The following is a 144,179-nucleotide window of genomic DNA, read 5'->3' as shown; positions in this document are numbered from 1 at the left end:
AACACAACAAATGATTATAATTCCTGTAATAAATAACAGCTCTGCCATCAAGTTTGCCAGGATCCAATCCAGCTGTTTAGCCAATCATTTAGAGAAGGTGTTGATTCTGAAAGATTAAGTATTTGGGTTTTCATATCAGCCATTAATTTAGTGTTGTTATCTGATCATTTGGAATATAGACACGCATTCAGTTTTTAGGGTAGTGCAGGTTTCCCCATGGGCTGCCATGAGTGTGTCTAATACAGCCTGCCTCATAAGAACAACTTTCTTGTTTAATAATGAGACACCCACACAGCTATCCTTAAGGATCTTCTTTGTGTAATTGGTTAGGGCCTCTGCATGCTAAATTGCATTCTCAATACCCTGTTGTGGCAGAAAGATGGAAGCTAAATAGTCACATCAATGGAAGACAGAATAAATCCAATGAAATGATAAATGAGGAACATCTGAGGGCTTTGAAAGGTTATGAATTATGTGACTTGGTGCCTAGCCGTTACCCAAAGAACACAGTCCTAACAATCCTGGGGGTAAGTCCTGGCCATGGAATTGGTGCTGCATAACCAAGACATTCCACTGGTGCTAGCCCATAACCGTCCAGTCACTGTGCCCATTCAGTGGCATGTCTGCCAGTACTTGCAATGGTGTGGATACACTCTCCCGTGGGTATCCCTCCATATCTCTAGTGCAATTGAACCAAGTTTCAGAATCTCCCCAGTTTTAAAAATTACACATTTTTCACTTAAGTCACAAAGATTTACTTCCTCTTTTCAAAGAGAAACTTTTTCTCTGTGATCAAAATTTTAAATGAGAGAAAAGATTGAAAAACTCTAAGGAATAATTCCAAGCAAAACCTTAACTTCAGAGAAAAGTGAAAATTACAAATCTGTGATAAACAGAATCTCTAGAATAACAAATAAAACTCCTACCTTGCAGTAGAGCTTTAATTTCAAACCCATCAAGTTAGGAACATGTGGTACCTGAATAAAGTCTGAATCTCAACCAAGCCAAGAGACTTGAACCTGAGAGGGGCAGTACCAGAGATCCCCTGTGACTCTGGTGAGGCCGGATGAATGAAAGTCATTAATGCCGGTACCAGGGCTGTAGCTGTCAGAAAAGTGACGTGGATCCCTGGAGGTCTGCTTTTAGTTCCTTGGTAGGCACCAAAATGTCCATTTTAAATAATGAGAGTCAGAAAATATGATTACGCAGAGTTTATTGAATCGCAAAGCTTGAAGATAGCCACCTAGGACTATCTTCTAGACTCCAAATAAATGGGGTAGTATTCTAAAGTGGAGAAGTTAAGGTTTCACGTACATAGGCAAACACAGACATGTTAGCAGCATGACAACATTTTCCACACAGGGCCAGTGCGTATCTTACAGAGATTAGATTGGTTACAGATTGCTCTGTTCCAAGGAAGATTACCTTATTACTAACTACTGTAGGAGGTCTTATCTCTACCACAGCCTGGTCTTCCTAATTATTTACAGAAAACAAACAAGAGCTTGAGCTGCCTGTGTTGTAACTCAGTCTGCATAGCCACCACACTCCTCTCATGGCTCAGAATAAGTTCCGATGGCTTTAAGTCTGAATTATTTAATTTCACCTCCAGGGTTTCTCATTGCCGTCCGGCTGTTTCACCTCTTAGCCCTACTCCTTAACTACATGTCACAGGCGACTCTGGGAGACAGAAATCAAACACAAAGTTGGAGACAAAGTACTCGAAGGAGTGTTTTACAGACAAAGAAATTAAGATTGGAGAATACTGGTCAAGAGAAATAATTCACTCAATCAACAAGTGTTAACTGATTGTCTACAATGTTCTCAAGACCAAGAGGCAGGAACCTGTGAAGGTTTAAAGAATCTTCAAATAATGAGAGAAAACCCAAAAGAAAGCAACAATAGATATGATCCCATAACAATATCAAATAAGTTCGCTAAATTAAAATTTTACCATTAATAGATACCCTTGCTCTATTAGAAAAACATGTAAATGGCCCTAATAGTGTAGAGGAGAAGAGGGGAAATTTCCCCCTTTCACCTTTTGTCAGGAGGTGAACTGACAAAATGCAGATTAAAGGAGAACAAGGCATACAAAATTATTTTTAATGCGCATGCGAGCCTGGGAGCCATACACAAAGTATGAGGCTCAAAGCAGGGGAGGGGGATCAGATGGTTGAAGTTTTTATACCCTCTTAAAGTTACAGAAAGAAGAGGGGCTTGAGGGTGGCAAGACAGGTTATAGGATGGACAGAAGAGAAGGCCTGGCTAGCAAAGGTGGCCTTGCTATGCAGATGAAACCTCACAGGTAGCAGCTCTCAGACAGAAAAGATGGTGAATGTTTCTTTCAGACCTTAGAAAAGGTCAGACTCTCAGCTAATCTTTCCTAGATTCGGAAAGAGGAGGGCCTCAAAGAAAGCCTGGCTGCACCAAAGCAGGTTCTCTACAGATGCAGATGCTCTCCCCCAGCAAAGACAGCTGTGTAAGGCTACTTCTGTTTGCAGGCCCCCTGAACAGCCTTCTCAAAATATGTCAAAGAAGGGTATTTTGGGGTGAAGTCCTTTGATTTTCTTTTAAAGTGAAAAGTTAAAACCTTTCTGGAAAGCAACCTGGCAATTTGTATCAGAAGCCTCTAAAATACTTACTCTTTTTGACTCATTAACTCCAATTCTAAGAATCTCTCCAAAGGAAATAATCTTAAAATACAAGTGAACATCAAGAAACATGCTCACTGCAATTTTTGTAACGTTAAAATGAGTGGAGGTGGCCTAAACTTTCAGTAATGTAAGGGTTACCTGGATTATGCTAACGTCATGACATAGTTACGCCTTTAGTAAAAATAATGTTACAGAGAATTTTTAGTGTCTTTAGGTTAAACGATTAAAAGAGAATGCAATTATGACATTATTTCGAAAATGAGTACATGTGTGCTCATAAAGAGATAAGGTAGCAACAGGGCAAGACAGGGCCATAAAAACAGGAGAGAGACTAGCCTGGGGGAAGGGAGAGAAACTGAAAGGAGAAGACATGAAATGTGAGCTCAGTTACTGGATATCAGTTAACTTTTGCTGCAGGACAAACAGTGCAAACCCTCAGCAGCAAAGAGAAGCAAGCGTCCATTGCTCCTGCAGTGTGGGGGTTCAGCCTCTGACCTGAACCCAGCTCTAGACTGGGCTTGCCCAGCTCAGTTCATCTGGGGCAGCCAGGCACCAGGATCGCTCCTCCTCCCGCAGGGCAGCGGGCTAGGCTGGGCATGTCCTTCTCGTAATGATGGCAGAATTCCAAAAGGCTCTTTGAGGCCCAGGCTCAGAACTGGCAAATTGTGACTTCGGCTTCATCCGAATGGTGCAAGAAAGTCAGGTGGTGGATCCCAGATCAAGGAGTGAGAAAAAAGCACCAGCCATTGTGGGAGGACACCACCAAACTACAGGGCGAGGACACATGCCCAAAGAGGGGCCATCGGTGCAATCTATCTCGGCAGGTTACGGACAACATTACTGTACTTGTTTGTACCTTGAATTGTTATCTTTACTAGTATTCTCCACTGAGTAGGTGTTATCTTTTAAAATTAGAAAAAAATGAAAGGTGGGAGTTTTTATGTTCTGGTATATTTTTGATTTTCATTTCTTTTTAATCAGAAAATAGTAAGTCAGATCTGATATCGAAGGAAAAAGAAAAGGGAAGAAAACCTTGAAACCTGTTTTTTGTCAGTAGGGAGACTCCCAACTCCATGCTTTTGCCCTTCCACTGAAAACAAGCAACTCCACTCCTAAGCATGTAGTAATCTGATGCATTTCCCTAGTATTACTCCCTTGCGCATCCCAGGGTGAGGACAGGGAAACTCTACACGAAGAACAGATGCTTGCGTGCCAAGAGCACCATCTGTTAATGGGTACTGCTGGACCATACTGAAAATCGCTGCCTCCCATGTGCTTCTTTGTTTCCCATCCATTCACCTCTTTGTGCTACATCCCAGATTGTTTCCTCATAATTTTCTAGCAACTCACCGCAGTTGGCTCTGTCTGTAATCCACCAGACACAATGTCATTTTATTAACATTTTTTTACTTCTACAATTTTTTTTTTCTCTCTCTCTAGTGTTCCTGTTCTTGTCTGATGGATTCTATTCCTCCTTTTATTTTTCTTCATATTGTTTAAGTATGAAGAAAAACAAAAGAAGGAATAGAATCCATATGACAGTCATGGTCAGACTTCACCATTATCTTTGGTTTCTTGGGTGTGTTTTTTGTTGTTGATTCTCACGTCATCAGCTTTCCTTGCAGGTTTTGTGTTTTTGTCTGTGTCATCTCCAGTGGGACTTTCCTCTGTGCAGACCTTCTGGTGCTGCAACTGTGGTTGTCTCTGCTTACCGTGTATGGGGTTGGTTTTTTCCAGTCCTGTTCTTAGGCTCTGGCCTTCCAAGGTGGGTGGCCTTGTGCTTCCAGTTTCTCACATCAATTCTTTTCCAACCACACCCTTGAGCAAGAAACCTACTCAGCTACAGGGCCATATCTTCAGGCTGGATAGAGGTTTCTAATCCAAGTTCAGAGAACAGACAGCCACTTCCTCGGTCCAGACTTTCCTTAGGCACCCCTGGACCAGTTCTCCCACCATAGTGGTGCTTACAGCTTAACACCTGACTAAGGTGGGAATTAACTCCTTGGCTTCTAAGGAGGAAAACCCACATGCCACGTGTCTTCACCTCCCTCCTACCCCTGACTTGTCTCATCATCTCTGGTGTCTGAAGAGTTTTCTTTTAAACATGGCTCTTCATTTATATTTTTATTTTAGCTGCTATTTCATGTGTGGAGCAAAAAGTGGGCTTTCTGTGACAGCTAAACTCACCATGCAATTGAGGTTGTGTTAGCTCATGGAATGCCCGCAGAGGGCTTAAATTTAATGTGTTCAAAAGCAAATTCATCAGCATCCAGGGACCTACAAATTCCAGGATCCTTCTGTCTTTCTGCTTTATGACCTTAGCACGTGACCTCCATCTTCATGTTCATTTGTGGTGACAAGATAGCTGTTGGAAATGCAAGAGGTGAAAAAGGAACTTAGCAGCTTCCCTTTTTAAAGACGTTTTTCAGAATCCACCTCCTCAACAGCATCTTTTACATCTCACTGGACAAAATTTAGCTGCATGATCACCTCTATCTACAGGAGAGTCTGAGATAAGTCATTTTTCAGCTGGGCACACTGGCATTTCCAAGAAAATGAGGGTTCTATTAATAGGAAAGTCTCCGACGTCGTGGGCTTTATGTGATCCCACAATGCAAGAAGAGCACAGAGGCCCTTCATCTCCTGCTGTCCCCTGGCCCCACACCACCCCCATGTCTCTAACATCATCTCCTCCCATTTTTCCAAACAAATCTCATGCTACTACTTCCCACAGCAACCCAAATAGTCATCAAGTAACCCTCATCACATATCATTTCTTGTTCTGTGTCTGCCTTCTTTGATATACCGCAAACTCCATGGAAGTTCACTAATGGAGTCCCAGAATGGATCCTTGTTTTGATACATACTAAGTGTGCAATAAGTCTTTTTTTTACTTATGGGTGGGTGGATGGATGGATGGATGCGTGGGTGGGTGGGTGGATGGGTGGGTGAGTAGATGGGTGGATGGATTGGTGGGTAGACGTGGATGAATGGATAGATGGATGAACGGATGGATGAGTAGATGGGTGCATTGGTGGGTAGGTAGATGGATAGGTGGGTGGGTGGATGGATGAATGTATGAATCATCCATCCACCCATGGATAGATGGATGGATGGATGGGTGGCAGGATGGATGGATAGATGGATGGATGAGTAGATGGTTGAATTGGTGAGTGGATGAGTGAATAGATGGATGGATACATGGATGATGTGGGTGGATGGGTAGATGTATGGGTAGGTTGATGGATGGGTGAGTAGATGGGTGAATGGGTGGGTGTATGGATGGGTGGGTGGGTGGATGGATGAATGAATGAATGAATGAATAGGTGGGTAAGTAGATGGGTGGATGAGTGGATGGATGAATGGATGGGTAAATGGGTTAGTGGATGGGTAGGAAGATGAATGGATATATGGATACATGGATGGGTGAGTGGATGGATGGATGGATGGATGGTTGGATGGATGGATAGATGAATACACAGAATGTATGGGTAGATGAATAGATAAATGAATGAGCGGATGAATCAATGGACGGATAAGTGAGTGAGTAGATGGGTGGATGGGTGAATTGATGAATAGCTGGGTAGGTAGATTAATGGATGGATGAATGAATGGGCAGCTGGGTTAATGTATGGGTAGGAAGATGAATGGATGGATAAATGAATAAATGGATGGATGGATAGGTGGATGGATGGATGAGTGGATGGATGAGTGGATGAACTAATAGATGGATAAATGGGTGTGTGAATTAATGGATGCATGGATGGATAGATAGGTGGATGGATGAGTGTATGTATGGATAAATGTATGGATAGATGCATGGGTGGATGGATAGATGAATGGGTGAATTAATAGATGGATGGGTAGGTTGGTGGGTGGGTGGATGGATGGATGGAGGGGTGGATGGATGGATGAACAGATGGCTAAATAAATCTTCCCTGTGCTTTCTCATATCTGTTAACAGTTTTCCTACGTGCTGTTCCTTTTGCCTAGATTGCTCTTCTCCCACTCTCCACACAGCTAACTACTGTCCATCCTTTAAGATCCAGCTGATATGTCCCCTAATCCAGAGATCGCTCCCCGACAACTCTACCTAGCCTAGGTGTCCCACGTTTTGCTTCCAAAGTGCCCAGTGCCTCTCTCCACAATAGCTTTTCCTACTTTGCTTTGCTGGACTATAGGTCTGGCTTATCTGGCCTCCAGGCTCTGAGTCCTCGGAGAATAACACTGGATTTTGACTCTGTATGTCCAACACTTGCCCTGCTGCCTGTCATGGAGCAGGAGCACAAGAAAATTTTAATGCAGTTTTCATAAAAGTAATGAAGACCATATGCCCTTGTTTGTAGAGAAAGATAAGGCAGGTGGAAGACACTTTGGATGCACTGAATGAGGAGTTTTTCCAGCTCAGCGTTCAAGCCCTGGAGCTCCAGAAAGAGGAGGACAGGCCAAACCCACTGCCTCCAGGTGAAGGTGGCATGCTTGTGGTAAGCCCAGCAGCCTAAGGTCTCAGGTACTGAATTGTCTATAGGGGCGTGTCCCATGGGGTTATGGTCCTTCCACAGGGAGGAGTTGGGATCAGAACAGTCAGCTCTGATCAGAATGTCCACCAGAAAAAGTCAGGTTCTGCATGTTTGGTTTGGTGAATGGAAGGTTATGCCAGGAAGCCTTGGAGCTGGGGCCGGAGACAGGGAAGCCCATGCCAACAGCTTAGGGTTGCAGCTCTCTAAGTAAATCCATAGCCTGGAAATATTGAGGAAAATCATGGAAAGCAAACAATAAAAATTACTGTGTAAATATAGCCTATTGGACAGTATGTGCCTCGAATCAGGAGCTTTCTGTGAGCTGCATCTTCCATCTAGGTTGCCTTCCATCTTTGCTCTAGGCTCTAGAGGTGCAGATATAGGGAAGGCTGGAGGGAAAAAAGACTAGAGACAGAAATGACTCAAGCCAGGTGCAATGGCTGACACCTGCAATTCCAGTACTTTGGGAGGCTGAAGTAGGAGGGCTGCTGGAACCCAGGAGTTCAAGATCAGCCTGGCCAACATGGCAAGACCCTGTTTCTACAAAAAATTTAAAATATAGCTGGGTGTGGTAGCACCCTTGCCATGATGTGAGAGACTGAGTGGGAGGATTTCTTGACCCCAGGAGGTCAAGGTTGCATTGAGCCATGTTTGCACCACTGCACTCCAGCCTGGGCAACAGAGTGAGACCCTGTCTCAAAAAAAAAAAAAAAAAAAGTAATCATGCAGTTGTGTCTGCACTCAGTGCAACACAACTTTATTTGCTAAAGCCTGCAGCTGGCCTATGGGCCTTAGGTTGCCAGTGTTACTGTTTTAACACTGCATAAAATTTATTCTAACTTGAGGTTTTTGGTATCCCCTCACATCATTTTGTCTTCACTGTGTGTTTGATACCCACTTTAGTCATTGTGTCGTGTTTCACCCTCCCTTCTAAACTGCAAGTCCCCCTGGACTTTTGCACCTAATCTCAGTGTCACTCTTACCACACCATAGTTCTTGAGTTGCTAAAAATGGGTAACACCCTGGGTGTTGGAAGGGTGCAGGTGGGCACCTCCCCTCACAAGCCTACCCCCAGTGGATATCTAGGCTGGCATACCCCAAGACACCACAGAATCCCCTCTGTCTAGTCAGGGAATACCCCCTGCCACAGAAACCCTGGGAATGGGGCCAAGAAGTAGCCTTGAGTGGGTTTTCTTCTCTTCTCATTTTTACACACAGTGAAGAGGGTCAGAATCCTTCCTGAATATGGAAAGTTCCAGGAGAACATCACGTATACCTGGGTCTTGATGTCTGGAGCATCAGTGTTCTTGGTCAAAGTGACCTCTCTCTCAAGACAAAAATGGCAAGGAAGGATAACTATGTTCATGAACAACTGAGAGAAAATGTATCTTGTGAGCAAACAAGGCAGGGTGGGGTCCAAGTAACGGCCATGAAATGCACAAACCCCTTCCCAGTGGGGCTATGGGAACTGTGTCTCTTATGGCCCTACAGCATTCCTGAGCCCCAGAAAAGGGACCTCTCATGAAGCCCAAATGCAAACTCCAGCTTACTGTTATGTTCTCTTCTCAACACACCAATTATTCTTGCCCTGGGCCTTATCTGGATGCCTTCCAAAGAGTTTGTGCTAGTGGAGGAGTCATTCCTCTCTGAATCTGCCTCCACCTGAGACTGGCAGCTGTGAGGCCAGCTCCACTGCAGAGGGACCAGGTGCAGGGACCTGTCCTTGGCTGTGTCGAGGGGTCAGAAGACAGTGATTGATGAGAATAGATCAACAGGAGAACTTCATTCTTTAAAAAATAAAATCCTATATAAATAGCCCAGGTATTAAGGAAGGAAAAAACAGTATTAGGCAAGGGACTATGAAATGCAGTGAGATTTAATCATTTAATAATTGTTCCAAATTGCTCAAGTGACAACTGTGTCATAATATACTTGGCTGTTGTGCATTAATGTGGTAACATAGACTCGGGACATTAGTGTCGTCATTAGCTAATCATGAGGTCAGTCCCTGGAGGTAGCTTCTTGGCCCTTTCCCAAGTGTGAGGTGGGTGTTGGTGCCCCAAGAGTGCCAGAGTGGCAAAGATCATGGCTAAGGCCAGAGTGAGTGGAGGACTGGTCACCTCTCCTGGTTCCACATCTGTCCTTTCCAGGTGGCTCCCAGCATCTTCCCTTGTGAGAGGCAGGAAGACAGACCTAACCCACTGGAGGCAGGTGGCCCAGGTGGGGAGAAGCTGGGAATCTGGGCCCTGAAGAGTGACAAGGCTCTAGAGCTGGAAATGAGGAGAGTCCACCTGGCCCAGAGGATTGAGGACCTGGAGTGGGAGCTGTCCCTGCTCCTCCAAGTGGCTTCTGGCAGCTCAAGTACAGGAGGGAGTTGGTTCAGCCAACACACCAGCACAGGGAGCACTGAGACACACAGGCTACTGCAGTGGTCACCTGTGGGAGGTGCCTTCTCCACTGAGAACACAGCCAGGTTCCCCTGGTAGGAACGAATGGGAACCTGAGCTCAGAATGTGTGCTGAGTTTATGATATGCTCCTGCAGGGAATACTCAGATTTCTTTCAGAGCCTGGACCTCAGCTTGTGCTGCATTCTGTCTTTGATCCTTTGGGGTGAGGGAAAATAAAGTCACATGGGTTGACAAAATTAACGTGGACTCCCATCGCTGAGTCTGACCCTCAGTCCTCTCACTCAAGTGTGGGCCCTTGGTGCCTGCAAAAGCTTCACTTGGGACACCTGGATTGAGGAGTGAGAAGTGCTTGGGGGGAGCCCCAAGAATGTAGGTGCAGCCACAGCACATCCACGCCCCATCTTCCATCACGCCTCTTGGCTGAGTGTCCAAGGGGAGTCTCCGAGTCTCCAGCGTGGCTTCTGAGGAGCCCAAGTAGTCAGATCCTTTCCTGACTCCAACCGACCTCCTGAACAGACAGAGGCAGGTGGTGCCTATGGGCCAGTCCCCGCAAACCCCACTAAGGGGCCAGCACCAGAGGAGACTCCCTGAGAACAGCCAGAGCCAGCCTTCCATCAAACTGGAGCTTCGACTCCCTCCCTGCTTCCCCCAGTGACACTCATGCTCCTGCCCCCTGGGCCTTGCTCCAGCAGGTCCCTCCTCAGAAGGTCCTTCCTCCCACTGCCACCCCAGGTGGAACTTGCTTCCCCTCTCAAGCCCACCGCAGATGCCACTCGCTCCACGAAGTTCTTCCTGGCCCCTTCCGTGATCTCCCCCTCCTTTGTCTCCATTGTGTGCCCGATTCCCACCTTAGTTATTGTGCCACAGTTTACCCTCCATCTAGACTGAGTGCCTCAGAGCAGGATGTGTGGCTCATTCCCCTTAGTGTCTCACACGTAAAGATGGACTGTCACATTCACACAGACACAGACACCCAGACATATACACAGACACACACTCACACTCACATAGACATGCTGATATACCAACATACACACACACACACACACACACACACCCCTGAGAACACTGCTTTGCAGGTACAGGGTATTAAGTGGCCTATAAAGATTTATTTACATTTTATTTTCCTTCCCTCACCCATCCCCATAAAGACTTTTTGCATGTAATTGATTGTAATGACACAGCCTCCAACCCAGAGATCACACAGTCGTTTGGGGAGGCCACACGGGCACACAGGCAAGAGCATGGAGAGCAGCATAGAACTGAGTGCCAAGCCCTGTAGACGAACTGGAACAAAGGGAGGAGCCTGGAGGCAAGTGAGATGGACTCCGGGCCAAAGCCCTTAGGGACAGCTTCACATGGGGCTCGCAATGACTGAGTCCCCAGGATGTGTCATGTGGGTGCTGGAAAGGGGCACCGAGAAGGGAGCATTTCAGGTTTGTTAGATGTCTGGAGCCAAAATGACATGCAAGGTACTGGCCAAAAAGGGTTAGGGTGCAGCCCTTTAGGAAAAGGAAACAATAGAAGGGAATAGGGTGGAGAGGGTGTTCTGAGCCTCCCCGATGCTCCAGTGGTCTGTCTGGGTGACCCTCAACACTGCAAGAGGCAGCTCTGAGTAGCTCTCCCCTGCTGAAGCAGCCATTGCTCTTGGGGGTGTGGGAAGTTACACAAAGGCCCACATCTAGGCCAAGCAAGTGGCCTTGAGCCAGGAGATCTCTTAGCTTCCAGCCAGCCTGTGGGTTCCAAGGCTGAAACAAGAAGTACATGACCAAGCAGAAGGCCCCAGCTCTTCTAAGAATCTCCAGGAGGGAGCAACCAGACGAGATTCAAATGGAAGACCACCTCATATTGCCTGGTGCCATGGACTTTTGGGGATCCATGTGCCTCAAAACAGACAACACTCTATGCTGTCTCCTGGAGCAGGCACTCAACTTTAACCAAAATCCAAGGGAAGAAATTGACCCACATGCAGAGCGCAATACTCAGTTGCATTTTCCTAGCGGGCCAGGGAATAATGGTGGATAGCGTCTCGGTTTGTTGAAATGCTACTCTCAAGGAACAGTGTAGTGAAGCCTGTCAATCTGGAGTTTTCACACACACACGCACAAGCAAAGACATAACCAGAAATAAACATAGACACAGACATAAATGTGGATTTTTTGAAATATGTAAATACCTATGTAATATATATAAATATAGGCATCAACACAGAAAATTAAAATTAAGGATTTATGCATACAAAATGGAAGTGCTGCCTGCTACGCTGTGGTGGTCATTCTCCATATAAGAGAGAAATATATACACACATATATATACACACACGTACATATATGTCTGTACATATGTATCTGTATATACCTAGTACATATATATACCTGTATGTATATATGTGTGTATATACACACATACATATATATACACACATACACACACAAAGAAAGATATTGTATATGGTTACATATAGAAACAAATTTACATAAATATAAATGCATATGTATAAAATAAATTATATCCAAAAAACACACACACAGAAATACATGCACACTGACACACACAGCGATATATGGACATTTATACTAGGGGCCTTTGGGCTCTCTTGCTACCTACTGTCAAAAAGGGGAGACTATAAGGCCACTGGAGTCTTTCCTTCCCAGTTTCTGTTTTTATTTATTTATTTATTTATTTATTTATTTATTTTTTAATTTATTTATTATTATTATACTTTAAGTTGTAGGGTACATGTGCATAACGTGCAGGTTTGTTACATATGTATACTTGTGCCATGTTGCAGTGCTGCACCCATCAACTCGTCATTTACATCAGGTATAACTCCCAATGCAATCCCTCCCCCCTCCCCCCTCCCCATGATAGGCCCCGATCAAAACCACAATGAGATACCATCTCACAGCAGTTAGAATGGCGATCATTAAAAAGTCAGGAAACAACAGGTGCTGGAGAGGATGTGGAGAAATAGGAACACTTTTACACTGTTGGTGGGATTGTAAACTAGTTCAACCATTATGGAAAACAGTATGGCGATTCCTCAAGGATCTAGAACTAGAAATACCCAAAGGATTATAAATCATGCTGCTATAAAGACACATGCACACGTGTGTTTATTCCTTCCCAGTTTCATGTAACCCTACCCTGACGGCAAACACCAGACCCAGCCCGTGTGTCCTCCAGATTGAAAGGTCCGGTAGTAAAGCTGTCCGCATCTCCTATCTTTCAATCTAGATAGGTGCATTTCTTTCCAACAGCTAAGATGGGTGCAGAAAATGCGAGCCAAGCTGATGGCCCCAGGCCAAATGCCAGGTCCAAGGTTTTGGGGCTCTGTGTAGCACCCCACCCTGTGCAGGTGCAGTTTGCATCCACCATTATGAACCCACCAAGTTGCACAAGCTAAGGACTAGTTTGGCCAGCTTCATCCATCCACCTGGGCTGGCAGTGTCTAACAGTCTGCCTCTGATCTGGTTTTCCGTGCCTGCCACCTACTTTGGAGTACAGAACAATTTTTCCAGTGTGACCTCTGTTTTCCTTGCTGAATGGACGTATGGAAGACGCCTTAGGCACCTGGCTCCAAGGTTAATTTCAACTCATGTGTTTTCAGGTCCGTCTGTAGGTTTCTTTAGACCCAACCAGAAATGGCCAGAGGTTGGGTAGGTGGAGAAGAGGCTTTCTGTAGAGAGGTTAAAAATAAAAAAGGTCTGAGCCCTTAGGATAGTTTGGGGACATTGGGGGACTTGCAGGTATGGATGCAATAAAATGATACCGGGCTGGAAAGACAGCCAAGCCAGGTTGGGACGGCACTGATAGCCACTTTAGGCACAAGGGAAGTAGCCCCAGATGCTGAAGCCTACACAGTCCTCTGGCCATTTCTGGTTGGGTCTAAAGAAACCTACAGACAGACCTGAAAACACATGAATTGAAAATAGCCTTGGAGCCAGGTGCCTAAGGCTTCTTCCGTACGTCCATTCAGCAAGGAAAACAGAGGTCTCACTGGACAAAATTGTTCTAAACTCCGAAGTAGGTGGCAGGCAAAGAAAACCAGATCAGAGGCAGACTGTTAGACACTGCCAGCCCAGATGGATGGATGAAGCTGGCCAAACTAGTGCCTAGCTTGTGCAACTTGATGGGTTCATGATGATGGCTGAGAACTGCACCTGCACAGGGCAGGATGCAACACAGAGCCCCCAAACCTTGGACCTGCCATTTGGCCTGGGGCCATCAGCTCAGCTTGCATTAGGGCAGCACTGTGGTCCTAAGGCCAGGATGAGAAGTGTGTGGCCATGCAGAAAGTTCATCTCTTTTATTCTTAGAATCTCGGGGGCGGGGGGTAGCAACCACAGAGGAATTAATTATAAGACCATCTGACATTACCTGGTCCCATAGGCTTTTGGCACCCCATTCATCCAAAAAGTAAAAAAGCCAGTCCCCTATCCATGCTCTCTCCTAGAGTAGGACATCAGCTTTTCCCAAATGACAAGGGAAGAAGTGGCCCTGACACTCAGAGTCACATGCACAGCTGCATCTTTGCATCCACTGGACGAATAACACACTCTGGGGCATCTCCATGTGCTGGAATCAATGCTCTCAAGGAACAATGAAGTCAGTCAGCCTGGAGTTTTTTACTCATACAGGACGCATACAAAGACATAACTGGAAATAATTATATATAGACACTTAAATGTACATATTTTAAAAATATATAAAGAAATGTGTAACATATAAATTTAAGCAACATATGAAATAAAAATTAAAAACAGATATTTATACATATAACTTGGTAGTGCTACCTGCCACTCTGATGGTCTCTCTCCATATAGGAGAGAAATAGATGCACATAAATCTATATATAAATAAATATAGATATTTTCTATGATTACATAGATGTATACATACTTACGTATGATGAGACAAAGTAGCAAATGTAAGAAGTCACGTTTGCTCATTTCTGCATGCCAACATATTTTCACAAAGCCCCTGACCATCTGAAGACCTGAGCTCTCTGGAAAGATGCTCTGCACTAAAGACAAAACAAGACATAGCACACGGCCCCCCACATCTCTTGCCTGAGTCACTATCTTCCTTAAAAGATGAATGACCCTAGTCCTTGCCTTTTCCTGCCTATAACATAACATCTGGCAGAGTTAGTGATTACATTTCTATGGTCTATAACCAGATGTACTCTTTACACCTGAACCTTGATGCGATTCCGCGTTAATGTAACTGCTGCGCGGGTATGATGTAATTTTGCACATAACGAACCCACATGACCCATATATAAGCTGTGAGCTAAAATAGTACCAGAGCAGTCTGACAGAACCTCCTGAAGAACTGCTCCTGGGCTGTAGGCCTTAGGCTATAGTCCTCAATAAGACTTCTGAATAAAAAGAACTTTAATTCTTTAGAAGCTTGATTTTTAAAATTTGGTTAAGAATCATGATGACCATGAAAGGACACAGAGTAGACTGCCCAAGGTCATCTAAAACATTGCAGGGAACCAGCGCCTCAGTACCAGCGAGCCCTTGCAGTCCCTCCAGCTCCTCCATGATTGTGGATGACTGAGTGTCTCTCCTGAACCTCAGAGCTGAGTTTATTCAGCTAGCTGCTTTCACTCTTTGACAAAAAGGTAAGTTCTTCCTTGAGACTTTTCATTTCTCAAGAAGAGGAATTCTCCTACTTAAAAGATACTAGGAAGGAATGGGTGTGTGAAGCTGTCTGAATGGCTAGGTTGTACTAGTACTTTCCCTTTCAATTGGACTTTATGAACAAGGCTCACAGGACAGAAACTATTAAAAATATATGAGAATTTGACCTGAGTCAATTCTGAAGACAAGGGACACTTGCCCCTTCCAGCCAGATTCTGATTTGGCATTCCTGGGTGACTGCAAATCTCGTGAAAGTGTCAGAGGTACAATCCTTGTAATGTGCAGTGGTCCCATAGGAAATTCCATTTCACTGGTAATTAATAGCTGGCTCATCTGGGGAAGCACACACGATGGTCAGTCACCCGGTGGTCTGAGCCTCCATGATTGCTTTTGATAACCAGAGGGAGAAACCGAGACATGTAAAACAAACAACTATTGGCAATGCTCAAAGCAGCAAACCTGACCCCACTGCACTTCTCGCTAGCATTATGCTTTGCTGAGTTCTCACAATGGGAAATAAATTATCCAAAACTGAAACAGCAGTGGTACCTGGCTACTAATCTCCAGTCAGGATCCAGTAGGCTTCATGTATAACACATACAGAGCCTACACTTACAAGTATCTCCCTGAATGGGAGGGGTTTACTACAGAAGATTTAACACTGAAATGGCCAAAACTTGGATTCTCAAATATTAAGGCATGACAGGTTTTCTAGGACTCTAGTTAGCTACATATTATGGCTCATTCTTGTGTGCGTGTTTAAACTAATGGGCAAATTACATCAAGAAAAAGTCAGAGCTCAAATGGGCAACCTACAGCTATAGAGTTAAAACGTAGAGTCTTCTAATTCCTCCCTCTCTCTCTCTCTCTCTCTCTCTCCTACCTTGAATTTGCTGACTTTTGTACTGGTGCTGAGATAAAATGCACCGCTTACATATGGTATTGCAAATCCAAAGCTTCTTGGAGATTTTGTTTTTCTTATATAATTCAGCCAATTCTAGCTAAAATGCAAAAATTGAAAATTTAACCTTAAACTCAATTGAAATTGAAGGCAAAAAAAGAAAAATGAAAAGGTTTTGTGGGGTTTTTTAAATCAAACTGCCATGGAAACTGCTTTTCCAAAACTTTGCTTCACAGCCTTCATTACATTACCCACTGGAGCAAATGAAATTTAGCCATCTGAACAGGTTCCAGTTTTGTCAGAAATACAATTTGGATCCAACCATCTATGATAAACCAGTGAGTTTGTATTACTATCTCATGACAAAAATTATAAAATGAAAGATATAAGATATTTAGTTATGTGTGTGTATGTGCTTAGATGTGTTCATGTGTACATACATGTATTTATGTTTTGTCTATATGGTATCAAATTGACTTATAAATAAACATGCGTACTTTAGGAAGTACAAATATTTTCCAAGTTCACATGACTTAAATCTTTAATAAGTAAGTTGGTTTTAAAATTATTAATAAAATATAGATAGAAATGTCTTCAGAAATGTTAGCATACATTTTTGCCTGAGTTTACAGATCAGAAAGTTTTATAGTTGTTTCTGCTAGATATTTTAAGGTGTCAGGGTTTGGTATGAAGGCCATAAAACTATAAATCAAGCCAAAACCAGAATGATCTTTGTGTGTTTTCTTATAATTAAGGCTGATTTAATATTGTTAGTTTCATGAAAACAGATATATCTTATGAGTTAGAGGCAAAATACCCATATATGTAACTTTCAGGTTCTTACTTAAATGAACATTTGATATTCATAGGCTACAAAAATTGTTAACAAGGAAATAACTTGAAATACCAGCTTTGTCTAATATCTCAGTTTGCAGAGTAATCTTGTTATACTGTTAAAAGTAAGTAAATTAGGCAAATGTAAATGAAAAATGCTTATAAACTTTTTATGTAATTTGAAATCTTAAACTTATAATAAATTAAATAGTAGAAACTCATTAAATGTCATTTTCAATTAAGAAAATATTATAAGGAAACATGTTTTTTAAAAATGATGAAATGGCTCTTTTCTATAAAATACTGATATGTGGCAGACAAGTCAAGATCTTACTTCCTAAGTTTACACCAAAATTTAAGGTTACTAAGAGTTAAAAGTTCTAACTAACATATAATTTTGTATATAAAGTATGCCAAAAAATAAGATGTATTTCTGATAAGAAAAAAATTCAAAAAGGGCATGAAATATGTTCTTATTGAGAAAAAGAAAATTTTGTCTAATGCAGAGGCTATTTAAAGGCTATTTATGTAGGATAGAAAGAAACAACTAATTGGAAGAGAGAGATGAAAAAGGTTATGGATATGGAAATGTACTTTTTTGTACAAAAACAAAAAGAGGCTAAAAAGAAAAGAGAATAATTTTGTATAAGAAAGAATCTTGTATAGTAAATTTTTTCCTATAGTGAAATGACTGGGTGTTTAAGAAAGAAGAAGTATAAGAAAAAGCAAAAAGTCCCAGGACGTCTTAAATAGTCTGTGTAAGTCATGATAAGATACTTGCAAGGAGAATTTATTTAAAGGAAGTTTGTATGTGATTAAGTTTGCTATAACAAAAATATTTATCTTTCTAAATATGGAGCTTTGATACTAAAAATACACTAATACAAAACTAAAAATTGGTCCCCTCTGTTAGAGTAAGATTTTCTGAAAGTATTTATTTGTTCTCAATAAAATTACTTAATAAAATTTTCTAAAGAAAATAAAGTTTCTTTTTGAAACTTCTCAAATTTATGTCTCAGAAGTTCAAATTATGCTCTATCTCACTAAATGTGATTTGCAGCTTACATATCGTTGTCTTCTGTTCTTTATTCTCTTAAAAGCTACATCTTTTTGCTTAGCTGGGATGATAACTCTCTTCTTCAATCTTTTTATTAACTGCCATAACTATGTGATTTTCTTCCACTCTAACTCTGATGTTGTGGCTGGACACTAAAATGTTTATCTTGAAGGTCTGAAATAGCAGTGTTTTCCTCTAGAATAATTTGATTCTGTACTCTTGGCTTTTCTTCAGTAGAGGTGAATTCTCATGCTTTTGCTGAGAGCCATGTGTTTCTCTGCTCAAGGTATGAGTTTTCTTGTTTACATTCCTTTATACTATAGTGTACACATATAACCCTGAACACACTGTTCTTACATCTGATTAAGCTCAAGTACCCTTTTTATCAGGCTTGACTTCCAGGCTACCTAAAGGGGCTCCCCATAAGGAGAATTAGTCATACTTGTGTTAGTCCATTTTGCATTGCTATAAAGAAATACCTGAGACTGGGTAAATTATAAAGACATTTATTTTGGCTCATGGTTCTGCAGACTGTACAAGAATAGTGCCAGTGTCTGATTCTGGTGATGGCCTCAGGAAGATTACAATTACAATTATGGTGGAAGGTGAATGAGGAGCAGGTGTGTCACATGGCAAGAGAGGGAGCAAGAAAGAAGAGGAGGTGCCAAGCTCCTTTAAACAACCAGCTCTTGCATGAACTACCAGAGCAAGAACTTACTCATTGCCATGGGGATGGCAATGAGCCATTCATAAAGCATCTGCCTCTATGGCCAAACCCCTCCCACTAGGCCATCTCCAACACTAGAGGTAATATTTCAACATGAGATTTGGAGGGGACACACATCCAAACTGAATCAACACTACAGGAGGTTTTGTGGGGATTTCTGTTTGTTTGTTTGTTTGTTTACCTTTATAATAGTTGGTCTAAAAAGCAAAGATTTTATGTTTTATCAAAACAATTTCTGCATTATCCTTATTAGGTTCATATTACTTAGGAAAACTTAAATTTAAAAGGGTTAAAGATTTTACATTCATAAAAATTTCTGTATTTCTTTTGAAGTATTTTGATTACCACTTTAATTATGTAAATAACTTTTATTTTCCAGTGACATATGATTCTATTTTGATCTAGTTTTTTGAAACTTTTGACATCTTTGTCATGATCCCCCAGGATGAAAATCCTAAATTAAGTCTTTTTGTATTAAATAATTAGGCTTATTTGGTAGATTATGTGGAAAGTATTATCAAATGATAATTGATACTAGATCTTCTTCCTGTTACAATTATGGGTATGTTATTGACATAAATGTTCCAAAAGTTATATAAATTTACAAAAAGCTAATTGGTTATCAGTCATTATTTTGACTACTATGTTAAATCTTAAGTTATATTTGCATGGTATGTTATTAATGTGAATATTCTAAAGATGATGTAAAACTTATGAAAGCCTGATGACTCTAATATGATACTGTCATAATGATTCTTGTTGTTATCTTAAAATGCTGCAAATAATAGAAATTACAAAATTTCCTTGTCTATTGCGAACTTTCATCAAATCTTAACCATAGCTACACTGAATTTTGGTCATCCACTGTTATTATTCTCAATTCTTCTCTACAAACATTTGCAATCAGCTCTAGTCAAAAATTGCTGCCATGCGTGGTGGCTCACACCTATAATCCCAGCACTTTGGGGGGCCAAGGTGGGAGGATGACTTGAGCCCAGGAGTTTGAGAGCAGCCTGGGCAATATACCAAGACCCTGACTCTACAAAAATAAAATAAAATAAAATCAGTCGGGTCTAGTGGCACAAAGTTGTAGTCCCAGCTACTTAGGAGGCTGAGGTGGGAGGATTTGCTTGAGCCTAGGAATTCAAGGCTGCAATGAGCCATAATCACGCCACTGCATACCAGCTTGGGTGACAGAACAAGATCCTGTCTCAAAAAGAAAAAAAGAAGAAAAGAAAACTGCTTTTTATGAAAAAGATTCTAATAAGTATGGGCACAAAAAGAGGAAAAAACTAATACAATTAGTGAAAGAATATACAAATGTTTGTTTTAGTGTTGAATATTTATTATGGTTTTTCTCCAATGTGTCACTCCTTTGATGATATTATGTGCTGCCATGTATAATTTGTAGTGTTCTTGTAATAGTCTTCTTGAAGTGTTGTGATAGGTGCAGAAAACTGCCATGTCAGAAAAAAAAAAAAAACCTGAATCATACTAATCAGAAAAATAGATGAGTGAGGCAGACAACTAACAAGGAATTTCTGGCTTAATTTCTACACTTCACCAATTGGACCTAATAAAAATTGACAAAATGTTCCACCCAACAACCACAGAAGATACATTCTTCTCATTTGCACATGGCAGTACCTTAAGATCAACCACATATTTGGCCATGAAGCAAGTCTCAATAACTTTTTTTTTAATGAAATAACAACAAGAATATTTTTGGACCACAGAGGAATAAAAATAGAAGGCAGTATCAAGAAGACACTTCAAAATCACACAATAACATGGAAACTAAACAACTTGTTTCTTAATAACTTTTGAGTTAACGACAAAATTAAAGCAGAAATCAAATAATCATTTAGAATAAATGAAAACAGAGACACAATTTACCAAAATCTCTGGAATGCAGAAAAAGCACTATTAAGAAGAAAGTTTATAATGCTTAAATGGTTTGCCTATCTCAAAAAGCTAGAAAGATATCAAATTATCAATCTCACATCACACCTAAAAGACCTGAAAAAAAAAAAAAAAACAAAACCAAGAACAAACTTATCCAAAGCTACCAGAATAAAATAAATGACAAAAATCACAGCAGAAATAAAATTGAGACCCAAAGGGCCATATAAAAGATTAATGAAATTGTAAGTTGTTTCTTTAAAAGAATACATGAGATTGACAGAATGTTAGGTAAACTAACAAAGAAAGAAGATTCAAATAAATACAATCAGAATTGATACCACAGAAATACAAAAGAACCTTAGAGACTATTATGAACACCTCTATGCACACAAACTAGAAATCTAGAGGAAATGAATAAATTCCTAGAAACACAAAACCTCCCAAGGATGAATTAGGAAGAAATTGAGATCCTGAACAGACCAATAGCAAGTTCAAAAAATATAAACCAGTAATAAAAAGCCTATTAACCAAGAAATGTCCTAGACCAATTAGTTCACAGTCAAATTCTGCCAGACATGCAAAGAAGAGCTGGTGCCAATCCCACCGAAACATTCCCCATAGAATTGAGGAGAAGGAACTCCTCCCTAACTCTTTCTATAAAACCAGCATCATTCTGATACCAAAATCGGACACAGGCACAACAAAAAAAGGAAACTACAGGCCAATTTTCCTGATGAACAGACACAAAAATCCTCAACAAAATACTAGCAAACTGAATCCAGCGACACATCAAAAAGTTAATTCACCATGATCAAATAGGCTTTATTCATGGGAGGCAAGGTTGGTTCAACACATGCAAATAAATAAATGTGATTCACCAAATGAACAAAATTTGCAAAAGACACAAACACAAGCAAAAATTTCATGATCATCAATAGATGCAGAAAAAGTTTTAAATGAAACCCAACATCTCTTCATGATAAAAACTGTCAATAAATTAGACATCAAAGGAATATACCTCAATATAATGAGTCATCTATGACAAACCCACAGCCAAGCTCATACTGAACTGGCAAAAGCTGGATGTGTTCCCCGTAAGAATCAGAACAAGACAGCGTTGCCCATTCTCACTATTCTGACTCAACATAGTACTGGTAGTCATAGCAGAGCAGTTATGCAAGGGAAAGAAAAAGAGGAAATCCAAATAGGAAAAGAATAAGTCAAACTATCTCTTTTCATAGACGATATTGCTGAATACCTAGAAAACCTTAAAGACTACCAAAAAATTCCAACAACTGATAAATAACTTCAGTAAAATTTCAGAATATATAATCAATGTACAAAAGTCAGTAAAAGTTGTATACAGCAATAACGTCCAAGCTGAGAGCCAAATCAAGAATGCTATCCCATTTATAATGGCCACACACACACAAAAAAACACCTAGAAATGTATCTAACCGAGGAGGTGAAAGAACTCCACAAGAATCACAAAAATTTCTGCTGAATGAAATCACAGATGACACAAATTGAAAAACATTCCATGTTCATGGATGGGAAGAATGAGTATCATTAAAATGGCCATACTGCCCAAAGCAATCTCTAGATTTAACACTATTCCTATTAAACTGCCAATGTTGTTTTTCACAGAATTAATTAGGAAAAAAACTACTCTAAAATCTATATGGAATGAAAAAAAGAGCAGGAATCAACAAAGAAATCCTAAGCCAAAAAAAAAAAAAAAAAAAAAAAAGAAAGAAAGAAAGAAAAGAAAAAGAAAAAAGCCAGAGACAGCACACTATCCAACTTTAAACTATATTAGAAGACTGCATAACCAAAACACTACAGTACTGGTACAAAAACAGATACATAGACCAGTGGGACAGAATAGAGAACCTAGAAATAAAATCACACACCTACAACCAAGTGAACATCCACGAAACTGACAAAAATAAGCAATAGGGAAAGGACTCTCTATTCAATAAATAGTGCTGAGATAACTGCCTATCCATAGGCAGAATGAAACTAGCTCCTGTTCACTGCTCTGTGTCTTCTATTCCTAGAAGCCCAGTCTCTATTGCCCTGTGACCAGCAGGTATTGGGAGATCCGTAGCTAAGACACCAGAACCTGCTGCAAGCCTCGAAATGGAACTGTTGACATTCAGGGATGTAGCCACAGAATTCTCTCCAGAGGGTGGCAATGCCTGGGCACTGCACAGCAGAATTTGTCTACAAATCCGATGTTAGAGAGCTACAGAAACCTGGTCTCTCTGGCTTTGTGTTCTCGTTTCACCCAAGATCATTGACCAGAGCAGAGCATAAAAGATTCATTCCAAAAAGTAGTACTAAAAAGATATGGAAAATATAGACATAAGAATTTACAATTAATGAAATGCTGTAAGAGTGTGGATGAGGGTAAGATGCAGAAAGGAGGTTATATGAACTTAGCCAATGATTTTCAACTACGTAGAACAAAATATTTTTTTCAAATGTCCCACGTTTATTTACATATGAAACATGTTTCGTACAGTTATGATGGATGGAGTGTACAACACCTGACAGCAGCAAGACCTTTTGAGGAACTGAACATTGACTATGGTATATCATGCAAGTATCTATATATACACAAAAGAATTCCTTTTCTTAAAAAAAAAGTACAAAACATGTTCAGGGATAAATACAAGATATAAAATGCAAAAGAAAACACAAAATGAAACCAAAAAACGTAACTATCGCAGAGAACTATAAACAGAAGGGACAGAAGAGTACCTCTACTGCATTTTAGTAAAGCAGAACTACCGACATTAAACATACTTCTTGAAATGGCAGAACTAATCCCTCGTGGCTCAGTGCTTAAGGTAACAGCCAGTTGCGATACACAGCCAGCTGCACTGATAAGTCGGTGGTTGACATCGTGCATGCCAACTCTAAGTACCAGAACGTTTGGCAGTAGCACGCAGAACAGGAAACGCCAACTCTTTTGACAACAAAGGATTAAGTCGACTTTTTTTTTTCTATCAAGAGCCAGAGAAATACTTGACATTCTTAGTTGTGTTTCTGTAATAGTTAATAAATTACATGACAAAAACCCGACTATATAGATCTATTGGTCTAACTACGTATTTGTAGCTTTTATAGTTGTCCAGTCCTTTTGTTACTTTCCCTCCTTGTGCTCTTAAAGCCAGCCTTGCAGATCTGCCCTGAAAACTAGTCCCATTTTTTTTTTCTTTAGAATAGCCTTCCCCATTCCTCAAAATGAAATTGAGGAAATCAGCATTCCTTATTAGAGTCCTGGCTTCAGTTTTTATCCATGGCTGGGAAAGGAGCAACCGGCAAGGCTGCTTTAAACACCCTTCGGCATGGCCAGAAGTCAAAGGCACACCTACACTGGAGTGCGGTTGTCTCAAACGTGCACTCACTCCCTCAGAGCAGGTGCATTGAGGAGGTGCTAAGACATTTAAAAGTTCCTAGTGTTTTTGAGACCCACAATTACTTATAATTTATGTAGTGAATTTGAAAAATTAAAAACACTAAAAAAGCCTTTATTTTAGCCTGAAATTAATTAACCCATTCAAATTCAAAACATACAAAATCATTTATTTGAATTCAGGAACTGCCCCTGTTACTAAGAACTCTGTTTTAAAGAAAGAGTACAAAAAGAAAAATTCTAACCCAAAACAACTGAAAACGTGTTCCACTAAATACTGATACAAACATGTAACAAAGAGTATAAAAAGTTATTCATTTAAATATGTACAAACTCTTTTAAACTCAAATACTGTTTTAATACTTCACGAGGATATATACCACAAGGTGAAGAAGGATGGCATGTTGAAACAGAATATATTGCAACAGCCTAGACAGTACTGTTAACTCTATTATACTGCAAACGTTTTGTAACAAAAATGTCTTTTTTATTCCAGTGTGGACAGGGATTTTCCTCATGGAGCATCTGTGGCTATTTCTCGGCTGAGCTCATCCTTTTGGATTTGATGAAGGCCATGCCGTGTGTCCGCAGCACAATAAAAATAGAAGCAAATACTAAGAAGGTTGCTCAAAACCATAAAATTACATGGAAATCGAACAACCTGCTCCTGAATGACTGCTAGGTAAATAGTGAAATTAAGGCAGAAATAAAGAAATTCTTCAAAATCAAGGAAAACAAAGATACGACATTCCAGAATCTCTGTGACACAGCTAAAGCAGCGTTAAGAAGAAAGTTTATAGCATTAAATGCTCACATCAAAAAGTTAGAAAGACCTCAAATTAACAACATAGCATCACACCTAGAAGAACTAGAAAAACAAGATCAAACCAACCCAAAACTAGAAGACAAGAAATCACCGAAATCAGAGCTGAACTGAAATAAAGTGATGCATGAAAAAAACATACAAAAGATCAATGAAACCAGAAGTTTGTTTTTTTTTTTTTAAGACTAAATAAGATAGATAAAACACTAACTAGACTAACAGAGAAAGAAAGAGAGAAAATCCCGATAAACTCAATCAAAATTGACAAAGGGGACATTATCAATGACCCTACAGAAATACGAAAAACTCTCAGAGACCATTATGAACACCTCTAGGCACACAAACTAGAAAACCTACAAAATGTGGAAAAATTCCTGAAAACAAAACAGCCCAAAATTGAACCAGGAAGAAACTGAAACCGTGAACAGACTAATAATGAGTTCTGAATTTGAATCAGTAATAAAATAATTTCCATATAATTTTATGATTTTGAGCAAGAAAAAGACCAGGATCAGATTAATTCACAGCCAAATTCTACCAGACGTATAAAGAAGAGCTGCTACCATCCCTGCCTGAAACTATTCCAAACAATTGAGGAGCAGAGACCCCTCACTAACTCATTCTATGAGGCAAGCATCATTCTGATACCAAAGCCTCAGAGATGTAACAAAGAAAAAACTACAGGCCAATATCCTTGATGAAAACAGATGCAGAAATCCTCAACAAAATACCAGCAAACTGAATCTACCATCACATCAAAAAGCTAATCCACCATAATCAAGCAGGGTTTATCCCTGGGATGCAAGGTTGGTTCAACGTATGCAAATCAATAAATGTGACTTATCACATAAACAGAACTAAAAACAAAAACCACATGATCATCTTAATAGATGCAGAAAAGACTTTTAATAAAATTCAACATCCCTTTATGTTAAAAACCCTTAATAAACTAGGTACTGAAAGAACATACCTCAAAATAATAAGAGCCATTTATGACAAACCCACAGCCAACATCACACTGAACAGGCAGAAGCTGGGAGCATTCCCCTTGAGAACTGGAACAAGACAAGGATGCCCACTCTCATCACCCCTATTCAACACAGTACTAGAAATCCTAGCCAGAACAATCAGGCAATAGAAAGAAATAAAGGCATCCAAATAGGAAGACTGGAAGTCAAACTATTTCTGTTTGCAGATAACATGAGTTTATACCTAGAAAACCCCACAGTCTCTGCCTAAAAGCTCCTAGATCTAATAAACAACTTCAGCAAAGTTTCAGGATACACAGTGAAGGTTCACAAATCAGCAGTATTTCTATACACCAACAATATCCAAGCTGAGTGCCAAATCAAGAATGCAATTTAATTCACAATAGACACACACGTACACACACAAAAATACCAATGAATAAAGGTAACCAGGGAGGTGAAAGATCTCTACAACAAGAAAACAAGAATTACAAAACACTGCTGAAAGAAATCAGAGCTGACCCAAACAAACAGAAAAACATTCCATGCTCAAGGATAGGAAGAATCAATATTGTTAAAATTGCCATACATTACCAAAAGCAACCTCCAGATTCAATGTTATTTCTATCAAACTACCAATGTCATTTTTCACAGAATTAGAAAAAAAAAAAAACTATTCTAAAATTTATAAGGAACTAAAAAAGAGTGCAAATCACCCAAGCAATCCTAGGCAAAAAGAACAAAACAGGAGGCATCACACTACCTCACTTCAAACTATACTACAAGGCTACAGTAACCAAAACAGCATGGTATTGGTACAAAAACAGACACACAGACCATTAGAACAGGATAAAGAACCCAGAAATAAAGCCACACATTTACAACCAACTGATCTTTGGCAAAGGTGACAAAAACAAGCAATAGGAAAAGCACTTCCTATTCAATAAATGATTCTGGGATAACTTGCTATCTAGATGCCAGAATGAAACTGGACCCTTACTTATCACCATATACAAAATTTAACTCAAGAGGGATTAAAGACTCAAATGTAAGACTTCGAACTATAAAAACTGCCAGCACTTTGGGAGGCCAAGGCAGGTGGATCACCTGAGCTCAGGAGTTCAAGACCAGCCTGGGCAACATGGTGAAACCCCGTGTTTACAAAAAAAAAAAAAAAAAAAAAAACCCCGAAGAATTGGCTGGACATGGTGGCACACATACACAGCTGTGGTCCCAGCTATTCAGAAGGCTGAGGTGGGAAGATTGTTTGAGCCTGGGAGGTGGAGATTGCAGTGAGTCAAAATCTCACCACCGCACTCCAGCCTAAGGGACAGAATGAGATCCCTCTCAAAAAAGAAAAAAATTCTGGAACTAAATAGTGTTAAGAATGTCCTAAATGTCGCTGAATGATACACTTTAAAGAGCTTAATCTTATGTAAATTTTTCCTCAATTTAGAAACTTTTTCAAATTCTTGAAAAAAGAACTATGTAACATATATAAATATATAAATATATACATAAACATAAATATATAATATAAACATTTATAGCATACATATGTAATCTCTCTGCCATTTTGGGCTACCTTACCAATAAGGCAGAAGCAAACACATAAAAATTAAATATACATATATATATGTAGGGAAAATAAAGAGACATCAGACTGTTACTGTGTCTATGTAGAAAGGGAAGACATAAGAAATTCCATTTTGACCGGTACCTTGAAAAATTGCTTTGCTGAGATGTTGTTAATTTGTAACTTTGCCTCAGCCCCTTTGCCCCAACCTTGTGCTCACAGAAATATGTGTTGTATGGAATCAAGGTTTAAGGGATCTAGGGCTGTGCAGGACGTGCCTTGTTAACAAAATATTTACAGGCAGTATGCTTGGTAATAGTCATCGCCATTCTCTAGTCTCAATAAACCAGGGGCACAATGCACTGCGAAAAGCCGCAGGGACCTCTGCCTTGGAAAGCCGGGTATTGTCCAAGGTTTCTCCCCATGTGATAGTCTGAAATGTGGCCTCATGGGATGAGAAAGACCTGACCGTCCCCCAGCCCAGCACCCGTAAAGGGTCTGTGCTGAGGTGGATTAGTAAAAGAGGAAGGCCTCTTGCAGTTGAGATAGAGAAAGGCCACTGTCTCCTGCCTGCTCCTGGGAACTGAATGTCTCAGTGTTAAAACCCAATTGTACATTTGTTCAATTTTGAGATAGGAGAAAAACTGCCCCATGGCAGGGGGCGAGACATGTTGGCAGCAATGCTGCTTTGTTATTCTTTACTCCACTGAGATGTTTGGGCAGAGAGAAACAAAAATCTGGCCTACGCGCACATCCAGGCATAGTACCTCCCCTTGAACTTAATTATGACACAGATTCTTTTGCTCACGTTTTTTTGCTGACCTTCTCCTTATTATCACCCTGGTCTCCGACCACATTCCTCTTGGTGAGATAATGAAAATAATAATCAATAAAAACTGAGGGAACTCAGAGACCGGTGCTGGTGCAGGTCCTTGGTGTGCTGAGTACCGGTCTCCTGGGCCCACTGTTGTTTCTCTATACTGTGTCTCTGTGTCTTATTTCTTTTCTCAGTCTCTCATCCCACCTGATGAGATATACCCACAGGTGTGGAGGGGCAGGCCACCTCTTCATATATATATATATACACACACACACACACACATAAATATGCATATTTATAAATTTAGAAATACAGAACATAGGTGACTATTCAAAGAAACATATATATGAGCATATAAATATATAGGTAACATACATAAATATGTTTAATATAAAAATTTACACATATACATGTAGCACTCTGCCACTCTGGCATACTTTGCTCACACAGGGTAGAAGCAAACATATATACTCACATACATGTGTATGCACACACATAGGTATGTTTTTATATATGTACATACAACTACTTATATTTATTAATATATATAGAAATACATAAAAAGAGTAAATATATACATAAGGGTATTATTAAATTGAATTATCTTTGTCTTAAAGCTGCCTCCATACTTATTTTAAGTTTGGCCTAATGAATTCTCTATACATAGCTAGTTGTAACCTAACTTAATGTGTAAAAATAACTGTAATGTAACCCAAGACTATAGTCTTATAACATGTAACTATGTCTCAGCCAATGAAAACAGCTGAGCCTTCAGCCAATCAGAGGCTGAAAGCTGACAAAACATGACTATATAAGGCAAATGCCAACAGCAGCCAATCAGGCTGTTTCTGTGCACTTCTTTTTCTCTAGCTGTAAATATACCCTGCACATATGGTGGCATGGAGCGTTCTGAGCCATTTTTGGTGCAAACTGATGCCTGATTCCTAAATTGTTTCTTTGCTCAAATAAACTCTGCTAAATTTAATGTATGTAAAGTTCTTTTTTTTTTTTTTAACAGATTAGTGTAGGAAATGCAATCTGAAGTAGAATTTCCATCAAACCCCAGAAGCATGGAGTGCCCAAGCTCAGCGACCCCCCAAGCCCGTTGTGCACGCAGATCTCTCACAGCAGCAGAGGTCTGGGCAAGTTCTCTCTCAAATTTTGAAGCTCCAAGAATTTGTGTTTTGAGCTATGTATTTGTTTAAGCAAAAAAATTTTTTTTTATCCAGACTGGGTTTGGAAATTGATTCTGAAATAATAAATAAAAGCTAAGTGAGATCTTTAAACTAAATTTGTTGTAATTTTGTCTTTTGAGAGTTCTGGCAAGCTAGGTGGGATCCACCTCCCAAGACCCCTTGAGGAACGCAGGAAAGACACTACTGGCCCCTTTGCCCTCCTTCCGAGGGTTGTACATTCCTTTTAGGCCAGACTCTATTCTTTTTGCATTGAACCTTGATCCTTTTGGGTTTCGAATCCAGGGTTTTGTGCTGTGAGAGGGCAAATAACCTTGGGGTGGGTGCCAGTGGCCAGTTTGTGCTGTGAGATGACATACGGCCTTTTGAGGTTTGGGTAGCTGATGAGTCATTGGCAAAAAACTGAACTGAGTCCAACGTCAAATTGGATTTGACGGCGAACCGTATTGGATCCAGGTAGGAGGTCACTCAGTCTGACGATCAGATGGAAACTGGACTGGGCTCAGTAGATAGTAAGTTTGGCCTCCCTAAACATAACCTAGAGTTACAGTGGCGACAGTGGGGAAACCCTTACAAAGGTAAGCAGGTGCATGTCTTCCCAGTTACAGCAACTGCAGGGATTGAGAGTACTTGTACTTGTGCATGCAATCTAAAGACCCCTGTGCCCTAAGATGCCTGCCTTTTTTGCAAATAGCCAGGCCACTGGAAAAAGAATTGTCCCCTTTTACAGCAGCCATCTCATGGGTCATCCCTTTGACCTGGACTGTTTCCCCACTAAGGGAAGCCCCCAATGGCATCAGTCTTGGGACAACTATCAACTCATCTAATTAGCCCTCCCTGTTTTTTCTTTCTCTCTCTTTGATCCTGCTCCTCCCATAGGAACCCCTCAGTTGACTGAAACCACTCTTTTCAAACCCTTGCTGCCGCTTCTTTCTTATTGTCATGAACTTGGCTATGTTCCCAAAGTCTTAGTGAAAACAAAGCTTTCTGACTTAATTTCCTTGTTGAGAAGAAAAGGGTGGCCAGTAGCCAGGCTCGTGATAGAATTAATTGAATACGCCACCAAGTTGATTAATTCCTACCATGTTAAAAGAGACGCGCTAACAATGCCAGTGACCATGTAACATGGATTTAAGCTACAAGTCGTAGAACCGTGATGAGAAGCCTCGGCTCTGTAAAACAGAGGGTGGAGGAAAGCATTTCCTCTCTCAAATGAGCTTTCCCGGGTATACTTCTTAAAGAATAGGAAGCTGAAGTGTTCAGGACTTTTATATCTATTCTACTTTGGCTTAGTTTAAATGATTGTTAGTTTATTAGCCTAGAAATGGCCAAGAAAACTTAAGGCTCAATAATTAGTTATAAATATGAAATATCCCCAATTTTTAAGATAAAAACAACTTGTAAATGTATTTGTCTGTAAAAATTGTGTGTATTTTTACAGAACGTCAATTTCTTTAAAACAAAGGGAGGGGAGTCTCTCATTTACATTAGTTTCTTTCATACCCTTGTGAACTTTGCAATTTCTATGTTTAGGAACTTATTTCTTATAGTTTTTCTGCGCTAAACTCTGTCCTGGTCAGTTCTAGAGTGTATGAAGAACCAAATGATGTAATTGCATGCGACCCGGCTGTAGTAGAACAAATGGGACTGTTAAGTAGGCAGGCTCTAATATTCCTGTCTGGTTTTGGTAAGTATTCGTTAGATAGGCTTTTTCTTTGAAAACCTGGGATTGAGAGGTTGATGAATGAAAATTAATCCTTTCACTTTGTTATATATAGCTTTGCAATAATTAGGTCAGAGTGGAGTTTCAAGGTCATGAGGGGGGCTGGTAACGTAGAAATAACGGGCTCTGATTGGGCAACCACTCATCTGAGTTCCTTCCATTTGACCTAATTAAGCTTGTGAAACTTACACTAAGCCCATGAGCTCATCTTTAAAAAGCTTTTATTAAAGGATTTTCAGCTGTTCCAAATGGGACTTATTAGTGGAATGTGTTTAAAACGATCATATCAGATGAATAAAAGGTATTTGATCCCTTGTTTCCTTAATAATAAAATGATGGCTTGGAAAAATAGGCTAGAGTCTAACCACAGTGCTATTATTAGGCTTTCTTGTTAAACATAGGTCTAAGCCTAAGTATGTCAATACAACAAATACTGTTTGTTTCTATTAATTTAAAAAAAAAAAAAAAGGCTTTCTGGCATAAGGACAGTTTTCATCTGGTTATTTTGAAAAATTTTTGTAAGATAAATTTACATCTATAGAGAAAATTTTTATTTGTAAAGAGGGTTATGTCTCTGTGCACTAGAAGAGAGGGAGGACTAAACCGCTGGGAAGTCTTACGATAAAGAAGCCGTTGGCTTAAATCAGCAAAGCAAGCCGTCCCTTTGTTTAAGGTGTTTTTCCTGGCCATCCTGTCTTAACTAGAACTTTACCTACACCCTCCTTTTTGGTTTAGGCAAATGATGGTATCTAAACCTGAAGTCTCAGCTCTGTGCCTTTGAGATATAAATGTTCTACCACGTCTTCTCTAGAACCTGATAACTATCTCTTTAAAATGCAAGTCTAGGGAGATGACTCATCAGAAAAAAGAAGAAAAAAGAGGTATTTGGAAATTGTGCAAATTAAAGCAGCCCCTGACGCCAAAGTCTATACTTTCCTAAGTGAGTCAGTTCTGGCAGCTCGAACTGGATCAAGAGAGCCCTGCTGGGCAGACCTGAAGAGCACCTGGATGCAGACACCTGAGGAGCCAGGTGCCTGAAACTTCCTCCACCTGCTCGAGGAATGCCAAAGCCCAGGTGCTGGCAGGACAACCCCTTCTGGCTGCCTAAGAGGTGGCAGAGGATGGAAACAAGGTCAGAGACAGAGTGTTGAACCCTGCCTCTCAGGTGGGTAGAAGATGCCTGTCACCAAACTAAGGCCCAGCTTGCCAGGTGAGGTGGGTGAACTGGTGACCCACCGAGAGAGTGGACGTCAGAACTACACGGTCCCGGACTTCACCTCGGCCAGCGAAGGAGAGAGAGGGTTAACGTTAACTGCACGAGGCCCACTCTAGCCTTAAACTCTGCAATGCAAACCCTTCCCTTGGAGGCAAAACAAACACGACAAGGAATTCTGAGGTCAGAGGACAAGAACCACGAGTTCCCTAGTGGGAGACTGATGAGGCAGTGTCCTTCCTGCCCTTGGTCTACTGGCTAAGAACCTTCCTCAGCCTGGCTTTTCCACATTGCACTTTCAGCTCTGTTTGCAATTTTCCTCCCTTAGTGCTGAGGGAATCCCAGTGTTTGATCCTGAAATCCATAGGTTCCTAATGGGTGGTTAAAAGAAACCTCAGCGAGAGAAGCAGAAAATGTTTCCTCTTCCTGAAAAACTGTAGAAAGGCAGGTACCATTCCTGGTGAGGATGTGGTCCTTGCAAATGTCTTTTTTATGTTTTATTTTATTTTGAGACGAAGTTTTGCTCTTGTCACCCAGGCTGGAGTGCAGTGGTGTAATCTCTGCTCACCGCAACCTCCACCTTCCGGGTTCAAGTGATTCTCCTGCCTCAGCCTCCCGAGTAGCTGGGATTACAGGCACCACAATTGGCTAATTTTTTATATTTTTAGTAGAGATGGGGTTTTGCCATGTTGGTCTCGAACTCCTGACCTCAGGTGATCCACCCGCTTCAGCCTCCCAAAGTGCTAGGATTACAGGAGTGAGCCACTGCGTCCAGCCTACAAATGTCTTTAAAGACAGCATGTTTCAGAGGCTGTAGCGGTGCCCTGTGAATGTGCCAAATCTCACAGTCCCAGGAGCTCTGAGGGGCAGGCCAGGCTCCTTGCCAGGCTGATGGTACTAAAACCCTGCTCTCCAAGACATAACCTGATGACCCTGCAAGATGTCTTAATCGACTGTGGACCGTGAGAGTCTGCATCTCATTTTAATTAAGACAGGAAAAGAAAGAACAAAAGAGCAACTCCCGGGTTATAGAGAAACTGGATTTTAGTATAATATTCAAGTGTAGCATTGCTGATAATAACAAACATTTCCCCTCCCAAATGGTAAACACTTGCACTGCCTATTATACAAAAATTCAACCACCCCTCTGTTCCCCCCATATCTCCTCCCCAGTGACCCCCCCTCTCATGCGGCCTCCTGAGCCTGGCCAGTGGTGAATGGCACTTTCAGGGGCATGAGACTCCACGTGAGTGGGACTCAGGTGAGCTCCCTTCTCCACGTGGGAGCTGGAGAAGCCGCCCTAGTACCAGCTGAAAGTGTCTGTGGTGTCCCTGCCGCTAAGGTAAAGGCCACCTCTGAACTGGTCTCGGGGTGTGAGCTGCTGCTGGTAGTGGGCTCTGCCCTGAGGGCCTGGTGGCTGGTCGGAAGGGCAGGCACACATGGGTGCCTCCCCAGGGACTCAGATCACCTGCCCACCACAGCCCCTGCACTGTGTGCTCCAGGCACGTGCTGAGTGACTGGTCAGTCGCCAGGGCCCTATTGATCCCAGTCTCCAGAGATGATTTAGTGTCACTCCACAGAGGGGGAAACTGAGGCCCAGAGAAGTAAGATGACTCTCCCCAGTCACAGGGCTGGTCAGCAGTAGGGTTGGAGGTTAGTCCCTTACTGTCTCACTCCCTGAGCCCATCCATAGCCCAAGGCAGCCAACCTCTGCCCGCCCTGGTTCAGGCCCTGACTGGCCCCTGTGGTGGGTGATGTCTGTATTCCTGGCCTTTGTGCTCCCAGCCAACTGGGAGGGAGCAGCCAGCTGGTGTGACAGGTTGTAGCTATGGACAGAAGGGTGGCTGTGAGGCTACCAGGAGTCTCACCAGGGCCCCCTCCTAGGGCCTGTCCAGAGTGAGGTCTGGGTGTCCCAGGCATTGCCAGACCACAGGGTCTGATGCTGACCAAGAGGACATGGCCACAGGCTTTCCGAGGCGGGCCCCCAGGGAGAATGCAAACCTACTGTCCCAATTCCTTCCCTGGCCTTACACAGTCTCACCAAGCTGCTTCATGGTCCCAAACCAGGACCCAAGTGCTGCTTAGGCTCGAGATTGTAATTATTTGCAGCCAACTGGAACAGCGGACCTTCTTGGTTACTTTGCATTCCTGGAGCTAGAGGGAAAAACGGGGTGGTGACAGGGCCTGGTCAGGGATGCCAGAGGGGCCCGGTGGGGGTGCTGGATGGGGTGATGGCCAGTCGTTGCTCATAGGGAACCCCCTCCTCCTCTCCAGTCCTGTCCAGACCCCACCTGTTCTCAGAGCTGGCTCAAACAGCCGCTCCTCCAGAAAGGTGTCCTTGGTTTCAACCTGGTACTCCCACCCGCCAGTCTTCCTGGAGCGTCTCCTCCTTCCCTCTGTATCCCCATAAATCTAAGATGAGGGGGATGGATCTGCCCACTGCTGCTCACCTTATGACTCTTGCGAGGTTGATCAGTCTCCCCTGGAAAGCCGACAACTGAAGTCCATCAGAAAGGGTCCTCTGGCCCAGAGCCAGCCCCTGCCCACCCCTGTCATACTGCACCCAGGATGCAAGACCCAGGTCAGGTCTGGGTGACAGGAGGGCGATAAAGGGGCTGAGGCTCAGGGGCCTTCTAGCCTAACCTCTCTGGAGACAGCTGGGGAAACTGAGATTCCAAGCAGGAAGGTATGGCTCCAAGAGACTATTCTCATTAACCTGGAACATTTTTGCAAGCTGTTAGGTATAGAAGTCTGTCACAGGTAAGAGAAATGCTTTTCGAGGGCATGAGAGACAGCAGGGTTGTGACAATATTGAAGCACCACTGTGCAGGTTCACCAATTGCCACCACCGGGAGCCCCCTGAGAGCCATTGCAGATGCATGGCCCTACCCTGCAACCCCTGGACCTCCCCATGGTCTGGCACCTAAAGGGTTATGCCTCATGGCGGGAAACAGGGCCTCAGGATGCCCTGCCCACTCCAAGGTCTGCCTCTGCTCTGATTGGTCACTGACATTCAGATTGTCACCCAAATATAAAGATGTTAGCAGAAAGACTCATTCAATGCAAGTGGGCTCAGACACAGAAGGGAATTGGGTTGCAAAAAGCCCCTTTTGTTTCTTTTATTTTATTTTGGAAAAAACTTTTATTGTGAAAATTCACATATATATATATTAAAAATTTCAATCATCGCGAAAGGATAGACAATGAACAAATGAATTCCCCTTCCACTCCAGATTCCCACCCCAGATCCAGACCTCTTGAGCCCACTTCCCCCATCTCATCACGGATCCAGACCTCCTGGCCCACTTAACCATCTCATCATGGATCCAGACCTCCTGAGCCCACTTCCCCCATCTCATCACGGATCCAGACCTCCTGAGCCCACTTCCCCCATCTCATCACGGATCCAGACCTCCTGAGCCCACTTAACCATCTCATCACAGATCCAGACCTCCTGAGCCCACTTAACCATCTCATCACAGATCCAGACCTCCTGAGCCCACTTCCCCCATCTCATCACAGATCCAGACCTCCTGAGCCCACTTAACCATCTCATCACGGATCCAGACCTCCTGAGCCCACTTAACCATCTCATCACAGATCCAGACCTCCTGAGCCCACTTCCCCCATCTCATCACGGATCCAGACCTCCTGAGCCCACTTCCCCCATCTCATCACGGATCCAGACCTCCTGAGCCCACTTCCCCCATCTCATCATGGATCCAGACCTCCTGAGCCCACTTAACCATCTCATCATGGATCCAGACCTCCTGAGCCCACTTCCCCCATCTCATCACGGATCCAGACCTCCTGAGCCCACTTAACCATCTCATCATGGATCCAGACCTCCTGAGCCCACTTAACCATCTCATCACAGATCCAGACCTCCTGAGCCCACTTAACCATCTCATCACAGATCCAGACCTCCTGAGCCCACTTCCTCCATCTCATCACGGATCCAGACCTCCTGAGCCCACTTAACCATCTCATCACAGATCCAGACCTCCTGAGCCCACTTCCCCCATGTCATCACGGATCCAGACCTCCTGAGCCCACTTCCCCCATCTCATCACGGATCCAGACCTCCTGAGCCCACTTCCCCCATCTCATCATGGATCCAGACCTCCTGAGCCCACTTAACCATCTCATCACAGATCCAGACCTCCTGAGCCCACTTAACCATCTCCTCACGGATCCAGACCTCCTGAGCCCACTTAACCATCTCATCACGGATCCAGACCTCCTGAGCCCACTTAACCATCTCATCACAGATCCAGACCTCCTGAGCCCACTTCCCCCATCTCATCACGGATCCAGACCTCCTGAGCCCACTTAACCATCTCATCACAGATCCAGACCTCCTGAGCCCACTTCCCCCATCTCATCACAGATCCAGACCTCCTGAGCCCACTTCCCCCATCTCATCATGGATCCAGACCTCCTGAGCCCACTTCCCCCATCTCATCACGGATCCAGACCTCCTGAGCCCACTTAACCATCTCATCACAGATCCAGACCTCCTGAGCCCACTTCCCCCATCTCATCACGGATCCAGACCTCCTGAGCCCACTTAACCATCTCATCATGGATCCAGACCTCCTGAGCCCACTTAACCATCTCATCACAGATCCAGACCTCCTGAGCCCACTTAACCATCTTATCACAGATCCAGACCTCCTGAGCCCACTTCTCCCATCCCATCATGGATCCAGACCTCCTGAGCCCACTTAACCATCTCATCATGGATCCAGACCTCCTGAGCCCACTTAACCATCTCATCACAGATCCAGACCTCCTGAGCCCACTTCCCCCATCTCATCACGGATCCAGACCTCCTGAGCCCACTTAACAATCTCATCATGGATCCAGACCTCCTGAGCCCACTTAACCATCTCATCACGGATCCAGACCTCCTGAGCCCACTTAACCATCTCATCACGGATCCAGACCTCCTGAGCCCACTTCCCCCATCTCATCATGGATCCAGACCTCCTGAGCCCACTTAACCATCTCATCACAGATCCAGACCTCCTGAGCCCACTTCCCCCATCTCATCACGGATCCAGACCTCCTGAGCCCACTTAACCATCTCATCACAGATCCAGACCTCCTGAGCCCACTTCCCCCATCTCATCACGGATCCAGACCTCCTGAGCCCACTTAACCATCTCCTCACGGATCCAGACCTCCTGAGCCCACTTAACCATCTCCTCACGGATCCAGACCTCCTGAGCCCACTTAACCATCTCCTCACGGATCCAGACCTCCTGAGCCCACTTAACCATCTCCTCACGGATCCAGACCTCCTGAGCCCACTTAACCATCTCCTCACGGATCCAGACCTCCTGAGCCCACTTAACCATCTCATCACGGATCCAGACCTCCTGAGCCCACTTAACCATCTCATCACGGATCCAGACCTCCTGAGCCCACTTAACCATCTCATCACGGATCCAGACCTCCTGAGCCCACTTAACCATCTCATCACGGATCCAGACCTCCTGAGCCCACTTAACCATCTCATCACAGATCCAGACCTCCTGAGCCCGCTTTCCCGATCTCATCACCAGTGATTTCTTGGGCTCTGCATTCGTTTTCTATTGCTGCTGCAACAAACAGCTACAGACTCAGTGGCTTCCATTTCTGTCTTACAGTTCTGGTTACCAGAAGTCCTAAGAGGATCTCACCCGGCTAAAGTCAAGGTGCTGGTAGGGCTGTGTCCCTTCTGGAGGTTCAAGGGAAGAATCAGGTCCCTGCCACCTCCAGCTTCTAGGGGCTCCAGCATCTAGATTTGTGGCCTCTTTTCTCCATCCTCAAAGCCAGCAACAGCAGGCGAAGTCCTCGCCCATCATACATCACTCTCCCTTCTGCCTCCTTCAACTCTTTGTTTTATATTTAGGGGGAATGAGTACAGGATTCCTTCATAGTCAAAAAGCTCCTTATAGAGAAGTTTGGAACTTTCAGTACAGCTTTGTCTTTTTTGCCATTTTAACTTTCCATTTAATTTAAGTGTATTCTCTCATTTGACCTTCATACTCTGTGGAGAAATTTCTATTTCAGCTTGCATTGATAGACTGCTTCCACACAGCCCCCACATTACCCAACCACCCAGCAGAGATCCTCATTCCCATGAAACATAAAGAAACTGAGGCCCAGGGAGGCTAAGAGTCCTGCCAGGATTATTCACCTTCCAAGGTAAGGAGCCAGTTCCAGACCCGGGTTTGTGCAGCCCTAAGCTCCCCCGTCTTTCTACAATGGTAGATTTAGACTACAGTAATCTGGCAAGTGTGGTCAGAAAATGGCCAAGTTGGATTTAGATGATGTTCTCTATAAATCCATTCTCCTCTCCCATGTAAGCAAGGCAAAGCACTCCAGGCCATGGGGAGTCCCTGAAGACTCGAACTGCAGTGGCCACATCAGGAGGTTGCAGGTTGACCAGAACTCACCGACACAGCAGGAGAACAGCTTGGAACCTGCACCCCAGCCAAGACCCAGTGCCTTGGACTGGGGGAGAAAACATGTAGCCATTCCTCTCTCTCTCTGCTGTCTAGAGGGGATTCTGGCTTTTCTTGCCAGAGCCACCCCTTTCCCTCCTCTTAAAGTTCATGGTGGTTTTTTAAGGAAAGGGAGAAGAGAAGTGCATGGTGTGATAGGGCAGGAAGAGAAGAAAACGGAGGAGAGGAGGGGACTTTCCCATGAGCAGGCAGAAGAAGAAAAGGCAGCTGTGGTGTGTGATGGACATTGATGCAGCGGTGTCCAGTGTGGGGTCAGCCCTAGAGGAGAGACAGAGAGAGAGACAGACAATGAGAGAGTCCTGACCTTTATGATTAACATGGGATCTGCCTGCAAATGCTGTTTAGGGCCATCACCTCTTCCTGTGCTGCTATTTTTGAGAGTGATGCTCCTGAGCCCCATGACCCAGTCAAGCTTGATGTCCCCTTGAGCCACATTCAGTGCTGGGAGTCCAGTGTGACCTGGCCGGATCTTGCTGCATTAAGAACAGGGCAGATCTTGACCCCAGTGTAGGGGCTGGATGTGAACAGGCAACAGCTGCATTTCTGAGTCAGAAAGACTTGGTTAATTGCTAATTGCTTAGGCAAGTAATTTAATTTTGAGTCAGATTCCTCAGCTATAAAATGCAGATGACAATACTTATTCCTCCGGGTTGTGGGGAAAATGGAGATTCTAAGCACGATGTCTATTTCTCAGAAAGCTATCAATTTGGTGGCTTATTTTCCTTTCTACCTTCACAAGTGGCTATCCCGGCCACCCAAACAGACCCTGGACTCTCAAGTGGATGGGGTCCCGTTTGCACAGGGCATAAACTAACAGTCTGCGTTAAGTCTATACTTACCACTTAGTGAGCATTATGTCCCCTCAGGGGCCTATGTGGGCACCCATCTCTTCTGCAGCACCTTTCCTCCCCACTGCTGGGTCTGCACACCACCCCCTTCTTGGGTAAAGCCTCTGATCAGTGATGACCTTGGTATGGTGGTGATGGTCAGTCTTGGCATCAAATGAGCTAAGTTATATCATCAGTTATTCAATAAAACACTCATCTAGGTGTCAACGTGAAAGCATTTTGTGACATTGTTATGTACATGTTGTTACAAATGTTCATGATGCGTTTACTACAGCATAGAATTTTCCTGGGGGCCAGCCTGAAGTCTGTCCCACAGGTCATAGCCATGTTACACACAGTCACAGGGGCCAATAGATTAAATTCTTTTCCTTGAGAACTAAAAGTAAAATCCTAAGCCCCCCATCCGACTTAACAGACCCCCTCTTGGCCAACGAACCTCAAATAAATCTTAAAATTGAGTTCTTGGCCATGACAGGACAGGAGGTCAGACATACTTCCCTGTACGTCCCTCCCTCTTATGGTTTAGACCCAACAACTGAAAAGCATTAATGTTAAAATAGAGACTGTGAGACTGACAGAACAGACTCTTTGTGGCAATAAGACCCCAAATGATAAACAGGACCTAGGGCCATGCCAGGCAAGGGTTAAGTCTTGCACCCTACCCTTAACGAATGAACTAGGTTCTAACTACCACATGGTTTTTATTTTTCTCTAGCAGCCAAGCAAGCACTGGCCGTGAGAGAAGCAGGATTAAAACAATTACAACTCACCCAGTTCACAGGCACTGAGTAACTGACCTCCTGCCCCACCAACCTTAACAACAGTTTTCAGTGGACAAGGGACTGATTTCAGTAACTTCCTCCTGATAAGAGACCATCCTCCATGGACTGGTTCTGGCCAGTTTTAGAGGCTGTGCCTTTACAGAGGCTGTGTACCTTCATGTCCCTGCTTCACTTTTTGATGTGTAGGGCCTAATTATAATACATTTAAATGTCAAGTCTCCACCCCAGAATGAACATGCATGTTTATTGAATACGCATGTGTTAGAACCTCTTTTATGAGTATTCTCATAAAATGATATAGCTTCTCCGATATCCTGTTGAATATGTATAGGTAGCCAACTCATTCGGCTCAAATTCCTGTCCTCTCCTTCCCTCCCTAGAAGTGCCTGCCTCTGGCCTTGGCTGTAGGCCACACTTCCCAGCCTGTCATAATGGCCACCTTGCAGGCTGCAAACCTTTATAAGAAATAAAACTCTCTTTTCTAAATTTATAAATTGTGTGATTTTTCAGTTGACAATCTCTTTCTACACACACACACACACACACACACACGCAATTTATACAGAAAGAAATCTGGAGAGTATATGTGGGAATGGATATTAAGTGTGTGGCACAATGGCAGAAGTAACATAAAGTTGGATTAGGCTAAATGTATTAATGTGGGCCCACTAAACAGAGATTCTGGATTCAGGGTTGCAGGTCAAAGCTTTCGAAAGGGCTCCAAGGGTTGGTTTGATCAGTTACTTGGTTGGTTGCCTGATTGGTTGGTTGGTGCTTGATTGGTTGCTTCATGGCTTGCTTGGTTGTTTGGTTGGTTTGTTGCTTGCTTGCTTTCTTGCTTGTTTGGTTGGTTTGTGTCTTGCTTGCTTGCTTGCTTGCTTGCTTGCTTGCTTGCTTGCTTGTTGGTTGATTTGTTGGCTGTTTGCTTGTTTGTTTGGTTGCTTGGTTGGTTGGTTGAAACAGAATCAGAGTTTACCTAAGGTACACAAAGTTGAGATGCCACAACTTCCTTGGTTTATGTGCACAGGAAGGTTGTGCACATAACTTTCCTGTGCACATGAGGAAGATTGGATTTATTATGTCAGACCTGCTCACTCACACTGGAGGGTTTAGAGAACATACTTCTCACAACGATCACGAGAAAGAATATTGTGAGAGGAGCCCAGTATCCTGGAAGAGCTTTGAGCTTGTGCTCTCAGTAGGCAAAATGTTACAGCAGGAATTGCTGCTACTGGACTGGGATCTTTAAATAAAACGAGGATAATTGAATCCTGGGGTGGCAGGGAACATGAGCTGTCCTTAATCATCAAAGATGAGGTAAGTGTGATCACCACAGTGGAAAGCAGTGTTAAAGCAGCAGTCAGAATGGTTTGACTCACAGAAACCCACAACGTTGTGCAGTCCACGGTATCCACAGGGGAGAGCTAATGGGCTGTACCAAAGTCTTACTTGTTCTTTAAAAAATGAAGAATTCTAGGTCAACTGAATAGAAGACTAACTCAAGTTAATGACACACGGATCTAAAACCCTCTGTCAATTCCCAGACTTGAGCCAGTTCACAGGCCCACAACCCCTTAAGTGAAGGGGAGGCTGGGTGATCTTGGGGAAGTATGCTGCTACATTGCCAAAATTTTACATTGTTAATCTTTCTCCCAGTCTTCCCCAAAGGTACCTACAGCCTTCTACCAGTATGACTGTGACTTGGGGAAAAAAAAAATTCTCAGATATTTGGGGAATTAGTGGACACTCGCTCTGATTTGGCAGGAATTCCCAGAGACCAAAAACATCACTGTGGTCCACCGGAGTAGGGACTTATGGAGGTCAGCTGGTGAATGGAGTGTTAGCTCATGTCTGTATCACAGTGGATCCAATGTGTTCCTGAACCCACCCTGTGGCTGGAATAGACACATACCCAGCAACTTTCAGCATCCCTACGTTTGTTGTCTCACCTATGGACTGAGGACAATTATGATAGGAAAACCCAATTATAAGGCACTAGGACTGGTTCGACCTAGTGAAATAGTAAACCAAAAGCAAGAGTGCATTGAGTGCTATGTAAATGCTCTCCAAAGTGGCCTTGGTGGAGAAGGGTTTCAATAATCAAGCAGACAGGATGACCTGTTCTGTGCTTCTTTCCCCAGCCACCCCTGTCATTGCTCAATGGGCTCATGGATACAGTGGCCATGGTGGTGGGGTCGGAGGTGATGCCTGGGCTCTGCAACATGGACTTCCACTCCCAAGGCAACCTGGCTGTGGCTCTGAACCACTTCCATCATAAAAGGGGCAGAGTCTCGTTTTCACTGAAACAGACACTATATATGAGAATTTCCCCTCCTACCCTCAATGTTCCTGTCACCATACAATTTACACCTGATAAATTGTGCTTCATAAAAATTACACGACTGTCTAGACTTACAGAGTGCCTTATCCATCCTTGTGGTCTCCCACACAAATTGGTTCTCATCATCACTATTACCCCTAGTGACACACTAGCAAAATTTTCATTTCCTGTCCCTCAATCTTATGCTCTGCTGGTCTAGAAGTCTTGGTCCCAAAAGGAGGAGTGCATCCCACAGAATACAAAGAAATGATTCTACTGAACTGGAAGTTAAGATAATCCCTGTCCACTCTGAGCTCCTCATGCCTCTGAATAAACAGGCAAAGAAGGGAGCTACCGTGCTGGCAGGGGTGGTTGATCCTGACTACCAAGGGGAAATTGCTTCTACTCCACAGTAGAAGTAAGAAATAATACTTTTGGAATACAGGAGATCTTCTAGGGTGTCTTCAGTGCTACCTACTACCATGCCCTGTGATTAATTTAACAGAAAACTACAACAACTCAATTCAAGCACAGCTGCCAATGGCCCAATTCCTTCAGGAAGGAAGGTTTGGGTCATCATCCCATATAAAGAACCAAGACCAACTGAGTTTCTTGCTGAAAGCTAAGGGAATACAGAATGGGTAGTACAAGAAGGTAGTTATAATTACCAACTAGGAACATGTGACCAGATACAAAAATGAGGACAGTAATTGTTGTGACTTTGACAAGGGAGACAAGGCAATTCACTGGGCAGTAAATAGTCTTTTCAAAAATGTCCTGGGACACTAAAGCAATGACACACCGCTGGGATGTAGAACAAGTCCCTACATGTGAGTGCCTCCCCCTCTCCATGCAGATGGCTGTGGGCCTGTGGCACCCACACCTGGCCTTACTTGCCATTCAGTTAGACTGGCAGATGCACCTCTGGGCATCCTGAATGGCCAGAGCACATAGTGCCCGTTTTAGACACGACCCTCAATTACTGGGAAACAGGAGAAGCTAGACATCACCAGAAATGTGCATCCTGGTGGTTCTTCCCTTTGGCCATGTTTACGTCCAAAATGGCAACCATAATCGCAGAGTGGCAACTGAGGCCCTGGCTAAACACATGGCTGCAGCCTTTGTGATACTCATCATCCTTTTAATCTTCTCAATGAAGAAACCATCGAGTCAGGTGTGTTCCTCTGCAAAATTGTGTGACCCAGGACATATGACCTAAAATCCCGTAACTGCTGCCCAGGGTGGAACTTGTGCATTAATTAAAACAAAATGTTGTGTATATAGCCCTCACTACTTTCATAACATAATACAGGCTATGCTGGCTTTAGATAACCAGAGTCCAGTCATAGTCTTTGTCTTACGGTCCTATCACCTCATGGTTTAATCAAGTCCCAGACACATGGAGGAACTTTGTATCTAGTGTAATTGCAACTGCATTTACAATCCTTTGTTGTGGCTTATATTGCTGCTGGGTTGTTTGGCAGCAATGCTCTTCCCCAAAACTGGCCCCAGGGAAACCACAGAAAAACAGTATGGTGAGAATTTGAGGGCCATTCAAAGGTATGCTGGGGTGCAGCGCAGGTTTGGCTTGTCCTGTCAGACAGCTACAACTCAAGCATCTTCTGAAAATGACTGTACGTTCCTCGGTGAATTTTTGTTCAGCGTTCCCAGCTGAACAAAAAGGCTAATCCAAATGTTTACATCATACCTATAAGGAACACTTCAGCGCTGGCACATTCCTTGGATCAGAGGTCATGCAACGAACCAAGCCCTTTTGTTTTGGGCTAGGTGGGGGTTTCTTGGCAGAGGTTGCTAAGTGGAGGTTGCTCTGGGAAGAATATCATATAACTTGCATGCGTTTGACAAACACGAGGGGATTTCTTGTCTCGCCTGCTGCTCCTGGGTTCCCTGTACATAAATTCCCTGAATAAAGCTTATATCGCAAAAAAAAAAAAAGAAAAGAAAAGAAAAAAAAGTCCTGGGACAGATTGATGTTCACATGTACAGACTGAAGTTAGTCCCCTCCCTCACACCATTTATAAAAGTTAACCTTAAATGGATCAAACACCTAAATATAAGAGCCAAAAGTTTAGTACACGTAGGAGAAAATATGAGACTGAGACTTTGTGACCTTGGGTTAGGCAATGATTTTATAGATATGATACCAAAACCACAAGTATAACAGAAAATATACATAAACTGTACTTTATAAAAATCACAAACATTCGTGTATCAAAGCAGACTTTCAAGAAGATGAAAAAATAATTACAATGTGAGATAAAATGTTTGCAAATCCTGTATCTAAGAAGAGAATTGTATAAGAATATGTTTGGGCCAAGCGTGGTGGCTCACGTCTGTAATCCCAGCACTTTGGGAGACTGAGGTGGGTGGATTAACAAGGTCAGGAGATCGAGACCATCCTGGCCAACATGGTGAAACCCCATCTCTACTAAAAATACAAAAATTAGCCGGGTGTGGTGGTGCACGCCTGTAGTCCCAGCTACTCAGGAGGCTGAGGCAGGAGAATCACTTGAACCCCGGAGGCGGAGGTTGCAATGAATCAAGATCGTGCCACTGCACTCCAGCCTTGCGACAGAGCAAGCCCCCGTCTCTCTCTCTCTCTCTCTCTCTATATATATATATATATACACACACACACATATATATATATATGTTTGAACATTTACAAGTCAATAGTAAAAAAGAAAATAACACAATTTTAAAATGGAGAGACAATCTGAATAGACATTTCTCCAAAGAAGATATACAAGCGGCCAATAAACACATGAAAACATGTTCAATCTTATAACTCATTTAAACAGTGCAAATCAAAACCAATGAGAAAGCACTCCACATCCATCAGGAAGGCAATAACTAGAGACACAGATAACAATAAGTGTTTGTGAGAATGTGTAGCAATTGGATCCCTCGACATTGCTGGCAGGAATATAAAATGCTGCTGTCCTTTGAAAAGCAGTCTGGCACTTCGTCAAAAAGTGAAACACGGGCTTGCCATATAATACAGCAACTGCACTCCTAGATCTGGAGCAATGAAATCATGTGAAAAGCCTGTATGTGAATGCTCAGAGCAGCATTATTTACAATAGTCAAAAGGTAGAAACAACCTAAATCCCACAAACTGCAGAAGAGATAAAATATGGTGAAGGTAAGTAACAGAAGTCAAACCTAAAAAGTAACAAGCTACTGATACACGCCATGAACATGAATAAACTTTGCAAACTTTGATAGAAGCCAGTCACATAAGACCCAGTGTTGTGTGACTTCATTTATATGAATGGTCTAGAACAGGCAAATCCATAGACTGAAAGTGATTACGGATTTCCTAGGTCGGGGCAGATCGGGGAAATGGGCAGTGCCTGCTGATGCGCACACGGTTTCTTCTGGGGGTGATGAATGTTCTAAAATGATGGTGACGGCTACACAACCCTGTGAATATACAAAAACCCCTTGCATGGTACACTTTAAATAGACGGGCTGGATAGCATGTAAAGTATATCTCAATAAAACTGTATAAAAATAAAGAGAAGCGCCCGGAAGTGCCGCCTTGGAGTCGGGGAGAAGGCGGCCACGGCCGGGCCTGGAGCCTGAAGAGGAGTCGGAGTTGGCGGCTGCAGAAGCTGTGCGCCATATACACCCGCAGAACTTCTCAAGCTCTCTGCTTGAGACCCTCAATGGGCAGAAGCTGGGTGGGCACTTCAGCGACGTGACTGTGTGCATTCGTGAAGCTTCGCTGCGTGCACATCGCTGCGGCTGGCAGTCGGCTCGCCCTCCTTCCAAGACAAGCTGCTACTCGGCCACTCTGAGATCCGTGTACCTTCGGTGGTGCCCGTGCAGACGATGCGCCAGCTAGTCGAGTTCCTGTACGGCAGTTCGCTCCTTGTGGCACAAGATGAAGCCCTGCAGGTGCACACGGCTTCGTCGGTGCTTCGCATACAGACAGTTATCACAAATGCACACAGATTATCGCAGGCGCTCGAGTCCCAAGCACCTCTGCACCCGCGCCCCTGCCCACCCCTGTGCCCCCGCCACGGGCACCTGCGCAGCTGCGTCGCCGCCGGCGCCACCTGCTGGCTGCGCACCCCCGGGGCACCCCTGTGCCGCGCACAGCTGTAAGCAGCGCCAGCCTGCGCGTTTGCAGCTGCCTGCGCCCCCCACACCTGCCAAATCCGAGGGGCTTGGTGCTGATCCCTCACTGTCCGCGGCCCCTGACGACCGAGGTGACAACGATGACGAAGAAACTGACGATGAGACCGATGGCGAGCACGGCGAAGGTGGCGGCCCAGGAGAGAGCCAGGCCCCTCATTCCTTCCCAGACTGTGCTGCCGGCTTCCTCACTGCTGCTGCTGACAGCGCGTGCGAGGAGTTCCCTGCACCCACTGGCCTCGCTGACTACAGTGGTGCGGGAGGGATTTTCTTCGGGGATCTGGGGCAGCAGAGGACGTATTTCCAGATGGCGCTGTCCCCGAAGGCTGTCCCACCGAGACCCCTGTCCAGCCCGACTGCATACTGGCTGGACCCCGCCCGCCTGGCGTGAAGACCTCAGGGCCGCCTGTCGCACCCTTCCCCTTTCACTTGGGAGCTCCCGGACCCCCCGCACCACTCCCTTCAGCACCATCCGGGCCAGCCCTGCCCCCTCACCCGCCTTCTACCCCACACTCCAACCCGAGGCAGCCCCCGGCACTCAGCTGTGGGAAGCCCCGGCTCCCTGTGCTGCTCCCACCACAGCCCCCTTAGGCACCTCTGCTCGCACTCCAGGTGCCGAGCCACCTGCTTATGAGTGCGGCCACTGTCCCAAGACGTTCAGCTCAGAGAAAAATTACACCAAGCACACGTTCATCCACTCGGGGGAGAAGCCGCACCAGTGCGCAGTGTGCTGGCGATCCTTCTTGCTGCGCGACTACCTGCTCAAGTACACGGTCACGCACACCGGCGTGCGCGCCTTCCAGTGCGCTGTCTGCGCCCAGCGCTTCACGCAGAAGAGTTCGTTCAATGTGCACATGCGCACTCACCGGCCAGAGCGCGCCCTGCCCCGCCTGTTGCAAGGTCTTCTCTCACCAGGAGCTGTTGGGGCGCCACCTGGCCGTGCACCCCGCGCCCTGGTGGGGCTGGGGCCTGGTCTCGCCCACGGTGGATCCGCGACCTCCCGCACAGTCGGCCACGCGCGCTGCAGGACCCGTGGTTCCCGCCCCTAGGCCACGCTCCCTCCTGAGAGCAAGTCTTCTTTTTCCCTTCACCCCTTTCTCCATACGCCCAAGTCCGCCTTACTCCTCTCCTCCACGTACTTGAACCTTCCAGGTGGTGCCGGGCTGGGGCTGGGCCTGGGACGGGTTAGGGACCAGACCACCTCTGAGAACTAGACCATTTCCAGCCTAAACCGGGCGCTCAGGCCCTTGGACCCGGCCAGACATTTGACTCCGGTTCGCGCCCCGCCCTCTGCTGAGGTTGGGGGTGGGGACTGGGGCGGCTCCCCGGCTCAGGTGTCAGGCCGGGCGAGGTCCCTGGCTCCCTACCCAAAATATCACTCCCTCATGGGGCGCCTAAGGAGGCTCAAGTGGACCCATCATATATGGGGGCTGGTCCTCGGGACCCTCACGCTAATAGAAGACTGTAGGCTATGGGGCCTAAACCATAAATGAATGAAGAAAGGGAAGCAAGGGAGGGAAGGAGGGAGGGAGGGAGGGAGGCAGGGAGGGAGGGAGGGAGAGACGCAGGGAGGGAGGGAGGGAGGGTCTAGTTCATGAAGGAAGGAAAGAAGGAAGGAAGGAAAGAAGGAAGGAAGGAAAGGAAGGAAGGAAAGGAAGGAAGGAAGGAAGGAAGGAAGGAAGGAAGGAAGGAAGGAAGGAAGGAAGGAAGGAAGGAGAAAGAGAGAAAGAAAGAGTCTAGTTCACAGTCCCCTTGTGTTAGGTGTAGTCCTATGACCAGCTTTTGCCAAAGGGAGACAATGGACTAATGTGAGCCACTTCCAGAGCTGGCCCACAAAAGCCTGCAATGCTTTTCTCACACTCTCCCCTTCTACCGGTAGATGCAGGTGGGAGGAGGTCCCAGAGATGACGAAGGCACCTGATGGAAAGATTCTGGGTTCCTGCATGGCCATGCAGAGGGGAGCAGCCTCTATCCTGAACGCCCAGCCAGCAAGCTCTGGTGGGCCCAAAATATGTGAAGTCAATGAAATCTGGGGGAGTCATCTGGTACTTCAGTACAATATAACTAATTCATCTGCTTAAAACCTTGGCCCGGGGCCGGACGCTTTGGCTCACGCCTGTAGTCCCAGCACTTTGAGAGGCCAAGGAAGGCAGATCACTTGAGGTCAAGAGTTCAAGACCAGCCTGGCCAACATGGTGAAACCCCATCTCTACTAAAAATACAAAAAATTAGCCAGGTGTGGTGATGGGTGCCCGTAATCCAAGCTACTCAGGAGGCTGAGGCAGGAGAATTGCTTAAGTCCAGGAGGCAGAGGTTTCAGTGAGCCTAGATGGTGCCACTGCATTCCAGCCTGGGCGGCAGAGCGAGACTCCATCTCAAAAGAAAAAAGAAAAAAAACTTGGCCAGAGGCAGTGGCCCATGCCTGTAATTCGAGTACTTCGGGAGACCACAGAGGATGGATCACCTGAGGTCAGAAGTTCGAGGCCAGCCTGGTCAACGTGGCAAAACCCCATCTCTACTAAAAATACAAAAATTAGCTGGGTGTGGTGGCAAGTGCCTCTAATCCCAGCTACTCAGGAGGCTGAGGCAGGAGAATCACTTGAACCTTGGAGATGGAGGTTGCAGTGGGCCGAGATTGCACCACTGCACTCCAGCCTGGGCAACAAGAGTGAAATTCCATCTCAAAAACAAAATAAGTAAAAATTTAACCACACTGCTAACTTAGCTAAGTATTTTTCTAGACATTTAAACCCATTTTAACCCAGCCATTTTGTCTCAGAAAACTTTGTTCCTGTGCTATATTTGATTCTGTGCTAAATAAAACATTTAAATCAGAATTATACCAATATTTAAATCTTTTTGTTAACAAAGTATTTTCCAGCGCATTTTTTTTAAAAGCAGCTGAAACACGCACTTGTTTATTTCCCCGGAAGGAGGCAGAATGGGGTCCTTGGGGAGTCTCTGTCCCAGTCTGGTGCCTTGGACAGGCAGATCTCACTTCCAGAAGAGTACATGCCAGGAAAGCAGCCAGCAGGGGTAGAGGCCCAGGGACAGCAGTGGGAAGAGCAGGGCGCCTTAGGTGTGGTGCTCCAGCACACGCTGGGCCAGTACTGCAAGGAAGAGCTGCCAGCCTTCGGCCAGTGACAGTGGTGCCTCCTGCACCTCCTGCCACAGGAATGGGTTGCTAAGGGGCGTGGCCGCCGGGCTCGTCAGCGCCAGCAGGGCAGTGTAGAGGTTCCGGGGCCCATGAGGCTCGGCGAGCGCAGCAGCAGGCACCATAGTGGCAGCCAGCAAGAAGTCCAGTGAGAAATTGGTGAGGATGATGCAGCCCAGCTGCAGTGCTAGGCAGATCAGGGCTACCAGCTTCCGCACCATCCAGCCCCTGTCTGGGACCTGAGGGCTTACCACCCTCTGCTGGGGGAGGCGGGACACTGGGGCCAGGGACCCCCCCCTGGGCTCCTCAAGGCCCGCTCCAGCCTCAGGCAGCTGCATCCACAGTTTCAGAGCCTTGAAACCAAGGACCAGGAGCAAGAAGTCGGTGGCAGGCAAGTAGAGGCCGATGGAGACGAAGCGAGAGAGGGTGGGGAGCAGGTAGAGGAAGAACGGCTGGTGCAGGTGCTGCAGGAGGTGGTTGAGCTTGCAGAACATGCCCTCCAAAGCCTTGCCCACTGCCAGCAGGTCATACTGGTACTGGTGGAAGCTACTGATGCCACACAGGGTTAGGGCCTCCACACGGTAGCACAAGAAGAGGCCATAGGAGTGGTGGGGGCGGCGGGAGGCCTGCCACAGAGCCATGAGCGGTAGTGTCTGCAGGCCCTGCAGCGGTCTGGCCAACGACATCCAGTCCTAGGGTTGCAGCTTACTTACCCTGAAGCGTGCACAACAGGCCCCCTTTCTGGCAGAAGGTCTGGAAGAGATTGAGCAGGTCAAGGTTGGGCAGCTGTCCAGGGCAGATTTTATTCAGACATTTTAAAACTTTGATCCATTTTATAAAATTACAGGATAGAAACCCAATTATAACTCATCCACTTTTTAAATATATATATACAGAGTCTTGCTCTGTCACCCAGGCTGAAGTGCAGTGGCATCATCTCAGCTCTCTGCAACCTCCACCTCCTGGGCTCAGGTCATTCTCCTGCCTCAGCCTCCTTTGTAGCTGTTATTACAGGCATGCCTCACCTATGCCTGGCTACTTTTTGTACTTTTAGTAGAGACAGGGTTTCACCATGTTGGCCAGGTGAGTCTTGAACTCCTGGTCTCAAGTAATCCACCTGCCTCGGCCTCCCAAAGTGCTGGAATTACAGATGTGAGTCACCATGCCCAGCCTCTAGCTCATCAACTCTTATTTTTAATTCACCAGAACTATTTTATCAGGATTATTTATTTTTTATTTAAATGACTTCATTTTGGGCCACATCAAAATTAACTGACTACAGATTCTGCTATTATAAGTTTTATTCAGGAATCAGTATTTCTTTAAGTCAACTTTTCCAGATCAAATTAAACACAACAAAATATTTTCCAAAATCTTTTTCTTCCAACAATTTTTAGTCATCATAAGTTGTACCACATACAGTTTTAACCATTATCCATTTTGCATGCATTATTTGTATTATTAGTCTTCACTATGAGAATTAAAGTATCTCTAGTCAAAACGGTGGGGTCAAAGCATTTTACTTTTTTAGTTTACAGAGATTTAAATTAGTCTTAGCTTCTAGGAACATGCTGCTTGCCTAGACGTCTCCATAAACCCCTGTGCTGGCCTTGCCCCATTGATGAAACAGAAGAGGATTTTCTCAGAGCTCCTTACAAATTATAGGCAGGTAGAAGCCAACACATTACTTCCTATCGTCCTGCTTAGGCACTGAAAACAGCCATCCTACTCACACATCCTGGCGAAGAGTCGTGACTTTTTCTCTCTCTTCAATGAATAAATACCAAGAAAAGAGAGTCTATTTTAGACAAATAAATTCCCAATTTATCGAAGGGTAACTCAGTCCCTCCCCTTCATCTTGCAGTTCAGTGTAGGGAGACAATGCTGGTCTTCACCTGGGATTTTCATATTTCCCTCTTTCTTAAGAACAGACGGCTCGGTTTTATCCTGGGCAGCAATTTGCCAAGCAAAAAGGCTACTGCTCCTAACTAACCTACCTTGTAGCTAAGGTGACCAGAACAAGTCCAAGCTAACTGGGCATGAGCAGAGGCACTGTGAGGGGCTCGGGGAAGCTGCTTGCCTGGAACTCACACAGCTGAGCGGGTCTTTTTTTTTTTTTTTTTTTTTTTTTGAGATGGAGTCTCACTCTGTTGCCCAGGCTGGAGTGCAGTGGCCGGATCTCAGCTCACTGCAAGCTCCGCCTCCCGAGTTTACGCCATTCTCCTGCTTCAGCCTCCCAAATAGCTGGGACTACAGGCGCCCGCCACCTCGCCTGGCTAGTTTTTTGTATTTTTTTTAGTAGAGATGAGGTTTCAGCGGGTTAGCCAAAATGGTCTCGATCTCCTGACCTCGTGATCCGCCCGTCTCGGCCTCCCAAAGTGCTGGGATTACAGGCTTGAGCCACCGCGCCTGGCCAGCTGAGTGGGTCTTGGTCCTTCCTTCTCTCCTCTGCCTACCTCTGAAGCACAGCCCTCTGGGGTCCAGAGACAGCATTGAGGACAGAAGTCAGCTACTGAGACTCTGGGACAGCAGGACAGGTGCTGGCTGATGGCCATGGGGACAACCCAGGTCAGCATGGACAGCCACCTCCAGAGTTCTTTAACAGGAGAAAGAAAGCATTCTCTCTGGTCTATGCCACAACTGTTCTGAACTTTCTGCGTGTGTACACAAATCTAACTCCAGTTGAGATACTCACTTTTCCCTGAATCTCTGTGAGCTGGGACCAGTCCTACCCTTCCCTGGGACACACGCTCCTACAAGAGGCAGGGGTGGAGGCGACCGGCATGATTATAAAGATCTGGGGCTCTCACCGGTCCCACATCCATGGCCACTTCTAGTAGTCACAGAGGTCCAGTTTCCCCTTGGGGAACTACTCCCTTCCTCCAAGTCCATGTGGTTAAGTAAGGTTGGCTTACTTCCTGGTTGCAGGAGACAGGAACCAGGGGACATGTGGGACACACGCTGGAGGAACCACTGGTACCATGCAATGTGCTGTGCAGTGTGGCTCTGGTGCACCTGCCACCTGGGGCCCATGGAGACCCTGTGTGCACGTGTGGCCATGGACATGAGGCCTAGGCATCCCCCTCAAAGTCCACACATGTCCACTCATTAGGAGGCCCAAGGGCACCCAGAGCACATCCCACACACCCACCAAGTATGGAGAAGTTGGACAGGGTCCACGGTGAGGCCTCCATATGCAGTTCCAGTCCAACCCCTCATTAGACACTTGGGAAACTCAGGCCCAGAGAGAGGAGGGGCTGGCCCAGGACACAGGACATGAGCAGAGTCCAGTTACCGCTTCCTAGGCCAGAGCTGAACCATATCCCATGGGGTTGTTTTGGGAATGGGAGCCCCTAAAATTCTGCAGATCTCTGCTCATTTTTCCCAGGAGAGGCTGTTTCCTCTCAGCATCCCCACAGGTGCATACCCACAGGCGCACACAAGCTGACATCACAGGGGATGACTAAGGGTGGGGTGGGAGGAGAAGCGGATCCTGGGGAGGTAACAAAGGGAAAGAAGAAAGAGGCTGAGGCAGCTCTGCTACAGACAGCAGCATCCAGTCACCAGCACCATGACCAGGGCCCATAGCATGGGAAAGGGAGAGATGCCAAGAGGCCAGGCTAGGGGATCCCTAAGGTCCCCCCGGGTCGGCCTGGTCTGGTGCCACCTCCAGGGCAGTCAGGGGAGAGCGGGGCCTGGAGTCCTGTGTCCACTGCTCTGGGCAGCTTCCACCAGGATGAGCTCCCTAGACTGAAGGGGCTACAAGACAGAAGGCCTCAGTTTCCTTCCCCACATACTGAGGTGCTGGGCGTGGGTCACCCCAAGACTCCCACAGGCTCAGAAAGCCTCCGTTGCCCCAGCTCTCCATAGATGACCCGCTGTGCTCCGAGGTTCTTAGAAAATGCTTTCTACCCCTGGAGGTCCTTCTGAGCAGAGGAAGGCAGAGCAGTTGGTGTCCTGAGACTTGGAGCGGCGCAGGACATGGCAGAGCATGAACCGTGCATCCCTGGACAAGAGCAAAGACGCCAGTGTGGGAGGCTCGGGTCCTCCTACTGTGGAAGTGGAGCTGGGGCCACTTCCCTGGATGTGGTGAGGAGGCCTTGGAAGTGTCTGGACCCCGGGACAGTGCTGGCAGTAGGGGTAAGAAGGGTTTCTGATATTTCTCTCAATCCTCTTGGATTTTTGCCGCCTGGGATGCAGGAGAGTGGATTTGCCTTGCAAGCTCTGTGTCCTGGTTTTCCTTCTTTGGATGCAGTGCTAGCTCTGGCCACCAGGTGGAGACATGTGCCCACTGTGTTCTACGGGAGCACATGAGCCAGGGAAGAGCTGGGGTCATTCAGGCCATTCCCCGCCTCCAACCTGACCTGCTTCTCCTATTGTCAGCATCCATCTCCACAGTCCGAGCTGGTCCGTGGTAGGATGTGGGAGCGAGGGGCTCCAGATCCTCCCATTTACTCGTTCAGTCATGATGCCCAGAGCACTTGCCTTGTTCCGGGGCCTGAGTTAAGCCTGGGTGCCCCCATGAAAAAGACAGACATGGTATGGTCCCTGCCCTCTGGGAAGGCACCATCTGGAGGGGGAGAGGGACCAAACCACAAAACATGTAAGTGGGGAAAGGAGCAAGTGCTGTGTCGAAGTAAAGCAACTGCTGCAGGGGAGGCTGGGGGCCACTTCTTGGTGAGGGGATCTGAAAAGGCCTCCCTGAGGTGACATTCATGCCATGAGCAGAACGATAAGAGGCAGCCGGCCCTGCAGACATTTCTAGCACAATGTGGGGAGGTGAAACTGTGCAGGGGCTCCAGGGCAGACGAGTTTGTCCAGAAAGAAGCTTAGAAAGGGAGACAGTGTGGCTGGAGGGAGCTGGGGGCAGAGCAGGGGAGGGAGGGAAGGGTGGAGCAGATCCTGGGCCAGGTCTGCTGTATGAGGGCCCCACTGCTGTGTGGAAACACTGCCCCACCCATAGCTGCCCATAACAACAGGCACTCACCATCTCTGGTTTCCACAGGAGGCCCAGGCCCAGCCCAGCTCAACAGGGTGCTTCTACCACACGGTCTCTCAGGGGGCTGGGCTAAGGTCTCCTCTGAGACTCAACTGGGGCAGGATCCACCTTCAAGCTCATTCATGGGGCTATTGGAAGGATTCCATGTGGACTGAAGGGCCAGGTTCCCCTCTGTTGTCCTCTCTGGGTCCTAAGCCACAGGAGCCTCCCCTGAGGATAGTTCCTAACAGAGCAGCTGCTCCCCAGAGCCAGGGCTTAGAGAGAGGAAGGGGGAAAGAGAGAGGAGGCGAAGAGAGGGAGAGAGGGGGGAAGAGAGAGCTGAGAAGATCTGGGAAAATGTCAGCCATGGTTACTAACAACTAAACCTTGGAGGAGATATCCCATCACTTTTGCCACATTCTGTGATTAGAACAGGGTCTAGTGCACACTCCAGGGGAGGGTGTTGCACAAGGATGTGTATCTCAGGGGTGTGGATCACAGGGAGCCATTAGGGAGGCTGCCTACTACATAGGCAAGAAAGGTACTTGGGTTTGAATCTGGATATAAAGAGAAGCCACTGGAAGGATCAACGGAGGAAGACAATATATGAAGTCATTTAACTTCAACACTTTCATGGTGCAGACAGAGAAATGAGGCCAGAAGGAGAAATGACATTTCCAAGGTCACGTGGCAGCAATCCAGGCCTTCCACAGGCGTTGTGGGGAGGCGGCGCTGCACATATGGAGATGTCATGGAGTAGGAAGCTGAGCAGTCAGCACCCCTGGGGAGCATTTGGGGTCCTCTTATCAGATAAATTTGGGATAAATCTGTTTGCTGACCTAAGTCCTACTTGCACAGCATATTGACTTTGTGAAAATTCATCGCCTTGTATGTTTCATCTGTGCATTCTATTTTTTTATTTAATGCCAGAAAATTAGAAAAAGACTTCTGAGAAATCTTGAAACCTCCAGACATGTGGTTTGACCCTCTATCTCTAAGGACCGGAGGGAAACTCTGCCAACAAACTCTGTCTCGATTGTAAGTGGAGTAAAAAAAAAACTTGTAAGTTTGATGAAAAACAGGTAGTCCCAGACCAGGATGGAGGGATCTAGATGCTAGGAGGAGTGGGTCTGCCCGGATGGGCCCAGAGCAGTTTCCTCCCCTAGTGCTGTGATTCGGGCCTGGAATTCAACATCCATTTTGAGTGTTCTCTTGGCCTGTAGGTGAGGCAGCAGCACACTTTAGATGACTAGAGGGTGGCTTCTCCTGCATTTGGTGAGCCTGGGGCTTTGGACGCCTCTTCCATCATTTGTGTGGGGTGCACACAACTGAATGCAACTGCATTCAGTTCGTCCAAAAGTCACCAATATGCAAGAAAGACGGGGACATCCATCTGGTAAAGGAACCCTAAGCCCAGCCCACTAAAAGAGTCTGACTCTTGGTTTCATTTGCTTTCTTTTCACTTTTCTAAATCAATGATTAGCTCAGAGAGATGACCCCCTCCCGCCCCCCAGGGTAGAAAGTCACAGGAGAGAGGAGAACATCAGTCTAGAGGAACAGGTTGGGCAGGGCAGGAGGTGGTGGTGGAGGGCAGACCGGGGCTTCTCTCCAGTCTCTCCTGGATGCCAGGCTAAAACCCTACACACTATGCTTTTGGGGCCATGGACTGGCTTGTTGTGAGTGCTCCAGGCAGCCCAGGAGAGTATCCCCCAGCCCCTGTTCATCAGCTGCCTTCCCTTCCCAGGTGAATCTGCACCAGGCCTGTCATCTCCTCTAAGGCCAGCCTTGTCTGAACTGCTTTTATGCACAACTCAATTCTAACACTTACTAAACAGAGTTAGTGCAGACCCCACAGGTTAAGGGCTCAGCCCCATAAGGCTGCCCTCACTTTGGACACAAGCCCCAGGCCTCTCGTACTTCTGACTGGCCAGCCATCAAGGGAGGGTTTACATAACCCCGTCTCCAGGCTCCATGGTTTGCTGGAATGATGCACAGAACTCAGGAAAGCACTCAGCTTCCTATCACTGGTTATTACAAGGGACACTACTCCAGAACAGCCAAGAGGAACAGATGCACAGGGCACTGTGGTGGGGGGGTGCACAGAGCTCCCACACACTCTGGGCACAGCACCCTCCCAGCACCTCCCTGTGGTCACCAACCTGGGAGCTCTCAGAACCCAGTTGCTTGGGGGCTTTATGGGGGTTCCATCATGTGGCATGATTTATTACATCACTGGCCACGGGTGACTCACTCAATCTCCAGCCCTCTTCTCTCCCTGGGGGTGCAGAGGTGGGACAGACCGTTTCAACCCTCTGATCGTGTGAGTGGCCTTTCTGGTGACCGGGGCCACACTGAAGCTTCCTAGGGGCCTACCAAGAGTCACCGCAGAACAAAAGGAGCTCCTGTCACCCCTACAGGTCTCAGAAAACTGCAAGGGGTTAGGAACTCTACGGTGCCAGAGACTGGGGACACAGACCAGACACATGCTTATAATATCACAAAATCACACTGTGAGAGCAAGACTGAGTCTCTAGGAGACTCTGAGGAGACACTGATCAATCCCAGGATAAACGCACACTCGGCCCTCACGGTCCATGGGGGACTGACTCCAGACCCCCAAGGACACCAAAATCCACAGAGGTTCAATCAAGTCTCTGATAGAAAATGGTGTAGCATTTGCTTATGACCTGAGCATATCTTCCTGTGTACTCTCAATCATCTCTGGATTCCTTATAATACCTAATATAGTGTCAATGCTATGTACTGCTACGTGGGGAGCGGGAGAAGACACTGCTCTTTCCCATCACCTCTGAGGTCCAGTGAGCCATCACGCCCCTGATCTCCTCACCCAGGGCCTGCACCTTCCCACAGACCTGTGCAGGGCCCAGGCCACCTGACATCAGAGCTGCTGTGGGCAAAGAGCTATGAAACCAGAGGAACATACCAGCGTCCTACCAGAGACACCTGGGCTCACGGGCAGGGTTGATACATGGAAGGAAATCCCACGTGGGAGGAACTTGAGGACAAGTAGAGCTGAAAGGTAGAGCAGAGGGGCCTGAGACAGGATCATGTGCCTTGAGATCTGTGAGATTGCAGGTCATGCCATGGTTTTAAGCAATCCCACTCTTTTACTCCCCAGGAAAGACAGCACAGCCCTGGACACCCCTAAGCCGTGTCTGAGGCCCATGTCCTCCTCCACAGTCACCAGAAGGGTCTTAGCACAAATACAGAACATCAGTCAGTTCTTACACCACCACATCCTCCAAACAGGATGGCCTCTGATTCTCACAATCAAAGACATTTAGTCTTCCCAAATATATTTGTTCCTTACAAAAGAGAAGGCATCATCTGTCTGTGCCCTGTGGGGGAAGGTCTGGGGCTTCCTAGGAGCCTGGGCTTAGGGAAAGGAATGGGTCAGCTGCGGCTCTTATTGAGAGCTGGCTGTGGCCTCTAGGAAGGGAAAGAATCAGAGAGAGAGGATAACAGTAGCTTGCTGCCCTGCCATCGTCCTGTTTCACTCACTTGCATTTGTGAAGTTATCTCATTTTAAAAATTGTTATTTATTTATTATTTATTTATTTATTTATTTATTTATTTTTTGAGATGGAGTCTCACTCGGTCACCCAGGCTGGAGTGCAGTGGTGCGATCTCAGCTCACTGCAACCTCCACCTCCCCAGTTCAATGGATTCTCCTGCCTCAACCTCCCGAGTAGCTGGAATTACAGGCGCCCGCCATCACACCTGGCTGATTTTTGTATTTTTAACAGAGACAAGGTTTCACGATGTTGGCCAGGCTGGTCTCCAACTCCTGACCTCAAGTGATCCACCCGCCTCGGCCTCCCAAATTGCTGGGATTACAGGTATAAGCCACCATGCCCAGCCTTTTATTTATTTATTTATTTATTCATTCATTCATTCATTCATTTTGAGACGCAGGTTTGTTATTGTTGCCTAGGCTGGAGTGCACTGGGTGTGATCTCGGCTTACTGCAACCTCCGCTTCCCTGGTTCAAGCGATTCTCCTGTCTCAGCCTCCAGTGTAGCTGGGATTACAGGCGCCACCACCATACCCGGCAAATTTTTGTATCTTTAGTAGAGATGGGGCTTCACCATGTTGGCTAGGCCAGTCTCAAACTCCAGACCTCAGGTGATCAACCTGCCTTAGCCTCCCAAGCTGCTGGAATTACAGGCATGAGCCACCGCACCTGGCCGAAAAATTGTTATTTTTAATAGACTGTCATTAGAAAGACAAAGCACAAACCCAATGAACAAATGTTCCGGGGCTCGTAAAAGTGAAAATGCTCAAAAAAGAACAAGCCCCATGCCCTGGGCCTCTCAGGCCTCCCCCATTGCCTGGAGATGCATTTGGCCCGAGGCATAGTGGAGGAGGCTGTGAGCCTTAGGGGCCGAATCTCCCCACGGAGCATCCAGGGAGAGTGAAAGACAAGAGGCCTCGCATATCCCAAAAGTGGAACTTGAAGGTTTGGGGTGGGCAGCCCTGAGTTCAGAAGGGTGGGGAGAAATCCATGCCCCTGAATATCTTGGTGGGGCTCAGGTTTCCCTGTGCCCGAGACCCCACGCCCTTCCTGACATAAGCTGGGGGAGAGGCACTCCCTGCTTCACGAGCTTGGGGAGGGTGTCAGCTCCCACCAGCTCCCCTTGCCTGTCTCCATATGTGTGTGTGTCAAGGTTCTCCAGAGAAACAGAACCAATAGGATATATACATAGACATATAGATAAGAGGAGATTTATTATGGGAACTGGCTCACACCATTATAGAAGCTGAGAAGTCTCACAATCTGCCATCTGCAAGCTGGAGACCCAGGAACGCCGGTGGCATAATTCAGGCTGAGTCTGAAGGTGTGAGGCCCAGGGAAGCCAACAGTGTCATTCAGCATGAGGCCAAAGGCCTGAGGACAAGGTGAGGGTGGGCTGGGGAGGGAGACTCCAGTCCTCAAGGAAAGAGAGTCTGCTCTTCTTCTGCTGTCTTGCTCCGAGCGGCCCTTGTGGATGGGATGAGGCCCGCCCATGCTGGTGAGGGAGATCTTCTTACTCCGTCCACTGGTTCAAATGTTAATCTCTTCCAGAAACACCTGAAAAGCACACCCAGAAATCATGCGTTACCAGCTATCTGGGCATCTCATAGCCCAGTCAAGCTGACAGTGAAATTAACCATCACACCACGTGGCACACTCTGGGGCAGCAGGGAGTACAGCAGTACAACTCCTCTGCACAGGGAGGTGGTGGGGATGGGCCAGGAGACCAGAACAGTCAGCATGGTTGTGTGGGCTTTGCTCATCTACCTCTGCCAAATGAAAATGTTCCCAGATCCCCATCTTTTCTTCCCATGTCAGCCTGGGAGGATGCACGAGGCTTGGAGCCAGGGGCGCCAGGGCCTGGGCATGTGGGTAGGCACCTCAGCTCCTGGCTGCTGGACACTGTAGCCCTGCAACCTTGCTGGGCTTTGTTCAGGGTACCCTCTCTGCTGTCACTCACCCCAACAGGAGGTGGCCAAAGAGAGGCGGGCAGAGAAAGAGCTTGGCCAAGCAGCCCTGGAAAGGAATTTCTGTGTGTCACTCATGTTCTTCTCTCCACTAGAAAGGCATTTCCACATTGGAGTGGAAGGAAACGGCTGTGCTATGGGAGAGAATGGATCCATACAAAAGAGCAGGGAGGAAGGGAGGAAATGTGCCGGGTGCCAGAATTTTGTGTCATTGAAGACACTTGCCAGCATTCTGCTTTTGGGGGATGCCCATTTTGACAGTTTTGCGAGTCAAAGAGCTGCCTGTGTTTTGGTGTTTACTGTGTGGCAGGCACTATGGAAGGGCATTAACACACACGGATGTGCTTCCTGCAGCAGAGCTGGAGACACCTCTCAAACACTACCCTCAAGAAAATTCAGCGTCAAGCAGCTTGAGTGTATTATCTAAGATCACATGTCCTGAAAGAATTGGGGTTCAATGCAGAATTCTGTATCATCAATTATAGGGGTGTATTTATATTTCACATTTTACATTTCTTTTTTTTTTTTTTTCATTTTTAATCACGCTTTCTGCCTTGAACCACTTTCCCTTGGGATTCTTGGCCTTCATTACTTGGATACTTTTGATTTTTTTTTTCTTTAGATGGGGTCTCACCCTGATGCCCAGGCTGGAGTACAGTGGCACAATCATGGCTCACTGCACCTTGACCTCCCGGGCTCAGGTGATCCTCCCACCTCAGCCTCCCAAGAAGCTAAGAATACAGGTGTGCATCACCATGTCCGGCTAATTTTTGTATTCTTTTGTAGAGATGGGGTTTCACCATGTCACCCAGGCTGGTCTTGAACTCCTGGGCTCAAGTGATTCACCCCCCTCAGCTTCCCAAAGTGCTAGGATTAGAGGCGTGGGCCACCAAACTCAGCTGATGCTTTTGATTTTTTATAGGTTTTAACATACATGGTTAAAGAATACTTCTTAATTGTTTTTGTTTTTGTTTTGTGATGGAGTCTTGCTCTGTCACCAGGCTAGAGTGCAGTGGTGCGATCTCAGCTCGCTGCAACCTCTGCCTCCCAGGTTCAAGCGATTCTCATGCTTCAGCCTCCCAGGTGGCTGGGACTACAGGTGCGTGCCACCATGCCCAGCTAATTTTTGTGTTTTTAGTAGATACATGTTTTCACCATGTTGGCCAGGCTGGTCTGGAACTCCTGACCTCAGGTGATCCACCTGCCTCGGCCTCCCAAAGTGCTGGGGTTACAGACGTGAGCCACTGAACCAGGCTTCTTAATGTTTTAATAATTACACAAGAGGTAAATATGTTTACTTTGTGTAAACTTCCCAGAAGAAAAAAATAAAGATTTCTCTTTTAAGAAGCAGTGTTTGAATAGTTTCTAGTAACTCATAAAAGAATGCTGAGTTACTTAAATAAGAACCAAAACAAAAACTAAGCATGTATTTATTTAGAAAATATTGAGTCATTAGAATGTTATAACACAACATAGGTGTGGAGAGGCAAAGATATTTGATATTAGATTTTAGGTTTCTTTATCCACAATAAGTAGCTTTGGTTTCTATGTTACTATCTCAAGCATGACCTGGTTTTTTCAGTAGTTTAATGGAATTGGATCATTCAGTCAATCAACATGTAAAATATACATAGCTTGACCAATGTTGTCATTTCATACAAATATATCTCTAACTTGTTTAACTTTTAATCCATTACATTGATCTAGTTAATATCTCTCATTACTAGGATAATGCAGTCAAAGTTCCTAACACTAGAGTCTTATTATTATCCTGCCCTAAGGTATGTTGTGATGTAATGACATCATTTTTGTGCTCAAGAACTAAATCCCTTTAGTTTTGTGCTCAAGAACTAAATCCCTTTAGATAAGGTCCAAGGGAGATGAACTATAAAATAAATCTCATTTTATAATATAAATTTTATTTCATAAAATAAATCTCATTTTATAATATAAAAAGTATAATAAAAAGCATATTTTTAAAAAACAGGCTAAGAATGATATTAGTAGACATTATATAATAAAAACATTTTGCTGAATCACTTAATAATTGCAGATTATCTTAATTATCTTGTAATAATTGAATACTCCATAGATCTAAGTATTTCAAATTGTCATTATGTTATTTGGCTCATAGTAGGAAATTACCATTAAGTTCAAAAATATCACAGAAAAAGTAAATTAAAATAAAAATATTTATTTGGATATATACATGCGTTAGATATTATGGTGTATTGCATACGTTTTCATGTATGTGGTGTTACACCAGAAGCATTATTCAACAGTTGGCCTTTTTAAAAAAATCTGAACTATGTTCAGAAAATCTTTCCACCACAGTGCACAGAGATTGATTTCATTTGTATAACAGATGGATGAGCCATATTATAATTAACTGTTTAATTACCCTGTTATCCAGTTGTGGATATTTAAGTCCAAACATTGCAGTAATAAATATGCAAGAGTGCCTTTAGACACATTAGAGAATGCGGCTCTAATTTAGGGACGTAGAAGTAAAATTGCTCAGCTGAATTGCTTATGCATTTTGAACGATAAGAGTTACTGCCAGATTTTTGTTACAAGGCTGCAGTAATTTACACTCCTGACACTGAATGAGTGCCCGTATGTTGACGCATCATCAACGCTGGAGAAGATGAGCTTCTAAATTTGTCTTACCCTCATCAGTTGTATTGGTCATTAATCTGTCAGGAAAACAGAAACTTCACAAGCTTACTATAACAAAGAGATCTGGCCGGGTGCAGTGGCTCATGCCTGTAATCCCAGTACTTTGGGAGGCCAAGGCGGGCGAATCACTTGAGGCCAGGAGTTCAAGACCAGCTTGGCCAACATAGCAAAACTTCCTCTCTGCTAAAAACACAAAAACATAGCTGGTGTGGTTGTATGCACCTGTAATCCCAGCTACTCAGGAGGCTGAGGCACAAGAATCACTTGAACACAGGAGGTGGAGGTTGCAGTGAGCCACTGTACCCCAGCCTGAGCGGCAGAACAAGACTCTGTCTCAAAAAAAACGAAAAAAAGAGACTTGAATATAGGGAATTTAACAAAAAGATGCCACAGATCTAAAACTGTGCCAACCCCAAGACTGGAGGAACCATGGTAAGAGTTTGGGGTTCTCAGAACCTAAATGATTGAAGAGATAGAGAGTGGGGCTGAAATTCTGAGAAGGAACCACCACCTGGCTGAGGGAGGGGTCTCTCAGAGGTGGGACGACCACCTGGCTGTGCTGGTGTCTATGAAGTGGAGGAGGGTTTCTCAGAGGTGCATGACCACTTGGCTGTGCTGGTGTCTCTGGAGTGGAGGAGGGTTTCTCAGGGGTGGAATGAGAGTCAGGCAATAATCCCAAACAAAAACATGAGATTTGTGTGGTTTTGGTTTTGGTTTTGCTTGTTTTGTTTGGAGACACGGTCTAGCTCTGTCACCGGCTGGAGTGCAGTGGTGATGGTAGCTCACTGCAGACACAACCTCCTGGGCTCAAGTGATCCTCCCACCTCAGCCTCCCTAGTAGCTGAGACTACAGGTGTGTACCACCATGCTCAGCTTGTTTTTGCTGTTTTAATTTTTATTTTACTTCCCAAGACTCTAAAAGACTTGCTGATCTATTCACACACCAACTAGTGCCCATATCCATACTCCCCGTCTTGTCACTTTATCCCCACCCAGTCCCTTGCTGCCCCTGCCATCCCCTCAGTGTGACTGAGTTGCTGGAGGTACCCTGCCCCATACTTGCTTTCTTGCCCCAGACCCTGCTGGGCCCCCTGTCTCTGCCCTGCCTGCCTCAGCTCCCCTCTGTCTCTCTGCCTTTTCACCCCCATGCTCCCAGCCTCGCATCCTTGGAGCCAAGTTCACCTCTCACAAAGCACGGCCTCCTGCGGTCCCCAGTGCTGCTGGTGCCAAGGCCATCTCGCCCCGCCATTGTGTCCTCACTTTCCCCAACACTGGGCTCAGGTTTCCCCTGGGGGCTGAGCTGTCTTCCCTCAGTCAGACCTTCCTCCCCACCCAGGCTCATCCAGTCCCTCTGTCCTCTCCCCACCTTTCACCTTGGATCAGGCCCACAAGGTCACCGAGGGACATTTTCCATCCAAAGTAACTTAACAACATCTCCTCCTGCACTGTCTGGTCACATGCTCTGAGGTCAACAGTTGTGCGTCCACTGATAACACATTTCATACTATCCAGCGCAACTCACAACCCTGCAAACATAGATTAAAGGAGAAATGCTGGAATAAGGGACGGATGGCTAAGCATTCTAATTTGAATGAGCACATTTAAAACTACAAAGGAAAACTATCATCAGGTTCACCTCACAGGACATCTGGGTTTTCTTTCAGGGAAATGAGCAACTGGACACACCAAGACCCTCCTTCTGGGTTAAGGGCCCAGCACGCTTCCCCTGGGCCGCCTACCGTATGCTGTTCTCATCTCCCTGCTGTTCCTCACTCTGACACACACACCTGCAGTGGTGGCCTGGTCGAGGGATGCACTTACCTCCTCGGCATGAAAGGAAGATGGGCAAACAGGAATCTCACAAATGGCGCCGTCAAAGTAAGAAGTGCGACAAAATGAACTGAGGGCAGGCGCTGTCATTTGGCAAACTCTGACCAAGACCTAAGACCAGGATTGCTTTTGAGACTGGAGTGAAACAGCAAAGACAGAAGACGAGTGACTCTGAGGCCTTGACTTGGCTTCCACACTAAAATGCGTTAGACCCAGGAATCAGCTTCTCTTTTCTTCCTCTTCATGTTTAGATGGTGAGAGAGGTAGCGTGTAAGACATACTTTAGGGCCCCACATGAGGGCCAGGGACAGGTCAGACCAAGACTCCGACAGCCCAGCTCCACGGCAACCCGCTGGCCCCTGTGGGGGTGGAGAGGTGTCCTGCTCATTCCCTCTCAGGGCGACTTCAGCTCTTGGAGGGGAGGGTTCTGGTTAAGCCTCAGGTGGGATAGTTATGGTGAGTGACAGTTGCTAGAAGAACACGGTGACAGTTTCTGTTATTTTCTTTTTTTTTTTTTTTTTTTTTGAGACGGAGTCTCGCTCTGTCGCCCAGGCTGGAGTGCAGTGGCCGGGTCTCAGCTCACTGCAAGCTCCGCCTCCCGGGTTCACGCCATTCTCCTGCCTCAGCCTCCGGAGTAGCTGGGACTACAGGCGCCCACCACCTCGCCCGGCTAGTTTTTTGTATTTTTAGTAGAGACGGGGTTTCACCATGTTAGCCAGGATGGTCTCGATCTCCTGACCTTGTGATCCGCCCGTCTCGGCCTCCCAAAGTGCTGGGATTACAGGCTTGAGCCACCGCGCCCGGCCTAGTTTCTGTTATTTTCAATTGATCCAGTCTCTTGTCCACCACACAGACTCCTTGATGGAAGGCTCTTCAGGAACAAGAAAGGGTTCAGGTTCTCAGGGTAAAACAGGCTTTGCAGTTCTCTAATTTGCTAATTGTCAACTTCTGAAGACGGTGTTTTCTCATGGTAGTAGGAACTAGTATGAGTAATTTACCAGAGTGAAACAGGCAAGATTCCCTTCACCTGCGGAAATACAGCCTGAGTTACAGCACCTCTTTTCTTGAATTCTTGGATTTCTTCCTCAGCTCCTTTCCTAAATCAGTTCATCTCTGACATAACCCGCAATGGGCATCGAAGGGAATTATTCCAGGAAGTGTCCTCCCCATCACTCTTTACTGTTTTTTTGTTTTCTTTTTGATGTTTTTGTTTTTGTTTTGACGCAGCACACAGCGAAACTGCTGCAGGAAGCAGAAGGATGTGTGTGACATATCACCTTCCATTTTGCATTAATAAACATCACCCCAAATTTGCCTATCCGCTGTTCAAATAAAGATCCAACAGAATAGAAACTCAACAGGAAAACTCACTGTCACTAAGGCCGACAAAAGACAAAGTGGAGAAATATTAATCATAAATACAGAAAATAAAGGATGGGTGAACAAATTGAGATCCGGCTTGCTGGGCGTCACGTGGAGAGCCTGTGCAGGAAGAGCCAGGACACCAGAGCTGAGGGGGCTTCCGCGATCCCTGCCGCTCTGTGCATCCTGGGCCCCAGCTCAGGGCCTGTCCCCCTCCAGTTGGTGGCGCCGTCCTCTCTGTGCCCTACCAAGCTCACCAGTAAACTGCAGTACAGGGCACATAGCATGGAAGCGGGGGACTCCGGGCAAGGCCTCTCCGGCTGGGGTGGGCCCAAGGGAGACCTCCCTGGACGGAGGTGGCAGGTGGGGAACCTGCAGGACGTCACTGTCACCGACACCTCATTGTGATGTGCCCGCCTGCTGCCCCTGCCCTCGCGTGCAGACCCCTGTGGTCTCCTGGACACCTGTGAGGTCCTGAAGCCTAGTGAGGCAGCTGCCCTAAGGCCTGAGCCTCTGCAGGGACCAAGAAGTATGCCATGTGCGTGACAAAACCTTTCCCTAAAGAAAGTGTCCCGTCCACCCCTTGAGGTTCTGGAAAACATTTCTTAAGACCCATTGAATGGCAGGATGAGATAAAAGGAACTGAATTTAAAACCGAGAATGAAATGCTGGAGCTTGGTCTCACTGCAGAGGGAAAACTGAGCCCCAGAGAATGAAGTTGTTTCCATCTGTGCGTCTTCACCTTGCTCATACGAAGAGCTGGGTCTGTGCCCGAGGACGGGCCTCCACGTGGTCCTGAGGAATCACAAAGTGTGGGTAAAACATCCTCCCTAGAATGCCCCCAAAGAGATAAATGTGTGACGGGAGAAGACCTTCCTAGGGGAAAGCAGCCATGCTCACGCTAGTAAGCCAGCTAAGCTTCTCCGCAAATTCTCCCCATGGCTGACAGCCAGAGGAAGCCCATGGCCCCCTGGCCCCAGGGACCTCCTGCCATTCCCCATTCCCCTATTCAACAGCCTCCGCACAAACCACTAGCAAGCCCTGATTTCCTTGCATCTCTACCTTTACCTTTCCAGAAGGGCATCTAAATAGAATAACGCAACCTCTTCTCTCCGCCACTCTCACTTGGCCATAGGCATTGAAGGCTCACTCCTGCCTTTGAGCGACTTGACAGCTCATTCCTTTTCATCAATGAGTAGTATTCCATTGTGTGAATGTGCTTCAGCTTGTTTTTTATTCACCTATTGAAGGACATCCTGATTTAAAGTATCTGGAAACTTAAAGTATCTGAATAGAGGGTGCTGTACATAACTGCATTTTTTTTGTTTGGACATAAGTTTTCAAAGCAGTTGTCGACCTAGGAGCACCTAGGTTGAGACTATGTTTAGCTTTGAGACAAAACTATCATTGGTACTGCCAGTGGCTGTACCATTATGCCTTCCACCCGCAGTGATGAGCTCCTGTTTTTCCTAATCCTCCACAGCAATTGCTATTGCCATTGCTTTTATATTTGAGTTGTTCTAAGGGAACCAATAGGAATTTTATATTTATATACATATATATTTACATATATATATATACACACATATCTCTATATATAGAGAGATATTTGTGCCCAGTGCAGTGGCCTATGCCTGTAATCCCAACACTTTGAGAGGCAGAGGTGGGTGGATTGCTCAGGAGTTCGAGACCAGCCTGGACAACATGGCGAAACACTGTCTCCAAAAAAAATTAGCCAGCATGGTGGTGCACACTTGTGGTCCTAGCTCCTCGGGGAGGTGAGGTGGGAAGATTGCTTAAGCCCAGGAAGTCAAGGCTACAATGAGAGCCGAGGTGGCACTGCAGGACAACAGCACGGGCAACCGAGCCAGACTCTTTCTCAAAAAAAGAAAAAAGAGAGAGAGAGAGATTTATTATGGGAATGGACTCCCATGATTATAGAGGCCAAGAAGTCCCACAGTCTACTGCCTGCAAGCTGGAGAACCAGGAACACCCGTGGTATAACACACAAGCCTGAAGACCAGATAGTCAAGTGGGGAGCCACTGGTGCAGTCTCAGAGCCCAAAGGCTTGAGAACCGGGAAGGACAGAAGACAAAAGTTGCAACTCAAAAAGAGAGAGACTGTATTGCTTTATTTGGGCCCCCAGTGGATCGGATGGCACTCACCCACACTGGTGAGCATGGCTCAGGCTACCCATTCAGTGCCCATCTCTTCCAGAAACACCCTCACAGCCACACAGCTACCTCACTGTTGTTGTAACTTGCAATCTCCTAATGACATATGCTATTGTGCTGCTTTTGGTAATACTTATTTGCCATCTTTATATATTCTTTGGTGAGGTGTCTGTTCAGATCATCACCCACTTTTATTAGATTGTTTGTTTCCTTCTGGTTGAGTTTTACTTTCTTGGTATACTTTGAATAATCGTCCTTTTTTAGATAGATGTTTTCCAAATATTTTATCCCAGTATGTGCCTTGCCTTTTCATTCTCCTAATGGGGTCTTTTATGGAGTAGACATTTTCGTTTTAATAAGGTCTACATTATCAAGTTTTCCTTTCATGGACTGGCTTTTGGTGTTGTGTATAAAACCTCATCACCAAATACAAGGTCAGGTAGATTTTCTTCTCTGTTCTATCCTAGAATTTTTACAGTTTTCTACTTTAAATTCTAAGTCTATGAATAATTTTGTATGTATTTTTGTGGGAGTTGTAAAGTTCATTTGTACATTCATTTGATCCCACAAGGTCATCTGGCTGTTTCATCACCATTTGTGGAAAAGACTCTTTTGCTCTTGTACAGAATCAGTTGGCTATATTTATGTTGGTCTACTTGTTCCGTTTGTCTGTGTGACCATTTCTTCCCCAATGTTACTCTCTCTTCATAAATTTATAAATCTTGGAATCTGGATGTGTAAATTCTTCAACTTTGTTCCTCCTCAGTCTTATATTGCCTATTTTAGGTTTAGAAACATTTTATTGGTGTCTTTGCCGGGATTTTGACTGGAATTACACTGGATCTATAGATCAAGTTTGGAGGAATTATTGATTTAGCTTTTATCTAATTATTTTTCCAACTGTGTTTCAAAGTTTTCTGAATGAACATTTGTACGTATTTTGTTAGGTTTATATATGGGCTTCAGTTTTGGGGGTAGTATTGTAAATGATTTTTCTTTCATTTCAAATCAAATTCCAATTGTTCTTTACCGACGTGTAGGAAATCAATTAACTTGTACCATTGCCCTTTTTTACTTTGATTCTTATATCCATCCGTTCTAATCAAGACACAGAATAGCAGGCTCCATTTCAGTATGAATTTCCAAAATTACCGCTTGGCATAATCTGTACACTGAATTTCAGTGACGCATTGGCGCAGCCGCGAAGCGATGCGTGCAACTCACTCCAAAATAGTGGGCTCAGGTGGTCCTGCACTGTGTGCTGACCACCGGCAGGGTGCGCCCGATCCCGCTATTTTCCACCCGCGCGCTGTGCATGCGTGCGCGGTGTGCAGCCGGTGCACGGCGTGCGCGGGAAGAACCGAGCTCCCTTCCCAGGAGTTCGGTCGCACGGAGCGCGGAGGGGAGCGACCCGGACCGAGGAGGGAGCTTTGCCGCGACTTTCCCGACAGTTCCTTTTTTTTTTCCCCTTTGAGACGGAGTCTCACTCTGTCTTCCCAGCTGGAGTGCAGTGGCGCGATCTCGGCTCACTGCAACCTTTGCCTCCCCAGTTCAAGCAATTATCGTGCCTTAGCCTCCCGAGTAGTTGGGATTACAGGCCCGCGCCACCACGCCTGGCTAATGTTTTTTTGCATTTTTTGGTGGAGATGGAGTTTCACCATGTTGGCCAGGCTGGTCTCGAACCTGACCTCAAGTGATCCTCCCTCCTCGGCCTCCCAAAGTGCTGGGATTACAGACATGAACCACCGCGCCCGGCCCTCGGACCGCTCTTAAAAACTGCCCACGGAAGCGGTCACTTTTCTGGGATTTTCCCACGTGGTTCTTTACTTTTTCAGAGAACATTTTTAAAACACTTACTTTTTAGCAGTTTCGCCTCCTCGAGGCTTTGCCGCTCCTGGTCATTGCCTATCGCGGTGTATTTGCGGATTCTGGCTTGTTTCTGGGAGAGTCCCCGATGCTGAGACGCTGGGGCCGGCGGGGTGGGCGCCCCGGTTGCCAAGGTTTTGCTGGTCTGTTTTCCCACAGGGCCAAAGCCCTGCACACGCGTGGAAAACAGCTGCGCGGAATCCACTACATTACGTTTAAATATATTATTTATAACAAAATCAGATCTCACTACAGTCTTCTTTTCCTGGCTATAATGGAAGTAACTGCATCAACAATACTTCTCATTCCTTTGTTAAGAAAGTCACCGTTTAATTGGCAGCAGATTTATAGGTGTGCATAGGTAATGCATGTTTTTCGTCATCGGAGTCGTGGATTAGAGGAAATGTTAGCTGTATCAAGTATTCATATTAAACCACAAGATGAATTCAGGAGAATCCCTTTTTTGTTTGTTTGTTTGTTTGTTTGTTTTTCTTGGTCTTGACCATTTGCAATACGGAATTAGCTGAAAGTCAGTTAACCTTTAGCTGTGAACCCATATGGTCGTGGGGTCATATGGCAGCTCTTTATGCAAATTGCAGTTTGTGTTTTCCTTATTTCAGGGTCCATTTTAGTAATTTACATTTTCCTATGAAATCACCCATTTCCTCTGGGTTTCCAGTTTGTTCAGTTAAAAGACTTGATTTATCCTCTATTTGTCGTTTTATACAGAATACTTTGTTATTATTATTATTATTATTAGAGTCAGGGGTCTCACTATGTTACCCAGGCTGGTCTCAAACTCCTGGGCTCAAGCAATCCGCCAGCCTCAGGCTTCAAAAGTGCTGAGATTACAGGTGTGAGCCACAATACCCAGCCCAGGATTCTTAATTTTATCTACTTTTTTATTCTTTTTTTTTCCATCAGTAAAACTATATTCTTAAAACATATTTCTTAGAGTATTTTGTTTTCAAGTGACATAATTGCTATGTTTGACAATTTCTTATGACTCAGTAATGTATTATGTGTGCATATATGTGTGTGTGTGTATGTGTGTGTGTGTGTGTGTATATATATATATGTGTGTGTGTGTATATATATATATATATATATATATATATATATAGTTACTGGAACATTACCAGTACTGTAGCAATTACAATGCAATACAATACCAGTAACTGGTAAGATATGTTTATTAATTTATTAAGTATGCATAGCTAATAGAACACAGCTTGTGATATGATACATTTGGTCATGATTGGCTACTTCCGTTATACAGATTGAAAGGTCGGAAGAGTATTTTACTTCTGGTGTTCTTAATTATATCTCAGGTTTAACGTGACTTCCTAAGAGCATTAAAAATTCCTTTTGAACTTTATTATACAAATAAGGCACAGATTCCTTTTTATCGTTAGCTACATGACTAGCTATATGGACATCATAACGTCAGCTAAAATTGGGAACATTCCAGTGTTTGGGCTTCCAATAATTCCTTCCAATAATAGCTCTATGAGGTAATTTTCTATTTTACAAAACATAACAACACCTAAAATCACTCTTACAGTATCCTGTAATTTTTGTTTCTCTGATTTCATCACTTTCTGCAAAGCATCTAGAAAATTATGAGATTGAATATTCTTTTAACACTTCTTAAAAAAATAATCACTTGTTTTAGAAAACATCACAGCGAAACATCAAATCATCATCATAAATTGTTAATATTCTTCCAATCCTTGAATATTGTTTTTCTAGTGGCAAGTATTTGTATCACCGCTAAAAGATGTTCATGAAACAGAACTAAGAGAAGTTTCTTTGGAATAAGAGAGCCACTCACAAGGAAAGAGCTCACCATTGAAGCATCATTTTATAAAGCTACTGTTTTGGAAATGTTGACTGTGAATTGAAATAGATTCTCTAAAGTCTGCATCTTTCCCTGGTGAAAGGTAATCAGCTGTTTACAGAGTGAACCCTTGGCCAGGCATAGTGGCTCATGCCTGTAATCCCAGCACTTTGGGAGGCCAGGGCAGGAGACTCACATGAGCCCACGAGTTGAAGACAAGCCTGGGCAACATACAGAGACCCATCTCTACGAAAATTTGATGGTGCACACCTATAGTCCTAGCTACTCCAGAGACTGATGGAGAGGATAGCTTGAGCCGGGGAGGTCAAGGCTACAGTGAGCTATGATCACACAACTGCACTCCAGCCTGGGTGACAGAATGAGACCTTGTCTCAAAAAAAAAAAAAAAAAAGAGAGAGAGAGAGAATGAGCTCAGGACATAGCAACACAACAATGAAAGTAATAATAATGTAACACATAACAAATAATTATATGCATTATCATAAAATATGTTAAAGTGACGTTATTTGGAATTATGTTAGTCTGTATCATTTACTTTTCATTATAATAAATGTTTTTAATGTTCCTATTAAAAAACGGTAGGGACCAGGTGCAGTGGCTCACTCCTGTAATCCCAGCACTTCAGGAGGCCAAGGTGGGAGGATTGGCTTGAACCCAGAAGTTCAAGACCAGCCTGGACAACACAATGAGACCCTGTCTCTACAAAAAATTTAAAAATTAGCCAGGTGTGGTGGCATGCACCTGTAGTCCCAGTTACTTGGGAGGCTGAGGTGGGAGGCTGAGGCTGTGACCACACCACTGTACTCCAGCCTGGGCAACAGAGTGAGACCCTGTCTCAAAAAAAAAATAAGTAAATAATAAAAATTAAAAACAGCCAAGCATGGTGGTACGCTTGAGCCCAGCAGTTTCAGGCTGCAGTGAGCTATGACGGTGCCACTGCACTCCAGTCTGGGCAACAGAGGGAAACCCTGTTTCAAAAAAAAAGTACAGCCAGTCAATTACTAGTGATTAATAGTACAACTAATTAAACAAATAGGTGTTTGAAAAAATAATGTTTTTTAACAGTTTTTGTTGTTGAATAGTTTCAGATTTACATAAAATTTGGGAAGATATCACAAAGACTTTTCACATTGTCCAGACCCATCCGTATATTTCCTCTCTTGCTAACATCTTACATTAGTATATACATTTATCACAATGAATGAACCAATATTAAGTCATTATTACAAACTAAAGTTCATACTTTATTCAGATTTTCTTAGTTTTCCTAATATAGTTTGGCTGTGTCCCCACCCAAATCTCATCTTGAATTGCAATCCCCACAATCCTCAGGTGTGTGGTGGGAGGGACTGAGTGGGCGGTAATGTAATCATGGGGGCGGTTTCCCCCATGCTGTTCTCCTGATAGCGAGTGAGTTCTTGGGAGAGCTGATGATTTTCTAAGCGTCTGGTATTTCCCCTGCTGGTACTCATTCTGTTTCCTGCCGTCCTGTGAAAAAGTGCCTTCTGCCGTGATTGTAACTTTCCTGAGGCCTCCCCAGCCATGGAGAACTGTGAGTCAATTAAAGCTCTTTGCTTCGTAAGTTAAACTTCTTTGCTTCATACAGTCTGGGGCAGTTCTTCATAGCAGCGTGAGAAAGGACTGATATATTTCCCTTGTCTGTTTGAGTTCCATCAAGGATACCACTTAGTAATGATGTCTCCTTTGGCTTCTCTTGGCTGTGGCAGTTCATCAGACTTTCTTTGTTTTTGATAACCTTGAATGATATTGAGGAGTGCCGGTCAGGTGTATTGGAGAATGTCCTCCAGTTTAAATGATGTTTTTCTCATTGTTAGATTGGGGCTATTGGTTCTGAGAAAGATGATCTGAGGTAAAGTGCCATTCTTCTTACATCATAGCAAGGGCACATGCTCCCAAGACCCTGTTCACATTAATGCTGATCACCTGGCTGAGGTTATGTTTATCAGCTTTCTTCACTGGGAAGCTACTTTTCCCCTGTCTATACTGCATGTGGCCTTTGGAAGGAAATCACTATGCAAAGCCTTCACTTAAGAAGTGGGCAATTTGTGCTGCCTCCTTGTTGATTGGTTATCTGCATTAATCATTAGGAGTTCTTCTGCATAAGAGATTTCTATTCATTCATTTATTCATTTAATCATTTATATATGCCATCATGGACACCTGGATAGTTATTTTGAGCTTTCAATTATAATTTAATACTACATTATTTATTTTGATGCTCAAATTGTTCCTGCTTTGGTCACTGGGAGGGCTTTCCAAAAGCTCCTTCTTTGTCTGACATTAGATTTTTGTGGGTTTGTTTAGTTTTGTTTTTTGAGCACTTTCTTATTTTCAATCTTACTATCCAATCTTGTATTTTTGCTGCCCCAGTCCCATTGTTATCAATTTCTCCAAGAAGCTCTGGTTTCTTTTATTGGAAGATCGTATTAAAAACTTATATCTAGAATTCTTCCTAGATCCGTAAGAGAAGTGAGGTCACAGGACAAGCCTCAGCCCCCCAGAGTAGAGAGACCAACAGTTAGACACAAAGAACCACAACTGGCTGGGCACGGGGGCTCACACCTGTAATCTCAGCACTTTGGGAGGCTGAGGCAGGTGGATCACAGGTCAGGAGTTCAAGACCAGCCTGACCAACATGGTGAAGCCCTGTCTCTACTAAAAATACAAAAAAATAGTGGGGGGTGGTGGTGTGCACCTGTAATCCCAGCTACTCAGGAGGCTGAGGCAGGAGAATCACTTGAACCCGGGAGGAGGAGGTTGTAGTGAGCCGAGATTGCGCCACTGCACTCCAGGCTGGGCAACAGGGCAAGACTCTGTCTCAAAAAAAAAAAAAAAGAACCACAGCTACAGCAGAACCAGAGTGCCAGGTGGGAGGGGAGCCTGCAAAGCTGGTGGCTCTGGGCTCAGTGAGGATGATTCTGATAGCTGCAGGGGAAGCCAGTCATGGGGGCACATTTGTAAGCCTTACCTCCTGGAGCTCCACCAGATTCTCACAGTGAATCCTGGAGAGAAATCTCAGAGGGCTTCAGGCAGGTGGAGGAGAACAGGCACCATTTTGAAATATGCCAGAGCATTCTCCTCTGAATAAGATTTGTCCTTGGGAGAAACTTTTATTCCAGCTTTATTGAGGTATAATTGAGAAATGAAAATTGTATATATTTAAGGTATGCAAGGTGATGATTTGATATACATATACATTGAGAAATGATTGCTACAATCAAGCTAATTAGCACATCCCCTGCATCACGTGTGCACGTGGGGTTAGAACATTTGCTATCTACTCTCTTAGCAAACTCAAGTATCCAACACAGCATTATTAACTAGAGTCACCATGTGTGCATTAGATCCCCAGAACTTGTTTGTTTTATACCTGGAAGTTTGTGTTCTTCGGCCAGCACCTCCCCATTTCCCCACCTCCCACACCCCCAGCACCTGGCAACCACCAATCTACTGTCTGCTTCTATGAGTTTGACTTTTTCAGATTCCACATATATACGAGATCACACAGTATTTGTCTTTCTGTCTGACTTATTTCACTTAGTATAATGTCCTCAAGGCTTACCCATGTTGTTGCTGCCAATGGCAAAATTTCCTGCTTTTAAATGCTGAATAACATTCTGCCTTATATTCTATATATACCTCACATTTGCTTTATCTGTTGACAGACACTTGGTCGTTTCCATATCTTGGTTCTTGTGAATAATGCTGCACTAAACATGTAATGCAGATATTCCTTCACGATACTGATTTCATTTCCTTTGGGTATCTTCCAAGAAGTGGGATTGCTGGATCATATGGTAGTTCTGTTTTTACTTGTTTGAGAAACATTACATTCCCAAGAGCAGTGTACAAGGGTTCACTTTTCTCCACCATCGTTATCTCCTGTCCTTTTGATAATAGCCATCCTAACAAGGGAAGCCTTGCTTCTCAGTGCTGTTGGCTCACAGTACAAGGAAATGTGTGTATTCGCACGTGGACACAGACTCATGGAACGTGTGTCTAAATTAAGGTAAGCATGAGTCACACTGATGTCTTCAGCACTAACCCATTAGCGTGTGGCTCATTCTAGCTTCTCTTCTCATCTGTAACTTCTCACTCCAGCAGTGAGAAACCAGGCTCACGCCCATCTGCCAGGTATTTAATTCATTGTGCAATTCCACACTAGAGGTAGAGTGGCATCAGAACTGTTAACTGTTACCCTTGTGGGAAGGAACTTTCTAAAAGAGACAGCACCATTTAAGTCCAGTCCCTTTGCCTTTAGCTTTCTGGATCTCCGTCATTTCCAAAGCCACTTCGATCCGCACCTTTCCCCCACCATCGGTGGTATGTTTGTTTCATACATTTGTGACACGGTTAGGTTCTTTGTCACATTCTGCATTCCATCCTGACATCCTCTAACCTCCTCAGTGACTATGTTAATTTGCATACCTTACCACATATTCTTTGGGTTGTAACCTTCTATGGGTTTTAATTAATGCATAACAGCAGGTGTCCACCGTTAAAGCATCATAAAAAATGTTCCTCTTCAAGCTCCCTGCTCCTAAAACCCCTGGCAACCACAGATCTGTTTACCCTCTTTGCAGTTTTGCCTTTTCCAGAATGTCATGTAAATGGGATCATACAGCACATAGCCTCATCAGACCGACCCATTTACTTAGCAATATAGATAGAGTTGAGTTCATCCATATCTTTGCATGGGTTGATAACTGTTTTTTTTTTTTTTCTATTGCTTCATTGCATGGATATAGCCTGGTTTGCTTATCCATTCACCTATTGAAGTGCATCCTGATTTATTCCAGTCTTTGACCATTGTGAAGAGAGCTGCTGTACGTATTTATGTGCTGCTTTTTGTGTGCACATAAGCTTTTTTAAAAGTTGGCTGAATAAGCAGGAGTGTGATTTGCTGGATCATAGAATGAGATTATATTTAACTTTGGGGGGAAAGCGTCAGACTGTCTTCCATAGTGTCTGTAGCATTACACATTCCCACCAGTAATGAATGAGAGTTTAATTTCTTCCACATCCTGTATGACTATTGGTATTGTCTTTTTTTTTCTTTTTTAATTTTAAGATTTTAGCCTTTCTAATCGGTGTTTAGGACTGTCTCATATTGCTTTAATTTTTCTTCCCCTAATGAAAAATGATGTTGTATGTTTCCTATTTATTTCCTATGCTTACCTTGCTTACCTGTATATCTTCTTTGGTGAGGTGTTTAGATCTTTACCCATTTTTAATTGGGTTGTTTGTTTTCCTGTTGTTAATTTTTACAAAGTACTTTAGATACAAGTCCCTTTTTAGTTTCGTCTTTTTCAAAGGTTTTCTCCCAGTCTGTGTCCTGTCTTTTCATTCTCTTAACAAGGTCTTCCACACTTCTGAAAATTTTAACTTTAATAAATTTCATTTTATCGGCCAGGCACGGTGGCTCACGCCTCTAATCTCAGCACTTTGGGAGGCCGAGGTGGGTGGATCACTTGAGGTAAGAGTTCGAGACCAGCCTGACCAACATGGTGAATCCTCGTCTCGGCTAAAAATACAAATATCAGCCAGGCATGGTTGTGGGCACCTGTAAGCTCAGCTACTTGGGAGACTGAGTAACAAGAATCACTTGAACCGGGAGGTGGAAGTTGCAGTGAGCCAAGATCACGCCACTGTACTCCTGCCTCGACGACAAGAGTAACACTCCGTCTCCAAAAAAAAAAAAAAAGTTCATTTTATCAGTTTTTGTCTTTTATGGATCATGCTTTTGGACTTGTGTATAAACACTCATACAAAACCCAAGACCACATAGATTTTCTCCTAACATTTCTTCTAAAAGATTTTTAGTTTTATATTTTACATTTAAGTCTGTGAATTATTCTTAGTAAATTTTTTTATGTGTAAAGTTTATGTCTATATTCGTTTTTCCCCATATGGTCACCAAATTTTTCCTTTACTATTTGTTAAGAAGACTATAAGTCAAAAGGCTCCTTTTTCTCTGTGACAAAGATCGGTTGGCTGCATTACATGGGTCTAATTTTGGTCTCCCTCTTCTATTCCAATTATCCACATGTTCAGAGTGACTAGAATAGTTTGATAATAGACAGATATTGGAACTGTCAGAGCATACTAGGAAAAATAAAGTTCCCAAAAAGAGGTTATGTTTGAATTCTGCTTTAGTTCCAACCCAAAGGCTGAGGAACACTCCATGGAATTTAATGATAGGGCGGTAACTGTGATCTTACCGAGATTTATGAACAGGAAGATCCTTGGTGATTGTTGTCGGTCAAAGGGTGGCTTTGACATAGCACCTATCTGTGTTAGGGCAAATACAGCCAGGGAAAAGGTGATATTTGGAATCATCTGGGATTGGACTCTTGATCAATAGATATGAAATGTCAGATGGACGTGAGAATTGTTGGTCTTTGGTACGTGTGTGTTGCAATGAGTAAGGATGAGTAATGTGAAGGAAAAATAGAATTTGGGATCCCAAACTCACTATGCCAAAGGGAAAGTTAAGCATGGGAGACTGAGTCAGGCAAAAACTGCCTTCCTTTTGTTCCCAAACAGACGGCTGTAATTCCACATGCTTGTGTTATGTGAAATGTGAATTCATTGAGCGCTAATCAGAGCCCCACAAGAATGAAAGCACTTGCCTCGCTGCCTACCCTCCCTCCTCTTTTTTCCTCCCCTCCTGCTTGCTCTTTTCCTTTTAAATATTGAAGCTCTCAAAACTCTCATTTCTTTTTCCTGGGTATATTCTCAACCTGGGCAAAATAAACCTCTAATCAATGAAGATCTGTCTCAGGCACTTACTGGTTTACAGTAAAAATGAGGAGACGTGGGAGCTGATGTTTGGGGTATGGAGTAGAACCTGGGCATGGGGTAGGTAGTGACCGTGCATACAGACTGAAAAGACAAGGCTGTGATAACAAGGAAAAGCCTCTCCTCGCTGGTCAGACAGGAGACATATCCCGGTAAAACCTGGCTCTGGTGTCCACCTCTCTCAAGACAAACACATGTAGAAATTTGAGATAGAGATGGGCAGAGCTTGGTTTAAATTCTAGTTCTGTCATTTTGTAGCATGAGACTTGGTCACATTCATAAAGCTTTTAGAACTTACTTCACATCACTTGTTATATGGACAGCTGATCCATAAATAGCACAATTATTGTGAGGATTTATTTTTTTTATTTTATTTTTTATTTTTTTTGAGATGGAGTCCTGTGCTGTCACCCAGGCTGGAGTGCAGTGGCACGATTTTGGCTCACTGCAACCTCCGCCTCCTGGGTTCAAGCCATTCTTCTGCCTCAGCCTTCCCAGTAGCTGGGATTACAGGCACGCACAACCACGCCCAGCTAGCTTTTGTATTTTTAATAGAGACAGAGTTTCACCATGTTGGCCAGGCTGGTCTCAAACTCCTGACCTCATGATCCACCCACCTCAGCCTCCAAAAGTGCTGGGATTACAGGTGTGAGCCACCACACCCGGAGGATTAAATAAGCAATTGCAAGTAACTGATTCAGAGAGTCTCAGTTAATGCTATGGGAATTTTTTTCTCTTTTGGGGACCTCACTCAAGGAGTTGTCTTCCCATCCTGTTCATGACTCATTATCACTATCTGTCCATGCAATACATCCAATTATTAACGTTGTTCTGGAAAGTAGTCTGCTGTTGGCAAATGCTTCAAAAACATAAATTATGAAATGCTGAGATGTTCCTGCAATGATAATTACTAAGGCAGAACTCCAGCTACCATTTCACTCAGATTTCCAAAGGAATCAAATGTCCCCCAATACTAAGCTCCTTCTTCCTGTATTCTATGAGCTCTACTGCCGTAGGGTGACTGTGAGACACAGCAGTAGCATTAGAAAGGGCTCAATCCCTCTTCCTTTTGGTAAAAGGGGTTTTGTTGCTAAACTGACATAGTGAGCCACTGAACCCCCCAGCAGGGGATGAGGCTTTGAACTGTTATGTCCACTGTTTAACAGATTCCAAAGGTGCTTGGCTGCGCATTCAGGCCCTGGGGCATGGAGCTAGGATTGAGTCTCTGGTGCTGCCTGAACCTACACGTTGCGGAATCAAGATGATTGAGGGCAAGTGCATTGGAGGGTGGGGGCAGGGGGAAGCGTAGGGGGTGGGGGACAGGGCAGGGTGGAGAGGAAGGGGGTAGGGCTGGACAGGACAGGGAGGGTCAGGGCCGGGCACAGCAGGGAGGTTGTCGCTCTGCAGGGCTGGGTGAGTGTTAGGGAAAGAATGCTAATGCACCTAACCAAGAAGTATTAAGTCACAAAGTTTTGTTCTTGGTTGTGCAAACAAGAATCACCATGTGGCAATGAGTCAGGTCCTCCTAGGATTTGCCCTCAGGGAGGGAATTACATGACATCCCTGAATACCAGGTCTAAGCAAAGCATAAAACACTATAATTGTCCTCTTATTTTTCTATAAAATGAGGATTTTCATATGTTCTTTATGAGCTGCTGTAGCCAAAGCCTTCTTCCTTGTGACCTGGGGAAAAGGGCTCCTCCTGTTTGTCTTAGATCACCCTGCAGGTGCATGTGGGTTGGACCTGGTGGCACTCACTCCCAGATGAAGGCTTGGAGGTCCATGACGAGATGAATAAGACTGGGCTCTCATCGTTTCTTTATCCTTCTTCAGCTTTGTCTGCTTAGTTTTCAGACTATCCTGAGGGAGAATGTGAAGGAAGACAGGTGGCGGCCGAGTTCCTGGCAAGGAACCCACGGGTTCGTGGGGACTTGCTCTTTCTCCTGAGTTGATTACCCTTTGCCAGCAGATGAGCACATTTCTCCTCTTGGCCTGGATCTTCTATTAGTAAGTGTGTCTGAGAAGTATTCATGAACGTTCTGTTTCTCCAGAGCCCTGGAATGCTCATGGCAGGTCAGGAACTGATCATGACATCATGTCCTTCCCAACATGTACACCAATTTTTTCATTCTCCATTGAGGATATCCTTTCAGGGAACATAAGTGAAGGGCTGTCCTTTTCTCATCCATCCAGTGCCATGTTGGGGAAATGACTCACTCAATCAACCATGTCAGAGGCTGCAGGGGTCTTAGGTGTGTGGTGACCACAGGTGACAGGGATGTGTGACAGCAGGTGCTGAAGGTCAGGCATGGAGGCAGGTGATTCATCAGGTGCTGAGTCCGTCAGGCCAGGCGGCTTCCACATACGCTACTTTGTCTCTATCCTCATCTGTTTTCTTTCACAGCACTTACAACTGCCTCAACATTGTTTGTTTACTTAAATCTAGTTTTTCAACCCCTAGAACATGTCTTTCTGACCACAGCTTTTTGTCTTTATTACAACTCCATCTCCAACATTAAGAACAGTGCTGGGAACTCAATGACTATTTTTTTGAATAAATAAATGGATTAAATTTTTACTAAGTGACAATACTGTTTTAAGCACTAAGCTAGGGTTTGAGACCACAGTAATAAAAATAACAGCCATTTTTCTTTTCCAAATAGAACCTAGATTGTTTCAATGGATCTTAATTTTATTGGATTAATTATGAGAATAAATTCCACAACCCACGGTGGAAATATTTAAATCTTCACTGCTTCTGAGACTGTCTGGAGCTTGGTGTCAGGGGTTCTCCTTCCTACTCCAGGGAAGGGCCCTCAATGTCCTTGGTGTTCAAGGTGCTCTTCCCCGGGTGCCCTTCTATGCTCACCTTGCCTTGTTGGGAGCCTGCCCCAGATCTGAAGATCATGCACAGTTCTCACACAGAATTCAAAATCCATGCAACTTTCCCCACAGAGCATCAGCTCTGCAAATCATTCGTGATTTCCCAGTTGAAGCGAGGAGCAGTGCTGTGGAGGGAAGGAAGGATTTCCCCAGAGCCCAAATCCAGGTAGGCTGCAGATGTAATGCCCAGACCCTCTGTTCCTCAAAGAAGACCACCAGAGTCCAGAGTCAAAGCCAAGCGGCAAGGATCTTTATGACAAGTTCAAACTTGGTCCCTCCATTACACAGCATACAAGAGGGCCCCGAACAATGCGAGTGTTTGCTTTTTATAGCCCGAAAGTTACAGGGGAACAAAGGAATTCTTTTGGTTCCCGCGCTTTCAGTAAAACTTTGAACGGCTGGCTGTCTCCTTATCGGAGACTTTCTAGGTGGTGTTTGTACTGGGCCCAGGAAGTTTGAGAGATATGTGGCGATATGTGGTGAGATGGGAGGATGGGATGTGTTTGTACTGGGCTCAGGAAGTTTGAGAGATATGTGGCGATATGTGGTGAGATGGGAGGATGGGATGTGTTTGTACTGGGCTCAGGAAGTTTGAGAGATATGTGGCGATATGTGGTGAGATGGGAGGATGGGGTGTGTTTGTACTGGGCTTGTTTGTTTTGAGCCCGGGGCTGAGGAATGTGCCCGGCTCCTCTCACAGACAGATATGCTCAGTGCAGGGAGTACCTGGTCGGTGAGGAACAGAACTTTGATAATGACAAATGCAGATGACCTTGAGTGAATGATATTTTTAGAAAACTGTGAGAAGCTGTTGGGCGCGGTGACTCATGCCTGTAATCCCAGCACTTTGGGAGGCCGAGGCAGGCAGATCATGAGTTCAAGAGATCAAGACCATCCTGGCCAACACGGTGAAACCCTGTCTCTACTAAAAATACAAAAATTAGTTAGGCATGGTGGTGCGCACCTGTAGTCCCGGCTACTCAGGAAACTGAGGCAGGAGAATTGCTTGAACCAGGGAGGCGGAGGTTGCAGTGAGCCAAGATCATGCCACTGCACTCCAGCCTGGTGACATAGTAAGACTCTGTCCAAAAAAAAAAAAAAAAACCTATGGGAAGCCGTTGGGAGAAAAATTCCACACATAATGTTATTATTTCTCATGTATAAACCAATTTTGTTCACATATATTCATGTCTTCATTAGAGTTAAAGCTTCACATTGTGGCCTTTGCCCTGGTCCCTTCCCTTTGATGATTTTCCTTTTCATGACATCTCCAATATCACCTCTTTATTTTTCTCTTCATTCTTGAAAATACTTCATAATTTTTAATTTCCCAAAATGTCTTGAGTTTGGTCAAATTTCTGGTTAGTAAACATGAGAGAATTTGCACTAAAGAAATAAAATGATTGTAACCAGGATTTTAGATCAGAGTGAAGTGGCCTCGTTGTCTTGGGGAGGTTCTTGGTCTCATGGCCACGGAGATTAAGGACCCGGACACAGACAAGGGTGAGGTCTAGAGCAGAACTGTAATAGGTGAAAGAAAGAGAAAGCTCTCTGCTACAGAGAGGGGTCCCAGGAAAATGGGTTGCCAATCTGTGGTGAGATGCAGGGGGTTTTTACAGGTGAGCCAGTGGGGAGATGGTGTCTGATCTACACAAGGCACGAGAAACCGGCCAGGACCAGTTGTGCCATTTACATAGGACATGAATCTCTGGCAGCCCCCACTCCAATCTTTTATTAGGCAGGTGGGTAGCTACTCCATGTTGCTTATTTCTTTCTTACTCTATACATGGTAACAAAAAAAGGGAAGGTGGAGCCCCGTGGTGGACATGCCTGGCCCCAGATAGCCCTTTTCTATGGGTGTAGCCATAGGCCTCCCCCTGTGAAAGCTTGCAGCTTCCTTGTCAATGCTTGCAGCTCAATCTTTCAGGCTTCTCTTTGTTAGAAAAGCAATGATTTCTTGGGCTGCTTTTTGTTAGAAGGGAAGTTCTGTCGAGTACTCTTTGGCCCTCACTATCTGCCTAAATAATTTCTTTCTCTCTCCGGTATCAAGAGCTCTCACTGTATTTACACACACACACACACACACACACACACACAAAGAATTATAGAGAAGAAAAATCATATGAATGTCAGATATGTGGGAAAGCCTTCAGCCAATTCTCTGTCTATGGACAACCTGGGAGAACCCACATTATAAATGTAATAAGTGCGTAAGAGCCTTCAGCAGTAGCTCTAAACTTCATAAACACCAGAGAACTTACATGGGGGAGGAACTTTATGCCTGTCATCAATGTGGAAATGCCTTCATACCTAACTGATCCTTTAAACAACAGGAGTGAACTGTACTGGGGATAAGCCCTTGGTCTGTAATCACCTTTAACAAGCATTCAGTAGAGGTCCAGCCTCAGTGTGCACAAGAAAACCCAGAAGAGAAATAGTCTCTAACAAGAAATAGGATAGACATTCTGAATCAGGAAGAGGAAGCTTCCTGGGTGTTTTAGGGAAATACTGGAGGATGTGGTATAGTAGAGAATACATCTAACACTGTCTTTAGTTCCTATCACAGAGCTTCAAAAACCCTTGGAATTTTCAGAGTGATAGAAGTGTCTTAGACATGCTAGTGAGGTAACTGTGGTGAGCCCCTAGATAGCTTCAGGATGGGGACTGGTCATCAGAAAGATCAACTATGCAATTATAGGGTTGATAGTTTGAGCCAGCTCAACCTGGGGGTGGGAGGAGCAGGAGATTGAGTTTGATTATGTGGTCAATGATTTAATCATCCTAGCCTACATAATGAAACCTCAGAAAGATCTCTAGACACTGAGGCTCAGGGGAGCTTCTAGGTTGGTGAACACTTTGCTGACCAGGAGGGTAACCAGCAGTGACTCCATGGGGAGAGGGCACACAGCTTTACATTCCCTCCAGACCTCGCCCTATACATCCCTTCATTTGTTGTTACCAAGTTGTATGTTTTATAATAAACCTGTAATCATAATTATTGCTTACTCTTGAGCTCTGTGAGTCATTTCAGTTAATTATTGAATCTGAGGAGAAATGAAAACCTCTGATTTTACAGCCAGTTGTGTAGAAGTACAAGTGGCTTGGGGCCCCCCAAGGTGTGCCTGGCATCTGAAATCTTAAGAGCAGCTTGGTGGGAATGAGCCTTTAAATATGTGAAGTCTGATGCTAACTCTTGATAGTTAGTGTCAGAATTGGATTTCCATATACCCCTGGTGTGGTTAAAATGGAATAGAGGAACATCAGATAATTTATACTGGAGAAGGAAGTGAAATAAACATAAGAAACCCTTTACTCACAGAGAAACTCTTGTAGGCACACAAGGATTCACATGCTACAGAACAATTTCAGTGTAACCAATGAGGGACAGGGCCCAGTGATCACTCATTCCTCAGTCAGTACTACAGTTCTCACAGTGGGGCAATACCAATCCTAAAGTCAAAGTAGAAAAACTATCTGCTGGAATTCATCAGAAAACTCAAACCAGGAAAAAACTCTAAGGAACCCTTTAGGAAGTCCTAGCTAGAGCAATCAGACAAGAGAAAGAAATAAAGGGCATCCAAATTGGAAAGGAAGAAGTCAAATTATTCTTATATTTGACATGATCTTAAATTTGGAAAAACCTAAAGACTCCACCAAAAAACTATTAGAACTGGTAAATTGAGTAAAGTTGCAGAATACAAAATCAACATACAAAAATCAGTAGCATTTCTATATGCCAACAGTAAACAATCTGAAAAAGAAATCAAGGAAAAATCCCATCTACAATAGCTACAAATAAAATAAAATATCTATAAATAAACTTAACCAAAGAAGCAAATGATCTCTACAATGAAAACTGCGAAACACTGATGAAAGAATTGAAGAGGACACAAAGAAATGGAAAGATATTCCATGTTTATGGATTGGAAGAATCAATATTGTTAAAATGTCCATACTACTCAAAGCAATCTACAGGTTCAATACAATCCCTATCAAAATACCAAAGACATTCTTCACAGAAATAGAAAAAACAAAAAATCCTAAAATTTACATGGAACCACAAAAGACCCAGAATAGCCAAATCTATCCTGAACAAAAGCAACAAAACTGGAAGAATCACATCACCTGACTTCAAATTATACTACAGAGCTATAGTAATCAAAACAGCATTGCACTGGCATAAAAACAGACACATAGACCAATAGAACAGAATATAGAACTCGAAAACAAATCCATACATCTGCAGTGAACTCAATTTTAACAAAGTGCCAAGAACAGACATTAGAGAAAGGATAAATCGTGCTGGGAAAACTGGATATGCAAATGCAGAAGAATGAAACTAGACCTCTGTCTCTTGCCATACACAAAAGTCAAATCAAAATGGATTAAAGACTTACATCTAAGTCCTCAAGCTATGAAACTACCCCAAGAAAACACTGGGAAACTCTCCAGGATATTGGCCTAGATTAAGATTTTTTGAGTAATACCCTACAAGCATGGGCAACCAAAGCAAAAATGGACAAATGGGTCTTGTTAAAAAGCCTATACACAGCAAAGGAAACAATCAATAAAGTAAAGAGTCAATCCACAGAATGGGAGAAAATATTTGCAAACTACTCATCTGACAATGGATTAATAACTAGAATATATAGAGAGCTCAAACAACTCTATGGGGAAAAAAACCAATAATGTGATTAAAAAATGGGTCAAAAGTCTGAGTAGACATTTCTTCAAAGAAGACGTATAAATGGCAAACAGGCATATAAAAAGGTGCTCAACATCATCGGTCATCAGAGAAATGCAAATCAAAACTACAATGAGATATCATCCCCCCTTAATTAAAATGGCTCTTTTCCAAAAGACAAGCAGTAACAAAGGCTGGCAATGACGTACGGAAAAGAGAACCCCTGTACACTGTTGGAGGGAATGTAAATTAGTTCAACCACTATGGAAAACAGTTTGGGGGGTTTCTCAAAAAATGAAAAATAGAACTGCCAAATGATCCAGCAATCCCATTGGTAGGTATATACCTAAAAGAAAGAAAATCAGTATATTGAAGAAATATCTGGACTCCGTGTTTACTGCAGCACTATTCACAATAGCCAAGATTTGGAAGCAACCCAAGTGTCCATCAACAGACAAATGCATCAAGAAACTGTGGTGCATACACCCCATGGAGTACTATTCAGCTGTAAAAACAGAATGGGATCCTGTCATTTGCAACAGCATGGATGGAACTGGAGGTCGTAGTGTTAAGTGAAATAAGCCAGGTACAGAAAAACAGATTTCCCATATTCTCACTTATTTGTGGGAGCTAAAAATCAAAACAATTGAATTCATGGAGACAGAGAGCAAAAGGATGGTGACCAGAGGTTGGGAAGGGAAGTAGGGGGTGAAGGGAAATAGGGGTGATTAATGGGTACAAAAATTTAGTTAGGTAGAAAGAATAATATCTAGTATTTGATAGCACAACAGGGTGACTACAGTCAACAATGATGTATTGCACATTTTAAAATAACTAAAAAAGTATAATTGGGTTGTTTGTAATGCAAAGAAAGTATAAATGCTTGAGGGGATGGATTCCCCGTTTATCCTGATGTGATTATTATGCATTGCATGCCTGAATCAAAACATCTCACATACTCCATGAATATGTACCTACTACATACCCACAAAAATAAAAATGAAAAATTTCTGAAAAGAATCCTTTAGCCCACCATTCATTTAAGAACTCAGAATTTTGCCATGTAACTCCATTTTTAAAAGTAAGATAAAAATAGGATTGTGATATGATTTGGGTTGTTGAATGCAAAATTTTGTGACAAGTAATAAGTGATGAGGGTAAAGGTTAAATACTTTTCAACAGATTAATACTTTTCAATACACATGCAGCCAACGTTGCTGAAAAATACCATATGTTGGTCAGTTTCTAGCTTTTTATGCAGCTCTAAACATAATTAGTAGAAATTTGGATCCATCAGAAAATAACTGAATATGAACTGAGAAACATAGGACACAAAATTATGCATCTTAACCATTATATTAGTATTACATGTTCATACACATGGCAAATATTTATATGAACGTGGATAAATAACACATAATTTATCTGAAGTCTGATGTTAATATAATTGTTCCTTTAAAATGTCAAACCTGTCCATATTTTCCCACCTACACTCCCATGATTATTCCTCACCTTGACAGGCAGGAGGAGAGGGCAGAGAGAGGAGGTTAGGAGGGAGGAAATAGGCAAGAGACTCCGAGGGAGCATGCAGTATGCGGGTGAGTGTCCCCAGCTATGGTTGGGGCAGGGATGGACTAGTGGCAGGGAATGAAGGGCAGTAGGAGCAGAAAGAAGGAAGAGGGTTGGACAGGCAAGGCACTGATGAGGCAAATGAGGCGTGTCAGGTTTAGTATCTAGAGCATCACAGCCAAAAAGGAGAGGAAATGCAATGAAGATGTGGGTGTGCTGTCCTGGGAAACTCGCACCTCCTCATGAGGGTGCTACCAGTTCTTGTGAAAATCGGATCAGCTGAAGCACACAGATCACTCTCGCTGGTGAACAGCGGGTACTCAATTCCTGTTGTTGCACTCTCTCATCTCTCCCAGTTCTTTCTGATAAACCTTGAGCTGCTCCTCTTTGTACATTAGAATCTCTGATTTTCCAAGTTGGAAGGGGACCGGGAGGCTATTTTGGTAGACACGATTCTAACACACCTCCTGAGTTTCTGTCTCCTGTAAAATCTCCTGTAAAATCTCCTCCCATTGAGGGGGGCCTGGACTTCTGAAAAGAATCCTTTAGCCCGCAATTCATTTAAGAACTCAGAATTGGGTTCTTAAATTTCCCTAATTAGATAACCTTACATGGCAATGCTGGGGGGGCGGGGATTGCAGATGTATTTAAGGTGCATAGTATTCTGACTGTGATATAATCAAGAGATATTTGTTGTCTAATTAGAAGAGTCCTTTGGAAGAGAATCTGCGGGTCAGAAGTGAAGGAAGTCTGAGGGACATTCAACATAAATCGATTGGTAATTTGAGGTTTCCGGTAATTTGTTTCACATAAATAGAACTAACAGAGGTATCTAGACCCCTCTCCCTTGCTCCCTGAGTCCGAGTCCTAGTCCTAGTTCTAACCAGTTACTAAATCCTTGTCAACAAAGGATCATCCAGCCTGTTCCTAAACAGCCCTAGTGTAGGGACCTGACTGATGCCTAAGGTAGATTACTTTGGTTTTATAAATAGGGTGTTATAAATAGGTTTTACAATTATAGTAGTGGTGCCGGACGCAGTGGCTCACGCCTACAATCCCAGCACTTTGGGAGGCTGAGGTCAGGAGTATGAGGCAAGCCTGGCTAACATGGTGAAACCCCATCTCTACTAAAAGTGCCAAAATTAGCTGGGCATGGTGGTGCACGCCTGTAATCCCAGCTACTCAGTAAGCTGAGTCAGGAGGATCGCTTGAATCTGGGAGGCAGAGGTTGCAGTGAGACGAGATCACACCAGTGTACTACAGCCTGGGTGACAGAACAAGACTCTGAATCGAAATAATAATAATAATAATTATTATTATTATTGTAGTGATTCCTGTTACCTGTTCAGCACTAAGTAGAGGCCAGCTACCATGTAAAGTCTTTGATCTTATCAAATTTTTGCAACAGCCTCATGAGGACAGGTGAGAAGGGCAGTGTAGCTAGGTGAGAATCCACCAGTCATTTAGTTCAACCTCATTCAGTTGTGAGGAATCTCAGGTCCAGCTCTGTTAAGCTCAGGTGTTACAAAGTGCCCTGCTGCTGCTTTCAACCATTAGATAACCCAGAACACCTAGATGGTTCCTGTATTTTCTATGAACTCAGCGAAAGTATCATTTACCCACACAATCTCCTATGGGTTGTGCTTGTATGCACTACTCTTGTGCTATGACCAGAATTAGTTCACAGCAGCCATTCATGTTGTCACAATGTTAACTTAGCATGTCTTCCACACTGCCAGCCTGTGATGTACTTTAGAGAATTGCATATTTCTGGCCATACATGATTTAAACACACTCAAACTTCTAGCATACTGAAAATTCCAAAATTCATAAACAAATCTATAAAATGCTTTAGAGGCTCAGAAAAGAAGTGAGCTGGCATTGAGAAATCTCTTCATATATTTGAGTTTGTCGTTAATTGTAATTAAGTTTGAATGACTGTAATACTCACTATCATCCAAATAGATTTTAAAGGGACTCTTGTAGGACATCACAGTTTTTTCTGGAGATAAGCTAACAAATGGTGTAACTTGCTATGGAACAGGTTTTATTGTTGAGGGAAGAAATATATATTCAACAAAGCATATGTATTGTCCATAAAACATACCACATTATGTGACCTTGTCAGTAGCTAAAAATCAAGTCAAGTTCCAGACAACCCTAACATTCATTAGGCTAAATTTCTTAAAAACAACTGTATCATATTAAATAATAATTGTAATTATTTCTCAAAGTTTCTAATCTTGCACCTATTAGAAGTGTTTTGTTTTGTTTTGTTTTGTTTTGTTTGAGATGGCATCTCACTCTGTCACCCAGGCTGGAGTGCAGTGGCATGATCTCAGCTAACTATAACCTCTGCCTTCTGGCTTCAAGCAATACTCCTGCCTCAGCCTTTCAAGTAGCTGGGATTACAGGTGCCTGCCACCACGCCCAACTAATTTTTTGTATTTTTAGTAGAGACAGTGTTTTGCCATATTTCACCACGCCTGACAAGGCCAGACTGGTCTCAAACTCCTGACCTCAGGTGATCCACCTGCCTCAGCCTCCCAAAGTGCTGGAATTACAGGCGTGAGCCACTGTGCCCGCCCCAGAACTGTTCTTAAAGGGTGCCTCCACTCATCTATGTGTCCATAGGTTTATTACCTTATATATAAAGCATCTTAGAGACTTTTCAGGACAATATAGATGGCTTTTACCAGCACTGGAAAGTATTTCTTGCAAATACCTGTAAACTTTAACAAAGTGATCTTTCCTGTTTCAGCTGATACTAAAGACACACTCATCCTCTGATGAAGCCACACACATCAGCTGGCAAGAGTATCAGTGTTACTCCCTGCTGTGGCGGTTCGATTCTGTTGCTCTGAACGCTGGTCATACCAAACATACCTCTCTCTGCTCTCCATTGAAAGAAACTCAGCTGAGTGTTCACTCCAAAGTTAGGTTTCTATACTTTGGAACAAAACATCTGAGTCGTATAATAAAGGGAAGTCATAATGCAATTCATAGACATGTGAATAAAACGCTAAAAGTTTCACAAATGCTAAATTGTAGGGATATTTCAGGCAGTATATGGTTTCCTCTCTAATTTATTACTAAGGGTAAATTCATTTTCTATGCATGTTTATTTTAAGCTAGTCGTATTTATTTATTTATTTATTTATTTATTGAGATGGAGTCTCACTCTGTCACCCAGGCCAGAGTGCAGTGGCACAATCTTGGCTCAATGCAACCTCCGCCTCCTGGGTTCAAGCAATTCTCCTGCCTCAGGCTCCCGAGTAGCTGGGATTACAGGCGTATGCCACCACGCCCAGCTAATTTTTGTGTTTTTAGTAGACAAGGGGTTTCACCATGTTGGCCAGGTTGGTTCTGAACTCCTGACCTCAGGTGATCCACCCCCTCAGCCTCCCAAGGCACGTGAGCCATGGTGCCTGGCCTAAGCCAGCTTTTCAAATGGGGAATACAGAATTCGAATTGTGTCTGATTCTCTGTTGTACAGAAAATTGAAGAGTTAGGCAATAGTACTGGGGGCTACAATATAAATACTCTTTTAGGGGTAATGCAGCCTAAGCAATTTTTACACCTAAAAAATGAAAAACCAAAATGTTTTATTTTCCACGGAACAGTAACTTGTAATTAGTCCATTGAAAGTATGTTGGTTAGTGTTGTTTATTTGGCTTAGACTGAGAGGATAAGAATCTGTGGCCGGGTGTGGTGGCTCACGCCTGTAATCCCAGCACTTTGGGAGGCCGAGGTGGGCGGATCACAAGGTCAGGAGATTGAGACCATCCTGCCTAACTTGGTGAATCTAAAAATACAAAAAAATTAGCCAGGCGTGGTGGTGGGCGCCTGTGGTCCCAGCTACTCTGGAGGCTGAGACAGGAGAATGGTGTGAACCCGGGAGGCGTAGGTTGCAGTGAGCCGAGATCGTGCCCCTGCACTCCAGCCTGAGCGACAGAGTGAGACTCTGTCTCAAAAAAAAAAAAAAAAAAAGAATTTGTGAGACAGATTCTCTTAAAGAGGTATAAATGTTAGGCCAGGCTCGGTGGCTCGTGCCTGTAATCCCAGCATTTTGGGAGGCTGACGCGGGCAGATCATGAGGTCAGGAGATCGAGACCAACCTGGCCAACATGGTGAAACCCCATCTCTATTAAAAATAGAAAAATTAGCTGGGTGTGATGGTGCACGCCTGTAGTCCCAGCTACTCAGGAGGCTGAGGCAGGAGAATTGCTTGAACCCAGGAGGCAGAGGTTGCAGTGAGCCGAGATTGCGCCACTGCACTCCAGTCTGGTGACAGAATGAGACTCCATCTCAAAAAAAAAAAAAAAGGTATAAATGTTAAAAAAATTTAAAATTCCTTTAGCCTAATATTTTTTAGGATCCTGTAAGAAGTAGTCTGATGGAAATGCCAGACCATGGCATTCTAACCTTGATCTTAAACAACTGGGTCGAGAATGACAGGAACAAAAGTTAGTTTACCTTAGACAGTAAATTGAAATTACTACTGAACCAAAAGTTTAGTGTGTAGGTATTATTAATGATTTTTTTTTTTTTGAGACAGAGTTTTGCTCTTTTTGCCCAGGCTGGAGTGCAATGGTGCAATCTTTTGGCTCACTGCAACCTCCGCCTCCTAGGTTCTCCTGCCTCAGCCTCTGGAGTAACTGGAATTACAGGCACCCACCATCATGCCCAGCTAAATTTGTCTTTTTAATAGAGATGGAGTTTCACCAGGTGGGCCAGGCTCAAACTCCTGACCTCAGGTGATCTGCCCGCCTCAGCCTCCCAAAGTGTTGGGATTACAGGCGTGAGCCTATTAATGATCTTATGGGGCAGAGTAGTCCTTGAACATCAGGCATATTTAAAAAAACATTTTTTAGAGTCGTTGATTTGAATCATTTTGAAAGGAAAACTAATTTTATACCTCAAAACTAATTTAGATTATGTCTAGTCATAATTATGTTATAGTCATAAATGTCTATTTTCCAAATTTGGGGCTCTTGCTCAGTGTAATTAAATATTCATTTTTGTACCTATTAGATTCACTTAACTACTAAAGCTGGTATTTTTTATTACCTCATATGCTGATAAGATAATGAGTATTTTCTTAATAAATTTTCAGTAATATTGAGAAGATCATGGTGCTGTATGAATCATGTTTCTATATATATAAAGAAATCAAGGATTAGAAAGGCATATAACTATATTATTTGTGCTATGTTACTAAGAATGGATATCATCTGTCTTAGCCCATCTGTGTTGCTATAAAGGAATACCTGAGACTGGATAGTTTATAAAGAAAAATGATTTATTTGGCTCACAATTCTGTTGGCTGAAAGATTGGGCATGTGGCCAGGGCCTCTGGCTGTCTCCACTCATGAAGAAAGACAAAGGGGAGTCGGTTTGCAGAGACTGCACGGTGGGAGAGGAAGCAAGAGAAAGAGGAGGTGGTGCCAGGTTCCTTTAACAACCAGTTCTCACAGGAACTAACAGAGCAAGAACTCACTCACCCCCCACCCCCCAGGGAGGGTATTAATCTACTCATGAGGGAGCCACCCCCATGATCCCAACACCTCCCATTAGACCCCACCTCCAACACTGGGTATTAAATTTTAACATGAAGTTCGGGGGCCAACATCTAAACCATAGCATAATCTGTTGTGTATAATTTTTTAAAAATGAAGAATATTTATGGAAACATCACTTAAGTCTATGCGAGATTTCACAAATACTTTGTCATTCCTAGAAATCGAAATGACATTTTTATAATTTTGGATTGGCACGTTTAAAAACATTTTCCACATACAGTGTCACCACCTAGAACAGTGGTTTGATTTAGTATCTCTTTAGATCCTTCTACATGTTTTGGAAAATTAGTTCATTTGTTCTAATTCTTTATACATTTATTGAAATGTATAGAAGCTAATTAGCTGGCATGTTTCATGTAGATTTCAGAGTTGACGATCAAATGTGCTGTGTTCATTACTCAACTGTTGAAGCCATGACTTTTTCTCAATATCTTTACCTTTTTTTCAAGCATTTCGTTACCTTTTTAGAAACTAATAGACTATGTTTAGAGCTTGGTTTTACAGAAAAACCAAGCAGAAAATACAATGTCTCCTATACTTCCTCCCCCACTTTCTCCTCATCTCCCCTCTTCCAGTTTCCTCTGTCATTAACTTTACTGTGGTACATTTGCTATAACTGATTAACCAATAATGATGCATTATTATTCACTGAATCCTTAATTTTAATTAGGTTTAATTAGGGCTACCTTTTTTTTTTTTTTTAGACGGAATCTCCCTCTGTTGCCCATGTTTGAGTGCAATGGTGTGATCTTGGGTGACCGCAACCTCTGCCTCCCAGATTCAAGCGATTCTCCTGCCTCAGCCTCCCGAATAGCTGGGATTACAGGCACACCCCACCATGCCTGGCTAATTTTTGTATTTTTGTAGAGACAGGGTTTCGCCATGTTGCCCAGGCTGGTCTTGAGGACTCCTGACCTCACGTGATCCGCCCTTCTAGGCCTCCCAAAATGCTGGGATTAAAGGCGTGAGCCACCGTCCCCGGCTGGGCGATGCCTTTATGTTTTGTACTTCTAGGGCTTTTGACAAATGCACAATGGCATATGTCCATCATCATAGAATCGTACAAAATAGTTTTACTGCCCTAAAAATCCTCTGTGCTCCGCCTATTTATTCCTTCCTCCCATCCCCCACCAACTACAGATCATTTTACTGTCTCTATAGTTTTGCCTTTTCCAGAATGCCAAATGGTTGGAATCTTACGGTGTGTAGCCTTTTCCTACAGGCTTCCTTCACCTTGCAACATACATTTAAAGTTTCTCCATGATTTTGCATGACTTAATCGTTCATGTCCTGGACAATGTGGTGGCTCGTGACTGTAATCTCAGCACTTTGGGAGGCTGAGGTGAGCAGATCGCTTGAGCTCACAAGTCTAAGACCAGCCTAGGCAACATGGCAAAATCCTATCTCTACCAAAATTTTTTGAAAAATTAACTGGGCATAATAGTGCCTGCCTGTAGTCCCAGGTACTCAGGAGGCTGAGGTGGGAGGAGGACTTCAACCTGGGAGGCAGAGATTGCAGTGAGCCAAGATTGCACCACTGCACTCCAGCTTGGGCAACAGAACCAGAACTTGTTAAAAAAAAATGTATATATATATATATAGTTCATATCCTTTTATTGCTGAATAATATTCCATGATATAGATATACCACAGTTTGTTTATCCAATCACCTATTGCTTCCAGTTTGGGACAATTGTGAATAAAGTTGCCATAAGCATTCATGTGCATTTTTGGTGGGGACATAAATTTACAACTTCTTTGGATAAATATCAAGGAGGTTGATTACCGGATTGTGTAGTAAGAGTATGTTTAGTTTTGTAAGAAACTGCCCAACTCTTCCAATGTAGTGGTGCCGTTTTGCTTTCCCACCAGCATTGAGGGAGAATTCCTGTTGCTCCACATTCTCACCAGCATTCGATGTCATCAGTGTTCTGGATTTTAGCCATTCTGATCGGTGTTTAGTGATATGTAATTGTTGTTTTAATTTCCAGTTCCCTGGTGACATATGATGCTGAGCATCTTTTCATACAGTTATTTGCCATTTGTGTATCTTCTTTGGTGAGATATCTATTCAGATCTCTTACTTACTTATTAATTAGATCATTAATTTTATCATTATTGGCTGTTAAGAATTCTTTGTATAATTTGGAGTAAACAGATAGCCTACAGAATGGGAGAAACTATTCACAAACTACATGTCTGACAAAGGTCTACCATCTAGAATCTATAAGGAATGGAAACAAATCAACAAGCAAAAAAAATTTCTCAAAAGAAGACATATAAGTGCTTAAGAAATATATGAAAAGATGCTCAATATCACTAATTCATCAGAGAAATGCAAATCAAAACCACAGTGAAAAAACATCTCACACTAGTAAGAATGGCTATTCTTACAAAATCAAAAAACAATAGATGCTGGCAAGACTGTGGAGAAAAGAGAATTCTTATATACTTTTGGTGGGAATGTAAATTAGCTCAGCCACTGTGGAAAGCAGTTTGGAGATTTCTCAAAGAACTTAAAACAGAACTAGCATTCAACCCAGAAATCCCGTTGTTGGGCATATATCTAAAAGAAAAATCGTTCTACCAAAAAGACAAGTGCTCTCACATGTGCATCACAGCACTATTCACAATAGCAAAGACATAGAATTAACTTAGGTGCCCATCAATGATGGATTTGATAAAGAAAATATGATACATACATACCATGATATACTATGCAACCATAAAAAGGAAAAAAATTCCTATGCTCTGCAACAGCATGGATGCAGCTGCAGTCCATCATCCTAAGTGAATAAACCCAGGAACAGAAAATCAAATGCCACATGTTCTCACTTATAAGTGGGAGCTAAACATTGGGTACTCATGGATGTAAAGATGGCAATAGACACTGGGTACTAATAAAGGGGGGAGGATGGGAGGTGCTAAGGGTTGAAAAACTAACTATTGGGTACTGATCCTGAATGACAGGATCATTCACACCCCAAACATCAGCATCGCACAATATACCCAGGTAGCAAATCTGCACGAATATCCACTGAATCAAAACTAAAAGTTGCAAAAAAAAAAGAGAAAAAAAGAAAAAAAAGAGTTCTTTGTATATTTTGGATAACAGTCCTTTATCAGATATATCTTTGCAAATATTTTCTTTCAGCCTGTGGCTTGTCTTCTCATTCTCTTAATAGTGTCTTTCACAGAACAGAAATTGTTATTTTTATACCAGCATTACCCTGACACCAAAACCAGAAAAAGACACAGCAAAAAAAGAAAAGTACAGGCCAAGGACAGGCGCGGTGGCTCGCGCCTATAATCCCAGAGCTTTGGGAGGCCAAGGTGGGTGGATCACAAGGTCAGGAGATCGAGACCATCCTGGCTAACACAGTGAGACCCCATCTCTACTAAAAATACAAAAAAAAAAAAAAAATTAGCCAGGTATGTTGGCAGGCACCAGCTACTCCAGAGGCTGAGTCAGGAGAATGGCATGACCCTGGGAGGCGGAGCTTGCAGTGAACCGAGATCTCGCCACTGCACTCCAGCCTGGATGACGACAGAGTGAGACTCTGTCTCAAAAAAAAAAAAAAAAAAAGACAAAAGAAAAGTACAGGCCAATATCCCTGAGTACAGGCCAATATCCCTGATAAACATAGACAGAAAAATCTTCAACAAAATACTAGCATATCAAATCCAACAGAACATCAAAAAGATTATATGCTATGGCCTTGGAATAAACAAGGATGCAAAAGTAGTTCAAGACACATCACTCAATAAATGTGACATATCACATCAATAGAAACTATAACATAGCAAAAACGATAACTTTGCCGGGCACGGTGGCTCATGCCTATAATCCCAGCACTTTGGGAGGCCAAGGCAGGTGGATTGCTTGAGCTCAAGAGTTGGAGACAGCCTGGGCAATATGGTAAAAACTTGTTTCTACAAAAGAAAAAGAATTGGCCAGGTGTGGTGGCGACTGCCTGTAGTCCCAGCTCTTCGGGAGGCTGAGGTGGGAGGATCGCTTAAGCCTGGAGGCAGAGGTTGCAGTGAGCCGAGATGGCACCACTGCACTCCAGCCTGGATGATGGAGCCAGACCCTGACTCAAAAAAAAAAAAGATAACTTAATATTAAATATATGCAGAAAAAGCATGTGATAAAATTCAATATCCCTTCATGATAAAAACTCTCAACAAATTAGGTATAAAAGGAACATCCCTCAACATAATAAAAGCCATAGATGACAAACCCACAGCCAATGTCATACAGGACAGGAAAATGCTAGGAACCTTTCCTCCAAGAATTGGAGCAGGACAAGGATGCCCACTTTTACCACTCTTACTCAGATAGCACCGTAAGTCTTAGCCAGAGGAATTAGACAAGAGAAGGAAATCAATGCATCCAAGTTGGAAAAGAGGAAATCAAATTGTCCCTGTTTCGTTTTCATCCACAGTTTCTGGATCATAATTCCCATAGCCCTTGATGCAGTTTTTTGTTATAATGTTGGGGGCGTTAGGCCTCAGGGACAGGCCTCTGACATTGTCCTGCCCTCCTTTCACTCTAATGTTCCCCTGCCTTTCTGATTGTGAGTCTTGAGAGGGTCTCACCGTATACCTCTGGGGGAAGAATGCCGCTGCCATGAAGCTTCCATAAAAATCCAAGAGGACAGGGTTCAGTGAGCTTCCTGTTAGCCGAACACGTGGAGGCCGACAGGAAGGTGAAGAAAAACTAGCCCACATGCTGGGAGGGTGGCGCACTCCCACTCCACAGGATCAGAAGCTCCTGCGTTTGGGACCCTTGCAGACCTCATCCTATATATCTCTTCATCTGGTTATCTGCATCCTTTAAAATACACTTCTTAGTACACCAGTAAATGTAAGTGTTTCTCCGAGTTCTGGGAGCCACTCTAACAAATTAATTGAACCCAAAGAGGGTGTTGTGGGAACCCCAACTTGAAGGCAATCAGAAGTTCCAGAGGCCTGGACTTGGGACCAGTGGGTGAGGAGTAGGAGAGAATAGGCTTGGGGACTGAGTCCTTAACCTGTGGGATCTGGCACTATCTCCACGTAAGTAGTGTTAGAACGGAATTGGAGGACATTCAGCTGGTGTCTGCTGCTTGGTTGGCGGGGAAAATCCCCACACATCTGGTCACAGAAGTTCTCTTCTGTGTAGGTGATTGTTGAGATAGGAAAGTAGAGGAAAACATGGTTTGAGGAGAGAATTTTCCCCATGTGTATAAAGAAAAACTTTCACTGCTAAATTCTACCGAACTTTTAAAGAACTCACTCCAACTCTTCTCAAACTCTTCCGAAAAATTGAAAGGGAGGGAATTCCAAATTCATTTCAAAAAGCAAGTGTAAAGGCCAGGCACGGTGAGTCATGCCTGTAATCCCAGCACTGTGGGAGGCCGAGGAGGGTGGATCACGAGGTCAGGAGTTCAAGATCAGCCTGGCCAACAAAGTGAAACCCCGTCTCTACTAAAAATACAAAAATTAGCCGGACATGGTAGCAAGTGCCTGTAATCCCAGCTACTCGGGAGGCTGAGGCAGGAGAATCACTTGAATCCGGGAGGCAGAGGTTGCAGTGAACCGAGATTGCACCATTGACTCCATCTTAAAAAAAGAAAAAAAAAAAAAAAGCGAGTATAAACCAAAACAGTGTCTGAGACAGGTCTCAATCACTTTAGAAGTTTATTTTGCCAAGGTTGAAGATGTACCTAGGAAAAGAGACACAAGTCATGGTAGGATTTGGGGTCTACAGTTGTAAGACTATCAAAAAGTCTTAGAACTGATAAACAAATTCAGTAAAGTTGAGAATACAAAATCAACATACAAATATCAGTAACATTTCTATACACCAATAACAAATTTTCTGAAAAAGAAATCAAGAAAGCAATTTTATTTTAAAAGGCTACCAAAAAAAAAAAAAAAAAAAAAAAAAGCGTAGGAGTAAATTTAACCAAGGAGGTAAAAGACCTCTACAATGAAAACAATAAAAGACTGATGAAAAGAATTGAAGAGGACCTAAAAATGTAAAGACATGCAATGTTCATTGGTTGGGAGAATTAATATTGTTAAAATGACCACACTATTCCAAATGATCTACAGACTAATTGCAATCCCTATCAAAATATCAATTATATTCTTTGCAAAAATTAAAAAAAAAAATCCTAAAATTCATATGGAACCACAAAAGACTCTGACTAGCCAAAGCAAACCTGAGAAAAAGAACAAAGCTGGAGTCATCACACTACCTGACCTCAAAATATACCATAAAATTGTAACCAGAAAAGCACAGTACTGACATAAAAGCAGATACACAGACTACTGAAACAGAATAGAGAAACCAGAAATAAATACACGTATCTACAGCCAACTGATTTTCAACCAAGACATCATGAATATACATTGGCAAAAGGACAGCCTCTTCAATAAATGGTACTGAGAAGGCCAGGCATGGTGGCTCACGCCTGTAATCCCAGCACTTTGGGAGGCCGAGGCAGGTGGATCACCTGAGGTCGGGAGTTCGAGACCAGCCTGACAAACAGGGAGAGACCCTGTCTCTACTAAAAATACAAAATTAGCCGGGTGTGGTGGTGCATGCCTGTAGTCCCAGCTACTCAGGAGGCTGAGGCAGGAGAATGGCTTGAACCCAGGAGGCAGAGGTTGCGGTGAGCTGAGATTGCACCGTTGCACTACAGCTTGGGCAACAAGAGCAAAACTCCATCTCAAAATAAATAAATAAACAATAAATAAATTGTACTGAGAAAACTGGATATCCATATGCAGAAGAATAAAACTAGACTCCTATCTCTCACCATATACAAAAATAAAATGGATTACAGACTTAAATGCAAGATCCAAAACTACAAAACTACTAGAAGAAAGCCTAAGGAAAATGCTTAGGTCATTGAGCTGGACAAAGATTTCATGAATGAGACCACAAAAGCACAGGCAACAAAACAAAAATAGACAAATGGGATTATATCACACCAAAAAGCCTCTGCACAGCAAAGGAAACAATCAACAGAGTCAAGAGTCAACTTGCAGAATGGGAGGGACTATTTACAAACTACTCATTTGACAAGGGATTAATGTCCAGAATAAACAAAGAACTCAAACAACAGCAAATAAAACACAACAAATAACCCATTTTTTTTTTAATGGGCAAAAGATCTAAGTAGACATTTCTCAAAAGATCTACAAATGGCCAACAAGTATAAGAAAAAATGCTTAATATCACTAACCATCAGGGAAATGCAAATCTAAACTGCAATGAGATTTCATTTCACCCCAATCAGAATAGCTATTACCAAAAAGGCAAAAAATAACAAATACTGGAGAGGATGCAGATTGAAGGGAATGTTTTTACACTGTTGGTGGATATGTAAATTAGTACAGCCACTGTGGAACACAGTATGGAGGTCCCTCAAAAAACTAAAAATTAAGCTACCATATGATCTAGCAATCCCATCACTGGATATACATCCAAAGGAGAGAAAATCAGTATGTTAAAGAGATATCTGGCTTTCTGCCTCTGCTGATGCCATGATGCCTGTGAGAAAGCTTGTGGTGAACGGGGGCAAAAAAAAAAAAAAAAAAAAAAAAAAAAAGCAGGTTCTGAAGTTCACTCTTGGTTGCACCCACCCCGTAGAAGATGGAATCGTGGATGCTGCCAATTTTGAGCAGTTTTTGCAAGGAAGGATCAAAGTGAACTGAAAAGCTGGGAACCTTGGTGGAGGGGTGGTGACCGTCGAAACAAGAGCAAGATCACCGTGATATCCGAGGTGCCTTTTTCCAAAAGATATTTGAAATATCTCACCAAAACATATTTGAAGAAGAATAATCTTCATGATTGGTTGTGCACAGTTGCTAACAGCAAAAAGAGTTACAAATTACGTTGCTTCCAAATTAACCAGGACGAAGAAGAGGAGAAAGACGAGGATTGAATTTCATTTATCTGGAATATTTTGTGTGAGTTCTTGAATAAAACTTGGGAACCAAAATGGTGGTTTATCCTTGTATCTCTGCAGTGTTGACTGAACAGAAAATTGGAAATCATAGTCAAAGGGCTTCCTTGGGCCACCACTCGCTTATTTGTAACATGACTTCTTTTTTTTCTGCTTGAAAATTTCAATTCTTGTGGTAATACTAGAGTAGAAGGAGAGGGTGACTTGACGGAACTGATAGCCATTGGGCAGGCAGATGAAGGTGTGGAGGTGTGGGCTGAAGGGAGTGACCGTTTTATTTTTAAAAATATAACTGTCAATCGTTTCTGTTGCTTTTCCCAAAGAATGATTCAGGGATACAAGCGGGCTCCTCTCATTCATTAAAAGAAAACGTGACATCTTTCTAAGATTCTCTGTCTGGGAAAATGACAGTGTCAATAAAACGCGGGTTTCTGGGTCATTCGTCTTGCTTTGATTTTTTAGTACAAATTTCTCTTGACGCACACAATTACGTCTACTAATCTTCTTCCTAGAGAGAGAAACAGTGCTCCTTCAGCGTTGCTGCGTAGTCTGTCACTCTCCATAAAGGGGTTTGGGGAATCGATTGTAAAAGTCCCAGGTTCTCAATTAACTAAATGTGTACAAAAATGAATGTGTAAGCTGTTTCTGCAAGTCTTTGCAACAATTTGTCACTTTGGTCTCCAGCAGAGGGCGCTAGAGGACTAGTGCTTCCAGATGTGGCCTCTTGTGTGGGGCCTGAAGAAGTGGCTGGGAAGCCTCCCCCGCCAAGGAGTTGGGAGGTGCCTGGGAAACAGCTGACTCATGCAACTTAGGCCATGACTGCATTTAATGTCAGAAGTTACTCTGCAAACAGTGGTGTGCTGCAGTGCGTGCAGAGGCTAGAGAACCGCAGAAGGGGGCTACCAAGGCTGGGAAAAAAAGATGCAATTGCTGCCGTGAGTGACTTTGAAAGACCCCGATGCCTTGTGGTGCCCTTCTGAAATTCGAACAATAATGCAGAAGTGTGTGTTTAAGAATTTACAGTGTATGAAATTCATGTTTTTAAAAGAACTTGCCTACAGATGGTTTCCACACCTGAAATTGTGCTCTGCGAGTGGCATAGCTGGAAATTCAATGTTTAATCCTACCTTGGCTCCAATTCAACATTTGGTGCTCTGTGGACTGAGTTGAACATGTTAAGGCTTTGCAATTTCACTTGTGTTAAAGGTTCTAGCATTTTCCATTTCTATGCAAATTTCTTTGAAGCAGAATTGCTTGCATATTTTTTCTCTGCCTTCACCGAAGGCAGAGTTTCTTTCAAACTTCACTGAGGCATCAGTTGCTCTTGGGCAATGTCCCTTATCGTGATTATTAACTATAAGTTCGTAGCTTGAGTTCACAAATTTTACTTGTTTGTTGCATTGATTTTTCCATGTAGTAAGTAATTTTTAGTTTGATTGTGAAAAACCCCTGGGCTGAAGTTAGCATTTAAGTTTAAAAAAAAATTTTTTTAAACTAGTCCCAGATTTAAATACTAGTAATAAAATTGAAATTCACTGGTTTTTCTCTGCCTTTTTGAACTCTTGTAATCAAGTTTTGATCACATTTTCTATTAAAGTGGCTAACACATGGTTACTAAAAAAGAAAAAGAGGGAGAGAGAGATCTGCATTCCTGTGTTTATTGCCGCACTATGCATAACGGCCAAGATATGATATCAACCTAAGTGCTCACCAACACATTAATGGATAAATAAAATGTGGTCTATAACCAAAATAGAATACTATTCAGCCATAAAAAATAAAATTCTGTCATTTACAGCAACATGAATGAACCTAGAGGATTTTATGTTAACTGAAATAAGGCAGGCACAGAAAGATAAATACCACATGTTCTCACTTATATGTGGAAGATTTAAAAATTGAGCTCATAGAAGAGTACAATAGTGGTTATTAAAGGCTAGGAAAGGCAGGGAGGTGGGAAGAATAGGGGGAGTTAGTTAATGGACAAAAATATAATAGCTGGATAGGAGGAAAATGTTCTAATGCTCTATAACATTGTAGGGTGACTATAGTCAACAATAATTTATTGCATATTTTTAATAGCTAGAACAGAAGATTTTGCATGTTCCTACAACAAAGGAATCATAAATGTTTGAGGTGATGGATATGATTATTACCCTGATTTGAGCATCACACTTTGTATACATGTATCGAAATATCACACAATACCCCATAAACATGTGCAATTATTATGTGTCAATTAAAAATAAAAAAGAAAGAAAGAATCCATTGACCATATATATGAGACCTTTTTCTGACTCTCTATTCTATTTCATTGGATATGCCTGTCCTTATGCCAGTGCTGTTCTGTTTTAATTAATGTAGCTTTGAAGTAAGTTTTGAAATCAGAAAGTGTGAGTCTTCCAACCCTATTCTTCCTTATAAATATTGTTTTGGCAATTCAGGGTCACTTTCAATTCTACGTAAATTTGAGGATCAGCTTCCCCATTTGTGGGGGGAAAAAAGTCTGTGGAATTTTAGAAGATATTTTATTGAATTTGCTGATTACTTTCAGTAGTATTGACATCTTAACAGTGGTAAATCTTCCTATCCACGAACACAGAATATATTTTCAATTACTTTGATCTTTTAAATTTTTTTGTAGTTTTTATCTTTTATAGTTTTCAGAGTATCAATCTTTGACCTCTTCAGTTAGATTTATCTCTAAGTATTTAACTATTTCACATGCTATTGTAAATGGAATTTCTTAATTTCCTTCTGGTGTATAGAAAACAATTTGTTTTTGTGTGTTCATTTTGTACACTGCCACTTTGCTGAATTCATTTATTAGCTCTGAGCTTTCTTGTGGATTCTCTGGGGTTTTGTATACAAAGGATTATGTCATCTATAAATAGAAATAGTTTCACCTATTCCTTTACATTTGGATGACTTTTTTTTTTGAGATGGAGTCTCACTCTGTCACCCTGGCTGGAGTGCAATGGCACGATCTCAGCTTACTGGAAACTCCACCTCCCAGATTCAAGCAATTCTCCCGCCTCAGCCTCCTGAGTAGCTGGGATTACAGGCACCTGACATCATGCCAGGCTAATTTTTGCATTTTTTGTGGAGACAGAGTTTCGCCATATTGGTCAGGCTAGTCTTGAACTCCCGACCTCAGGTGATCCACCCACCTCGGCCTCCCAAAGTGCTGGGATTACCGGCATGAGACACCGCGCCCAGCTGACATTTTCTTTTTTTTTTTTTAAGTCAGGATCTGGCTCTATTGTCCAGGCTGGAGTGCAGTGGTGCTGTCTTGGCTCACTGCAACCTTGGTCTCTCGGGTTCAAGCAATCCTCCCACCTCAGCCTCCTGGGTAACTGGGACTACAGGTTCATGCCACCATGCTCAGTTTTGTTTTTTATTTTGTGTGTGTGTGTGTATTTTTTGTAGAGACAAGGCGTCACTATGTTGCTCAGGCTGGTCTCAAACTCCTGAGTTCAAAGGATTCACCCACCTTGGCCTCCCAAAGCGCTGGGATCACAGGCGGGAGCCACCACACCTTTTCTTGTCTGGCTAGAACTTTCAATTCAGTGTCAAATAGCAGTGGGAATCTTTTTGTTGTCCCCTGTCGTAAGGGGAACTCATTCAGTTTTTTTACCATTGAATATAATGTTAGCTGTAAGTTTTCCAGAAACACACTCTATCATGTTGAGAAATTTTTCCTCTGTTCCTAATTTGCTGAGAGTATTTATTATGAAAGGGTGTTATTTCCTCAAATGCTTTTTCCATGTCAATTGATATGATAATGTGATTTTTTTCTTTTGTTCAAATAATGTGATGTATTATGTTGATTGATTTTCTTCTGTTGAAACATCTTTGCATTCCATGGTAAAATTACATTCAATTGTGAATAATCCTTATAGTAGCTGATGGAGTCAGCTTTTGTTTGTTTGTTTGTTTCTCATTTGACCTAGATGGCCTACGAAACCTAGAGAAGGATCATGGCTTGTGATTTCTCTCCGGAGACAGCCATCTCTCTCTTCTCCTAACTCTAGAAAAGGACCTGCTCCTGCAGCGAGAGAGGCTTCTCCTTGGAGATCTGCGACGAGGTGGAGGACTCCTCCTGCGATAATCATCTTGAGGGCGACGACCCCGAGAGGGAGGTGGGCCACGATTTCTACTTCTTTTTTCACCATTCGACAGTTCCACTCCTACACAGCGACCATATGGTGTTCTTCCATCTAGCTCTCGGATCGCATCAGCTGCACCTCGGGGATCTTCAAATTCAACAAAAGCAAAGCCCGGAGGATTTCTAGCAACCCACACACTTCAGAGTGGTCTATGGTAGCCGAAAGCCCGTTCCAATTCAGTCTTGTTGCCATTGTTTCCAAGATTGCCTGCATAAACCTACATAACCAAGGCGGGCAGATCATGAGGCCAGGAGTTCAAGACCAGCCTGGCCAACATGACGAAACCCCATTCTCTAATAAAAACATAAAAATTAGCCAGGTGCAGTGGCACGTGCCTATAGTTCCAGCTACTTGGGAGGCTGGGGCAGGAGTCGCTTGAACCCAGGAGGCGGAGGTTGCAGTGAGCCAAGACCACACCATTGCACTCTAGCCTGGGTGACAGAGCAAGACTCTGTCTCAATTAAAAAAAAAGAGAGATGAAGGTGTATGTGGTTCATGTTGACAGACGGAAGTCCCTGCCTTGGTTTCCCATGAATCTTTTATATTCTCCTTGTGATGAAGCCTCCAGGCTTGTGCACATTCCCAGGGTAGGAACAGTCCCACAGACCAAGGGCTTCACAGTAAACAAAGCAGGTGACCAGTTCCCAACATACATTATTCCACATTGAACTTGATACATTTTCAAGGAAACAGTGTTGTGAGAAGGCGGCCTAGGTCTGTCCAGGATCGAGGCCTGCAATTAATTAATACTTTACTCACAGCATTCAAAAGGGAATAAAGTATTCTTTATTCCCATAAGTATATACACTTATGGCCAGGCATGCTGGTTCACACCTGTAATCCCAACACTTTGGGAGGCTGAGGCTGGTGAATCTCTAGAGCCCAGGAGATTGAGACCAGCCTGGGCAACGTGGCAAAACTGTCTCTACAAAAAATAAATACATAAATAAAATTAGTTGGGCATGGTGGTATGAGCCTGTAGTCCCAGCTACTCGGGAAGCCAAGGTGGGAGGATCACCTGAGCCCTGGGAGGTAGAGGCTGTGGTAAGTCATGATGGTGCCACCGCACTTCAGCCTGGGTGACAGAGTGAGACCCTGTCCTCCCTGCCAAAAAAAAAGAAAGAAGAAAAATACTTAAGTATCAAATTCTCCAGCTTAAGAAGTGAAACAGGCCAGATGCAGTAGCTCATGACTGTAATCCCAGCCCTTTGGGAGGCTGAGGCTGGGGGATCACTTGAGGTCAGGAGTTCAAGACCAGCCTGGTGGCCATGCACAGTGGCTCACGACTATAATTCCAGCACTTTGGGAGCCAAGGGGGATGGATCACAAGGTCAGGAGTTTGAGATCAGACTGGCCAATATGGCGAAACCCTGTCTCTACTAAAAATACAAAAATTAGCTGGGTGTGGTGGTACACATCTGTAGTCCTAGCTACTCAGGAGGCTGAGGCAGGATAATTGCTTGAACCTGGGAGGCGAAGGTTGTAGTGAGCCAAGATCAGGCCACTGTACTCTAGCCTGGGCAACAGAGCAAGACTCTGTTTCAAAAAAAAAAAAAAGTAAAAAATTAAAAATTGAGCTATTTGAATTGGACACATGGAATGCATTGGAAGATGTTTCAAACATTGGGTCATCTTCCAATATTTACTCCAACTAATTCTCCTATTATTGGACCAACCCTGATACACAAAATTTAAAATTTTACACTTATTATTATTTTTATTTTTTGAGATGGAGTCTCGCTCTGTTGCCCAGGCCCCAGGCTGGAGTGCAGTGGCCAGATCTCAGCTCACTGCAAGCTCCGCCTCCTGGATTCTCGCCATTCTCCTGCCTCAGCCTCCCGAGTAGCTGGGACTATAGGCGCTCGCCACCTCGCCCGGCTAGTTTTTTGTATTTTTTAGTAGAGACGGGATTTCACCGTGTTAGCCAGGATAGTCTTGATCTCCTGACCTCGTGATCCGCCCATCTCGGCCTCCCAAAGTGCTGGGATTACAGGCTTGAGCCACCGCACCCGGCCTTTACACTTATTTTTAATGTATCCTTTGGTTGCTGCAAATAAAGTGAATGTGTCCCCCAAAACTCATATGTTGAAATCCTAAACCCCAGGTGATGATATTAGAAGGTGGGGCATTTAGGGAGGTAATAAAGTGGTAAGGATTAGTGCCCTTACAAAAGAGGCCCCTTGGCCGGTCGTGGTGGCTCATGCCTGTAATCCCAGCACTTTGGGAGGCTGAGGTGGACAGATCACCTGAGGTCGGGAGTTTGAGACCAGCCTGACCAACATGGAGAAACCCCGTCTCTACTAAAAATACAAAATTAGTCTGGCGTGGTGGTGCGTGCCTGTAATCCCAGTTACTTGGGAGGCTGAGGCAGGAGAATCACTTGAACCTGGGAGGCAGAGGTTGTGGTGAGCTGAGATTGTGCCATTGCACTCCAGCCTGGGCAACAAGAGTGAAACTCTGTCTCAAAAAAAAAAAAAAAAAAGGCCCCTGGCTAGGCGCGGTGGCTCATGCCTGTAATTCCAGCGCTTTGGGAGTCCGAGGTGGGCAGATCACAAGGTCAGGAGTTCAAGACCAGCCTCATGGTGAAACCCCTGTCTCTACTAAAAATACAAAAATTAGCTGGGCGTGGTGGCACATGCCTGCAGTCTCAGCTACTTGGGAGGCTGAGGCAGGAGAATCGCTTGAACCCACACGGCGGAGTGAGCCGAGATTGTGCCACTGCACTCCAGCCTGGCAACAAAGTGAGACTCTGTCTCAAAAAAAAAAAAGAGAGAGAGAGAGAGAGAGAGCGAGATCCCAGAGAGATCCCTCACCTTTTCCACTACATGAAAACACACAAAGTCAGTGTCTGCAACCCAGAAGAGGACCGTCACCAGAACTAGACCATGCTAGCACCTTGATCTCAGACTTCTAGCCTCTAGAAATGTGAGAAATATATGTTGTTTATAAGTCACCCAATTTATGGTACTTCGTTATAGCAGCCTGAACTAAGGCGGTCCCCAAACTGAATACCTCACGAATGCATTTTACCTCTCTCTGTCTCTGCTTCACTTCTATTAACTTTTACAAGTCATCCAGTTGTCCGTCTTACACATCCCTTCCTCTGTGGTCATGGAGACACTGGGGGAAGGGCTGAAGCTAGTCATTCTTCTTTCTGAAGTAGCCTCAAAGGGGACCAAGTCAACTGGATGCTCTTTGGAGTAAACTCACTTTTTATTCTTACATCTTTCGAGGAACATCTCTTAGAAAACACAAGCAGATCAGCAAGAGGTTTATTCAACCCATCCAAAGAAACAGCTTTTCAAAGTCCACGTGATGGACAATAAGGTGCCTCTTTCTCTGAACCTTTCCTCAAAATGATATAACATGTTCCTGGCCAGGACTTCGGTGTCAACCTCACAATCTACCTGATATGGTTTGGCTCAGTGTCCCCACCCAAATCTCTTCTCAAATTGTAATCCCCACGTGTTGACAGAGGGACCTGTAATCCCCACGTGTTGAGGGAGAAAGGTGATTAGATCATGGGGGTGGTTTCCCTGATGCTGTTCTCCTGAAACTGAGTGAGTTCTCACAAGATCTGATGGTTTTATATGTTTGGCAGTTCCTCCTTCACATGCTCTCTCCTGCCGCCTTGTGCGGCAGAAGGTGCCTGCCTGTGTGAAGAAGGTGCCTGCTTTCCCTTCCGCCATGATTGTCAGTTTCCTGAGGCATCCCCTGCTTTGTGAAACTATGAGTCAATTAAACCTCTTTCCTTTATAAATTACCCAGTCTCAGGGAAGTTCTTTAGAGCAGTGTGAAAACAGACTAACACACCACTGCACTGCACTTGCCTCTCTCCTTTAGCCAGGACACCTGGGAGTTTTCCTTTCTGGTCTTTAGTTACATTTACCACATCTCCAAAAGTGTTTTTTTGTTTTTGTTTTTGTTTTTTTTAATTGAGACGGAGTCTCGCTCTGTCATCCAGGATGGAGTGTAGTGGCGTGATCTTGGCTCACTGCAACCTCCACTTCCCAGGTTCAAGCAATTTTTCTGCCTCATCCTCCCATGTAGCTGGGATTACAGCTGGGATTAGTGACCACACCCAGCTAATTTTTGTATCTTTAGTAGAGATGGAGTTTCACCATGTTGGCCAGGTTGGGCTCGAATTCCTGACCTCAAGTTATCCGCCCACCTCACCCTCCCAAAATGCTGGAGTTACAGGCATGGACCACTGCGCCCAGCCAGTTTTGTATTTTTTAAATAAGAAAAATACAAATAGAATTAGAGAAATTGTTTTGTCATGAAAGCATGTTGGGTGTGTGCCATTTGGAACCAGAAGTAAATATCTTTTATATTGATGTTTTCAACCCATCTACAAAATGGAGTACCTTCTCCTATGTGAAGGAGCGTCTGCTGGTCAGAGATGAAAAAATAAGTTGGAAAGTCATGGCCTTCCAGCACTGGCTTTGCTGGACTGGGAGTCCCAGGGCAGTGTGCTGCTCCCTCTTGCAAAGTCAGCAGCCATCTTCACATGGCAGAGCTGTGAAATCTGTGCTGTTTCCAAAAAGGCTAGTAACAGCTGAATGCTCTCCAGCCTTTTGGGGATTTTGTCTGCCCTGCATTTTTTAATCCTTTTACTACACATACAGTGGTGTGCTTGAACCAGATGGAACCAAATGTTAAATTTTCAGGAATTTAGCAAGCTGACTGTTAAACCACTGAGAGCTTGAAATCAGCCATGGTGGGAGCATTTACACCATAGAAATCAGTAATCGGGGCTTTTTCCTTTTCAATCTAGAGAACCAAACCTTTACTAGCACACCACTGTATATATATTCTTTAAAATATAGTATTGCTGGGTGCAGTGGCTCATGCCTATAATCCCAGCACTTTAGGAGGCCGAGGCAGGTGGATCTTGAGGTAGGAGTTCGAGACCAGCCTGGCCAAGATGGTGAAACCCCCTCTCTACTAATACAAAAATTAGCCAGGCACGGTGGTGGGCACATGTAATCCCTGCTACTCGGGAGGCTAAGGCAGGAGAATCACTTCAACCTGGGAGGCGGAGGTTGCTGTGAGCCAAGATCATGCCACTGCACTCTAGCCTGGGCAACAGAGCGAATCCATCTCAAATATATATATATAATAATAAATTTTAAAAAATAAAAAATAGTATTGTTTTTGCATTATTTACTGTATTTAGTAGTATCCATATCAGTTACCTACTGCTGATTAACAAGCTACCCCACAACATACCAACTTAGAATGACAACAATCATCTATTTTGCTAGTGAATTTTCAGTTTGGGCAAGGCTTAGTGAGAATAGCTCATCTCTGCCACTTGCTGTGTCATCTGGGGGACACAGCAAGTGTGACTGGGGCTGAAGGAGCCACTTTAGAGATACCTTACATACATAGCTAACAAGTTGCTGCTGGCTTCTGAGGCAAGGCAGAGGTTATGAAACAAGGGCCTTATTTCTTCTCCATGTGAGCCTCCCTACAGGCTGTTGGGCTTCCTCACAGCATGGTGGCTGGGTTCCAAGAGCAAGCATCCCTAAAGAACAAGACATAAATGCATGGTAGGTTCATGGCTTGGCCTTGGAAGTCAGTGTCAGTTCCTCAGTAACCTCTTGGTCTACAAAGCACAAAAGTTTGCCTTCTTTCAAGGGGAAGGAGCATAGACTTTGCCTCTCGATAGGGAGTGGCAAGGTTCTAAGGAGCCCGTGGGCTGGGACACACTGTTGTAGACACTGTAGACATCTTGGAAGTTAATATTTCTCATAATGACGTACTGTAGGTATTTTTAAGAGGTCATGCTTAGTGCCATGGCCAAGGGGAAGACCTGGGTAAACAGGCATCTGGATTAATTATTCTGCCTTGGAGAGTCCAGGGATGTTAAAAACTAAGCCCTCAGCATGAGGCCACTCTGAGCATTGGACTCCCTCTGTGCCCCAGGGCATCATCAGATGTGCTCTCTGAGAAGGGGTAGCCATCACCGCCTCGCTGGACCTGAGCCTCTGGTTGCGTTGGGAGTCTGTGAGAGGACAAATCAGTCATCCCACCCCAAGTGCAGGTATGCTATGTGAAATAGGGTTTCAGGAATAAAGGATTCATTGAGCAGGTACATGTAGTGAAAAGGACACAGACTCGGCTTGGAGTCCCAGCTCCACCCACTACTTGCTAGGTGACCTTAAGTAAGACCTCAAATCTTGGCCTTCATTTTCCCATCTAAAATATGGGAAAGATGAAACCAATCTCATGGAACTGCGGTGAGCATCCCTTCAAAAAGTTCACTGCTTCCCACAGGTTGTTTGTATCCCTGGTGTTTATCAAGTAAGATATGGGGTAGACTACCCCATAGGTAAACAATTTGTTGTTGTTTTAATATTTAAGTGTTTTCTTAACGTAGTAGAACATTGCTTGTTTTCTTTTCGTAGAAAAAGGTGTGAGTTGATTTAGAGGGAGGTATTAGAAACTACCAGTTTAGGTATCAGAGCAGAAACGGTGAAGGTGGTGCACAGTGCTTGTAGTTTAGGAAGCACCAGGGCAGTACATGGTGCCTGACCCCCACGAGCCCCCAACTGTAGCCCCCTGAAGTGAGGGCTTCCATCTAGCCAGTTCTCATTCAGTCCTAGCATATATCCCTGAGGTTGGCAGGAGCCAAGCACCATCTCCTGAGGTAACTGATTAACAGGGCATGCCATGTAGTGGCACTCAGCCAATATGAGAGCACCTCCCTGACTCTGTCCACTGGGATCTCCTGGATGGCCCAAGGTTCTCCAAGCCTATCCCCGACCACATTCCCTCTCAGCGGGTGGACTTCCTGCGGTGGGCCAGAGGGTCTGGCTCCCCACTCTCCAGAGCACTGGCACATTGAGCCCTATTTCAGCCCCTTCCTAGCCACAGGCCTTTGGGAAAATGTAAAACACAAAAACTAAAAATCTCGAAGACTCCTTGGTTAGCAGGATTGGTGAGATTAGGAAGCTGACCAGGATCATGAGACTTGTTAGTAGCCTAGTAACAAAAGTGGTTAATAATCACACAGCCTCCTTGGAAACGATCTCCTCTGAGACATGGACCCTGCCTGTATAATCTTCACCCTTCACAAAGGGATCCTGGAGCGGGCATCATCACCTCTAGTTTTTGTTTTGTTTTGTTTTGTTTTTTGTGGGGGTTTTTTGTTTGTTTGTTTTTTGTTTTGGGGAGGGGTTGTTTATTGAGACAGGGTCTGGCTCTGTCACCAGGCTGGAGTGCAGTGGCGCAATCTTGGCTCACTGCAACCTCCACCTCTGGAGTTCAAGCGATTCTCTTGCCTCAGTTTCCCGAGTAGCTGGGACTACTGGCGTGCAAGCCACCATGCCCTGCTACTCTTGTATTTTTAGTAGAGACAGGGTTTTGCCATCTTGGCTGGACTGGTCTCAAACTCCTGACCTCACGTGATCCGCCTGCGTCGGCCTCCCAAAGTTCTGGAATTACAGACATGAGCCACTGCACCAGGCCACTTCCATTCTGCAGATGGAAAACACACACACACACACACACACACACACACGCACACCAGAAACAAAAAAACCAACCTCAGCTGGGAGTGGTGGCTCACACCTGTAATACCAGCACTTTGGGAGGCCAAGGCATGTGGATCACCTGAGGTCAGGAGTTCGAGACCAGCCTGACCAATATGGTGAAACTCTGTCTCTACTGAAAATACAAAAATTAGCCGGGTGTGGTGGCACATGCCTGGAATCCCAGCTACTCAGGAGGCTGAGGCAGGAGAGTCGCTTGAACCCAGGAGGCAGATGTTGCAGTGAGACAAGATCGTGCCACTGCACTCCAGCCTGGCCAACAAAGCAAGACTCCATCTAAAAAAAAAAAAAGAAAAAAGAAAAGAAAGAAAAAAGATAAGACCTCAGTTTTGTTACTTGCAGTATAAAAATATGAAACTCAAAGCAGCACTCAGAAAAAGTTCCATTTCTGGCACCATAAGCAGTGACTTTTCTCCCGAGAGTCCTCAGCAAGAAGACTGACAGAATGAGGTGATAGAGGTCCTCAGCCTGGTCCCAGCTAAAAATACCACTGCTTTCCACAGAGCCCCAGGATGGCAGGACAGCGGGAGGAAATGCCGGCCCATAGGGAGGGAGTTCATCTCCCCACTAATGAAAGTCCATGGCACTATGCCAAAATGCAATTTGGATAAGGTGGTTATTGATACCCAAGCACCATGGGTTTCTCCCCTGTCTAGACCATCATGACCAGGCACTAGCTCCTTCTCTTCCACCCCCTCCACTTTCTGGCATTGAGACCCTCACCCTGTGGAGTGGATGTGGAGCTCACGGGCATCCAGGACTACACTTGGGCCCCAAGAGGTATCTGAGCTCAGGTGAGAGGACCTCCTCCTGCAAGTGAGGAACAACCAAGAGGGTGGTTCACTGTGTTCACTGAACCCCTGTGTTCACTGTCGTCCCCCTACCAGGGATGTGCTCTGAGGGGAGCAGGGGCTTTGGTCTGTTTTGTCACTGCAGAATCCCCAGTACCTAGAGCAGCCTGGCACATGGTGGCCACTCAGCAAGTATTTATAGAGGGAGGCTATGAGTGAGTAAGCACTGCCACCAAGGTGCCAGCAGCCTCTGATCACCCTGTTCTCCCACCTCACTCGACTCAGGTTTGCCTAACCTCCCCAAAGGGGAGGCCTAACACTGCTTTCCCTTACCCCAGTCCAAGAACCCCTTTGGGGGTGGGGTGCCCAGACCTGACTGCCTTTGGCCTGGGATACCTCCGCGCCCTCTCTCCTTTTGGAGTCTCAGAAGTAAAGACCATACATTCTCTCTTCTGTTATCTTTGTAGTCCTGCCACAAAGTCCTGACTTTCCTAGAGGCAGGCTGGCTTCCTGAAGCTTTTGGGAGGAGGGGTGCAAAAGCTGGCAAGAAAACCGGCAATTTGAGTTTCAAGGTCTTATCTCACTGCAGGTGCCTTGCCAGCTCACTGCAGGGCCCAGGTTAAGCTCAGTGGTGGGGTACAAGGTGCACCCCTGGGGTTTGGCTTTTAAAACTCACCTAAGACCCACCCAACTCCAACAGTGTTCCGAGGAATGTGCCCACCACCTGTCCCCCTTCCATGTTGAGAATAACTGTGTCCAATAAGAGAAGGATTGATGGAAGTGAAGGACCTCTTCAAGAACCATGGCTCAAGGAAGTCAGAGAGGATACAAACAAATGGAAAAACATGCCATGCTCATGGGTAGGAAGAATCAATATCGTGAAAATGGCCATACTGCCCAAAGTAATTTATAGATGCAATGCTATTCCCATTAAACTACTGTTGACATTCTTCACAGAATTAGAAAAATACATTTTAAGATTCATATAGAACCAAAAAGGAGACTGAAAAGCCAAGACAATCCTAAGCAAAAAGAACAAAGCTGGAGGCATCACACTACCTGACTTCAAACTATACTACAAGGCTATAGTAACCAAAACAGCATGGTGCTGGTACAAAAAGACACATAGACCAATGGAACAAAATAGAGAACTCAGAAATAAGACTGCACACCTACAACCATCTGATCTGTGACACACCTGACAAAAACAAGCAATGGGGAAAGGATTCCCTAGTTAATAAATGGTGCTGGGAGAACCGGCTAGCCATATGCAGAAAATTGGAACTGGGCCCCTTTGTTACACCTTACACAAAAATTAACACAAGATGGATTAAAGACTTAAATGTAAAACCCAAAACTATAAAAACACTGGTAGAAAATCTAGGCAATACCATTCAGGGCATAGGCATGGGCAAAGATTTCTTGATGAAAACACCAAAAGCAATTGCAACAAAAGCAAAAATTGACAAATGGGATCTAACTAAACTAAAGAGCTTCTGCACAGTAAAAGAAACTATCAGCAGAGTGAACAGACAACCTACAGAATGGGAGAAAACTTTCGCAGTCTATCCATCTGACAAAGATCTAACGTCCAGAGTCTACAGGGAACTTAAACAAATTTATAGGAAAAAAAAAACCCCATTAAAAAGTAGGCAAAGGACATAAACAGATACTTCTCAATAGAAGACATTCATGCAGCCAACAAATATACGATAAAAGTTCAACATCACTGATCATTCTAGAAATGTAGATCGAAACCACAATGAGATACCATCTCATTCCAGTCAGAATGCCGATTATTGGCCAGGTGCAGTAGCTCATACCTGTCATCCCAGCCTGGGTGACAGAGTGAGATACTTCTGTCTCAAAAAAGTAGGAAAAAAAAAATGACAATAATGACAACATATGCTGGTGAGGTTATGGAGAAAAAGAACACTTTTACAGTGTTAGTGGGAGCGTAAATTAATTCAAACATTAGAGAAGACAGTGTGGTGATTCCTCAAAGATGTAGAAGCAGAAATACCATATGAACCAGCAATCCCATTACTGGGTATAGATGCAATGGAATATAAACCATTCCATTATAAAGATACATGACTGTATGTTCACTGCAGCACTATTCATAATAGCAAAGATGTGGAATCAATTCAAATGCCCATCAGTGATAGAAAATGTGGTACATATACACCATGGAGTACTATGCACCATAAAAAGGAACAAGATCATGTCCTTTGCAGGGACATAGATGGAGTTGGAAGCCATTATCTTCAGCAAACTAATGCAGGAACAGAAAACCAAATACATGTTCTCACTTATAAGTGGGAGCTGAACAATGAGAACACAAGGACACCTGGTGGGGAACAACACACACTGAGGGTGAGGGGAGGGAGAGCATCAGAAGAATAGCTAATGCATGCTGGGCTTAACACCTAGGTAATGGGTTGATCTGTGCAGCAAACCACCATGGCACACGTTTATCTATGTAATAAACCTGTACATCCTGCACATGTAACCTGGATCTTAAAATAAAAATTGAAAAACAGAAAAGAGAAGGACCAATGGGGAATGTGCTGTCCCTGGGAAGAGTAGAGATGGGAGACGGTTGACAAACATTAGAGAGCTGTGGGCTATGAACCCTCCCTTCCAGCTAGGAGCATGTTCACCCTGAGCCGGAGCAGTGCCAGGCTCTGCCTCCTTCTGTGGCCAGTGACCAGCAGGTCTTAGTGTAGACCTCCTCTATGAAAGGGGAGGCGTCCTGTAAGCAGGATCAAGATGCTCTTCAACAAGTTCTCTGGGCCATGCTCCAGGATGCTGATAAACAAGTCTGCAGGGCCCCAGGACCCTGGCTGCAACCTTCTCAGCTCAGCCAACTCTAAAATCAATTTTAACCTGGATGGCCTCTTAGCCTGCCATCCTCCTCTCCACCCCACTCCACACACACACACGCGCCTCACTAAAACGCTGTAGACCGTTTGACTTTGAGCAATGGGACTTCCTTGTGTTCCCACTGAAGCAAATGTGTTCCCTCAATCTCTAAATGTTGCTCATCTCTAAATGAGCCAACTGGCTGCACAGGATTCTTGAGGCCAAGTGGGCTCTGTGGAGACCACCTAGAGAGAAGTGGCCCACAGACAGGCTGGTGGGAATTGAGGCGAGGTGGCTGCTCACTCAGGAGACCTCTAGTTGTACAGCCAGCTTGCCAGCTGCACCCATGGGGCTATAATGTTCCCTCTGACTGGCAGACACTAGCGGGCATCCAGCACCTAGGGCTGAGGGTGACATATTCATATATAAAATTAAATACTGAAAGAAATGGAAACGTTAAAAAGCGGTGGATTGATATTTGTGACAGCCACCACCTCTTCCGATGGCCTCATTCTGGTTCTGCCTCTAGCTGTGTGGCCTTGGAGATCAATGCTGTTTTTTATCTCTGGGCCTTAAATGGACAAGTTAAAGGCACCCTCTGAGCAAATTCCAGCACAGCGATTCTGACTCTGTGTCTGCTCTGATACCTGCCTGCTGAGGCACCCCTGATCTCATTATTTTTTATGCATGCCCAGTGTGTTCCTGCACAGGCTTGGCTTTTACGAGTCCGCCACTTTGGAAACAAATCACACGCCCCGTGTTCCGTCGGACTGTGGCGCAGTGTGGAATTTCTGGTATAACAGCATTTAGCTGCCGAGGAAACATGTCTGGCTTTGCTTCCTTGGGAGAGGGTACAAAGGAAGAAAGCCGCAGCATGTACAAAACAGAAAGTTCGTGTTTCCGAGGGAGGTTTTTAATGTCCTTTTAAATACCAACCAGTGCCTACTCAGAAGTCTTCAGGAAGGAACTTGTAGGGATTATATGAATTAAGATTTCTGGCAGTTCCAGAAATGCAGTTGCCCTATCTTGTTTTGCGGCAGCTCACATCTTGATCACAGCGGCCCATTCTGTGTGATCTTAGTGATGCTGCCCCAGCCCTCTTGGGGGCATCTGGGACTTGATAGGTGTTCATCTCCGGTGAGCAAGGCTGCTGAGCTGGGTGAGGAGAGGCCTAGCTAGAAAGGTGCCCACATCTGGCATTGTGCTAGAAGGGCTGCCCCGCCCCCCGCCCCAGGAGCTGTGCCAGTCACAATCAGGAGAGGGAGGGCTTTTGCCAGAAAGCAGTGCCCTGCTGTGAGGTCCCAGCCTGAGGGGGACTCCCAGATCTTCTGGGGACAAGAGCAAATCAGGTAACCTTGGCAACTCACATCTTTGGAGTTATTCACACATGTGAAAACTAAGGAGATCGGATGAAATGACGGATTGGGTCCCATCAGAACTGTAAACAATGATGGCATTATTTTGTGCCTGGGTCCCTGCCTCGAGAATTTACATTTGGCATGCCAAGTTCTTACAGACCTGCACTTCAGGAGGGGGACTGCGTTATCTCACTGCCTGCCTAGTTACAGTGATTCTCAGCCCTGCGTGGTGCATGAGAATCACCTCTAGGGCTTTTAAAAGACTCAGATACCCAGGTCTTACCTGTGAAACAGATTTGGTTTCAATTTGTCTGGAATGGAGCCCACGCATTGCCATTTTTTTTAAAGCTTCTCAGGTAATTCTAAGATGTAGCCAGAATTAAGAACCATCGACAGGTTGCAAGTGCTGCTGTAGTAGCTGTCACAGTGATGCTGTGTCACTGAAGGGACTGTGTGTGTGTGTGTGTGTGTGCACGCGTGTGTGTATAAAGATTGATGTATATCTGTGTGTATATATATAATGATCAGAATGTCACACATGGGCTTGGAGGCTTGTGGGAGGAGGTTCAGTATTTCATACTGGTCTCCCCATCACATGTTCTATTGGCAAACGTTTCTGAAGTCAGTAGAAATGTCAAATGAAATTTATGTTAACCACAAAGAGCAGCTGGCTTTAGCCGGCCGAAGCTGGCTGGTAAGGGCAGTGATGGTCCAGAATCCAGCCAGGTGCAGCCAATCACAAGTCCTCAGTAGAACAGCAGTTTCCAGAGGCTCACTTCCTCCTGTTACTCCCAGCTTGAGGCTTGACATCAAATTTGATCTACATAAATGTTGGTCAAGGAAGATAAATAAATGAATTTTTGCTTAAAGAATAATCATCACTGTGGCCGAGCCTTGAAATTCATGATGTCCAGTGGAATTGCCTTAGTCGATGCTTCTGAAAATGTCTTCCAAGCAGACCCCTTGTGGATCTCAGGTATCTATAGACCCCCCCAAGTCCCTCCAATTTTCTTAACGGCTTTATTAAGATAGAATTCTTGGGTCGGGGACGGTGGCTCATGCCTGTAATCCCAGCACTTTGGGAGGCCGAGGTAGGCGCATAATGAGGTCAGGAGATCGAGACCATCCTGGCTAACACAATGAAACCCTGTCTCTACTAAAAGTACAAAAAATTAGCCAGGCATGGTGGCGGGCGCCTGTAGTCCCAACTACTTGGGAGGCTGAGCCAGGAGAATGGCGTGAACCCAGGAGGTGGAGCTTATAGTGAGCAGAGATCACACCACTGCACTCCAGCCTGGGCGACAGAGTGAGACTCTGTCTCAAAAAAAAAAAGATACAATTAATGGGCCAGGCATGGTGTCTCGTGCCTGTAATCCCAGCACTTTGGGAGGCCAAGGCTGGCGGATCACAAGGTCAGGAGATTGAGACCATCCTGGCCAACATGGTGAAACCCCATCTGTACTAAAAATACAAAAATAAGCTGGGAGTAGTGGTGCACACCTGTAGTCCCAGTTGCTCAGGAGGCTGAGTCAGGAGAATTGCTTGAACCAGGGAGCCAGCGGTTGCAGTGAGCAGAGATCGCACCATTGTATTCCAGCCAGGCGACAGAGCAACATTCCATCTCAAAAAAAAAAAAAAAAGTAATTCACAGCTGGGTGCAGTGGCTCACACCTGTAATCCCAGCACTTTGGGAGGCCGAGGTGGGATGACCATCTGAGGTCGGGAGTTTGAGATCAGCCTGATCAACATGGAGAAACCCCATCTCCACTAAATATTCAAAAAAAATTAGCCGGACATGGTGGTACATGCCTATAATCCCAGCTACTCGGGAGGCTGAGGCAGGAGAATTGCTTGAACCTGGGAGGCAGAGGTTGTGGTAAGCCCAGATCATGCCATTGCACTTCAGCCTGGGCAACAATAGGAAAACTCCATCTCAAAAAAAAAAAAAAAGATATAATTCACATACAACACAATTTACCCACTCAGGCATGTAATTAAATTGCTTTTTGTTTCTGTTTCTGTTATTATTATTATTATTTTTAGATGGAATCTCACTCTTGTTGTCAGGCTGGAGTGCAGTGGCACGATCTCAGCTCACTGCAACCTCTGACTCCCTGGTTCAAGCGATTCTCCTGCCTCAGCCCCCCGAGTAGCTGGGTTTACAGGCATGTGCCACCATGCCAAGCTAATTTTTGTACTTTTAGTAGAGATGGGGTTTCACCATATTGGCCAGGATGTTCTCGATCTCCTCACCATGTTAGCCAGGATGGTCTTGATCTCCTGACCTCATGATCTGCCTGCCTCGGCCTCCCAAAGTGCTGAGATTACAGGTGTGAGCCACTGCGCCTGGCCGTAATTAAATTGTTTTTAAGTCACAGGGTTGAGGTGGCAATAGTCATCACATTCAATGTTGGAATGGTTTCACCACCTCAAAAAGAAACCTGGTACTTGTTAGCTGTCACCCCCCTGTACCTTGATCCCTCTCTCCACCTCCCATCCCCAACCCTGAGCAACTACAAATCTACTCTATAGATTTGCCTATTCTGGACTTTTGTATAAATGTAATCCTATAATATACGGTCTTTTGTGACTGGCTTCTTTCACTTCACATAATGTTTCTAAGTTCATCCATGTTGTAGCATGTATTAGTACTTCATTCCTTTTCTTGGCTGAGTAATACGCCATTGTATGGATGTACCACATTTTCTTTATCCATTCATCAGTTGATGGACATGTAGGTTATTTCCACTTATTGGTTATTATGAAAAATGCTATTATAAACATTTGTGTACAAATTTTTATGTGGTCATATGCTTTTATGTCTCTTGGGTTCATACCTTCAGCGTAGAAGTGCTGGGCCAGATGGTAACTCTGTTTAATTATTTGAGGAACCACCAGACTGTCTTCTAAAGTGGCTGCATCATTTTACATTTCCACCAGCAATATGAGAGGGTTCCAGTTTCTCTGCATTCCTGCCAACACCTATTATTTTCCACTTTTTAAAATTACAGCCATCCTAGCAGATACACCAGTAGTATGTCACTGTGGTTTTGATTTGCATGTTCCCAATGACTAATGATGTCAATAATCTTTGTATGTGTTTCTTGGCCATTTGTATATCTTAGAAAAATGTCAGTTCAAATCCTTTACTCATTTTTAGTTAGATTATTTGTCTTTTGATGGTTGGTTTGAAGAAAGTTTTTTGTTTGTTTGTTTGAGACAGAGTCTCGCTCTGTCACCAGGCTGGAGTGCAGTGGTACAATCTTGGCTCCCTGCAATCTCTGCCTCCTGGGTTCAAATGATTCTTCCACCTCAGTCTCCCGAGTAGCTGGGACTACAGGTGTGCACCACCAAGCCCGACTAATTTTTTATATTTTAGTAAAGACAGGGTTTCCCCATGTTGGCCAGGATGGTCTCCATCTCCTGACCTCATGATCCACCCGCCTCGGCCTCCCAAAGTGCTGGGATTACAGGTGTGAGCCACTGCGCCCGGCCTGAAAATCTTTTATCAGATATATTATTTGACATATTTTCTCACATTTTGTGGGTTGTCTTTTTGCTTTCTTGATGGTATCCTTAGAAGCACAATTGTTTTTTTAAATTCAATTTGTGTATTTGGAGGGAGGAAGGGTAGTGCTTTTGGTATCATACCTAAGAATCTTTTGCCAAATCCAAGGTTGTAAAATCATACTTAAGGATAGGTCATATCTAAGAGTTCTTTGCCAAATCCAAGGTAATTTTTTTTTTTTTTTCAGACAGGGTCTTACCGTTGCCCAGGCTGGAGAGCAGTGGCATGATCCTGGCTCACTGCAACCTCTGCTTCCGGGGCTCAAGAGGTTTTCCAGCCTTAGTCTCCTGAGTACCTGGTACTGCAGGCACAAGCCACCAAAAACGCCCAGCTAGATTTTGGATTTTATGTAGAAACAAGGTTTCGCCATGTTGCCCGGGCTGGTCTCGAACTCCTGAGCTAAAAACCATCTGCTTGCCTCAGCCTCCCAAAGTGCTGAGATTTCAGTCGTAAGCCACCATGCCCAGATCCAGGGTAATTTCTTTTAAGAGTTTTCCTGTTTCACTTCTAACATTTAGGTCTTTGATGCCTTTTGAATGGATTTTTGTTTCTGGCATGAGCTAAGTGTCCAACTTCAGGGCTGAAAAGACTACCCTTGTCTTACTGAATGGTCTCGGCACCCTTCTTGAAAATCAATTGATCAGAGATGCATAGATTTATTTCTAGACTCTTGATTCTATTTCATGGGTTTATAGGTCTATTTTTGTGCAAGTACCACACTGTCTTGATTATTGTTACTTTCTGGTGAATTTTGAAATCAAGAAGTATGAGTCCTCCAACATTAGTCTTCACTTTTAAGATTGTTTGGGTTTTCTAGATCCCTTTAAATTCCACGTGAAATTTAGGATCAGCATGTCAGTTTCTACAAAGAAGCCAGCTGAAATTCTGACAAAGATTGCATTAAATCTGTAGAGAGATATGGGAAGTACCGCTGTCTTAACAATGGTAAGTCTTCTGATCTATGAACATGAGATGTTTTTCCATTTCTTTTGATCTTTTTAAATTTCTTTCAGTTTTGCATTTCTCAAAGTATAAGTGTTGCTTATTTTGTTAAATTTATGTTTAGGTAATTTATTTTTTTTAATGTTATCGTAAATGGAACTGGTTTTGTGTTTATGTTTTTGTTTTCTTGAGACACAGTTTCGCTCTGTGGTCCAGACTGGAGTGCAATGGTGTGATCTCGGCTCACTGCAACCTCCGCCTCCCAGGTTCATGCCATTCTCCTGCCTCAGCCTCCTGAGAAGCTGGGACTATGGGCACCTGCTACCACGCCCAGCTAATTTTTGTATTTTAAGTAGAGATGGGGTTTCACCATGTTGGCCAAGCTGGTCTTGAACTCCTGACCTCAACTGATCTACCTGCCTTGGACTCCCAAAATGCTGAGATTACAGGCGTGAGCCACCATGCCTGGCCTAGGAAGGTTTTTGTTGTTGTTGTTTTGTTGTTTTTGTTTTTTGCGATGGAGTTTCGCTCTTGTCGCCCAGGCTGGAATACAATGGTGAGATCTCAGCTCACTGCCACCTCTGCCTCCCAGGTTCAAGCGATTCTCCTGCCTCAGCCTCCTGAGTAGCTGGGATTACAGGCGTCCCCTGCCATGCCCAGCAAATTTTTGTATTTTTAGTAGAGACGGGGTTTCACAGTGTTGGCCAGACTGGTCTCGAACTCCTGACCTCAAGTGATCCACCTGCCTCATTCTCCCAAAGTGCTGGGATTACAGGTGTGAGCCACCGCACCCAGTGGAACTGTTTTTTGCTTTTTTGTTTGTTTTGTTTTGTTTTGTTTTAATTTTAATTTTTGGATTGTTGTTTGCAAGCACATTGAAATACATTTGACTTTTATATATCGATCTTTTATCCTGCAGACTTGCTGAACTCATTTATTTGTCCAAATAATTTTTTAGTGAATTTCTTAGGATTTTCTGTATATAAGATCATGTCATCTGTGAATAGAGACACATTTTATTTCTTACTTTTTTTTTTTTTTACTGGGATGCCTTTTACTTCTTTTTCTTGTCTAGTGTGAAAGGAAAATAAAATTTGGGACCTCAATTCACTCTGCCAAAAGAAAAAAAAATTAAGCTGAAAGCTGAGTCCTGCAAGAAGCTGCCTTTCCTTTTGTTCCTAAGCAGATAGCTGCAGATAAAAGGTTAAGTATCACTACAGGTAGCTACTGTATATTCACCTTATCTTATGTAAAGTGCTGATTAGGCTGGGCATGGTGGCTCATGCCTATAATTCCAACACTTTGGGAGGCAGAGGTGGGCAGATTGCTTGAGTCCAGGAGTTTGATATCAGCCTAGGCAACATAGCAAAACTCTGTCTCTACTAAAAGTGCAAAAAATTAGCCAGGCATGGTGGTGTGTGCCTGTAGTCCCAGCTCAGGAAGCTGAAGTAGGAGAATCACCTGAACCCGGGAGGTGGAGGCTGCAGTGAGCAGAGATTGCACCACTGCACTTCGACCTGGGCAACTAGGGTGAGACTGTGTCTCAAAAAATAAAATAAGGCCGGGTACGGTTGCTCACACCTATAATTGCAGCACTTTGGGAGGCCAAGGCAGGTAGATCACGAGGTCAGGAGTTTGAAACCAGCCTGGCCAAGATGGTGAAACCCTGTCTCTACTAAAACTACAAAAATTAGCCGGGCTCGGTGACAGGTGCCTGTAATCCCAGCTACTTGGAAGGCTGAGGCAGGATAATTGCTTGAACCCAGGAGGCAGAGGTTGCAGTGAGCTGAGATTGCACCACTGCACTCTAGCCTGGGCAACAGAGCAAGATCCATCTCAATAAATAAATAAATAACCCAGCTACTCCGGAGGCTGAGGAAGGAGAATGGCGTAAACCCGGGAGGCAGAGCTTGCAGTGAGCTGAGATCCGGCCACTGCACTCCAGCCTGGGTGACAGAGCGAGACTCCGTCTCAAAAATAAAATAAAAATAAAAATAAAAAAATAAATAAATAAATAAATAACATTTTAAAAAAATAATAAGTAAATGAAATTTTAAAAAATAAAGTGCTGATTTACTGAGTGCCAGATAAATACATAATTGACTATTCCCCTACCTACTGCCTTTCTCTTGTAACATGTGGATTCAGTCATGTGACCCTCTCCTTCCTCCAGCCCACTTTTCCTCTTGAAATATTGAAGACCTCAAAATCATCTTTAGGGAAAGGTGTACCTTTCTCCTGGGCGCCTCCTTAACTTTGGCAAAATGAACTTCTAAATTGATTGAGACCCGTCTCAGACACATTTTAGTTTACACTACTTGCCCTAGTTAGAAACTCCAGGACAATGTTGAATAGAAGTGGCAAGAAGGGATATATTTATCTTGTCTGTGATTATGATGTTGTGATTTATAATAAATATATATATTTCATCTTCCTCCCTGCTTCCTGGCACATAGCTCAAATGGCTGGGGCCCCTAGGCAGCCTCAGGATGGGGGCTGGCTGCCAGGTGAGCCAACCAGGTGATTAGAGGGTTGGAACTTTCATTTCTGAAACTGATCCTCCAGGGAAGGAGGAAGAGCTGAAGGTTGAGCTGACCCCCAATGGCCAGTGATCTAATCAATCATGCCTGGGTAATGAAGCCTACATAAAAACCCAAAAGAACAGAATTCAGAGAGTTTCTGAGTTGCTGACCATGTGGAAGTGCTGGGAGAGTGGCTCCCAGGAGAGGGCAGGGAAGCTCCGCGCCCGTTCCCCTCACCTTGCCTGGTGCACCTCTTCATCTGGCTGTTCTTGTATCCTTTGTAATGTCCTTTACAATAAACCAGGGAGCCTAAGTGTCTCCCTGAGCTCTGTGAGCCACTCTAGCAAATTAATTGAACCTGAAAAGGAGGCCAGGCATGGTGGGAGCACTTTGGGAGCTTGAGGCAGGCAGATTGCTTGAGGCCAGGAGTTTGAGACCAGCCTGGGCAACATGATGAAATCCAGTCTCTACAAAAAATACAAAAAGTACTATGGGCCAGGCACGGTGGCTCATGCCTGTTATCCCAGCACTTTGGGAGGCAAGGTGGGTGGATCACCTCAGGTCAGGAGTTTAAGACTAGCTTGACAAACCTGGTGAAACCCCGTCTCTACTAAAAATACATAACTAGCTGGGCGTAGTAGCATAAGCCTGTAATCCCAGCTACCTGGGAGGCTGAAGCAGGAGAATCGCTTGAACCCAGAAGGCAGAGGTTGCAATGAGCCGAGATCACACCATGACACTCCAGGCTGGGCAACAAGAGTGAAGCTCTATACCCAGACACCCCCATCCCCACTCTGGCCCCCCCACAATGCACACAAAACTACTATGGGATTTATAATAAAATAAAGTTTTTAAAAATAGCACAAGCCCAGGAGTGGTGGCTCACACCTGTAATCCCAGCACTTTGGGAGGCCAAGGCAGGCAGATCACCTGAGGTCAGGAGTTCGAGACCAGCCTGGTCAACATGGTGAAAACCTGTCTCTATTAAAACTATGATAATTAGCCAGGTGGTGGTGGCACACACCTGTAACTCCAACTACTCAAAGGATGAGGCAGGAGACTCACTTGAACCTGGGAGGTGGAGATTGCAGTGAGCCAAGATGGCACCACTGCACTCCAGTCTGGGCAATACAGACAGACTCTGTCTCATAAAAAATAAAAATAAAATAAAGGCTGGGCACGGTGGCTCACATATGTAATTCTAGCACTTTGGGAGGCCAAGGTAGGCAGATCACGAGGTCAAGAGATCAAGACCATCCTGGCCAACATGGTGAAACCCCATCTCTACTAAAAATACAAAAATTAGCCAGGCGTGGTGGCGTGCGCCTGTAGTCCTAGCTACTCAGGAGGCTGAGGCAGGAGAATCACTAGAACCTGGGAGGCGGAGGTTGCAGTGAGCCGATATTGCGCCACTGCACTTCAGCCTGGTGACAGAGCAAGACTCCGTCTCAAAAAATAAAATAAAATAGAAACTTTTAAAACAGAGAAAAAGAAAACACACACATGCAAATTAGCCAGGTGTAATGGCACATGCCTATTGTTCCAGCTGTTCAAGAGGCTGAGGTGGAAGCATCACTTCAGTCCCAGAGATCAAGGCTGCAGTTAGCTGAGATCACGCCACTGTACTCTAGCCTGGGTGACAGAGCAAAACCCTATCTCAAAAAGAAAAAAGAAAAAAGAACCTCCATGTAGTTGTGGGTAACCTACTACTTGTGATAGGTGTCTGAAGTTGGAGCGATCCTGTGGGCCTGAGCCCTTAACCTGTGGCATCTGACTCCAACTCTGGGTAGATAGTGTCAGAACTGAGTTAAATTGTTGGACATCCAGCTGCTGTCCCCTGGAGAATTGCCTTATGGGGAAAACCCACACATCTGGTGTTGGAAGTTTCGTGTTGAGTGTGAGAGTAGCAAAAGCAGAGTGATCTTAGGAGGAAAGCTTTCAATCATTCGATCAACCATTCATTGAAAGCTTTCAGTCAGGCCAGGCGCGGTGGCTCACGCCTGTAATCCCAGCACTTTGGGAGGCCGAGGCGGGCGGATCACAAGGTCAGGAGATCCAGACCATGGTGAAACACCGTCTCTACTAAAAAAAAAAAATGCAAAAAATTAGCCGGGCGCGGTGGCGGGCGCCTGTGGTCCCAGCTACTGGGGAGGCTGAGGCAGGAGAATGGCATGAACCCGGGAGGCGGAGCTTGCAGTGAGCCGAGATCACGCCACTGCACTCCAGCCTGGGCGACAGAGCAAGACTCCGTCTCAAAAAAAAAAAAAAAAAAAAGAAGAAAGCTTTCAGTCATGATGTTAGCTGTGGGCTTTTTGCAGATGCCCTTTATTGGCCTGAGAAAGTTTTCTTTCATTCCTAGCTGCTGAGTGTTTTATGCTGATCTCATGGACTCTCTGGGCACAAGGATCAAGGACCCCAGCAGGCCAAGAACCCCAAGACCACGACCACTGCTGCAGAACTGTCCCTAACATTCTCCTCACAGCTTACCGAACGCAAATTCATGGTCTCCATTGATTTCCAGCGCAGTGAAGTGGGTGCTGTCATTCCCAATGTCCAGCTGTAGAAGCTGGAGCGCTGAGAGGCCGCGTGGGTTTCCTTGTCACTCAGCTCAGAGGCGCTTTCTGGAGCTGAAACTCAGCCCTTGTGGGCCCCTCTGACCCACCTGCTCCTGCTTGGTTTCTACCTCCTAATCAAGGTCCTTTGCCGGGGATGAAGTGATGTTTGTATTTAGACTTCAGGGAGCTTTTCTCAAACTTCAGTGGCCCTAAGCCTTACCTGGAGGGCTTATTAATGATGCAGAACCCTGAGCCTGTCCTGGAGATTCCCAACTGGGTGGGACTCAGAATTTGCAATTCACCATCTCGCCTCCCCAAGTGGGTCTGCACCATGCTTCCAGAAACCCTGCTCTGAAGGAAAGGCGGTCTGAATGTGAAACGTCAGGCGGCCAGTGCGAGGGGAGGGAGGCTTTCAAGAGAGCCAGGTGGAGGAAAGCTGCTGAAGTTTAAAGCAGGGCTGGGCTGGCCCTCCCCTAGGTGTACCCTCAAGTTGGATTTTTTTCATATTCCGTCAAACACAAGTTTTCTCCTCGTCTCAGGTACCGTCCCCCCAGTGCAGGGCCATGCAGGGGAGCGAAGCAGAGCCCACTCTCCCTCTGGCGCGCAGCACAGGACCCGTGAGACTTGCTTTAGGGGCCCATGAAAATGATTTTCATTTTCATTTCTTTTAAAATCAGAAGAAAAATGAGTAGATATAATAATAATGAGTATATAATCATGCATCGGCCTAGATTATATTTGCCTTTATGCCAATATCAATGTAAAATATTATTTTTTAGGCCAGGCTTGGTGGCTCACACTTGTAATCCCAGCACTTTGAGAGGCCGAGGTGGGCAGATCACGAGGTCAGGAGTTCGAGACCAGCCTGGCCAACATGGTGAAGCCCCGTCTCTACTTAAAATACAAAAAATTAGCAGGGCGTGGTGATGCATGCCTGTAATCCCAGCAGCTTGGGAGGTAGAGGCAGGAGAATCACTTGAACCCAGGAGGCAGAAGTTGCCATGAGAGGAGATCGTGCCATTGCACTCCAGCCTGGGTGACAGAGCACGACTCAGTCAAAATCAAATAAAATAAATAAAATAAAATAAAAATGTTTTATAGTGGAAAAGGCCCAGGAAGGCAAAAATGCCCGGGACCCATGAAAGTTCTCCATAGCCCTGAGAGTGAGGGCAGAGGATGCACAGGCCCTGGAGAGGACAAGGCTCTGGTGTCAGCCTGGGAACGAGTGGCCAGAGTCAGGCAGGGCCAGCAAGATCCACTGACCACTGAGCCTGGTTTTCTCCATTCCAGGTCTGTCACTTGACACGGCTGGCCAGGGCAGCCCTGAGCCCACTGGGGAAGAGATTTCTAGGAGGCCTGTTTTAACAGCCCACCCGGGCATGGAATCTTTCATTTGCGGAGGAAAGAAAAATCCAGCAGTCAATAGCAATTTGTTCAAAACCAAAATGGAGCGTGGTGTCGCGAATCATCCTCTGCCCGAGCTCTGGACCAGCTGGTTGCATCAGCCCCGATGACAGGGAAGGAGCCAGGCAGGACGCACTGCAGTGTAGACTCTGGCCCTGAGGAACCTGGCCTAGTGGTGAGTGGGAGGGCAGGGAGAAGCGAGCAGCAGCCAAGGCTGCAGGCAGCCATTAAGGGCTTGCACTGAAGTGGGCTCAACAGATGGTAAACACACAACGGACACTTTCAGGTGTTAAGTGCCATGCAGAAGAGAAAACAGACCAAGACAAAGGGGGCTGCTTCACTCTGAGTGTGGAAAGGCCCCTCATAGTTGTGTGATTTGAGCAAGGAGGAGGCAGGCTGGGGGGTCTCCAGGACAGCATTTCAGGCAGAGGCCAGGACAGGCTGGCACACAGCTTATTGGAGGGCAGGCCAGGCCACCGAGGCTTCCTCAGGCTTCTGCATAGCCAGTGGGCATCAGAGCGTAGAAGCAGGGGGCACAGAGATGATGGTAAGCTGGTCCTGCAAGCCTCAGAACTGTGTAGGCAAGGATTTGGGGGTTTATAAAGAGTGACAGCCACTGGAGGCTTGTAAAACAAGAGAGTGGCTTATTTGACTTTGTAAGACTGTCCTGGCTGCTGTGCAGCAAAGCTATGGGGGCAAGGGCAGGTGTGGGACGCTAGTGAGGAGCCACCGCAGGGTCCCAGGGAAGGGACAGGGTGGTCTGCTGCGTCCCACCCTTGGCAATGGTAGGAATGGCTGCATGTGAGGGGTTTGGAAATGGTGATGTTACAGGGTGTGAGGAGAAGTGGGCTCAAGAAGGACAGAGAGAATGCCGGCCTGTTACTGGGCGTATGGACAGTGCTGCTGAAGGCAGTTGCAGGGGACTTGTCGGAGTGGCTGAAGTTCTCACATGGCCGTGTCAAGGTTGCGCTGCCTTTCAGATGTCCCTGAGGAGATATCAGGTCCCCAGGGGCAGATAGGAAGCTGAAACTCAAAAGACCTCTCCAAATATGCCACCAACTTACAGACAGCATTTGAAGCCCTGGGACTGGACATGGGCAGGCAGAGGGGGGCACAGGGAGGAGGCCTCAGCGCAGGGCACAGGCATCTCCACCTGAGAGAATGTCCCATAAGCTGGCTACCTTGCCACCTTAGCAGAGCTGAATCCCCTTCCTATTATGAACACATGTTGCTGTCTCGGGAATCATCAACCATCCCACTTTCCATGCCAAGGCTGCTGCCTTGACACAGCTAAAGTGCCCGGGGGGTTCAGCCCATCGTTCCCCGGGTCTTCTCTCACCCTTCCCTCTCTCCCTACTTCCCATGCTCTGCTCGCTTCTCCCTGACTCTGCTTTCTGCTGATGGTGGTTGAAGGTAGAACTCACTAGATGCACCTGGAAGGCTCTCCAAAGCCATGGCTTCCCCCCAGGACCTCGCAGGCCAGAGCCTTGGTGGTGGGGTCTGGACACTTGACTACTGCTCTGGCTTCCTTGAGGCTTTGGCACCTCGCAGAGGTGAGCCTTCAGCCCCACCTCGTGCTGACACCAGGCTTGGCCCAGAAATACTTTCGAGTGTCTCCAAATTTCATTTTAAAGCCACAATTTCATACAAATTCACGTTAGAAACAGGCAATGGGGGCCAGAATCCACATATAACTCACAGAGTAAATCACTTTATTTATTTATTTATTTATTTATTTTGAGACAAAGTCTCGCTCTGTTGCCCAGGCTGGAGTGTAATGGCATGATCTTGGCTCACTGCAACCTCCGTCTCCCGGGTTGAAGCAATTCTCCCACCTTAGCCTCCCAAGTAGCTGGGACTACAGGTGTGTGCCACCACCCCTGACTAATTTTTGTATTTTTAGTAGAGACAGGGTTCACCACGTTGGCCAGACTGCTCTCAAACTCCTGGCCTCAAGTGATCTGCCTGTCTCGACCTCCCAAAGTGCTGGGATTACAGGCATGAGCCACCACGCCTGGCCTTTTTTTTAATTCTTTATTTTTTTAAAAAAATTTATTTATTTATTTATTTTTTTTGAGACAGAGTCTTGCTCTGTCACCCAGGCTGGAGTGCAGTGGTGCGATCCTGGCTCACTGCAACTGCAACCTCTGCCTCCTGGGTTTAAGCAATTCTCCTGGCTCAGCCTCCAGAGTAGCTGGGATTATAGGCGTGCACCACCATGCCCGGGTAATTTTGGTACTTTTAGTAGAGATGGGGTTTCACCATGTTAGCCAGGCTTGTCTCAAACTCCTGACCTCATGATCTGCCCTCCTTAGCCTCCCAAAGTGCTAGGGTTACAAGTGTGAGCTGCCGTGCCCAGCGAGTAAATCACTTTAAAAATCATTTTGTTTCTCTAATTTGCCCACTAGTATTATACAAGTATTTGTTTTAAATATGATCAAAGACCTTCCCTCCATATGTAAATGATATTGTGCTAGAGCCGAGGGCTTTTATGAGCCCTTCCCTTGTTCCAGGCACAGTGCCAAGGGCGTCGCATGCATTATCTTGTTTCATCTTTACAACCCTACAGGGTAGGTGCTATGATGGTTTCCACCTCTAGATAAGGAATTGCAGCTCCGCCAGGCTCAGTCGTCCATCTAGGGTGACAGAGTGAGGGACAGCAGGATTGCAAAGCCCCGGCACTGGCTCTCAGAGTGGGGCATCGGACTCCAAACCCCACACTGCGTGGTGGCAGCAGCTGCTTGCTTCCCAGGAGCAGGCAGCAAAGCTAAAGTTTTGTTTTGTTTTGTTTTGTTTTGTTTTGTTTTGTTATTTTTATTATTTTTATTTTATTTTATTTTATTTTATTTTTGAGACAGAGTTTCGCTCTTGTTGCCCAGGCTGGAGTGCAATGGTGCAATCTTGGCCCACTGCAACCTCTGCCTCCCGGGTTCAAGCAATTCTCCTGCCTCAGTCTCCCAAGTAGCTGGAATTACAGGCACACACCACCATGCCTGGCTAATTTTTTGTGTGTTTTTAGTAGAGACGGGGTTTCTCCATGTTGGTCAGGCTGGTCTTGAACTCCCAACCTCAGGTGATCCGCCCACCTTGGCTTCCCACAGTATTAGGATTATAGGCGTGAGCTACTGCACCTGGGCCCATTTTTACTTTTTATTATTTATTTATTTAATTTTGAGAGGGAGTCTTGCTCTGTTGTCCAGGCTGGAGTGCAGTGGCACGATCTTAGTTCACTGCAACCCCTGCCTCCTGGGTTCAAGTGATTCTCCCTGCCTCAGCCTCCCAAGTAGCTGGGATTACAGGTGCCCACCACCATACCCAGCTTATTTTTGTATTTTTAGTACAGATGGTTTCATCATGTTGGCCAGGCTGGACTCAAACCCCTGACCTCAGGTGATCCGCCCACCTCAGCCTCCCAAAGTGCTGGGATCACAGGATTGAGCCACCATGCCCTGCCTTGTTTTGTTATTTTTAAATTTTATTTATTTATTTATTTATTTATTTTGAGACAGGGTCTCACTCTGTTGCTCAGGCTGGAGTACAGTGGCACAGTCTTGTCTCACTGCAACCTTTGCCTCCCAGACTCACTGCAACCTTCAGCCTCCCAAGTAGATGGGACTACAGGCATGCACCACCACACTTGGCTAATTTTTTTACTTTTTGTAGAGATGGGGTTTTGCCATGTTGCCCAGGTTGGTCTCGAACTCCTGGGCTCAAGTAATACTCCCGTCTCAGCCTCCCACAGTGTTTGGATTATAGGTGTGAGCTACTGTGCCTGGCCTGGAGTCTTGCTTTAGAGGTACAAAGGAAAACCTTCTCAGAACTGATGCCAAGTAGGTTTCTCTAAGCCTAGACCAATGTTCCCTCAGTACAGGATGGCACTTGCACTGCTGAGGTGCTGGCACCTGTGGTCCAGGCCACACCCTCTATGCCACTTTCCACAGGGCAGGCTTTGGGCCTTGCAATGCAGCCAAAGAGAGCTTATCTGAGAGGTTCAAACAAGAGGTTCTGCATTTTTTAAATTTACATCTAAACATTTAGGTACTTGTTCAACACTTTAAAGTGGTGTGGTTGACAGAGAAAAAAGGTATGAGACTAAAGAGCTCTGAACATTAGAAGAAAAGGGGGGTTAAATGGGCAGAGGGCTATTCAAACTATTGAACAACCAGCCCGGCATGGGCGCTGACCAGTCAGAACAGGCGGATGCTGGCCTAAAAGCCATCCCTGCTGGGCCCTGTTCTCCTTTCAGTGGCTGGGTCATAGGAGGATAGGGAGGGCAGGGCGGGTGGTGGAGGAATCTGGAGGGCTTAGAAGCTGCAGCAAGGTACCTATGAATACAGAATTGTAGCGGTGTTTTATAATCCATTTGGCCACGTGGGTATTTACAGCTGAATGTCAGCCTGGCTAAAGGTATAATCAGGGTAGATTGCTTTCCAATAGGCCCATAATCTTAGCACTGCTTCCCCTGAGTTTCTTTAGGATGAGTTGGGGAAGGAATGGTGCTGTGTCAAATCTAAGTGGAAGCAGATGCCAGTCACAGAGGATAGAAGGCAAGAAAAGAACCAGTTGGGTTCTTTTTGTCAGCAGTTGTGCTACAGCCTCTAAAGGGTTTGAAATATGAATTTAACCTTAAGAAAGCACTGCAAAATATGTCACTGGTTACAGTAAACATCAATTTCTTGCAAGGGGGTTACTAGGTAGTAGATCTAAAGTTAAAATGTGTTTATATAAATAAATTGTGAATTATTTTATCAAAAAAGTAATATTTGTTAAATGCTAAAATCCCAGCAATTCAGAATAAAGTAGAGTAAGATGTAATAACTCCTTTTGTCCCTCCAGCCCTCTCTCTCCTGGCAGTTGTCCTGTGAGCAGCTGGTGGGTCTTCCCTCTCCAACTCAATGTCTGTGACAGCGTTACATGGCCCTGGTGGCACACCTCCCAAGGTGGAGCTGAAACTGGGCACCTCTAGGGGACTTGCATCAGTGCAGGGCCAGGCTTCCTGCTGTGGAAAGTGAGGGGCAGCCCCCTGGGCACCCTATCTTTGTGAAGAACCCCTGGGTGCTCCATCTTCATATCTGAAGTAAGCTGACGCCATTGCTCATTCACTCATTCATTCATTCACTCATCAGACAAATACTTATTGGGTGCCTGCTGTGCGCCAAGCATCATTTGTAGTGCTCAGAACTCCTCAGTGGACAAAAGAATGACCTTTGCCTTCATAAGTCAAATAAGTGGGGGACAGACAATGCCCATAAATAGCAGAATTTTATGGGCTATCAGAGCGAATTGGTGCCATGGTGGAAGGCAGAGCAGGTTGCAGGGGACTGGAGGCCTTGGGGAGGGCAGCAGTGAGGGCAGGCCTCAGTGGGAAGACTTGAACAAAGTCTTAAAGGAGGGAAGGACGTAGCCACATGGACTTCCGAGCAAAGGGCATCTTGGGCAGAGGGAATGACCAATGCAGAGGCCCTAGGGCAGGGCTGAGCCTGGCCTCTCCAAGGACTGGCAGGGCCAGTGGGCTGAAGTGGAAGTGACACTGGAGAAGTCACGTGGCCTTTCTTCACTTCTTTCCTGATAAGATTTTGGCTCCGAATCTGCGTGAAATGGGCAGTAATGCTGGTGTGAGCAGGGGGTGGCACGGCCTAATTTACATCACACAAGGAGCTCCTGGTCTGCTGCTCTGAGAATAAATTGGGGACAGGGGCAAAAGAACAGACAGGAGGCCCTGGCCCAGCCCAGGTGAGAGGTGGTAGCAGCTCCCACCAGGTGTCGGTCATGAGAAGAGTTTGGATTTTGAATGCATTTGGAAGAATATTCTAATAGGTGGGACATTAATCTAAGAAAGAGGAACCCAGATGACACCAAGCTTCTGGTCACTGGTTTGTCTCTTGAGCAACTAGGGGTATCTTTACCTGCCCCATCTCTGGTAAAGGTGCAGGTAGAAACTGTTATTTTTTGCTGGGGGCTGAGATCAAGATTTCCACTTCAGAAGTTTGAATTTGAGATGTCCATTAGATAACCATTTCCTAAAACCCGGGTTGGCAGAGTTGTGGAGGCAGTGGCTCCATTCTTGCAAGAATCCAAGACCTCCTTGGGGACTGAGACCTGAACTCCCACCCCCAAGTTTATATTTGGGAGTTGGCTGCACCGAACCAGAATGGCTCTGCCTGAGGCCCAGGGATGGCTCTGCCTGAGTCCTGACTCTGGAACGGCTCCACACAACGCCCTGGGGCTCAGGCCCGGCCGAAGAGCTTGAGCTGGATGGAACCTCATGGAACTATGACCTCATGAACGTACACAGGGACTGAGCTGGAGCAAGCTTCAACGCCACTCCAGAAGATGGCAAGAAAGCCACTAGGAAGACCCATGCTATTTGCGTCTAACTAAGCATCTTCCTGCCTACCCGCCCACCCTCGCTGCATGTATTCCACTTTTGTTTTTGTTTTTGTTTGTGTTGTTTTGAGACAAAGTTTCACTCTTGTTGCCCAAGCTGGAGTGCAATGGCGCGATCTCGGCTCACCGTAATCTCCACCTCCCGGGTTCAAACAATTCTTCTGCCTCAGCCTTCCTGGGTAGCTGGGAATTACAGGCAGGCACCACCACGCCCAGCTAATTTTTATATTTTTAGTAGAGACGGGGTTTCTCCATATTGGTCAGGCTGGTCTAGAACTCCCGAACTCAGGGGATCCACCCGCCTCAGCCTCCCAAAGTGGTGGGATTACAGGCTTGAGCCACCGCGCTTGGCCCCATTATTTATTTATTTATTTATTTATTTATTTATTTAGAGAGGGAGTCTTGCCCTGTTGCCCAGGCTAGAGTGCAATGCCCTCCATTTTGTTTTTAATTTGCCAATATCATTGGCCAAAAAATGATTTCTCATTGCTTCATTTTGTAATTCCTAAAGGGGTTTGAGCATCTTGTACGATTCTTACCCTGAATTGCTGCTGTTTCTCTTTTTTTTTTTTTTTTTTTTTTTTTTTTTTTTTTTTTTTTTTGAGACAGAGTCTTGCTCTGTCACCCAGGCTGGAGTGCTGTGGCCGGATCTCAGCTCACTGCAAGCTCCGCCTCCCGGGTTCCCGCCATTCTCCTGCCTCAGCCTCCCGAGTAGCTGGGACTACAGGCGCCCGCCACCTCGCCCGGCTAGTTTTTTGTATTTTTTAGTAGAGACGGGGTTTCACCGTGTTAGCCAGGATGGTCTCGATCTCCTAACCTTGTGATCCGCCCGTCTCGGCCTCCCAAAGTGCTGGGATTACAGGCTTGAGCCACCGCGCCCGGCCTCTGCTGTTTCTCTTATTGAGTCTCTGATGCTCTTTATACCTGTCTGCGTTGATTTCTTTTTGAGACGATGTTTTGTTCTTGTCACCCAGGCTGGAGTGCAATGGCACAATCTTGGCCCACTGCAACCTCCGCCTCCTGGGTTCAAGTGATTCTTCTGCCTCAGCCTCCCAAGTAGCTGGGATTACAGGCGCTTGCCACCACACCCAGCTAATTTTTCTGTTTTTTAGTAGAGACGAGGTTTTGCCATGTTAGTCAGGCTGTTCTCGAACTCCTGACCTCAGGTGATCCACCTGCCTCGGCCTCCCACAGTGCTGGGATTACAGGCCTGAGCACCCCACCTGTCTTACTTTAATTTTTTAATTTTTATTTGTTATTTTTTTGAGACAGGGTCTCTCTCTATTGCACAGGCCGGAGTGCAGTGGTGTGATCACAGCTCACTGCAGCCTCAACCTCCCACCTCAGCCTTCCCAAGAAGCTGGGACCATAGGCACGTGCCACCACACCCAGCTAAGGTTTTTTAATTTTTTGTAGAGATGGGGTTTTGCCGTGTTGCCCTGGCTGGTCTCAAACTCCTTGGCTCAAGTGATCCTTCCGCCTCGGCCTCCCAGTGTTAGGATTACAGGCGTGAGCCACCATGCTTGGCCCATGCTTTATTCTTTCCTTTCTAGAGCAGTTCTCTGTGCTGTGCAAAGCTCAGTGGGGAACGGGAAGCAGGTAAAGCTACTGAGTAGCTCTGTTCAAGGCTCACTGAAAAGGGGTTTCTCAGCCCACTTCCAGATGTGGGGGAGGGATCACCTGACTGACCTGACAGTTTCAAGTTTCAACCCCAGGGCCAATAAACTCTGGCCAGAGGGGTCATTTAATTTGACCCACCACCCTCAGCCTAGGTAGTCTCCTTCGGTGGGAGAAGTGATTGACAGTGGGAGAAGTGATTGGCAGCTCCAGTCCATTTTATAGCATTGCTATTCATGGTGTCCACCGGTTCTCCACGACAAGAGCCGATTTACGCGGTGTGGACCTCATCAACAGGTAATTGGCAACCTCCACTTTCGGGCAGAGGGAGGACATTTGCAAGGTGGTGTTTTAGGAATATAATTCTGACAGTGTGTGTTAGATAAAAGGAGGAAGGCTTAGCTGGAAAAACAAACTGCAAGGTGAAGTACAATTAAAATACAGAAAATAGGCTGGGCGTGGTGGCTCACGCCTGTAATCCCAGCACTTTTGGAGGCGGAGGCGGGCGGATCACCTGAGGTCAGGAGTTTGAGACCAGCCTGGCCAACATGGTGAAACCTCATCTCTACTAAAAATACAAAAATTATTTGGGCATGGTGGCACTTGCCTATAATCCCAGCTACTCGGAAGGATGAGGCAGGAGAACTGCTTGAACCCAGGAGGCAGAGGTTGCAGTGAGCCGAGATCGTGCCACTGCACTCCAGCCTGGGTGACAGAGCGAGACTGCATCTCAAAAATAAATAAATAAATAAAATACAGAAAATAAAAACGTGGTTTTTAAATTTATGCAGTGACTGAGTGAATGTGAACATACCATATTAGGCAATAGACATGGCTCCAAAGACACAGTGCTATTCAATTAGAGTTGCACACCACAGTTCAGTGGCAGAATGCGACACAAAATGCTTACAACTCAAAGCTCAGTGATTAATAACAACAGCTGGCGAATCTCAGCGCTTGGTAAATGCCTGCTAGCTCAGCAGTTTCCCATCTGGCCAAGTATTTTAAACATTTGGACCTTAATTAGTGCTAATGTTTGGTTAACATGTATTTATTTTTCCTACTACTTTAGCTCTCAAGTGGATATTTTTTGTTAATCCGGAAACCCTGTAACTCAGAATGACAAATGTTTCTGAACATTCCTCTCCTAGCCCCCACCCCCAAATTTGATCGTCCTTGTTTGCTATTTTTGTGATATACAAATTATCATGCTATTCTGAGGTTAGGATGTAGGGTGTGGGTCGGGCTTCAGTGAGACATACTCATACCGGAGCTGAGGTCTGGGAATAAACAGGTCATCATCACCTGAGCAGCCCCACCTCTGTTTCCAGGAAAAACAAATATACCTATGACACAGTTGCAATTAAAAAAAAAAAAAAGACTGATTCAGAACCCAAAGAATGCAGCTGAGAGAAGGAAAGATGTGGAGAAATAAACTGGCTGTGGCCCTCAGCCTGGCACTTTCAAAACTCCTGGCAATACAAACCCTCCGATGTTGCAGAGGACAGAAAGCTAAGGTCAGAATAGAAGGAAGGAACGCTCCAAAATAAATTCTCTCTGAGTACAAGGGTACATCGTACTGTGTGGCTGGTGGTTTGTTAGCCCTTTGTGGAGTACAGAAGGTAGACAGGGAGGTGCCCAGACCATGTCTGCACAGTCAGGTGACATGGGGCACACTCTGGCTTGCTGCAGGCCGCCTCTGGACCAGAGTTCAGGTGGTGGGTGGCGGGTCAGCCATGGAGCATAGGTTGGACAGAAGACATATGAATGCAAAGCAGTGACCAAGCATGAGCCACTGATCCCAGCCTGACATAAGGAATGTTCGTATGGGCAGAGTTTAGTTTCACAGTCTCTTCACCTCCTCTTTCTGATCTCCTGCTTTTATGCCCTCTGCCATTGGGGTTTTTTAACCCTCCAAGTTTGTTCTCTCTAGAGAGTTTTCCACATCCCAAGTTCCACTCTTTTCCCATTCCTCCATGGCCTGGTCTCTGTCACTGTCAGGAGGACTGGAAGCTAACACACCAAGTCACACTCACATGGGGCTGCTGTTCCCTGCCACTGCCTGGGGGCATCACACAGAGGGACTCCTGGCATTGAGGCAAACACATGGCAGCAGCATTTCAGAGAGGCCACTCTTCTGGGGATCCCTCCGGTCAAACCAGGTACGTAGGTGATTGTTTACCGTATCTCAGCAGAATTTCAAGGGATTCAAAGGTGTGTGGTGAAACAGCATACAGGTGTAGTCATTAAGGAGACAAAAGAATCAGAAGCTCAGGGACTGACTGGCCTTTGTGCTTCCTAAAGGAGAAACTTTCACTCAACTAAAGGTTATGAAAAGAAAATAAATCTCAGGACCCCAAAGTCACTCAGCCAAGAGAAAAGTCAAGCTGGGAACGATGTCAGGCAAACCTGCCTCCTATTTTATTCCTAAATAAGATCGCTACAAAGATACCTCCCTCACAATTTGCCTACAGGAAATTCCTTGTGGACAAAGGGCAGACAGAACTCTAGAAGTCATCCCTCTAAGGCTCACCCAAGACACGTGAGTATCTGATCGCTTCTTCTGCCCTATTGTTCATGTAAAAATGCAGATTCACTGAGCCAGATTAAATTGTGTATTCAGTGGAAGGCTGATCAAGGACTCAAAGGAATGCAACCTTTTGTCTCTTATCTACTTCTGACCTGGAGGCCCCCCACTTCCCACCTTACCAGGCCAAACCACTATACAGCTTACACGTACTGATTGACGTCTTATGTCTCCCTAAAATGTATAAAAGCAAACTGCACCCCCGACCACTGTGGGCACGTGTTGTCAGGACTTCCTGAGACTGTGTCACGGACGCGACCCTGGCAAAATAAAGTTTCTAAAGTGACTGAGACCTGTCTCTGATATTCTGGGTTAACAAGGTTCAAAGGGAAAATCCCTATAAGAGAAAATAATTTGTTTTTTCCGACTCGCCTTGTATGAAGAAACTGCCCCCAGTTGCAGGAGGAGCTCCTCAGGGGGTTTGGGGTCCTGTGCTTGCATTCTGCCTCTGCACAAGGGGACGGATCTTCCCAATATCTCCTTCTGTAAAGCAAGCGGCAAGGCTGAGCCCGGAGCCCGTCTCCTGTGACCGTGTCTCCCTGCACCTTCAGCCACTGCTTTCCCTCAGCCACGAGAGGCTGTGAGGCTGAACCTCCCTCCTTTGTAGTTTCTAAAGTTTGTGTCATTCACAAATGCTCTTTGGCCTTTGCCTTTCCCTAAACTCCCCGCTTTCCTCCCACATCACCTTCTGACCTGTTGCTGGGCCATGTCCTTCCGGGGAGAAGTCACCACATCTGCCCTCTAATGATATTGACTCCTCGGATCTGTTGAGTTTTTCCTTATCTTCTCTGCTTGCCGAGCCTTCATTAGAAGTTTTGTATTTGCATGGGCTCCACGAGGTTTACCAGCATCCCCCATAAGACTGCCACGTATTCACATTTGGTTGCAAGTGTGAAAGGAAAATATCTTGGACCCCCCAAATCACTAAGCTGAAAGGAAAATTCAAGCTGAGGACTGCTTAGGGCAAACCTGCATCCCGTTCTATTCAAAGTTATCCCTCTGCCCACTGAGATAAATGCATATCTGATTGCCTCCTTTGGTAAGGCTGTTCAGACACTCAAAAGAATGCAACCATTTGTCACATATCTGTGACCTGAAAGGTCCCTCCCCACTTCCTTGCAGTCTCCCTGCCTTCGCTTGGAGTTGTCCAGCTTTCCAGACCAAACCAATCTACTTCTTACATATATCGATGTCTCTTGTCTCCCTAAAATGTATCAAATCAAGCTGTGCCCCAACCACCTTGGGTACGTCATCAGGACTTCCTGAGGCTGTTTCACAGCCTCACTGTTACCAACCTTGGCAAAATAAACTTTCTAAATGAACTGAGACCTGTCTCAGATTTTCTGGGTCCACACAAGTGTGATCATTAATGTTTTTACTGACCTTGAATGTAATGAAAAACATTCCGGACACTACACACTGCTCAACTATAAATGGACTTAAGATTTATTTTTGGCAAGAACTTTTTAAATGGGGAAAAACAACATAAAAGTAACCATTAAAAAATTATCCAGAACGTCAGCCTCTAAGATAATCTGCTACAGGAACTATCTTCCTGCCATAAAAACTTAAACAAACAAAATAAATGAGTGCTATTTTCAGAGATTGAGCAACAGGCAGTGCAAGGAAGCAATTCCTGAGAGAAGAGAAACAAACCAGATAAGCTCTATGATGCCTCGGCTTACTTCCCGGAGGCAATGTCTAGGCTGCAGCACGGGGCGGAGAAGCTGAAGAGCCATCCCCTCCGCCAGTCCCCCGCCGAGGTCTCACTGAGCCGAGAAGCTGAGAGAAAATCACAACACAGCTAACAGTTGACCCCGAACAATAAGGGTTTGAGCTGTGCATGCCACACATAAAAGGATTTTCTTCTGCCTCTGCCACCCTTGAGACAATGCAACCAACCCCTCCTCCTCCTTCTCAGCCTATGCAACATGAAGATAATGAGGATGAAGACCTTTACGATGATCCGCTTCCGCTTAATAAAGAATAAATGTATTTTCTCTTCCTTATGATTTTCTTAGAATATTCTTTTCTCTAGCTTACTCTATTGTGAGACTACAGTATAAAACACATATGGCACATCAAATATGCATGAACTGTTCTGGTTATTGGTAAGGCTTTTGGTCAACAATAGGCTATATTAGTTAAGTGTGGAGGAAATCAAAAGTTATATGTGCATTTCTGACTGCACAGGGAGGCGGGTGGGGGTCAGTCCCCCTAACCCCGCATTGTTCACGAGTCAACTGTAGAATGAAGAGACCAAGACAACTAGAGTACACAGAGCAGAGTACTAAAGAAAATGCGCAAAGAAAGGGCGTTCGGAGCTCTGCAGAGGCGTGCCCTCGATCCTTTGAGAACTGACTAGTGCACGCATGGAATGACATTCCACGGGCATGAGAAAGAACTGCCAGAGAGCAGTAGGTGACACGACTGCCACAACCCACATAGGCACCTAAGGAGGCTTCAGAACCTGGGACACAGAGTCCTCAGAAGAGGCACACCTTACAACTGGGGTTAAAGTGGCTCTAGAACAAAGGCAGCCTTACACTCACTCAAACAAACCTTTCCAACCAACCCACAAAAATATCTGCAGGGAATTTAACTGCTTGCCAAACAAAGTACAATGCCTTTTTTTTTTTTTTTGAGACAGAGTCTCACTGTGTTGCCCAATCTGGCACAATCTTGACTCACTGCAACCTCTGCCTCCTGGGTTCAAGAGATTCTCCAGCCTCAGCCTCCCAAGTAGCTGGGACTACAAGTGCGTGCCACCACGCCCAGCTAATTAATGCTCTTTAAAAGAATACAAAAAAACTCCAGCATGTAACAATGTAAAATTCACAAATACAGCACCTAAATTTAAAAAACAAAAAAGCTGTCATGCAAAGAAGGTAAAAATGGTGACCCGCAACGAGGAGGAAAATCTCAATTAATACAAACACACCAGGAATTGACAGAGATGATGGAATGAGCATGCAAGAACCTTAAAATGGGTAACTCTAAATATTATAAATATATTCAGGATCTGTAGAGAAACATAAGTAGAAAAACACAAATTTTATTTTTATTTTATTTTTTTCTGAAATGGGGTCTCACTCTGTCATCCAGGTTGGAGTACAGTGGTGTGATCTCGGCTCACTGCAACCTCCACCTTCCAGGTTCAAGCAATTCTCCTGCCTCAGCCTCCTGAGTAGCTGGGACTGTGAGCTCATGCCACCACACCTGGCTAAGGGAAATAAAATTTTTAAATTTCAAAGGCATAAGTGGACCATTTGACACAGTGTCTAAAATGAACAAATAACACTAGGTTAGATTAACGGCAGATTAAACACTGCAAAAAAAAAAAAAAAAACTGGGTTAATTTATAGACACAGTAATAGATCCAAAGTGAAGCACAGGCTGGGCGCAGTGGCTCATGACTATAATCCCAGCACAAGGAGGCTGAGGCAAGTGGATCACGTGAGGTCAGGAGTTTGAGACCAGCCTGGCCAGCATAGCGAAACCCTGTCTCTACTAAAAATACAAAAATTAGCTGGGCATGGTGGCACATGCCTGTAATCTCAGCTACTTGGGAGACTGAGGCAGGAGAATGACTTGAACCTGGGAGGCGGAGGTTGCGTTGAGCCAAGATCGCACCACTGCACTCCAGCCTGGGTGACAGAGCGAGAGTCCATCTCAAAAAAAAAAAAAAAAAAAAAACCCACAACTTTAAACTAACATCACACTTAATAATGAAAGAATAAATGCTTTCCTCCTAAGATAATGACTAAGGGAAGGATGTTTTCTCTCACCACTTCTAACTAACATTTTACTGGAGGTCCTACCTAGTACAACAAAGCAAAGCAAAGAAAGAAAAGGTAAGCAGATCAGAAAGAAAAAGCGAATACCCTAATTTGCAAATGGCATGATTGTCTATATAA

At 44.6% G+C, this 144,179-nt stretch overlaps 1 long non-coding RNA gene and 5 pseudogenes across 2 annotated transcripts; 2 read left to right on the top strand and 4 right to left on the bottom strand.

Moving 5' to 3' along the window:
- The first annotated feature begins 44,352 nt into the window (after nt 1-44,352).
- LOC697645 (zinc finger and BTB domain-containing protein 45 pseudogene) lies at nt 44,353-48,302 on the top strand (annotated as a pseudogene).
- Nucleotides 48,303-49,921: 1,619 nt separating this feature from the next.
- On the bottom strand, nt 49,922-50,965 carry LOC697512 (GPI-anchor transamidase component GPAA1 pseudogene; annotated as a pseudogene). The gene has a single exon (XR_013403138.1). The product of XR_013403138.1 is annotated as a GPI-anchor transamidase component GPAA1 pseudogene (transcript).
- An 8,929-nt stretch (nt 50,966-59,894) lies between these two features.
- Nucleotides 59,895-64,866, bottom strand: LOC114671904 (uncharacterized). Its single transcript, XR_013403139.1, has 2 exons — nt 64,710-64,866; nt 59,895-60,254 (listed from the first exon to the last, which is right to left on the bottom strand). It is a non-coding gene; the product is annotated as an uncharacterized LOC114671904 (long non-coding RNA).
- An 8,233-nt stretch (nt 64,867-73,099) lies between these two features.
- LOC144333640 (putative uncharacterized protein encoded by LINC00596) lies at nt 73,100-95,923 on the bottom strand (annotated as a pseudogene).
- A 5,593-nt stretch (nt 95,924-101,516) lies between these two features.
- LOC697036 (large ribosomal subunit protein eL22 pseudogene) lies at nt 101,517-101,917 on the top strand (annotated as a pseudogene).
- A 3,900-nt stretch (nt 101,918-105,817) lies between these two features.
- LOC106993128 (serine/arginine-rich splicing factor 3-like) lies at nt 105,818-128,832 on the bottom strand (annotated as a pseudogene).
- Nucleotides 128,833-144,179: the final 15,347 nt, after the last annotated feature.

Source organism: Macaca mulatta, chromosome 13, assembly GCF_049350105.2.
Source record: "Macaca mulatta isolate MMU2019108-1 chromosome 13, T2T-MMU8v2.0, whole genome shotgun sequence".
Lineage (NCBI taxonomy): Eukaryota > Metazoa > Chordata > Mammalia > Primates > Cercopithecidae > Macaca > Macaca mulatta.
Note: the sequence above shows the minus strand (reverse complement) of the source record. Positions and strands in the feature narration are given on the sequence as shown.